We start from the raw sequence: 144,179 nt of genomic DNA, 5'->3' as shown, positions 1-144,179 counted from the left end.
AACCGTCACACTAACAGTTGCGGAACTGTCCGACTTACAATTGTGTAACCGTCACACTAACACTTGCGTAACTGTCCGACTTACAATTGTGTAACCGTCAGACCAACACTTGCGGAACTGTCCGACTTACAATTGTGTAACCGTCACACTAACAGTTGCGTAACTGTCGGACTTACAATTGTGTAACCGTCACACTAACACTTGCGTAACTGTCGGACTTACAATTGTGTTACTGTCAGACTAACACTTGCGGAACTGTCCGACTTATAATTGTGTAACCGTCACACTAACAGTTGCGCAACTGTCCGACTTACAATTTGGTAACCGTCACACTAACAGTTGCGTAACTGTCGGACTTACAATTGTGTAACCGTCAGACTAACAGCTGCGGAACTGTCGGACTTACAATTGTGTAACTGTGACACTAACACTTGCGGAACTGTCGGACTTACAATTGTGTAACCGTCACACTAACAGTTGCGGAACTGTCGGACTTACAATTGTGTAACCGTCACACTAACACTTGCGTAACTGTCGGACTTACAATTGTGTTACCGTCAGACTAACACTTGCGGAACTGTCCGACTTACAATTGTGTAACCGTCACACTAACAGTTGCGTAACTGTCGGACTTACAATTGGGTAACCGTCACACTAACACTTGCGTAACTGTCGGACTTACAATTGTGTAACCGTCAGACTAACACTTGCGGAACTGTCCGACTTACAATTGTGTAACTGTGACACTAATACTTGCGGAACTGTCCGACTTACAATTGTGTAACTGTCACACTAACACTTGCGTAACTGTCCGACTTACAACTGTGTAACCGTCACACTAACCCTTGCGTAACTGTCGGACTTACAATTGTGTAACCGTCACATTAACAGTTGCGGAACTGTCGGACTTACAATTGTGTAACTGTCAGACTAACACTTGCGGAACTGTCGGACTTCCAATTGTGTAACCGTCATACTAACAGTTGCCGAACTGTCCGACTTACAATTGTGTAACCGCCACACTAACACTTGCGTAACTGTCTGACTTACAACTGTGTAACCGTCACACTAACCCTTGCGTAACTGTCGGACTTACAATTGTGTAACCGTCACATTAACAGTTGCGGAACTGTCGGACTTACAATTGTGTAACTGTCAGACTAACACTTGCGGAACTGTCGGACTTCCAATTGTGTAACCGTCAGACTAACACTTGCGGAACTGTCGGACTTCCAATTGTGTAACCGTCAGACTAACACTTGCGGAACTGTCCGACTTACAAATGGGTAACCGTCAGACTAACACTTGCGGAACTGTCCGACTTACAATTGTGTAACCGTCAGACTAACACTTGCGGAACTGTCCGACTTACAATTGTGTAACCGTCAGACTAACACTTGCGGAACTGTCCGACTTACAATTGTGTAACCGTCAGACTAACACTTGCGGAACTGTCCGACTTACAATCGGGTAACCGTCGCACTAACACTTGCGGAACTGTCCGACTTACAATTGTGTAACCGTCACACTAACAGTTGCGGAACTGTCGGACATACAATTGTGTAACCGTCAGACTAACACTTGTGGAACTGTCCGACTTACAATTGGGTAACCGTCACACTAACAGTTGCGTAACTGTCGGACTTACAATTGGGTTACTCTCAGACTTACACTTGCGTAACCGTCGGACTTACTATCGAGAACCTGCCAGCTAACACTTGCGTAACTGTCGAAATAACAATTGGATAAATCTGACACTGACACTTGCGTAACTGTCGGAATGACAATTGGGTACCGTAACAGTGACACTAACACTTGCGTAACTGTCGGACTTACAATTGTGTTACTGTAAAACTAACACTAGCGTACTTATCGGACTTACAATTGGGTAACTGTCAGACTAACACTTGCGTAACTGTCTGACTTACTTTTGGGTAACTGTGGCACTAACTCTTGCGTAACTGTCGGACTTACTATCGGGTAACTGTGGCACTAACACTTGCGTAACTGTCCGACTTACAATTGGGTAACTGTGAGATTAACATTTGCGTAACTGTCGGACTTCCTATTGGGTAACTGTGGCACTAACACTTGCGTAACTGTCGGACTTACTATCGGGTAACTGTGACACTAACACTTGCGTAACTCTCGGACTTACAATTGGGTAACTGTGACACTAACACTTGCGTAACTTTCCGACTTACAATTGGGTAACTGTGACACTAACACTTGCGTAACTGTCGGACTTACAATTGTGTAACCGTCACACTAACACTTGCGTAACTGTCGGACTTACAATTGGGTACCTGTGACACTAACACTTGCGTAACTGTCCGACTTACAATTGTGTAACCGTCACACTAACACTTGCGTAACTGTCGGACTTACAATTGGGTAACTGTGACACTAACACTTGCGTAACTGTCGGACTTACAATTGGGTAACTCTCAGACTTACACTTGCGTAACCGTCGGACTTACTATCGAGAACCTGTCAGACTAACACTTGCGTAACTGTCGATATAACAATTGGATAAATCTGACACTGACACTTGCGTAACTGTCGGAATGACAATTGCGTAAATGTGACACTAACACTTGCGTAACTGTCGGACTTACAATTGTGTAACTGTCAAACTAACACTTGCGTACTTGTCGGACTTACAATTGGGTTACTGTGAAACTAACACTTGCGTAACTGTCGGACTTACAATTGGGTAACTGTCAGACTAACACTTGCGTAACTGTCGGACTTACAATTGGGTAACTGTGAGATTAACAATGGGGTTTATGTCGGACTTACAATTGGATAAAATCGTTTTCTTATTTCAGCATGAAATAAGTCTTAAGGATTGTCAAGTTTAGATATTTAAAGTGGTAGGTGGAATCTTAGATGCGTCTTGATATGCGTTGTAACAAAATCTGCGAAAAATATAAATATAAATTCACTTCATGGTGTTTTGCACAACAATCCGCAGAAAATAAGAATTTGTAGATAAAAAGATAATAAAACAATGCTTGATATTACGCGTGTTGGCATCACTGACAAAAATATTAGGCCTTCGTTTTTTTATTCTATGTTTTACAAACACCGCCGCTCAAAAAAAAACTCATTTTTGAAATAAAAATAAAATTGTGATTTCGGTTGTTTTTTTCCGCCGATGAAACTTTATCGCGGCAAATCATTGAAAGTAGAGGACATTGCAATAGCTGTAAAAATGTTGATGTAAACATCTCTGAAAAACGTTGAAGCCAATGAAAAACATTCATCGGATTTGCAGGCTGGTGCTAAAAACCCGGTATCTGGTACCTGGTATCCCCCGGTATCCGGTATCACTTTCCGATACCTGATTATGTTGATATCGGGGTTTTTATCAGATGATAAATTCAAGTATCCACGGTCCGTTATTAATTGCTTATTGATAACAAATGCATTCTTTAAATAACATGGTATCAACATAATCCGGTATCATATACTGTGATAACGGCTTTTCTCGATGTCGATACCTGGTACCGGGTTTTAGCTCCCCCGGATTTGCATCGTAATTTATAAAATGGCTGCCCCATTAGTTCCTGGTTCGCTAGTTCCTGGCGGATAGATATTCGCTGTAGAGAAGGGGACAAACAGATAAAAAGCTCTTTTGCTAACTGTAACAATGACATGATTGGTGAATTGGTATCGGACAATTTGCAGCCAAGACAACGCAGTGGAGTGATGGCCGATTCCTTAAATTCTTAATGGCAAATAAATTTACCGAAAATAATTGAATTTTTTATGTCACTTGTCTATTAACATGCATTTACAAAGTATAAAGAGTGATTAATGAAAATATGAAGTGAAATTGTCCGATAAAACAAAAACAAATGTGCACACACTTACATATTGACTTTACATTCAAATAGAAAATCATAAAGAACACATCATAGATTTTGCTTTTTTGTGTGTGTGTTTTTTTTCCCTACCAAAAAATAAAATTCCAGAAATGTAATTTTATTTTTATTTTTTTATTATTATTTCCTCCTCCTCTGACACTTTACAGCTCTGGCCGTTCGTAAAACATATCATTTAAAAAAAGGCCTAAGAGGTTTTAGATTTTTTTTTAAATGCCTTTTGTTTTGATAAAAAAGTGTAAAGGAAAAGTATGTTGAACTGAACATTTTGATATTTGAGCTCCTAGTTCTTACGCTTCAATTTTATACAAAAAATACTTAACATAAATAACGTGAACAAATACATAAATGTTTGTACATGATCGGGATATTCGCTTGTTTTCATGGTTGTCCCTGGAAACGTTGCGTTTTATTTGGATTTGTTTTATTTAAAAAGATGCCGATTTCCCATCGCATTGTTGATCTTGGATATCAGATATTAACAATAACCATGCAATAGTGTTGACACTTAAAACATGAACATATTGTTAATCATGATATGTGCGGCTCAGCAGGGTTGAAAGGTTGGAAAGGATAAAATAAATAAGTCAAACTAACAACAACAACAGCATAATGTTTAAATGAAACACTGATTTAATATTATTAATAGAGATCAGTTAAAAATGAGAAGGATAAAATGAATAAGTCCAACCATTTACAACAACGGCAACAACAACAACAACAACAACAACATGTGTAAATGAAAATATAATATATTTTTTATTTGAAAGAGATCATTCGGATAAAATGTACACATATTATTGACTGATACAAGTGTTCTCACGGATAAGTTCACAGAACGTGTGCACATGTATTTTCATGTCAATCGATATAGAAAACAGCATAAGTTCCAAAGATCAAACATTTAGTCGAAACATAAACGTTTTGCTTTCTTCTTTTCTTCTCCTATTCTGCTCGCCTTTATAGAACCCTTTTCTGCTCCGCAATGGATATCTAACATGGCGAGTAATAACCTTCCCGGTGGGTCCTAAAAAACAAAACTAAAATATCTGTCTGTTTTCAGCTGTAGATTTTATTAATCTAAGATGATATTACAACAACAACAAAAACAAAAACAACATAAACAGCAGCAAAAACAACAATACAACAGCAGCAGCATCAATTATACTTAAAACAAGAACTACCACTACCACAACTGCCATTCCTGTTACTTCAACAAGTTTTATAATGACTGCTACAATTATTTCATCTGCTTCTGTTGATGCTGCTGCTGCTGATGATGATGATGATTATGATAGTGGTGGTGGCGTTGGTGGTGGTGGTTGCGGTGGGGGCGGCGTCGGCGTCGACGATGACGACGACGACGAGGATGATGAGATGATGATGATGATGATGATGATGATGCCACTGCTCCCGCTGCTGATACATTAATTTGTTTTTTGAAATTTACCTTGGCAGCGTGTTCCCTGATATCCTTGACTGATACAGCAGCCATCCTATCAAAACCACTTGTGGAAGTTATAACTAGATATATAAACACAAAGCACAGGCAAATTTTATTCATTTTACAGGTGTATCTTTCTTGAACTGAATAATATCAGTATTACCACCGACTTCAATGTTGTTTATACAATAATCGCACACACCAGTATAAGTGCAATAACATGTTTGATTTTCAAGTACGTGATTGATGTTGGTGGGATATTCGTCGAAAACATTAAATTAAGTGCTTTGTGGTTAACCGAATTCATTGTTTATTTGCAAATGAATAAAACTGAAGGCAATTTACAATTACAACGAATAATTTGAAATAACAATTCTGACAAAGATAAAAATAACAAATGAATCATTCATTAAAATCAAAGTGCCAAAGGCACAGGTGGCTGGCACAATCAGAACCGTTCAGTTAGAGAATAGCTCCTTTTTCCGATCTTTCTGAACAATTCAATGAAGAGCGCTAGCTATCTTTTTTAAATGTTTAATTTATATTTTAGCCAGATTGTAGTCAATCCAAGTTTTAAGTGTTGAAGGAAAAAGTAAAAACAAAAATTATATTCGGTGTTTTACGATAGTGAAAGTGGATGACAAGATGGAGACATTCCTGCTTATTCGCCTTCCTCCGTGCGACTGGCTCAGCTCTCAGTATTGCTACATTTATGGTGACCACATTAGCATCCAAAAGAAACTTGCCTACAACCGATGTTGCTACGATTATGACACATGGTCTGTGCGTATAAACCAATTAAATGTGAAATATCTCTTTCAATTTCAAAAATTAAAACAAACACTCCCTCGCAAAAGCAGCATATAGTAAAACAAAAATCCACGAATTTCTCTTCCATGTTCAAGTCAAGCCGAGAAACGACATGTCCTGTCTACAGGAGAATACGGCTGATATCTGACAACGAGAGCAATTGAACTATTTAGTTGAAAAACTGTCGTTACCAATTGTTAAATCCCCATGATTAAATTACACAGTGCCGAACTTTTTTGAACACATATATATATATATGTTCACGAGTACTCGTACTTCGCTACTCGTAAAAAGATATGTGTTAATATGACACTCGTTAAACAAAATACGATCTTACACTGAAATCAATAAATATCCTCTATATTTTTTGGAGTTTAGATATTTCAGATGATTTTCTTTCCAAAGTTTATTCTTTTGTTACCAATCTCTAGGTTTCTTAAGGCTGATTTCCTGGAAATGAATTCCAAAACAAGTTGTATGTACAAGCAGGTATGGTCTCGCTTAATTTTTCACTTTATTTTAAGAAAATGAGCATTGGTTTGTATTAGGTTAGGAAATGAGCATACACTGGATGATCAGTGTTTGATTAAAATGTTTTGATTTCAAAATGTCAATTTTGTTACATTCAATAAAGAAAGTCAGCATTACCTGTACCGCATTCCGTGATGAAGACAATTAAAGAAAATTGATTGATCAAAATGTTCATGTACATGAGTTATTTTAATACTAATTTATTCTATTCATTATAAAAATTGGAAACATAAATTTTGGCTTTATTTGATAACTGAATATTTAACCTTACACGAGCAGAGAGCTGTTGGGATTGATCTTTGTCTGATATATTGGTAACCATGAAGTCTCCGATATTCGAAACATGACTGTTTGCTTTCATCACAGCCAGGAATTATTTTTATTTAGCAATAAAGTAATGGCATTGTATTTATGTTTATGCATTTGTACCATGTTCAAGTACAAAAATATATTGTTTTACCAGATCGCTTGTCACTCGCTCCAATTAAGTAGGAAAATGGAAAAAAAGGTTTCGCCTTTTCAAAACAAAATACGATTACCTAGAAACCAATTTGTTGTGACCTTAATAGCAGTATCAAATAAACTGATAACTTTCTATATTCAAATCATTTTGTTTTTGGTGTGAATTTTTGTTCGCGACATATTCTACTAGTAGACATAGTGTTAGTTGTATTTGATGTGTGTTTTGCCAAATACACATGTGACCGGATATCTTTCATCATTTTCTGCAGTGCATATGATTTTCATATGTTATTTTAAAGCACGTATGCTCAATCAAGCAAAAAGATACAATTACAATACTGTACAAGGCATAGTGTATACGAATAAAAAACTTACATTGAAAGATATGCATACATATAGGTGAAATATTCACTCTTACGTATACCAAAATCTGCGATGTTTTTGTTTAATTTGTCATTATTTTATTGTTCTTATATTTTGCTTCTTTCTGCATGGAGTATTTTTATTCGTACAGTAACAAATGAATGCCAATATGTTTACTGTTAAACTTGGAAATAGACATACATAGTTTATAATCTTTTAAAATTCGCAAGGTTTCTTGACAACATTTTGGTTAATCATACTGCAAAAAATGAAATATGATATAGAGCACAAGTGTTAGTTTCAATATGTATGAACGTGTAAGAACGTATTTTATTACACAAGTGTCATATAAAAACATATTTTCACGAGTGGTGAAGCCACGAGTAAAAATGTAGTATTTTTATGATCACGAGTGAAATTAAATACGATCTTACACTGAAATAAACAAATTTTCTGTTTCTTTTATGCTTATAATCGGAGTTTTATTTGTTGTTTTTTTATTTATTTCTGAATTACCCCCTTTTTTGAAAAGGGTGGGCTTTACGCCGCTACCCGTGGGGCGCCCCTCATGCATAATTATAGCTGTCAACTTTTCTACTTTCGGTTTGCTGAGAAATAGTTCTCTGCTATTCATTCTTATAGCTTTATATTCGCTCGTTTTTTATTGCAAAGCTTTATGAACAGTAAACAATGAAGTATTATTAGTGCACATATTTTCCAAAAAATAATGAAAACACTTTTTATTTTAAGATGGGCATGAATACATATCCAAATTACTACGCCGCTATTTAAAGAATGAAAATTTGGAAGGTCAAATGTGTTAGCAATACAAACGTGGATACTCATTGGATTTTAACCATTCTTCTTAGTTAAAGCCTGCATGTACGCGTGTTTTTATAGTAAGTTAATATTCAGTTATCTTACTGTCAGAGACCAGTCTGTTTTGCTTTAAAATGTTTGTTTTTCAGATAAAGAGTAAATGCCACGCTAGTTTGTTGACACATTTTGAGTTGCGGGTGGGGTAAAAAATACCGGTTCTATCTGTAAATTGGTGTGTGAATTCTCCGGGAAGCTCATTTTACGTACTACAACGGCAAACTGTTCAAAATACATTTGAACGATGATATAAAATTTTATTTATGTTTGAACATTTGTTTTTGTCTGTAATTTGTTTGGTATGAAAGCAAATGTTCGAACATTCAGCTTCAAAGATCAGTAAAATGTTTGATAAACGGGATAACCGGTAATAAACGGTAAGTTGTTAATTTCCAATTTTATATTTATTTAAATTTATAAAATATTTCTTTATTTTTGTTTTTTAACATTTTTTTATATGATTTACTGAAGTCCAGTGTTCTGTTTTGATCAAGGCAAGTACATGTAACAACAAAGGAATTTAAAAGTAGTTCTGAAAGTTGATATTTTCACTCCTTATTTTGCAGTGAAAATATCAAATTGATATTTTCACTGCTGTTATTTCACTGTTAAAACCCCATATTTCATCGTTAAGCATGAAAGAAAGTTTTATATTTCACCGAATGAGCACCAAAAGCTATATATCATAAGCATATTTTCTTTTTATTTCATGCCTAAAAAGATATACAATGAAAGCTTTTTTTTTCCGAAAAGCGCACCAAATTGTATGCCGACATAGCGTCATTTCGGAAATGACGTCTTTTAAATTGCGTGAGAACGGTCTAAAACTACAAACTATCAAATTGTTTGAAACAGTGATTATCATTTTTTTTTTACTGAGAAAACTGTATAAGCCACCGGAAAGCACATAATAAAAGCAAATAATTATAAAAAAAAATGGCTAACTGTTTAAAAGTCTACAAGTACTCGGACAGGTAGTTTGACCAAAAAGAGACAAATTATTACAATATATAGCACACGCTTCCAACAAAATCTTCATAACAGTGTTGAACATTTTCATACAAACCATTGCCTCGTAACGGTAATAAAAAAGACATAACGACGCAAAAACGTCAATGGCAAAATAACAAACGTAATCTTTATGACAAATGACATAAAATGTGTGTCTTGTATAGCTATAATTATGCATTAAAGACCAGTGAAAAACAAAAAAATATGCAAAGATTCTCAATGGCGATCCGGTCATTGCCTGTGAAGAAGATTTTGTCATCAACTTGTAGTTCAAACTTGTTTGGCTTCTTACAATTAAAATTCTACTGATAAAAGACGTAGCAGATTCAGATTCAGATTCTTTTTTATTAAGTAACTCGAACACAAAGTGTTCCTCATTACATGATATATATAATACATTCAATTAAACATATATACAACGATAACATGATAGGTTTGAAATCTCAGACATGAAAAAAAATGAATATCAATATATTAACATAAATCTTTGCATTAGATACTTTTACGTTACACTAACATTTCACTTACACTCACAGGGAGGGTGGACAAACAACTTACTAGTAAATATTTATCATATTTGTCATGATGAAAGCTATATTTTTTTTAAATATATTATCGATATTATGGTATGCAAAAAAACTAAAATGTAACCTTTAATAAAGATCATGAAAAAATATTTACAGTGTTATAACGACGTTCAAATGCTTTAGAAATAAATTTGCACAAAATAAGCTGAACGGTATATTTATTATCGTGCAGAAGATCAATAAATTTCTTCATACTAGGCCTAACGATATATATTTTCTTCCCAAATATATTCTACTTAAGTCATCTTAATTATACATCACAAACACAAACAAAATGAAACTCATCTTTAATGTCACCATTATAACATACGGTGCAATAACGTTCATGATGATCAATTCTGTTATTTCCATAACGCCCAGTTTCAATACGTAACTGGTGAGACGAGAGTCTCAATTAAGTAAGAGGAATTCGAAACTTTGAAGAAAATTTATCCAGATACATAGAGCGTTCGAAGAAGTTTTAAAATGTTTGTAAGTACACAAGACTGGGCTGTTATGTATAGAGTTATACGAAGATTGTTTAAATTGATCAATATGGCGTTCTTTAAAAACTAAATAGAACGCATTCACATCGACACAGCTAGGATTTATCCAAACACTTGGAAAACCAGTTGTGTTAAGCAACATTTTTACATTACTAGCCCAATTGGTTTTCCCTTACGCACAATCTGATAAAAGATTATTATACAAAGTACTAACGATTATATTATCGCTATTAAGCGTTTTACACCAAAATTCTATAATTCGTGTATGTCTTGTTATATACATCGGATATCCTCCTAGTTCACCATAAATTGACAGTGTAGATGTGGACTGTTTAACATGTAATAATAATTTACAAGACATCAGATGAACCCTTTCAAATTCCTTATTTTTTCCAAATCCCCATATTTCACAACCGTAATTCAGAACTGATGAGACAAATGCATCAAACTGTACTTGGTTTTAAAGGCTTATTTTAACATTAGAAAGAAGGACATTAAGAGCCTTTAAACCTTTACCAGCAAGTGTCGATTGAATTAATATAAAGCTTCCAGTATAATTAAACACCGTTCCAAGATAGTTGAAATTATCAACAACTTCTAAGGTACAGCCATTGTATGTCCATTTTTCAAAAATTCTGACAGGACCTCATTTCCTAAACACAACTATTTTACTTTTATCTGGATTACTTTCTAATCCCCAACATTTACAATATGAATTCAACAACTGTTTTGCAAATCTTCTGGGGACTGCCCCATTATAACCATAGCATCTGCAAAAAAACATAAGTATAAAAGATATTTATTCTAAAGTAATACCTGAGTCAATTCTATCAAATAAATATAACTCGTTTTTCCACGAACACCTACATTATATAACTTAACCCAAAAACCATTTCTATACATACTGTCAAAGGCTTTCTTAAAATCTATAAATGCGCAGGCTAGGTGTTTATTTTCATTCAAAAATTTACTTAAAGCAGCATTCAGCGCAAAAATTGCATCAACTGTTGAGCGACCTTTTCTAAAACCAAATTGGGCATCATATAATAATAATATACTTATTTCCAGCCCAATGTGTTATACGTTTATTAAGTATTCCCGTGAAAATTTGACAAGCGTAATACCTCTACAGTTATTTACATCAAGGGGGGGTCATTTTTCTTAAACAAAGGCACTATAATATCTTCCATCCATCGGTCGGGAAAACACTCGGTATGAAGAATACCGTTAAAAATGTCTACTATAAATGAGACGATAAAACGTCAATAGTTGCAATAAAGTACTCATTTAACAATTTGTCACCAGCGAAAGGTTTATTTTTCCTTAATTTTTTTGTAATATTTCCAATTTCCTGCACAGTGGCTTTCTGGTCTTTAGGATAAAGTAATAAGAAAATATAAAAGTGAGTATATATAAATATGATAGTCTCATATCATGTCTGATTAAAGTCCGGAGGTCCTCGCGATGCTTTATTTAAAAGAAATGTATGGGAAATAGCAACTAAATCCCTAAATGTCAATAAGTTTCACCGACTTACTATATGCTAATGAGGTAGATAAGTGGGCGGAGCATAGCGCTTTGCACACAGTGCCCGAGCATTTGCCGGATTAGACTAGAGCAATAACTAGAGAAATGCATGTTCATATGAAATTTCACATAAGAAAAGTAAGCTCCTGTTTCTAAAATAAATGTAATGCAAGCAGTTTCGAATGAAAAGTATCGATGTTGTTCATCGCTCATTATTTTGTAAAATGTATTTTGTGTGAATGACGAAATAAAGTGTGGCAAATCATTAGGAGTGTAAATCTAAGATAGCAAAAGTGTGGCAAATCATGAGGAGTGTAAATCTAAGATAGCAAAAGTGTGGCAAATCATGAGGAGTGTAAATCTAAGATAGCAAAAGTGTGGCAAATCATGAGGAGTGTAAATCTAAGATAGCAAAAGTGTGGCAAATCATGAGGAGTGTAAATCTAAGATAGCAAAAGTGTGGCAAATCATGAGGAGTGTAAATCTAAGATAGCAAAAGTGTGGCAAATCATGAGGAGTGTAAATCTAAGATAGCAAAAGTGTGGCAAATCATGAGGAGTGTAAATCTAAGATAGCAAAAGTGTGGCAAATCATGAGGAGTGTAAATCTAAGATAGCAAAAGTGTGGCAAATCATGAGGAGTGTAAATCTAAGATAGCAAAAGTGTGGCAAATCATGAGGAGTGTAAATCTAAGATAGCAAAAGTGTGGCAAATCATGAGGAGTGTAAATCTAAGATAGCAAAAGTGTGGCAAATCATGAGGAGTGTAAATCTAAGATAGCAAAAGTGTGGCAAATCATGAGGAGTGTAAATCTAAGATAGCAAAAGTGTGGCAAATCATGAGGAGTGTAAATCTAAGATAGCAAAAGTGTGGCAAATCATGAGGAGTGTAAATCTAAGATAGCAAAAGTGTGGCAAATCATGAGGAGTGTAAATCTAAGATAGCAAAAGTGTGGCAAATCATGAGGAGTGTAAATCTAAGATAGCAAAAGTGTGGCAAATCATGAGGAGTGTAAATCTAAGATAGCAAAAGTGTGGCAAATCATGAGGAGTGTAAATCTAAGATAGCAAAAGTGTGGCAAATCATGAGGAGTGTAAATCTAAGATAGCAAAAGTGTGGCAAATCATGAGGAGTGTAAATCTAAGATAGCAAAAGTGTGGCAAATCATGAGGAGTGTAAATCTAAGATAGCAAAAGTGTGGCAAATCATTAGGAGTGTAAATCTAAGATAGCAAAAGTGTGGCAAATCATGAGGAGTGTAAATCTAAGATAGCAAAAGTGTGGCAAATCATGAAGAGTGTAAATCTAAGATAGCAAAAGTGTGGCAAATCATTAGGAGTGTAAATCTAAGATAGCAAAAGTGTGGCAAATCATTAGGAGTGTAAATCTAAGATAGCAAAAGCTGGAACCATTCAAACATTTGATGTTTGCTCAAATATCGTCTTTGAAGACCCCAATTTTCATATGAGCGAAAATGATGCTTTTACTGTACAAGTCGTTTCAGCCGAGCTACATATAGACCATGTTATCTCTATATAAATACAACGGAATTTAAGTTAATGAACATAGATGCGATAATGACCTTTATTTCGAAAGCTTTCGTTGACTAAATTGGAATAATTCAATAAGGTACGTCATGTGTTTAAATTTTAGTAATTATAATCTATAATGTCCGTCCGGCCGTCCGGCCGTCTGTCTGAACGTCTGTCTGTATGTCTGTACGTCTATACATCTGTCTGTCCGTCAGTCTGTCTGCACAACTTTCCTTCTGTTTGTCTTTACATATTTCCGTCTGTCTGTCCGTCTGTTTGTCGGTACATTTGTACGTCTGTCTGCACGTATGTCTGTACGTCAATCTGTACGTCTGTCTGTACGTATTCTGTACATCTGTGTGTCCGTTTGTCTGTACGTCTGTTTGCACGCCTGTCTGTTTGAATGCTTGTTTGCACGTCTGTCTGTCCATCTTTCTGAATATCTGTATGTCTGAACTTGATATTGATTCTGAGACGGATTAAGTAATTATAATCTTTTATGTCCGTCCGGCCGTCTGTCTTTACGTATGTCTGTCTGTCTGTCTGTCTGTCTGTACGTAAGTACGTCTTTCTGTATGTCTGTACGTCTGTACATTTGTCTGTCCGTCTGTCTGTCTGTCTGCACGTATGTCCGTCTGTTTTTCTGTACGTATGTCCGTCTGTTTGTCAGTACGTTTGTACGCCTGTCTGTCTGTAGGTCTATATATTTATGTGCACGTCTGCCTGTACGTCGGTCTGTACGTCTGTCTGTACGTCTGTACATCAGTCTGTACGTATGTGTGTACGTCTGTACATCTATCTGCACGTATGCCTGTACGTCTGTCTGCTCGTCTGTACATCTGTCTGCACGTATGTCTGTATGTACGTATGTCTGTACGTCTGTCTGTCCGTCTGTTAGTCCGTCTGTTTGCACGTCTGTCTGTCCGTCTGTTTGCATGTCGGTCTGAGCGTCTATCTGTACGTCTGTTTGTACGTCCTCTGTGCACTTGTCTGTATGTCTGTCTGGCCGTATGTTTGCACGCCTGTTTCTCCGTCTGATTGCACGTTTATCTGTCTGTCTGTCTGTCTGTCCGTCCGCCCGTCTGTTTGCACACCTGTCTGTCCGTCTGCTCGCACGTTTATCTGTCCGTCTGTCTGCCCGTCTGTTTGCACGTCTGTCTGTCCATCTGTCTGTACATCTGTACGTCTGTACGTGATATTGTTTCTAAGGCAGATTTTGTTATTATTTATACCACTAAAAGTATATTCCAATATATATAAAACTACAGGGACGGGCCCAATAACATAACAACAAAGTGAGGTTGAAAGGCACACACATCAAGTACATATGCATACGTATAAATGCCAAATAGAACTTCTATACAATAATAATAATAATGTTCGTGTCTTACAGATCTTTTGTATTTTTTCTTAGTTAAGACATGCTGGCAAATATTTACCACTATCTTGATCTTTTATACTTACATGTATCACGTTCGTTGGCACGATACTATGCAAACGTGTGGTGTTAAGTGTTGTGGGAATATCGACGTTACAAATAAATAAAGACTGCCCCGTCTAGATGACCACAGACTAAACATAAAGCAAGTGCACTAACAGGATCCTCATCATTCTGGTCAATGAACGAAGGTCAAACAACAGAAACATTCTCCATCTGACAAAGACAAATCCTACCATCAATTGCAGGTGTGAGCGTTACGGTCGGCAGGATTTTGAACGTCCACTTGATTAAACCAAATATGATGATCTGTTGTAGATAAGTCTGAACTAGAAATGCAACGCATAAGCGTTATTGTCCTTGTTGGGTTAGTAACTGTTGGTGTCACGTTACCAGGGATACACGCGGACAGTGAACATGTAGGGCCATCAGGAAAAACCGGAAGTGCTCCAAATGCCAATAACGCCAACAATCCCGCAACGAATCCAGAACAGATATTAAGACAACAGTGTAAACGAATTTGTGCCAAGTGAGCATAACATTATATATAAAATTGTGTTTTAGATAATGCTGAGGAATGAGTATGTTAAATGTTAGTTTATATTTAAGGATGATAGTCAGCGTCACGTTTCGCTACTGCCGTTACACACAAATATCTCCAAACATTAAAACTGTTGTTCCAAAAAGCTGAAACACTTTGACATGAAGCACATTGTAAAATGTAAAGGCCATTTTTACTCGAACAAACGTTCTGGCAATGTGTTTTATATTGCTTTTAAGTTTGGATATTTAAGTTTGGATATTATTTTGTTCAGTTCCGCCTTGCGGTACCCATTGGTCGCTCCTGGTGAAAATGCAATTCTAACATTGTAGTTTCAAGTTATTTATGAATTGCAATTAAGAACGTAAACACGCTTTTTACTGCCTTACAATTGAGGTTAAGACTTACAGAAGATGGTAGTGTACGGTTGTCATAGTCTGCATGCTGTGTATTCTATACAGATAAATATATAGGACATTGGTGGCGAGATCATGTATAAACATGTTTAGCAATGAGATAGCATAAAGATGCCCTAAATGACCTTATCTACGTCATGTTTTAATCTGGCAGACATTGAGTTATTTGGAATCGTGAGAGATGTGAACAAACTGTTTGTAACAATTATACAACTTCATCAGAAACTGAAGTAAATGTTTTGTTTAAATGAGTATCTGCCAGTTGCTGTTTTGTGAGTGTCATTAAAAAAACTCATTGAATTAAAACGGTATTTGAAGACAAATATGTCGCCAACATTATATCTTGAAAAGAGGTCCGTTTAAGAGTGATTAAATGTCTTTAAACGAAAGATGTTAAAACTTACTCCCTCGCGGAAGAACATGAGACATGTGTGAATGCAGTTCAAAGCATTTTTCTCGGTTAACAGTTTGGTTATAAGTAAATAATAATCCTACAAGAACTAGTGTACTTGTTTGACAGAATGTCCGTGACGCTACGAATGCGATGCCATGTATAAAACACAGATTACAGGGCATTCTAATGCCTATGTCAAGATTAAACATGTAGACATTCTCAGTAGTAGATATTCCTAAGCAGACTTTCTCAGTAGACATTCTTACTGGACACATTCAATATACTTGCTAAGTAGACATTCTCAGTAGACATTCTTACTGGACACATTAAATATACTTGCTAAGTAGACATTCTCAGTAGACATTCTTACTGGACACATTCAATATACTTGCAAAGCAGACATTCTCAAGTAGACATTCTCAGTAGACATTCTCATTAGACATTATCAAGTGGACATTCTCAGTAGACATTCTCCGTAGACATTCTAAGTAGACATACTCGTTAGACATTCTCAAGTAGACGTTCTCAGTAGACATTCTAAGTAGACATTCTCATTAGACATTCTCAAGTAGACGTTCTCAGTAGACATTCTCAGAAGACATTCTCATTAGAAACTCTCAGTAGATATTCTCAGTAGATATTCTCAGTAGACATTCTCATTAGACATTCTCAGGGAGACGTTCTCAGTAGACATTCTCAGTAGACATTCTCAAGTGGACATTCTCAGTAGACATTCTCCGTAGACATTCTAAGTAGACATTATCATTAGACGTTCTCAAGTAGACGTTCTCAGTAGACATTATCAGTAGACAGTCATTCTCATTAGACATTCTCAGTAGACAATCTCAGTAGATATTCTCATTAGACATTCTCAAGGAGACGTTCTCAGTAGACATTCTTAGTAGATATTCTCAAGTAGACATTCTCAGAAGACATTCTCAGTAGTCATTCTCAGGAGACATTTCCATGTAACGCGCAATGCATTATCAATAATGCAATAAGAATTCACCAGACATTCCCCATAGACATTCTCAGTAGACATACTCAATAGACTTTCACAATTGACATTCTCAGTGGCCTTTCTCAGTAGCCATTCTCAGCCGTCGCCATACTCAGTAGACATTCTCCGTAGACATTCTCAGTAAACATTCTCAGAATACATACTACGTAGACATTTTTAGTAGCCATTCTCAGGAGTAGACATTCTCAGTAGTAGACATTCTCAGAAGCCCCCCTTCTCAGTAGCCATTCTCAGTAATAGACATTCTCAGTAGTAGACATTCTCAGTTTTAGACATTCTCAGTAGTAGACATTCTCAGTATTAGCCATTCGCAGTAGTAGATATTCTATGAGCCATACTCAGTAGTAGACATTCTCAGTAGCCATTCTCAGCAGTAGCTATGCTCAGTAGCCCTTCTTAGAAGTAAACATTCCCAGTAGCCATTCTCAGTAGTAGCCATTCTCAGTGGCCATTCGCATGCAGTAGCCATTCTAAGTAGAAGTCATTCTCAGCAGTAATCATTCTCAGTAGTATTTCTCAGTAGAGATTCTCAGTAGACATTCTCAGTAGCCATTCTCAGTAGAGATTCAAAGTAGCCATTCTCAGTAGTAAACATTCTCAGTAGTCAACATTCTCAGTAGCCATTCTCAGTAGCCATTCTTAATAGTAAACATTCTCAGTAGCCATTTTAGGAGCCATTCCAAGCAGTAGCCATTCTCAGTAGCCATTCCCAGTAGTAGCCATTCTCAGTAACCATTCTTGATAGCCATTCAAAGTAGCCATTTTCAGTAGCCATTTTCAGAGGCCTTTCTCAGTAGCCATTCTGAGTAGCCATTCTCCGTACACATTCTCAGCAGACATTTTTAGTAGCCATTTCTAACAGTAGCCATTCTCAGTAGCCATTCCCAGTAGTAGCCATCCTCAGTAGCCATTCTCAGTAACCATTCTCAGTAGCCATTCTCAGCAGTAGCCATTCTCAGTAGCCATTTTCAGTAGACATTCTCAGTAGCCATTTTCAGTAGCCATTCTCAGTAGCCGTTCGTATGCAGTAGCAATTACTAGTAGAAGACATTCTTAGCAGAAAACATTCTCAGTAGAGATTCTAAGTAGAGATTCTCAGTAGCCATTCTCAGTAGAGATTCTCAGTAGACATTCTCAGTAGCCATTCTCAGTAGAGATTCTCAGTAAACATTCTCAGTAGCCCCCCTACTCAGTAGACATTCTCAGTAGTAAACATTCTCAGTAGTAGACATTCTCATTAGACATTCTCAGTAGCCATTCTCAATAGTAAACATTCTCAGGAGCCCCCCTTCTCAGTAGCCATTCTCAGTAGCCATTCTCAGTAGCCATTCGCATGCAGTAGCCATTCTTAGTAGGATACATTCTCAGCAATAAATATTTTCAGTGGTCATTCTCTGTAGAGATTCTCAGTTGACACTCTCAGTAGCCATTCTCGGTAGATATTCTCAGTAGTAAACATTCTCAGTAGCAAACATTCTCAGTAGTAAACATTCTCAGTAACCATTCTCAGTAGGCATTCTCAGTAGCCATTCTCAATAGTAAACATTCTCAGTAGCCCCCTTTCTCAGTAGCCATTCTCATTAGTAAACATTCTCAGTAGCCATTCTCAGTAGCCATTCTCAATAGTAAACATTCTCAGTAGCCCCCCTTCTCAGTAGCCATTCCCATTAGTAAACATTCTCAGTAGCCATTCTCAGTAGCCATTCTCAATAGTAAACATTCTCAGTAGCCCCCCTTCTCAGTAATCATTCTCATTAGTAAACATTCTCAGTAGCCATTCTCAGTAGCCATTCTCAATAGTAAACATTCTCAGTAGCCCCCCTTCTCAGTAGCCATTCTCAATAGTAAACATTCTCAGTAGCCATTCTCAGTAGCCATTCTCAATAGTTAACATTCTCAGTAGCCCCCCTTCTCAGTAGCCATTCTCAATAGTAAACATTCTCAGTAGCCATTCTCAGTAGCCATTCTCAATAGTAAACATTCTCAGTAGCCCCCCTCCTCAGTAATCATTCTCATTAGTAGACATTCTCAGTAGTAGACATTCTCAGTAGCCATTTTCAGTAGTCGATATTCTATGAGCCATACTCAGTAGTAGACATTCTCAGTAGACATTTTCAGTAGACATTCTCAGTAGCCATTCTCAGTAGTAGCCATTCTCAGTAACCATTCTCACTAGCCATTCTAAGTAGCCATTTTCAGTAGCCATTTTTAGAGGCCATTCTCAGTAGCCATTCTCAGTAGCCATTCTCCGTACACATTCTCAGTAGACATTTTTAGTAGCCATTCCTAGCAGTAGTCATTCTCAGTAGCCATTCAAAGTAGTAGCAATCCTCAGTAGCCATTCTCAGTAACCATTCCCAGTAGCCATTCTCAGCAGTAGCCATTCTCAGTAGCCATTTTCAGTAGCCATTCTTAATAGCCATGCTCAGTAGCCATTTTCAGTAGCCATTTTTAATAGCCATGCTCAGTAGCCATTCTCAATAGTAGATATTTTCAAGTAGACATTCACTGGATAGTGGTTACACATTGACAATGGTAAAACAAGAATAACCGAGACGTATTTAGAAGGCAAAACTCATTTGTGCTTAGTAAGGGTAAAGCAGAGTTAATCAATCAATAAGGACTATATTTCAAGTTGTTAATAATGCATGTTTAACAGTTTTGGTGTATTGGTTTAGAGTACAGTTTATTAAGTGCTCTATCATAACTTTTATATACAATTAAAAAATAAGTTTGAATCCCATCGATATTTATTTATAGTTTTCAATTTTATAGTTTTACCATACAATATTGTTTCCAGCCAAGGCCCGTGTCCACCAGAATGTGCGGAGGCCTTGATGGACCCCTGGGCTCAGGATTCGGTTGGCAGATAACATTGCGTTTCGATTATACTTATGCTTGTTGTGTGGTGTAAAGCTTTTGTCGATTAAAGTGTACTTCCAAAGCATATGTTTTGCTCATGCGTGTTACTCCCATAATGCGGCATCCATGGTCAAATCGATAGTTTACATCCGGCACATGCATACGTTAAATATGGCGGCTATACATGGTCGTCCATAATGCAGTTGTATATTTCTGAATGTTTCGGATCATTGAATATGTCTAAATGATTCTGGAAAATTGAATGCCGCTTAACCCAGGGTAAGGGGCGTTGACAAGCTTGCATTTATCATTTCTGTCAGTGAAATGTTTCAATCAGACGTCTTTTGGATGTATTTTGCGCTTCCGAAATATCTATTCCAGAACTAAGTTTAATTTCCCCTTTGCTAGGACAAATAGTTTGAATCGAATTTTGGTCTTTGAACTAATTATGTTTTGCCCTCACAGTTTTCAATAAAAGAAAACAATTATAAAATGTGAATAGGTTTGAAAACTCAAAATTATTATAGCCAAATTTTAGATGAGATAATACAATTCATGCTCAAGTCATGATTTAAGTTTAAGTCATAAATATCAACAAATTTATCGCATTTGTCCACGCAATTATTATATTTTTCTCTAACGCCTGACCAACTGAGCTAAATTTATCGTTGAGAAAGATAACAGCAGAAGAACAGTGAATGGGGAGGAACATGACGACATTATCAACAGTCCGAGGTAAGATTATACGTTGTTTACAATTGATCAACTGACGTTTTATTTTGTACTTAAAACGCCGCAATTCACACGTTGCTGCAAATTTTAGCAAAATCTCATCATTCTAGTTGTAATATGAGAGAAGACATTTTACAACCAAGTGTTTAAAGATATATGAAACATAGATAGAAAATGTAGAGCATTTGTTTGTGTCACAGTAGATTAATACAAAAAGAGTTGCTTTTTATTTTAATGTCCAGTGGTGGTATTCCATACTGGTCTTAATTGGATCAAATAACGATATAGCTAATCGGATCGCTCAATATAAATAAAAGCCCTCTAAGTTAATGGAGGCAATGATGTATGACCAGAAGATTGACTTAAGTTGCATACTGAATACCCCCCCCCCCCCCCATATCTACAGAGAGTCATTTTATACCAGTTAACACCCCCGGTGAATTCATATTTTAGTGTTTCATTAGCCGTTCTCGGGCGGTTATCCCAACATTAATTAATAAAGATTTTTGACACGTGTGTGGTCTGTTGGTGGTGTTTGGACGTTTGATTGTGTCTTGTTTGGGCCTTACCTTGTTCTTCTTAACAAGTCTATACGTGAGTGTTTGACAACTGCGCTTGTCCCTGTAGTGTCATTGTATAAGTAACCATTTTCACATTTTTTTAATCTTAACGAAAGTCTAACTATCAATGTCTACCCAAATATAACAGAAGTGTTTTCATCGCAACACTTTTTGATAGCCGTGGTATGTTCTTCTTCAGAAGGAGCATGGTCGTCACATGGTCAGCATGGTGTATCCACCCATGTATTGTCATAGTGTTTCTTTGTTTGATGCCAGTACACGGATTCGTCGTCGGAACAACACCATCACAGGCTGCGTTCGGTCTCGCGAATGCTGAGGTCAACATGGCCCTCTATCAGAAATGCAAAGGAATATGTGTAAAGTATGAACATTCTTTTGAAATTGCACCGAACAAGTATTGTAGTTTTAATGTATACGGGATTGGTGATGTTTCAGGGGTCGGCCACGGCTTGGGGATAAATAAGACACGTTTTAGTGATTGGCCATGGTTTTAGGGCCAGTCATAAGACTATTTCTTTTGCCAATTATATACTATCACATATGTATGTGTCCCTTTGTTATGCTGACATTTAGTGTTTGTGTCAAAACAGCCCGTATCAATTCGTTTTCAGTGGTCTGCCCTGTCCACCAGAATGCATGAACGTATTGAACGTGTGGAGTTTACGACCCGGCCCAGTCGATGAAACAGTTGCAGCCCCTAAACCTGACACTTACACGCAAACACATAAACCTACTGGCACCAATTCTATGAAAAACTACACTCATGGCCATTATTCTGCGTCATTGGATATCGAGAAGGCCAATGACAACAGTTCGACTCCTATAACTCTGAAACCTGCTCAGGTAGTATCACATGGCGCACTAGAGACTGCACTACACACATCAAGCAGCCACCAGATAGGGTCAGCAACCGGAAGCCAAAGTCAGATAGCCCACAACATGTCGGTTATCCACGGGGAAGGCTTCCATAAGGGACAAGTTATTGGGAGAAGGTATTGTTGTCCAAATCATACTATAGTTGCTAGAAATCTTGTTTTATGCTGCGTGATATTCGTCCGTCATATCGAATCATCACATTCATTGATTTTAGAATATTATATATCAATTGATTTAAATCTCGAAGACTTTTTTCTGTAATGGTTTCGGAACAGCTAAGTATTGATACCTACACTTCTAATGGTCAAACATTCCATAGTTACTCAGCATTTCAACTGCGTAAATAAATCTGAATAAAATGGCAATTCTCTCATGATCCTCCTAAATATCTCAAGTCTGGTTATATTTCCAGTGGCGTTTAAAGCTGCACTCTCACAGATTTACCATTTTGACAACTGTTTTTATTTTTTGTCTTGGAACGAGCAATTTTTTTCCGAAAATCCATGGAAACCAGTTATATAAGACTGCTGACAAAAAATAAGATCGCAGATTTTTATATTTAAGTTCAAATATTTATGTTTTGTTAGTAACGGTTTAAGCCATAAAACATTAATTTTCTAACAGAAATATGAAAATCGGCGATTTGATCTTTTGTCAGCAATCTTATATCATTGGTTTGAAGATGTTTACGCAAAAATTTGCTCTTTCCAAGACAACAAATAAACAAGTTGTAAAAATGGTTTATCTGTGAGAGTGCAGCTTTAAAATGACTTCGCCCATAATGTATGTTATAAATTTTGAGTTTCAATCAAAATGCGTGAACGCTTATGCTCGAAGTACTTACTATAAGTGTAATAATAACTTTAATATACATGTATCAACACCGGCGCGTACACCAAACACTTGTCTTTGTGCAATAAACGTTATTTTCTATTTACAGGTCAAATATGAGATTCAGGGATTGAACATAATGAACATTTTTAAAATGAAATTGTTGCAATAAAGTTACAAAGAACAAACTTCGCGTTTATTTGATACTTTTTTCTCTTGGATGTTTGCTTTGCTTTTTGTTTATGAAATTATTGCTATGTAGTACCTATGTATACCAGACTCGTACAAAAGCTATATGTATACATGTATAAACAATTGTTGGTTAATGGTACAAAAATATACATATCCATTGATCGGTTAATTGTACAAAAAACATATATACATGTATAAACAAATGTCGGTTAACGGTACACTAAAACAAATAAACAGTGTGTGTATACCACGTGATAAATTACGTCATAAATGCTTCTTCGGGAGCACTGGCACCGGATTTTCAAACTCAATCATTTTTTTAAAAATCCAAAAAAATCTCAATGTGAAAAAATATTGAAAAAATATTTTTTTTATAAATATGCACTTTGTACTGTATATTATAATAATAGTTTTCAATATTTTCTCACATTTTCGGTATTATAATTTTTAGTTTAGAATTATGAGGATTTTTTTGACTTTTAAAAAAAATGATTGAGTTTGAAAATCCGGTGCCAGTGTTCGGGAGAAAACATTTTGCTTCAAATGAAGATTTTAAACGAAGATAACTTTACTATATATTCACCAAATTGAATGAAACATGGCGCAGTCTACGCCGCTTAAAATGTCCCGCATTCGGCATTTTACAAGAGTTTGATAAAGAGTTTAGTTTCTTAAAACACTTTTCACGAAACTGCCGCATAATGGAGCACTGTCAAAACATTATTTTGGAAACAGGCTTGTCGAAGTGTTTGATAATGGCTGTCTTCAAGTGTGGAGGAGTGATGCAGCTGAGGTAGGTTCATTATGTACGGAACACACGTGTCAATTAGGTGAGGGTTTTGCACTTGACACATCGCCTTAATTTATTTTAAAATCCCTCTGTGCAGGACAAAGGTACAACCCGTACACGACTAACTACACTGTGTATGCATATAAGCACCGTTCCATAATTATAAACCGATAATTTTAAAATCTCTCTCTGCGTGACAAAGTAACAACCCGGACACGACCAACTATACTGTATGCATATATAAGCAGCGTTTCATAAGGATAAACCTGCTGTCAGTATGACATCGACCTTAAATTTAAGGACGCGGGTCTCGGATGAGACTTGTTGTCCTTATGTTTCGAATACACGTGCCGTGTATTTTTTAAATTCCTCTCTGTAAGACAAAATTACCGCCCGGACACGACCAACATTACTGTACATGCATATATGCAGCATTACATACTGATTAAATTTCTAGCGTGACCTTGATCTTTGAAGTCGGGTCGTGGGTATGGCACTCAACACATTGTCTTTATGTACAGAACACATGTGCCAAGTCATCTACATGGCAATTGTACAGCCCGGACACGATCACCTATACAGTGTGTGCATATAGTCAGCAATCATTAATGATAAACCTGTAAGTATGACCTTGACCTCTGAGGTATGAACGTGTGTATTGCACGCGACACTTCGTCTTTATTTACCGAAAACATGTGACAAGCATTTTTAAAATCCCACAGTGCATGACAAAGTTACAGCCCAGACACGACCAACTATGGTGCCTTTCTTATACCCCCATCACACTAGGCAACGTTACCACAACGTCCTCAAAAATCTAGCAGTCAAAACTTGGTCAATGTAGAAGGAACGCAACAGAAACCGACAAGGACGTGGTATGGTCTTTATGGACATGAAGGACGTGAGTGAACTTTGAACATGTTAAAAAAAACGTAGTGAGGCCGTGGTCGAATCAAGCGTAGTAAGAGCTTAATAAGAAAGTATTAACGACGGCATGGACGTAGCGACGGCGTTACTAAAACCTAGCAGAATCTTGATTGAAGAAGTGCAAACGTGGTACCGGACGGAAAATATTGAATGGCATTTTAATCGCGTTGTCTCTAGGTTTTCATTGCGTTCTTGCTACATCAATGGAGTTCTCAACTTCTCACCACAACCTCTCCATGCTTTTACTACGACCTTGGTACGTTCATGCCACGTTGTAAATGAGCTTGTTCAGTTGTTAATACGCTCTTTTGGTGCTTAACACGTCTTAGACACGTTTGTATCAGGTTCTTACCACGTCCCGTCAGGTTCTGAACAGTAATCATGTATGAATACGGGATTCAACTACCCTTTAACTTCATAGTATACCAACACTAGATATAAACGAAAAAAGGCCAGTTGCAGATAGAACACGGTAATTCCATCTCTATCACATTTACAAATACATCCGAGTCATAAGAACGTAATGAGGACGTGATAGCGTGGTGCAATCTTCCTGGTCGTAGTTAGAACGTACAAAGAACGTTGGACGTGGTGCGCGCGTATTAAGAGCGCATTTGACGTGGTGCGCGCGTGAAGATGTTTTTCCCCAACCTGCCAGTCGAGTTGTGCACAATCCGGACACATTGCAGAAATGCCCTTGACAACCGTAGAATACTCAATGAAAACATGGATTTGTTAGTAAACAATAGGTAGGTTACATGCATATAATAGGCTAGGGCTTTTAAATTACAAATCAAAACTAGTATAACATTTATATATCACGCATTTGTCCCAAAAGTCGAATCTGACCTAATTCCATTTTGAACTATGGCCAACCATTTGGTCACATGAATTCCCCTCATTTAAAATACATGTATACAAATAAAATAACTTGTTTACCAGGTCAAGTTTCAACGAGAAGCTAAACAAAATAATGATATTATTTTTTTAACAAACATTGAGCCGAGTATTCAGAAATGTGGTGAAGTAAACAGCGTTGTTAACGTTATCTTTATTTACTTTATATTATTTACTGCCCTGGAAGTTTTATGGATACACTTGTGATCTGCAGTATTCCAACAAGATTTAAAACAACTGTTCCAGCTTTCCTCATGTTATCTTCATTATTTGAAAACACCATAACATATTTTTACATTTTAAAGTTAACAACGATGCCGTTAACAACTTTAACAAAGTTCTGAACAATCGGCCCGTTGTTCAGGTGGTTTGGTTTCTGCAACTATTAAAGGCGACCTTAGCACACATTTCATATAAAAAAGAAGAATATTTTCCTTTTCATTTTTTTCCATTAATTTTAATGTCAGTGTAATAGAACTCCCGAGAAAGTAGTTCCTCTTGGTAGCGGGCTATCAGCACCCGTGCACTGCCCGACCTGGAAGCGGTCCCCGAGTTTCCCGTTTATGATCACCGAATTCGAGGCTGAAGGCGAATCACCGGGAAACACCCCCTTGCTGTACATCAGAACGAGGTCACGTCCGTTTTTCTGGATATAGCACTGCAATTATAGTTTAGAGCCTTTCAACAACATGTTTGTCATAAAGACATAACAAGACCATTGCTGATTCAAGGCATCAAAGATGCGGCTGAACGGGTTGTGTTGAAAATTGATATACATATTTATTGATGTTCATATGAGGGTACTCACGAGTTGAGTAACTATAGGTAAAGCTGTTGTAAAGTTATTACATACCAACCATGACCTTTATATGAATAATGACTAATACACACATTAACGATACATTATTAGTATGGACAATATTTTTCACAACTTAATTTAGCGTAGTTACCCGACCATCTCAGGCATGCGTAATCAAGGAAACGAATATCTAGACTGGTACCTTGCATTATCGGAGAAAGCATGTAAGTCCGTGGTATACGGATGAGTGCGAACAAGCTAGGCGTGAATTAAAGTATGCAAATAAACAATACCGTAGACTTAGGACAACTGAATGTATTAATTTGGTTATTGGTAAGCGTCGTTTGTTTCGACAGGCAAAGCGTTGCGCTAAATTTAAATATAACCGAAGTCAACGTGAAACGCTACATAATACAGCAACGAATAATCCCAAGCAGTTCTGGGATCTTATTCGCAAATATAAAAATAAATATAAGAATAACAACAGCGATCTTTCTTCACAGGAATTTTATGAACATTTCAAAACTTTATATGTTTGATTCTGAATCTTTCACTGATAATGATGTCGAAAACGTTATAAATAATGACACGTTTGGTGATCAAATAATAGATCAGCTTGACTGTGATTTTAATGTCGATGATGTTATTAAGGCTATAAATAGTCTAAAGAGAGGAAAAAGTCCCGGTTGTGATCTGTTAACCCCCGATATATTTATTGAGTCAAAACATATTTTAGCACCGATAATGTGTACACTTTTTAATCATATATACAATACGGGTTCTTATCCTGAATCATGGACGAAAGGCATTTTGATACCTGTTCCTAAAAAAGGTGATAAAAATATAGTTGATAATTACAGAGGTATAATGCTTACTAGTATGTTCTCTAAAATATTTTCACTTATGTTAGATACTCGGCTAAGAAAATGGGCGGAAGATAACGATATACTAACACGATATCAATTTGGGTTTAGGCAAAATAAAAGTACAGTTGATTGCATTTTTGTTTTACAATCAGTTATTAACAAAGTTATACAACATGAACGACGAAGCTTTATTGCGCATTCGTAGACTTTAAAAAGGCGTTTGATCTAGTTTACAGAAACGGCATATGGTTTAAGCTCCTCAACAATAATGTGTCCTCAAAATTTGTTAAAATGTTACAATCTGTGTATAAGTCTGTCAAAATATGTGTTCGTTCAAGTGGCAATTGCTCGGACTATTTTTAAAGTTATATGGGTGTTAAACAGGGGGAAACCTTGTCGCCACTTCTGTTCATTATGTTTATAAATGATATGTCTACCCATATATATGATGATGATGCTGATACTGTGTCACTTAACGAATTACAGATATTCCTTCTGTTGTTTGCAGATGACACTGTTTTGTTTTCATACTCTGCTTTTGGCCTACAAATACTCTTAAACAAGCTTCATGATTATTGCAAAAAAATGGAATATCACTCTTAACACCAAGAAAACTGTAGCAATGGTTTGCAAATTGGGAACTCGAGTTGAAAACATTGATATATTTTACAATAATAATAGGCTTACTTGTGTATCAAATTTACATATCTAGGAGTCACCCTATCTTCAAATGGCAAATTTTATCAGTCGCAAAAGGCTTTAGCCGACCAAGCATTAAAGGCTATTTATTCACTGAATTCACTTTTTGACGTTGTGTCATTGGGGATAAATGAAAAACTTAAAGTATTTGACAGCATGATCATTCCTATATTTAATTATGGAGCAGAAATATGGGGTTCTCATAAAGCCCCTGACATGGAAAGAATATATTTAAAATTTCTTAAACAGGTATTAAAGGTGAGAATTCAAACCACAAACGCTTCTGTTTATGGTGAGCTTGGGAGGTTTCCCTTAGATATTGCACGTAAAGAGCGAATTCTAAAATATTGGTACAAAATTTTAACTAAGCATCACGGTTCTTTGGTACACGAAGTGTATTGGGATCAAGTGAATAATAATATTCGTGGGTCATGGGCATTAGAGGTAAAGCAATTGCTTAATAGTTTGGGTTTTAGCTATTTATGGAACAATAATGACATTTCCGTTCTTCAATTAAACAGTTTCATACAAAGATTACATGATCAGTATTGCCACAACTGGTTTTCTCTATTAGACAAGTCATCCAAATTAAAAACTTATTGTAGTATAAAACGTAGGTTTGGTTACGAGAATTATCTTATTTGTATTAAAAACGACAAGCATCGTATTTCGCTAACAATATTAAGATGCTCAGCTCACAAACTTGCAATCGAAGAAGGCCGTTTTAGAAATATAGAACAATCTGAACGTAAATGTATATTTTGTCAAATGAATGTTGTTGAAGATGAGTTTCACTTTGTGCTTGTATGTCCTTTTTACAGAGACATACGGATGGAATGCTTACCTAGATATTTTTGTCATTGGCCCACAATGCAAAAAATTAAATTGTTAATGTCAGCTGAGCAGAATAGTACACAAATTAAACTTGCTAAATATGTATATCTTTCAACTTTATGACGAGAAAGTATCATAAACTAATAAATGTTCATAAACTAATAAATGTTTATTTTATTTTATTTCTTTTTTTTCTTATATTGCTATTATTGCTTGCTTTGAAACAATGGTTTTTGTTGTTGTTTTTTTTTTGCTGTTGTTTTTATTCGTTATTCTTCTTAAGTCTGATCAGTGAACTAAAACAAATAATAATTATGCCCTTACAACGAACACTTTTCATCACTAACATACCCGTTACTGTCAAAACATGCCTGACCGCATTAGCGAGGGTGGTCAATTTATAGATATTGTTCTGTAAAGGATTAAGGTACGCCAATGTTCAAGCAATTTCACGTTAATGATTACTTTTTACGTGAATTATCAATATCCTAATAGTGTTATTAATCTGTGTATTATAATATTATGCTCTTCGCATGAATGTAAATAAATGTTACCGCCAGAAGTAAAGGCGATGAACTTGAATGTTTGTGCGAATAAACTATTGAATTGAATTGAATTGAATTATCACCGATAAAATTCAGAGGTGTCGGGTTATTATTTCGGTCAGGATAGGTATTAAATATTTGTCTTAATTGGATCTAAAAACGATGTAGCTAATCGGGTAACTTGTTATTAATAAATGACAAATAGAGTGAGGGAGGCCAATCATGTATGACCATAGGATAAAAAGTATATTGAATACCACCCCTGGTCCTTTTAGGCCTATCATGTTTGTTTTAAATCAGGTGAATTCAGATTTTAAATCAATGAAATGTAAATACAGTCAATTAAGTTCGTGTTGGCACTTATATTTGTTTGTTTTAAATCTTGTGAATTAAGCTTCGAACGTTAATTTTAAATCACTAAAACTTAAATTAGTCAAATAAGTTCGTACTTTTTATATTTTTCTATTAAATACATTTATACTATTATCCACAATTTGCCAATGTTTTCTGACATGTTTGTTTACTAGCACAACGTGTTAATGTATCTTTTTCATAGAAAGTGAATAAATCTACCATAACAAACTCGTATGACCGGCGACAAGCCAAACTAAAACACAGCGAATAACTTCTTTTATTTCTCGTTTTAACCATTAGACCAAATCATTTCATACGCCGTTTGGAACTTTTTAAACGCATTCATGACCATTATTTTGAGTAAAGTTGAATGAGAGTTGTTATAATTAAGAAATCAGTTCTCTTATGTAGTTTACTAATAAATGAAATTTATACATAGACACCTTCAAGATTGAAAAATGCAAACATGTATCCCTACAGTCGCGGTATTCAGGTCGCGTCTAATATACAATGATGTTTATTGCTGTGTGGTCATGACATGGCCTTTATGCATTTGGAAAAAAAACTATGAAAACTAAATGAGAACCTGACTTCCGTTAGTTTAAGGCTATTAATTGCATGTACAAGAAGACGATCATTGATTATTTAAATTAGGTAGCGACTACGAATTCTTAGTTTGAATGAATTTTGGTAGTCGCTATCAACACGCAGCATTATATAGGTAAACGGTCATTGTTTTCGCGACTTAAGATTTAAATAATTGGACTCGTCCGGGAGTTGAACCCGGGACCTCTCGCCCGCAAAGCGAGAGCTCTCGCACCCTAGACCTATGAAATGCCGTTAGGGCCATCGCCTATGAATGTGTTGATCTAAAACGCGATACTCGATAGTACGATGATGAAAACGCGAAATCACGAAACTACGATGGTGAAAACGCGACAGTACGATTATGAAAACGCGACAGTACGATAACGAAAACGCGATAATACGACAGTACGATGATAATAATGCGATAAACTATCGTGTTTTCACCATCGTACTTTCGCGTTTTCATCATCGTAATATCGTGATTTCGCGTTTTCATCATCGTACTATCGTACGGTCGCGTTTTCATCATCGTGCTATCGCGTTTTCATCCTCGTACTATCGTGTTTTCATCATTGAACTATCGCGTTTTCACCATCGTAGTTTCGTGTTTTCATCATCGTACTATCGCGTTTTCACCATCGTACTATCGCGTTTTCACCATCGTACTGTCGAGTTTTCATCATCGTACTATGTCGTGTTTTCATCATCGTACTATCGCATTTTCACCATCGTACTATCGCGTTTTCATCATCGTACTGTCGTGTTTTTCATCATCGTACTATCGCTACCGTCGTGTTTTCATCATCGTACTATCGCGTTTTCATCATCGTACTGTCTTGTTTTCATCCTCGTACTATCGCTACTGTCGTGTTTTCATCATCGTGCTATCGCCTTCCGGTGCGCATGCGCATAGACAAAATGGTTTCAGGGGTGCTTGTATTAAGTCATTGAATCATGTCTTCAACTGAAGCTTTCATCACGCATTTTGAATTAATCATTACAAGTTTAAACAACGATTGACACAATAAAGATTAAATTATGAATTGTCTTTATACAATAAAACCAACCAGTCAAAACAGTATCTTCGAACAGTTTTCCAAATGCAATACCTCTGAGGTCACATCATCATCATCATCATCATCATCAAAACCACCACCATCATCATCATCATCATTATCATCATCATCATCATCATCATGTAAATGCACGATCATAATAACGATCAACTTAATGACAATTACAAAGGCGTTTAAGAAACGTCTCGTAAACTCTCAAGTCGTTTAAAAAAAACAACGATAGTGCAGCGTTCAAGCGAATGACACATCCTGAAGTGAAATGACGCCACGTCATATAAACCTGATAAGAGCACCTGTCTTTTTATGAATGATAATTCTACTACGACTACTACTGCTTCTGCTACTGCGACTGCCACTAACTATCACAACAGCCACGACTACCACTACCACTACTACCATTCAACAGTACTACTACTACTACTACTGCTGCTGCTGCTGCTGCTGCTGCTGCTACTGCTACTACTTGTACTTCCACTACTACTACTACTGCTACTGCTACTGCTACTGTTACTGCTACTGCTGCTGCTGCTGCTGCTGCTGCTGCTACTTGTACTACCCCTTCTACTACTACTACTACTACTACTGCTACTGCTACTGCTACTGCTGCTGCTGCTGCTGCTGCTGCTTCTACTTTTACTACTACTACTACTACTACTACTACTACTACTACTACTACTACTACTACTACTACTATTACTACTACTTCTACTACTACTACTACTACTACTACTACTACTACTACTACTACTACTACTACTACTACTACTACTACTACTACTACTACTACTACTACTACTACTACTACTACTACTACTTCTACTACTACTACTAATACTACTACTAAACACGACAGTACGATGGTGAAAACGCGATAATACGATGATGAAAACACGTAAGTACGATGAAGAAAACGCGATAGTACGATGGTGAAAACGCGATAGTACGATGATGAAAACACGACAGTACGATGATGAAAACGCGATAGTACGATAATGAAAACACGATAGTACGATGGTGAAAACGCGATAGTACGATGGTGAAAACACGATAGTACGATGATGAAAACACGATAGTACGATGATGAAAACGCGATGGTACGATGGTGAAAACGCGATAGTACGATGGTGAAAACACGACATAGTACGATGGTGAAAACGCGATAGTACGATGATGAAAACACAACAGTACGATGATGAAAACGCGATAGCACGATGGTAAAAACGCGATAGAACGATAATGAAAACACAAGAGTACGATGATGAAAACGCGATGATTAAAACACGACAGTACGATAGTACGACGATGAAAACGCAAAATCACAATATTACGATGGTGAAAACGCGAGAGTACGATGGTGAAAACACGATAGTTTATCGCATAACCAGCATCGTACTGTCGTATTATCGCGTTTTCGTTATCGTACTGTCGCGTTTTCATAATCGTACTGTCGCGTTTTCACCATCGTAGTTTCGTGATTTCGCGTTTTATCATCGTACTATCGAGTATCGCGTTTCAGATCAACACATTCATAGGCGATGGCCCCAACGGCATTCCGTATAGACCAAAAAGACACTACTGTTGTAAAGTTAGACAAAGCTATCTTTTAGAAGAAGTTTTAATCAGTATCAATTTATACAACATATATACATAGTAATTGAATTGGTTCAATATGACCCATGATTCAAACATTCCAATACATACATTGCAGGTAATATATTGCAATATGGCCGGAAATATAATAAACAATATTATTATATACAGTTTTATTATTATCAATGGTACAAATCAATCTAAATCATTATATATTTTACATAGTACCGTAATGTTATAATTCTCATCTTAAATATTTCAGCTAATATATGTCTATGATAAAATGCAAGAATAGTTAGGATTCCGTTTAAATTCATTTTTAGCTCATCAGAGCACGAAGTACTCAAGGTGATCTATTATGATCGGTCTTTGTCCGTCGTCCGTCCGTCAGTCAGTCCGTCCGACCGCCCGTCGTCCGTCTGTCTGTCCGTCCGTCAATTATTGCTTAAAAAATATCTCCTCTGAAACGACCACTCCAAATTCAATGAAACTCTACAGAAAGCTTCCTTAGGTGTCCCTCTACAAAAATACAACAAGGGGTCACGATTGATCAACAACAACTTCAACAAAATGGCCAGCTTCCTGTTTTGCTTTAAAAACAACAACATCTCCTCTAAAACTACCAGTACTAATTCAATTAAAATTTACAGGAAGCTTACTTGGGTGACCCTCTATAAAAATACAATGGGTCACGATTGATCAACAACAACAACAACAACAACAACAGCAAAATTGCCGACTTCCTGTTTTGCTTTATAAAAAATCTCCTCTGAAACTACCAGTCCAAATTCAATGAAACTCTACAGAAAGCTTCCTTAGGTGACCCATTACAAAAATACTACAATCACGATTGATCAACAACATCAACAAAATGGCCAGCTTCCTGTTTTGCTTTAAAAAACATATCCTCTAAAACTACCACTTCAAATTCAATTAAACTTTACAGGAAGCTTCCATGGGTGACTCTCTACAAAAATACAACAATGGGTAACGTTTAATCAACAACAACAACAACAACAAAATGGCCAACTTCCTGTATTGCTTTTAAAAAAAGAGGAAACTACCAGTCCAAATTCAATGAAACTTTACAGGAAGCTTTCTTGGGTGACCCTCTACAAAAATACAACAAGGGGTCATGACTGATCGACAACAACAACAACAGTAACAACAACAAAATGGCTGACTTCCTGTTTTGCTTTAAAAAACATCTCCTCTGAAACTACCACTCCAAATTCAATGAAATTTTACAGGAAGCTTCCTTGGGTGACTCTCTACAAAAATACAATAATGGGTAACGTTTAATCAACAACAACAACAACAACAACAACAAAATGGCTGACTTCCTGTATTGCTTTAAAAAACATCTCCTCTAAAAGTACCAGTCCAAATTAAAAAAAAAACTTTACAGGAAGCTTCCTTTGGTAGCCTTCTACAAAAATACAACAAGGGGTCGCGATTGATCGACAACAACAACAATCTGGCCAGCTTCCTGTTTTGCTTTAAAAAAACATCTCCTCTAAAACTACCAGTTCAAATTCAATTAAACTTTACAGAAAGCATATATGAAGCGCTAGCTTGGGGCTGATTTTGAGGGGGGTGTTCAAGGTCAAGGATACTGTTACTAAAATAGAAAAATGGCGGAAATATTTGTTTCTGTCCAATAACTTAAGCTAGAATTGATGGATAGTAATGAAAGTATCTGAGGGGTAGTGATCAAGGTTTAGGTCACTGTAACTAAAAATAGACAACTGTTTTTCGCCCAATTACTTTAGGCTGCTGTTTTTCCCTTATACTATAAATTAATTTGCCATATCAAAAACCTGGTTCCGTCGGATTGTGGCGTTCCTAGTGTTATCTTTCATATGTCACCAGATGTTACTCATAAAATGATCAACGTAACGGCTTATTTGGATATAATATAAAACGGCTCGTTGGTCTAGGGGTATGATTCTCGCTTCGGGAGCGAGAGGTCCCGGGTTCAATTCCCGGACGAGCCCATTATTTTAACACAAAGTGACATCTATTGAGAACTTAAATCATTCACAATTGATCACAAATAAAAGATGGTACTGGTCGGATTGTCATATAAATTGTAGTGTGAAGGAGAGTATTTTTTAAATAAAAAAACAAATCGGAAGAGTAAAATTAACACTAAATAAAAACTAAATAAAACCTAGTACTTGTACGATGAACTGCCCATATACAATGTTAAACGCGGATTTAAGAATTGAAGTAAGAGGGGGCGTAGTTGAGGGCCAAACCTTTTGACATGCGCCCCTCTCTCAGAACCGAAATTTGAAAACTTGTAGTCCGACATGGTGGATTTTTAGCGTACTTTTATAATATTGTCTTTTATTCTCCGATATTGTCACAATAGTAAACGCTTGTGAAAATCAATTGTAAAATTCAACTGAATGTAGCGTTTCGCAAATTGACGGCAACATCTGACACCTTTACACACGTGTCTATGTGTATTAAACAACCATACCGTTTGACTTTATCGTGAATGGTGTTTAATGAATAATATTCTGACCTAAACTTAATCAAAAAATAAAGTGTTACCCTGATGAAATCATTGCCCGTGTCTGTCTTCTGCACAGAGGCAGTAAACAAGTACTCGCCTTCCACTGGAACCGTAAACACGCCGGATACAGTGTCGTATCCGTTACCTGCAAATTGAAAAAGGTACATATAATTATGCATCTGTATACATATATTAAATGCAATACAGTGTACATTTGAAGAGAATGTATGGACAAATTTAAAACAGCCTTTTTTAGTTGTCTGCTTGGTAGGTAGGGTATGTAGAAAAAATATTCGTTAATTGCCTTCATCATTTAATATTAAATATAGACATATACACATGTTACCAAAATAAGATTTCTAAGCTGACACATTGCAAATGTAGTTCATACGTGATACAAAACGAATGTGTATTTACCTGTGTTGACATGAAGATTGCTGAATACCATAAACCTCAAACCCTGACCGGACGATAATTGTCCACCGGAAGCAGAAAACACTACACTCTTAGAATCTGCAATGATGTATCCGGTCGGGGTATCAATTCAACGGTCCCCATAAGACGTTGTGCATCTAGTAGTTATTTAGTCCATTATGGGCCGACTGCTCAGAATTGTGTTACGCTGATTTATTGTTCATGCAGTGTATGATCTATGTTATGATACTGAATAAATACTGTTTAAACTAAAATTAACAACATGATTAACGACATCTTTGTTACTTTTTAAACGTGAAATATTTGATGGTGTGCTCTCATATTTCAATGTTAACAATCTTCAAGAGCAGTAACAATTCTAAAGTAAACAACTATTAAGTTAACAACGTTGTTAACTTTCACAAAGTTCTGAACAATCGGCCAACGATTATATAATAAATAAAAATAGTCCCACTACGACCAAGACCTAATTGCATGTTACCAGCTAGAAATTGCGCTGAATATGAAATCAAGTAGTGTGGTTTCTAGAGATTTATCAAATGCGTAAAATTATTACCATTAAGGCCATTTCTATTGGACGTATGAAATTTTAAAGGTTATCAAAGAATGAACGAAAAAGAAAACAAGAAATACCTGACTGGGAGGATGAAGAGAGGTTTTGCAGGCGCTCAGATATTAGTTTGTTGGCGTCTGACAATGAATTGTTCACCATGGACGTCAAGTATTGTGTCGTCGAGGCAACAGATGAGTCCAATACGTCTATCCTAGGTTGAAATTAGTAAACGAGGCAGCAAAAATAATGTACTGATGTTTTAAAATCATACTAAATGTACAAGAATGCATATTATGCGAAGTTTTGCGTTTGCAAGCTAATGAAATTCCATTGTATCTCTTTTTACCATATACCTACAATTGCACGTAGAACTAACAAAGCAGACACATTAAACATTTAGTTTGTGTTTTAGGTGTACATATTGTTACCTATTATTTGTCGTCGTATTAACCCCGTATGCAATATTCATAGCATTGCTTGTTTGAATTTTACAATAGTCCATCGTTGTCCGTTTTGTTTGTTCAACAAAGGCAAATATAGAACTGTTGAGTTGAACGGCGTTTGATAGGATTGTGACCAATGTGTTGTTGATCAAACCGACGTCTTTGTAGAACAGATCAGTCAAAGAACGTAAGTCAGAACGTGTCTTCGACGTTGAGGCTAAAAAAAACAAGTCGTAATTTAAATCTAGTTATGTGCTCGGCAGCAAAATGGGATATTTTGTCGGCGTTGTATAGAAAATGTGTTTAGAAATTTTGGTAGCCCAGTCCCTATCATACAAGAATCCGGTTGATGACCTTGTGCCACCTTTGGTCTTTTTAGTTTTATTTAAGATGGCGTCCAAGATGGCCGCGAAAGTTAACCAAATCGACAATTTACTTTAAGTTGTGTTTTTATGCTTTGAAACATGTACACAAATACACTTCTGTGATTTCTAAATGAAAACAAATAAATTCGAATGAAATCCTAATTAAATTCATACCATATTTTAGCAACTATGGAGTCCAAAATGGCGGCCAAAACGAACAAAAAATGACAAATTAGTTAGGTTTTATTGCAAATACCGTATTATTTTTAATCGATAGTTAGATCTTTTTAACCTAACTTTTATCAGGTACAATAACTATTACCTTAACATAATCCCGATAATGTTTAAACCAACGTGGCGTCCAAGAAGGCCGCTAAAGTATACTAAAATCATCTTAAAGTAAATAAAACGTGCACTATCAATCTTGATTTTAAGTTACGGTCTATTATGTGGTATGTTTTGGGAGCTTTATTGCAAATTCTTCAGACATTTTAGCATAGTTAAAATTGCTATTTGGCTGTATGGCTAATGTCCATTGAATACAAAATATTTAAAAAAAATAACATATCCATTGGTGTTGATGACTGACAGAAAATAGCTAAATGATATTACATCGAATAAGAAAATTGCGTGTAAAAACTGAAACAGAATTTTGAACAAAATCACGTTCAAAATGGCGTCCAAGATGATGTCCAAGACCAAAATATCCCATGATGGTAGATTTCTTTAAAATTTGTATATATCCTCTGCTATTTTGTCGGTAATCAATTTATTACCATATTGTTTGTTTTTAACAAATATTATTTTATAAAGCTTAAGAGTATTTCGTACAACACGAAGAAGTAAAGGTGTTTGATGCGAAGCTATATTTACCAACCCGGTTTTTCATATGTAATTATTCATACTGTATTGTGACAAATAATCAGGAACAATTTACTACTGTATAACAGTTATAGTAGCTTGTTTCCCTTGATTTTCTCTTCAGTTGAACCATTTGGAGCTCCTCGGTCATTTTTTATCGAAAACAACCTCGGATGTATGCCGGTACATAAGTAGATGTAGTTCGTATAAAAATGAATAATATAATTAATTAAATGTAGTGTTTTAGCTTGTATTTATTGATCTAACTTTAAATTGATTACCAATGAAGTGTATTATTGCAAACATATCTAAGATTCTCAAATGTTAAGTCATTAAGTTCAACTGCTTAATTAAATTACTACGCGATCTACTTGCAGCGGGCTTAAAGTGAACCGATTTCTGACTTTGTAAACCGTCCATATACATCCGATGATGTTTTCGATAAAAATGGCCGAGGAGTTCCGAATGCATTTGAACAAAAGGAATCGTGTTACACTTACAACTAATGAGTTTAGGCGCCATCTTAATTAAAATCAAATCACCAAATGTATTCACTCATTTTGTTTTGACATTTTTTTATTGTATACATAATGTGTTTATTATTTAAAAATATGCAAAAAAAAAACATTCTCTGGAATGAGGGATGATGAAATTTAACACTAATGAGCCTCGGGCGACAATAAACTTAATGATTTCTCCAGGGTGGACGTGTTCTAATGGTATAGGAGTGCTCCTCTCACACAAAAGGTCGTAGGTTCGATCCCTGCCAGTGGAACGTTCTCTCAAAACGACATAGTACTGGTTTCGGCATAGAAAACGAGATTGGCCCATATCAGCGTTCAGCTGATTTTACAATCGAACAAGAATAAGTTATATAAATCAAGGCTGAATTTTAAAAAAATATATAAAAAAAATAAGGACTAAATATGAATTGGATTAAGTGGTTAATGCCTTTATTGTGCTGTTAGAACCCATCCAAAGAAGTGAAGCATAAGTTTCGATATAAAAAATGTAATCATGGGGTTAGAAATGATCATCGGGAGAAATATCCCGATCGCCACCCCCGGGAAGATCTATACGTAAACCTTACCCCTGTCCTCCGCATACGTCGACTGCAGTGCTCGAAGGTCTTGGGAAGTTTTCGTTGTGACGGCACTGACGTTGTTCAACGTCTGTTTTGTCGACTGCATGCTACTGTTCAACGCCTTCACGTCGTTGATTAGGAACTGTGTCAGATCGTTCTTTGATTGAAGCTCCAGATCCAAAGACTCACGTTTTTTAATTTCGACATTCAGCTTATTTTCCAAATCTATTACCCTCGCGGTGAGGCTTTGAACTTGTGCCTCCAATGACGTGCCAGGCGAAGGGGTTGTTGCAGACGACAGAATAAACGAGGTTAAGAGTATAACTATCTGCAGCAAGAACATAATTCCAACTCTAGTATTTTATCAAATTACATGAAAATTATGATTTCCGAATTAAATTATTTCAGGACTTGCAATGTAATAGTAATTTTATCATGCGTAAGTGTACTTACTTTTATTTCGTGCAACATTCCTTCTCTACCCAGTTTCCAAATTACTGACCTTTCGTTGTGCATGAGCAAGGAGATAGGGCAATGAAAATACAGTTGAATAATTTTGTGGCTCTGCTGTTGTTAGTTTGTGCTATTTTTAAGTTTACTTGAATTATTTCGTTGCTAAATTACCACCTTCGCGAGAGAAAATAGCAGTGTGTAAGATATTGCTGATTAATCGATTACAAATTTAAGTCTTGGAAGCCGGTTTATCATTATCAATAACTGTAATCAAATTCTTTAAAATCTAACTTCCGGCATTTTTTATGTGTTTGTAAACAAGTTATATTTTTCAGGATTTTCATCATGTCTCGCGGAACTAGTCCGGCCAGAGACAAACGAATCATCCACTTAGCGGCAGAAGTTGCTGAGACCAAGGACAGACGAGTGCCATCACTCTTACTACGGTTAAAGCGTATGTTGACATGTCTGGTCTTGAAGTAGTTTAAATAATACTAATAGACGTTCAAAACGGGATTGTTCTAATCCCTTAACGTTTTAACGCATTATTGCATAAAATGTGTGTCTTCGGTTCGTTACCGTAGTGTGTTAAAATCCAAAAACCCAGGCATTATCGGTAGAAAATGTGCATTATTCAGTAAATTCATGTGCCGTTAATAACCGCCTGTTTGTTTTATATTAGCGCATCATAGCAATGGCCACTGAGTGACCTGGTTTCTGACTGAAAGTGGGTCACTGATGCAAACCTTTGCACTCACACAAATTTCAGCATATATAGCTGTTTACAAATATTGAAAAATAATTGAAATATCGTAAATGAGTGGTTATAAGACGATAGTGGTTATAAGACGCAGGCAAACAAATTTGTTAAAACTCGAGCAAAAAAACTTTTCATCTATGTTATAGGTTACAGGATGCATTGAAATAATTTTAAAATTGTCTGCCACCATTGGCCACCATATTTTGTTGACTGTAGGCCATCATGAGACCGACTCACCGAAATTAGCCCCGACCCAATCTTTTTTATCGCTATCGCTGCCGTCATTTTTTTTATTTTTTTTGTCCCATTTTCTTTCTTTGGGCCAATTTCGCATTTGGTCCTTTAATGCTCTACAGACCAACCGTGTTGTACTGCCAATCTGCAAACCCTGCAAGGAGTGGGAGACCCATTATTAAAAGACTTTCTAGAAAGAATTAAAGTGTATCCATGTATCTGAAAAATAATAAAATGGTTCTGTCGTTGAATTCTCAGTGCTGTTATCTAAAATATGCATGCCCCTTACATTAGACTAAGGGTCATATAGATTTGCCTTTGTTGTCTGTAAAAAATAAAAAATAAAAATCCCTACCTACCTACCCACCCCAAAAATTGTGGGTAGGAGCACCGCAAACCAACATTTTTTTAATGGTGGCCCAGTGACAATTTTTTTTTTCGTGAAAATGGCAATAGTTATTTTAAACCATGCAATACTAATACAAAGCAAAATAATCTTTCTGACAGTGTTTAGTGCAATAACCTGTCGAGAATGAAAAATTTTGTTAAGCAAAGTCCTTATATTGTATGTGTTATCGTGTTTGTTCTCAAAATGTCAACACCTACTGGAAAGTTTAAAGAACGTGGCAAAGTGCAAATATATCGGCCATGATTTTAAGGTTTTCAGAGGACGATTATTGATTATTATTTTTCCGATCTCTTATGGTATGTTCTCACCAGCCTAGACGCAATCTTGGGAATAAAATGCGATCATACTGGGGAGGGGGGGGACTTGCTCATTCGGCGAGTGCTCCATTTAAGCTTGTTTATACTTGCACTCGGGCCTTGCCCATTCGGTGAGTGCTCCACTTAAGCTTATTTATACTCCCACTCTGGCCTTGCCCATTCAGCGAGTGCTCCATTTAGATTGTAAGTCATTTTAGGTTTTTTGGAGCATAGTGCACAGACAGAATGTAACCTTGGTTAGAGCTACCCTGGTTCTCTAATGGGGACCCCCATTTAACGTCCTTCCCGGAAGACAATTAGTAATTTTTAGTCATGCGACGGTGAATCGAACTTCTGACCCCTGAATTGATAGTCAATTGCGTTACCACTAGACCACGGATCCGCGATCATACGGTAAAGACTGACACATTTAACCATAGTAGAGTTGACTTTAATATAAACTATTTGACTAATTTTAAATTATTTCTTTTCATACAGCAATTCTAGACACATGTCCCCCTGCTTCTGGTGATGGTACACGAATACGGCGCGAAATTTGGGAGTTTCAGCTGCTTGATGTTCTCATCTTAATCCTGAAGCAAGACTACAGTGTCATTGAGGGACAATGGCACACTGCCTCAAGACTTACTGCCATTTTTAGGTAATGAGAAATTGTATAAAAAATTCTAAAGTAACTTATATTTTAAATACTGTAAAGCTTTAGATTAAGCTGTATTTTGAGCAGTTCTAAATGATCGTGTATCTACTTTTTGTTGTAATTTTGTTGTCCCTTGTATCTGAAAAGGTAACCTATGTCTAAATACTACAATTTTTATAATTTATTAACTTCTTTTTTTCTTTATCTTCCCAGCCAAGTAGTGACTGGCCTTGACCTGAGTAAAGATGAAATGCGACAGGTTGAGAAGGAAAAACTGCCAGATGCTGTTGACAACATGTTTCTGGTGGCCAGGCGCATCCAGGCTCGATACCTTGTAGTGCCAAAAGTTCCAGTATGTGTAAACAGTTGCATGAAAATTATAAGATAGATTGAAGTTTTCCTTAATTTGTTTGCTTCTTTGCGGTCTATAACTAATAAAAAATATATGAAATATGTGAATTATCTTCAACTTAAATGCACATAAAATGGTTGAAATGAAAAAAATATTTTAGAATATTATTATAAAACATTCACTATAAGTTAATGTACATTGTATTGAAAATGTTCATCCTTTGTTACCAGGAATGTGAAAGCTCATTTTGTCAAATAAAAAAAATGGTCATTTTTTTCTGTTAGAGCAAAGAAAAAGAGAGGATGTTTCTGCTGGGATGTTTCAAGACTGTTATAGAAGCCCTGGTTGTGATAGCAGCCGCGTATCTCTCCATCACAGCAAAAGGTTGGTGTCTTGCATCATAGATGGCATTATAATGGGGTTATCATTCAAGGGTGGACATTTTTTTATCAACCATAAATTTTAATTGTGAGCATTCATGTCCGGGTGCAATTACTGTTGTCTGTGAATAAAAATATTGCTCTCCAGTTAAAAATAGTAAAAGTTAATCAATAGAAAAAAAGTTGGAAAGTTGAAGCCTTGCCAAAAGGTTTTAAAAAAATCTGAATCAGAACAGCTCTTTCAGCATGGCAGCGGAATTCTACCCACAGGGACACTTGTGGTCGAGATGGCACTTTATTCTGACATACCGTTGTGTAGGATTGGTTGTAGGGCACTCAATAGTAAAACAGATAGAGCAACACATCCCTGTCATCACTCACTCATATGCATTTATTGACAATACTTGCATGGTACATGTTAAGCGTAGTCTGCTCATCAATTATGCAACTTTAATTTGTTACTGTTTAAATTCTCAGGCTCCATTCAAACTCTTTTATGTTACATTGTTTCAGTGATGTCATCGCCATGGTTACTCCAGCTGATGATCATGGACAATGGTGAATCTGTTATTATGGTGATGGATATGGTTGTAAAGGTCGTCAGAGCAAACTGGTACGTGTGGGAATGTTGAGGATACAATTATTTATCAATTAAACAACCACTTTCTGCTAAGTTTTGGCAATATTTAGTTTAAACTAATTTATATAACTCCATTGCAAAAACAGCGGTCAGATTATATGCATCATACACTCTTAAGATGCATTTCTTGGTTAGAAACGAGTACTCATGTCTATTTAGAAAGGCCATGAAAACATGCAGCTAGTGAGGTTGAACCTACGTCCTCTTGATTGAAACACAGACCTCTACACTAAACCATTCTCATCTTCTCAGTATTTGTAAAATTGTAATTGGAAATTAGATATCTAAAAGTCCAGAAAGTGTGATGTATTTAACATATTGTTTAATTGTGATATGGAAAGTTGAAATGGATAAGAAATGTAAAATATTCTAGTTGTTATTACATGTATGTATTGATCATCTGCTCTTGTTTAAAGTGAGAGTGTTCTAAAGTGTTCAACATAACTGTTCCCAGATAGCACAAGGAAGACAGTCTCCTACAAAACATTTGACACCATCATTAACAAGCTCATTAAAATCCTTATGAATAATTTACTTATAATTACAATATTTGTAATTGGACTGTAATTTGAATGCATAATATATTTCCCACTGTGGTTTGTTCGAAAGAAAAGCTCCCACAATTTCTATACAGCTCATTTACAATCTTGCCCATGTAGGGATTCTGAAATGTTTCATGAGTCAGTTGTCCCCCCTGTTACAGGCTAGCACTGAAAGAAGTCCCACACAAGACGCTATTCAGCATCATGGATGAGCTGGTTTACAAACTGTCCGCCGAGACTGACCCTGGACTTGGGGCGTAAGTCTTAAAGACATTTCTTTTACTGATTTTACATTGAAAGATGATCATGTTTTAGAAATCTCAATAAATGACACATTGCTTTCAAAGAACCACCATACATTTTGCAGTTGTGGTAAAAGTAATCTGTTAACCTCATGTTTTGAAATTTATAACTGGTAGTGCATTTCCTTGTATTACAGTGTGTTCGGGTATGTAGAGAGATTTCAATGTTCTTTTGAGTTATTACATGAAAGGTTACCATTGTTTTTCATTGAAAGTAGACTCTTGTATCAATAAGTCGACTATTCTCAAACTATTGCTTGGTAACTTGATCTGTAACAAGCCCTGATAATCTAAATTCTTATTTTAAAGTTTAACCACTGTCATTCTATTTTTTTTTTTCATTCTTTACTTACAGACTGTTATGTTTATGTTTAACTGTTGGTGTTAGATAATAGGACAAATTTCTTAAATAAATAGAAATGGACAACCATAAAGGATGAAAGAAATAAATCATACGGTAAATGATCGAAAATATTGTATAATAAAGTGCATATCTTACAGGTTGAGACTGTGTTGATTCGAGAGAGTAATGTTTAAACAGCCTTATTATTTCACAACACAATAGATCATTAAAAAAGCAATTTTTCAAATCACAAATATTTTGGGCAAATGCTTTCATAGGTACTTTCAACAATTCATTACCATATGTGTACATTCCTTTGAACTTAACTGACAAATCATATGTACTGTACGTGACGTCATCATTGATGTCATACACTGCATCAAAGCAAGCCTTTTTATAAAATTGTTTGGTATGTACCATATATGTTTGAATTTCACTTAAAAGTATACCGTATAATAATTATAATTACTGAGAACAAAGTTAGAGGTCAATATTACTTTTCGTTTTCAGCGAAACTATCTATACACCTTAACAACATTCAGATACTGAACAAATACCATAAATACACTAGCCTAGATGACAAACAGAATAAGTTTATTTGTACACAAATTAAAAAAAATACATAACATAAACAAAATAATCTTCATAACTTACTGTCTATGTGTCACTGCCAATAAATAAAAGGGGTTGTTGTGACAACTCTTCTTCTTTTTCTTTCTACCGCTTTGTTCCTTCTTCGTTATTTCAGAAATTTATAAGAGAATAACAATGTCCTGAATTTACTATTCAAAATTAATATCTAGTTAAGTCATATGCATTAAATGATGGAGTAAAGTATTTATGATTAATATGATGATAATAATAATAATAAAATAGCATTAAAGTACAGTTAATTTAATGTAAACGCTTTGGCACAATACCTTGATCAGTACATATAATAAAGAATATAAACAGGTACTATAGTTACCTCAACGTCATTATTAACAATTTAATGATGGCATGTTTTTTGGCGACAAAACAAATGACATCGATGAAGATTAAGACATATGATATGGTATTGTTATAATTAATTAAATTCAATGCCACATTTCCCAATATGCAGTATTTTCCTAAATCTGTGCTATATTTCACAGAGGAGCAGCAAAGTGTGTGCTGTGTATCTGCGAGTACCACAAGCCCATGGTTGCTTCCCTTTGTGCCCGGTACCGCGGACTACGTCCCCTGCTTGCGCGATGGGAGGGTCAAGGGTTCAGTCGCGATCTCAAGCACCTTCACAAGCTGCTGGAAGCTGGGAATGCACAGAGAGCAGAAATGGAGGTGGTGATATAACTCAGTTTTGATAATGCATGACATCTAGTCTAGGTGATATTAAAATATCCATCGAAATAATGCACATGATTATTCTCATGTCAATAAAGCGGTTTACTTTATAGTGATATTTACTTGATTACTGGACACAAAAAAGGATTCTTGTGTTTGAACTGAAGTACATATTATAGTCCACTTTGATATGACCGGCTATTTTGATAATTATGCCCTACTGTAAAATATGGAAGGTATTAAGGGAAGTGTTCATGATAGTGGGGGTGTAAGAAATTGCTACAATCTATTGGTATAACATCTACAGCAAGTTTAATAATCATCTAGATGGTTAAAGATAATCCTGACACCACTGGTATTAACCCATTTCACTTTTTATTTTTTATATGCTTTCGAGGTGTTATTTAGCATTGTAGTTGGATTATTTTGCAAATGATGAGTAAAACAAATATATTTTTTTATTTGTGTATGAAAATATGTTGCTAGTGCCCGGAGAAGTCTGCAAGTGTTCCAGACTCTACAAATTATGCAACCGCCTAATGCTTTCATACTTGCATTAACAAACACCTATACAAATCATTCAAGTCTTGTTAATACCAAAAAGCTGATTTATTTCAAACATTTTTAGAGAAATTCCGACTCGGCAGTGTTGATCCAGGCCAACTGGAAGGGGTTCATCACCAGGAAGAAACTGGCCAAGGCAAACAAAGCCTTCGCTAAACTTCATAAAGCCTTCAGGTAGTACATTTAGAATTGAGTCAGACTATCCATTAGATTTGGAAAGAAGACAGCGATCATACTTTTCATAGTAAATTTTTACATTTAGTCTATAGTATAGGGAAAACTTGACATTCCTATATTTTAAGCTGGAAGGGTTTATGAGGTCATTATTTATCTCAATATTGTGCTCTGATGGATTAGTGCGTCATTATTTAAGCATTGTGTATACAAAGTTACAAATATAACCAGGTATACAATATGTATATAGCAGCACTTAAACTGTCTCGTTATAAAGCTAACTTTTATAGCAACGCGGTAGAGTGTCCGCCTACAGAGCGAGAGGTCGTGGGTTCGAACCCAGACAGGTGCACATAGCAATTTGTGCAGTATGTTTCACAAGTACAGCCTGTTCGTTTATTACAACGTAATATATAGTTACCTATTTAAACTGAACAATAGGTACTCAGATGCTGAAGTGTATACTTACTGGTACTTTTAAGTGTGAACACTTATTATTTAAAATGTAAATAAAAGAAAAGATCAGTTGTTTGTGTGATAATGTTGTTTGAGGGCATTCAAGCAAATGCATGCTTGCAAATAATGAGAGAAGTGTTAACGAGTTTCATGGAGATTTTGCACTCTCCCTCCTGTGTTCACCCACAATGGACAAATGTGGAATGGGGCCAATCCTTAAATCATGCTTGTAGGTTGAACATGATGAGATTTGTTAACATCAAGGACACATATAGTTATTGACAAATCTTGCAAATATATGTATTGAAAGAGGCAACAAACATTGTCAATAAAAATAGATTTCCTAATATTTAATCTCCACTGTACAGTGTGAGTTGTATTGGGTTGCTACTTAATTTGAGGGTACTGTACATATATGATATTTTGTCTTTGTAACTTTCAAGGAACCGCCAAAGGGTTCGGGAAGAGACCCTTGTCCGAACAAAACACCAGTCTGAGATGGAGTATCGGGGTTTGCTCAATCGGCAGAAAATTATGCGGGAATTCAGGGAAAAACAACTTCATTGCATAGAAATATTGCCTGCATGTAAGTTCATGAGTACAATGAGGAATGTTGTGTTGTGGATAGTTTTCTCTTAAAAGGGGAATTGTGTGTAGTGGATAGTTTTTAAAGAAAGGGGAATTGTGTGTAGTGGATAGTTTTTAAAGAAAGGGGAATTGTGTGTAGTGGATAGTTTTTAAAGAAAGGGGAATTGTGTGTAGTGGATAGTTTTTAAAGAAAGGGGAATTGTGTGTAGTGGATAGTTTTTAAAGAAAAGGGAATTGTTTGTAGTGGATAGTTTCCTTTTAAAAGGGGATGCTCATAGTGGATAGTTTCCTTTTAAGAGGAGAATTGTTCGTAGGGGATTGTTTCCTTTTAAAAGGGGAATTGTGTGTTGTGGATAGTTTCCTTTTAAGAGGAGAATTGTTCGTAGGCGATTGTTTCCTTTTAAAGGGGGAATTGTGTGTTGTGGATAGTTTTCTTTAAGAGGAAAATTGTTCGTAGGCGATTGTTTCCTTTTAAAAGGGGAATTGTGTGTTGTGGATAGTTTTCTTTTAAGAGGAGAATTATTCATAGGCAATAGTTTCCTTTTAAAGGGGGAATTGTGTGTTGTGGATAGTTTCCTTTTAAGAGGAGAATTGTCCATAGAGGATAGTTTCCTTTTAAAGGGGAAATTGTGTGTTGTTGACAGTTTCCTTTTTAAAGGGAAATTGTGTGTTGTGGATAGGTTCCTTTAATAAGAGGAATTGTTCGTAGGGGGTAGAACTATTATCTGATCAGTCAAAATCAGTGTTTCTTCTTTTCTTTTTGGATTCATTTCAAATGGCATGTTCTTAATAAAATCATATCTACACTGCATCATGAAAGTTTTAAATATCTCAATAACAAATCTGAGTTCATTTAAGATAATAAACATTTAGACAGTCTATAATCAAGTATCAAAATATTGTTTTTCTTTTTTGTGCATGTGTATAACGAATGAACTTGATTGATGAAAACAAAATTAAAGGCTAGTTTAAGCATTCTATAAATGACAGCCCCCACCCCCATTCCGTATATAGTACACAACTTCTGTGTATTGATCTTAATCTTTATTACCATCTGCTGTCTATCAGATCTCAGATTTGAGTGTCCTGCTGTGCAATACTGAAGGTGTTATTATAAATATGAAGAAAACATCTTGTCTAATAGCTTTTTGTTTACTTTTTCAAATAATAATAACATTATTATTATTACAATGGTAAGAAAATCAGTAGAAATAATTTTACAAAACAATATTTGACAGGTTATTAACATGTGAAATACACAATATATCACCTTTTTATTGTTGTGATTGACTGTTTCAGCTAAAGTTGACAAGTATCTCCAAAATGAAGAGTTTGATGCCGCCACCAAGATTCAGAAACTTTGGAGAGGATTCAGCGAGAGGGAAAAGCTTACTGGGCGACGGGATAACATAAAACGTATCCGTGCGGCCGTGAAAATTCAGCGCACATTCCGCACCTGGCTTGAGAGGATTGAGAGGAAGAAAGGAGACATTCCGATTCACCTTCGACCACCAGGGCTCACTGACAATAGGAGGGTGGAACTGCAGAAGTGTATCAGCAACCACAGAGAGGAGAATCCAGTATGTCAGAATGTCTAGGGTGTTGTTGTTGTTGTTGTTGTGTTTATAAAATAATTGTAGTATTATCCCCCCTGGCACAAAGAGATAAAATGGTGGGTGTTGGCTTGTGCTTTATTGTTCTCTTTATTGATTGATATGAAAACAACCATATCCCTTAGACCCAAATTTCTTTTTTTCTACGAGTACTTGAATGATAATTTTTAGGTTGTCTGCTTTTCAAAGAAAGAGAATCCTAGCCTTGGTGTTGTCTAAAGCATTGAGTCATGCCTTTTGATCAACCTAAAAATATGAACCAACATTGGTGCTATAACATTATATCATAACATGAGAAAGCCTTGTCTTTTTACTGGTAAATTTGAATGACATTCAAGCTTGACTTGATTATTATGGGATTATGTGTTCAGCAAATTAACCTTACTGTAGTGTTGAAACTAGTTTTAAGTTTGTCTGGGGGTTTTTTATAGAAGAAAACATCAAGATATTGACATAGCCTTACTGTTGTTGTTGTTTTCATGGTAGCAGGAACTAAATCAGCTGGGCCATAACTCATTGAAGTTTTTGACATGAAACTTTGTCTCCATGTTACCAGTTACAATATCCATGTGTAGGAAGTCCTACTCCCTCTGTCTAAAATGATTGTAAAGTTATGCTGGCTGGCCTTGTTACATTGATCTCAATAACTGTATTCAATGTTTTAGACGCATGTTATGACACGTGAGGAGTTGGAAGTTCTTCAAAAGAAGGCAATGGGAATGCTTGGACAGTACTATGGCGGAATTCGACAGAGCCGGAAGGACGAACACAAGCGAGAAATGCTCATCACCCGTCTAGATATCGACTCTGAACTGTGCTCATGTAATGGGTTTTTTACTTCTACAATACAAATGTTATTACTGTACTGTGTTAAAAGTTATTGTTTTAAGAAGAACGTTTTTTTCCTCAGGTTTCGAAAGACATTAGGCCGATTGCTCAGAACTTCGTTATAAAGTTAACAGTGTTTTTTAAGGCTTTGTTATTAACTTAAAAAGGTTAAATATTTTATGATGTGTGCATATACTTGCATAAAAGAAGAACATCTGAGACCGTTGTCTCAAATCTTGTTGAATGATCATTTAAGATTCAAGTGCAGTAACAATGGCATTAACAACAGGATTAAATTTAACAGTTCTGAACAATTGGCACACAGTGTGACATTGAACAAGTACCTTTCAAATTTGTAAAATAATACATGGCATATAAAGACTTGTTGTTATTTTTCAACCTCCTATATTTAAGTTGACAATCATCAAAAATGTGTAACTAATATTTTCTCTTAATTCTTAATTTTCTCTGTACGCTCCAGTGGCGCCACCACTAGACAAAGTCACACAGAAGGATGTTGAGATGTACTCAACCCGCTCCGTTCCCGTGGCAACTAAGGCACGTGTGAACCACATGGAAACACTCCGGAACCTTCAGTTGCCATGGTGGAAAAAACTGGGAGATGAGTTCCAGGAAGCGGAAATACCAGAGGAGGAAGTGCTGCTGTTCTAAAAGCTGATTGGCTGGTTGAGTTTCTGATTGGTCAGGTTTTCTTACATCTGATTGGCTGGGTATTTTGAGTTGTGATTGGTGAAGTTTACTGTGATCTGATTGATCAGAGAAAAAACATGTATGTGTAGGCAGTTGGCTGATAACACTTCCATGTGTTTAAATGTAGTTAACCGTTTAAGAACATAGTTTTCTGCTGTGTTACTTTAAAAAGGGCATTTAGGTCTAAATTCCTCAATTTGATGTCTAACGTAAGAGACATTCAGTATATTCATGGAAGCAACAGCCAGGACCTAGAGCAGTAGTATATACATTCCTCACATGCATGTTCATTGTAGTAAGAACAAGCTGTAATTTCATTTCCTGTTCTTGAGATGGTAAAGTTAAAACTGTACTCTCTCATACGGTAGTCTCAGCCAGGCACCAGATTTACATGTGTACATGCAGCATCCGTCCGTAATGCTACAATGATCGTTAAGATAGTTTTACATATTTGAACTTTTTTTAATAAATGATTTAAAACCTTGTTCAGATCATTTTAAAGGCCACAAGTATAAACAGTCAAACCCTGTTGGCTCAAAATCGCTTGGTTCGATTTCCTCGTAGCTCAAACTGTATGTATAGGACCGGTCTTAAATATATGATTTTTTATTATAAGAATGTATTTAAAACCTTGTTCAGATCATTTTAAAGGCCACAAGTATAAACAGTCAAACCCTGTTGGCTCAAAATCGCTTGGTTCGATTTCCTCGTAGCTCAAACTGTATGTATAGGACCGGTCTTAAATATATGATTTTTTATTATAAGAATGTATAAAAGAAAAGTGTTCATAAAGGTTAATGTATAAAACATTCATGTTAGATTATTCAAAATATTGCTGATTCTGTTGAACTACGGACGTTGGTTGTTTTAGAGACATGCTGCTGTGTTCATATTTATTGTGCGAATTAACTTGTACAGTAAATGATCACGTCAGATAGTTTATTTGTCATAGGTGATGTTACCAGAGTGTAAAAGTTAAATGCCCAACTGTCTTAGCATTGCATTGGTCTAATGGTCGGATCATGGCAGGCTGCTTTAGCAAACTCACATCTGAAATCAGACAGAAATATTCAAATTTATTCGTTTAATAACTTCAGTATGATCTTGAGTATGTTTATTTTTGGTCCCAGGTATTGTTTTGTCTTCCGAGAGATATTAAAAATATAACGATTATTAATATAACGATTATTAATATAACGATTATTATATTCTTTCCAGTGATTTATATTGTGGTTCTCACACGAGTGTTTCAAATGTAACGTGCGGCGTTAACAAGGCCAACAGATCCCTTCAGAGAAAAGCATGCTCGACCCTGAAGGGGTCCGCTGGTCTTTATATACAGTAAATTCTCAATCTACACAGAACCCGTGCTTTGCTTATTTGCATATTTCCAACCAAGTTAGCAAACGTACTATGAACGTACTTCCGTCTATAACGGAATGTTATACTATGAACGCACATCCGCCGCCTACAGCGTTACACAAACAATTGGCACGCTTTTCTGAAACACTACAGTTAAATGCCATTTTATATCATTTTTAGACATACATTAATAATTGTTTGTGTCAGTGTAAGATTTCAAAATATTTCACCCCGCGAACACCAAAAGTAAATAGTTCGCTCTTGAAATAACTTTAGGTGCTCACTCGGTACACCGTGGCAGGGTGCGATGTTTGACACACCACGCCCCCGCCCCTTTTTGTCATTTATTTAGCATGTACGAGCTATTTGTAGGGGGGGGGGGGGGGGCGTGGTGTGTCAACTCTGTGCTGAAGCACGCAATTATCCTCTATAAATTTATGACAGGTATTTAGTTAGTATGAGCTCTTAGCTCACATACTTTATTTCCAAAGATGCTTTATATATCACTTGTTGACCTACATGTTCGTGAAATATTTCCCTCTGGTGGAGCAGATAAGAAAAGAAGTGAATCCACAGGAGGCTGCGTCACTTCCGGAACAGTTACGTGGGAGGGATGTTGCCGTTGTCTTGATAACGGATGCATGAATTGCTGCCGGGACTTGTGTGGGTGTAGTTGAAATGCCTGAAGAGAATGGACGATTTTTTAAATCATTGTCCTGTATGTTCTTCTGGACGGTACGTAATGTCACAAAATATGGACCGTTATGTTCCAAAATATGGTCTGTTATGTCTTGTCCGTAATGCCCATGGGCCGTAATGTCCTGCTACTTCGTTGTGTAGCGTGGAAGATTTTCCTATGAAATACTTAATGATGTAGTTTAGCAACAAACCTACTAGCAGATCTGGACCCTCCCCCCCCCCCCCCACACACACACCTAATATCGTTCAAGTTTACTTTTTAGTTCATTAAAGGTGAAAACAATTATAAATACGCCCTCAATGGACCTATTCGGTACAGATATTGGTAAAAAAAATCATCAACCACTCCCCCACCCCCTGATAAAACTTTAAACGAAATAAATTTCGGTTCTGTGGGAGCGGCGCATGTCAAAAGATGACGCCCCTAAGTAACGCCCCTTCTAACGTCAAATCCTGGATCCGCCCTTGGTACCAGATGCTTTCCCGTTTAAAAATATTCTGGCGAAAACCGGGTCCTTTTCAGAACTGTAAAATGTGTCAGCATTCAAGGCCACTCGCCCATTGAGGTCAACGAATCTTCATTGTTAATGAAGAGTATTTAATTGTAACATGCTAATTCATTTGAAGAATAGTTGTCTGCTCTTCATATTTATTAAAACGAGATTCTTGTTATAAGTCAATTGTCCCACGGTATTTATGAAGTATAACGTACCGTGGTTACCGACTATGCAATTTTGACAAATCAATAATTGATTCGGAGATAATAATAATAATAATTATAATAATAATAATAATAATAATAATAATAATAATAATAATAATAACAACTTTATTTAACGAAGGTTACGTACTAAGTGTACAATCATTACAGACATACTAATTATTTCCAGCATGGCCTTCACACAAAAAGTATAACAAAAACACATATACTAACTTACATTTTAAGCATCATACAAAACATACAATCACACTATCACTTTTATACTTTTCTCATGTAATTCAACATAATTTTACATATATTCAACATTTCTTCGACAAACACAACTCAGTTTAGTATGATGATTATAAATTACAATAATTTCATCCTGTAAATAATGTAGATATATTCAGTAAAACCACATTCAATCAATATATTTTCAACATTTACACATTTGTATCCATTACAAGTTGTTGCAAGACTGTCATATACGAACATTTACACAATTCATGTTAACAATGAACTATTTATTATAATGTGAATTAAATACAGTGTCAAGATTTTTTTCATATAAGTGATAATATTATTCTGCCAATAAGTATTCTATTAATGAACACTATAATTCAATTATTGAGGGCATTATTTCGACCAAATTGGAAACAATACAATATAATATAATGATTTCATGATATTTCAAATTGAATAAGACAGCTCATCAATTGATTTTGTTATACATTATACAGACGTAGAAAGCACGTTATTCATGCATCTGTTAGTAAAACAGTAAACTACCTGAACAAAGTTCTGTAACGATATCCCAAGGCATATTATGACACATGCCAGTGGGCCATGGGCTACAGCATTGCTGCACCAGGAGGTCGTATCCTTGCCAACAGCTGCCGGGGCATCCATCTGCGAAAGGTGCGTAATTATAAATCCAACAAAAACAGCTTGAGACTTAATAAAAACAAGAAATCTTGATTTCGTCTGTTACAAAAAACAACAGAAGTTAAAAAAAATTCAAATGTTTGCATTGTTGTGTAATAAGGCAGGGGCGTAGCTAGGGCCAATTTGGGATAACGCAGATCGATGCCTTGGTATATCTTCACCCCATCACCCCTACCCCCCACACCCTCTGTTTTTATTTCAAATTCGGGGGTTTTGCTATGACACAAATTTCAACCTGTCAAAATTTCATTACGCAACTGCGTATTTGCTTACAGCCAGCTAAGCGACTGTAGAGAGTTATCAATCCTTAGGGATATATTGTATATTGTAGTGCATTTTACCTTATCTTAGATCAAACCCCGTATACAAAATAAATCATGTTAAAGCGCGCCAAACTACAATGTAATGGATATAATTAAACATTCCTTATTTGCATCACGTAACGGTGTCATAGTGCAACTTTTGTACATACAATATTCTGAATTTCATCAATTTAGAATATTTTCGGCAAAGCGCCACGGCCTGAGGCCATTATAGCCAACAATCTCAAGGCCGAGTCTAGAGTCAGGCCACGACCTGAGGCCATTATAGCCAACAATCTCAAAGGCCACGACCTGAGGCCATTATAGCCAACAATCTCAAGACCGAGTCTACACGACCTGAGGCCATTATAGCCAACAATCTCAAGACCGAGTCTACACGATCTGAGGCCATTATAGCCAACAATCTCAAGACCGAGTCTACACGACCTGAGGCCATTATAGCCAACAATCTCAAGACCGAGTCTACACGACCTGAGGCCATTATAGCCAACAATCTGAAGACCGAGTCTACACGACCTGAGGCCATTATAGCCAACAATCTCAAGACCGAGTCTACACGACCTGAGGCCATTATAGCCAACAATCTCAAGACCGAGTCTACACGACCTGAGGCCATTATAGCCAACAATCTCAAGACCGAGTCTACACGACCTGAGGCCATTATAGCCAACAATCTCAAGACCGAGTCTACACGACCTGAGGCCATTATAGCCAACAATCTCAAGACCGAGTCTACACGACCTGAGGCCATTATAGCCAACAATCTCAAGACCGAGTCTACACGACCTGAGGCCATTATAGCCAACAATCTCAAGACCGAGTCTACACGACCTGAGGCCATTATAGCCAACAATCTCAAGACCGAGTCTACACGACCTGAGGCCATTATAGCCAACAATCTCAAGACCGAGTCTACACGACCTGAGGCCATTATAGCCAACAATCTGAAGACCGAGTCTACACGACCTGAGGCCATTATAGCCAACAATCTGAAGACCGAGTCTACACGACCTGAGGCCATTATAGCCAACAATCTCAAGACCGAGTCTACACGACCTGAGGCCATTATAGCCAACAATCTCAAGACCGAGTCTACACGACCTGAGGCCATTATAGCCAACAATCTCAAGACCGAGTCTACACGACCTGAGGCCATTATAGCCAACAATCTCAAGACCGAGTCTACACGACCTGAGGCCATTATAGCCAACAATCTCAAGACCGAGTCTACACGACCTGAGGCCATTATAGCCAACAATCTCAAGACCGAGTCTACACGACCTGAGGCCATTATAGCCAACAATCTCAAGACCGAGTCTACACGACCTGAGGCCATTATAGCCAACAATCTCAAGACCGAGTCTACACGACCTGAGGCCATTATAGCCAACAATCTCAAGACCGAGTCTACACGACCTGAGGCCATTATAGCCAACAATCTCAAGACCGAGTCTACACGACCTGAGGCCATTATAGCCAACAATCTCAAGACCGAGTCTACACGACCTGAGGCCATTATAGCCAACAATCTCAAGACCGAGTCTACACGACCTGAGGCCATTATAGCCAACAATCTCAAGACCGAGTCTACACGACTTGAGGCCATTATAGCCAACAATCTCAAGGCCGAGTCTAGAGTCAGGCCACGACCTGAGGCCATTATAGCCAACAATCTCAAGACCGAGTCTACACGACCTGAGGCCATTATAGCCAACAATCTCAAGACCGAGTCTACACGACCTGAGGCCATTATAGCCAACAATCTCAAGACCGAGTCTACACGACCTGAGGCCATTATAGCCAACAATCTCAAGACCGAGTCTACACGACCTGAGGCCATTATAGCCAACAATCTCAAGACCGAGTCTACACGACCTGAGGCCATTATAGCCAACAATCTCAAGACCGAGTCTACACGACCTGAGGCCATTATAGCCAACAATCTCAAGACCGAGTCTACACGACCTGAGGCCATTATAGCCAACAATCTCAAGACCGAGTCTAGACTCAGACTCAGAAAAGCGATTTTATTACATTACAAAAAAAAAATCCTTTATTCCATTCGTTTTACAATAATCCACATTGATAGAGGGCTAGCTACGCCCCTGGTAGTTTAACATGTGTTCCCTCCACTGATTAAAATATAATACACTAGAGTATTTCACCTGGTTCTGGTTTTTGACGGACAATAAATTGTAACAAAACTGAAACTACTTGGTTACACTATATAACTAATATATATGTTTTGGGTCTATCAGCTGTAAATTGCATACAGACTTTATAAAAAAAACATGTTACACTAGCTGACCCGTAGGGAGGGTGGGGGGGCACTTCGCAATTTCACTTATTATTTCAATATAGGAGAAAAAGACGACGGTGAGACGGTGATCCCCCAAACATCCCTGTCAAATAAAACTCGGTTATGAGGGAGTATTCCCTATTCATATTGTTAGACAAATATGGAGTAATGTATAACAGAACATGAATATCAAATACTGATAATATACTAAATGAGTACTCATTTGGAAAATATAAGAAACATATCTCACCTAATATAATACGATCATTGCGAACAGGCGTCGAAAGGGTTACGGCGATCTGTAATACTAAAACGTAATCGCTGTTTTGGTAAGGTGTATAAGGTGTAGGTCTTCCAAGCATAATAGGGACATACATGTTCTCAAAAAAAATCGCCTGCTAAAAATGCCAAACCATCATTTACTTGATCGTATATGTTCCTTCGTTTCATCTCATTTACCCCAAAGTCATCAGAGTTTGCCAAATTATGTTTCTGGTTCGGGGACACTCCTTGGACATTTGTTTAAGAATCTCTCGCGACCAATCATATTAACTAACAAAGATCGCTATATATGCACTGCCTTTTCATAAAACGATACAAAGACATAATAAATATAAAAAAAAACACTTAGAGAGTTATCTGTACAAGTATTTAAGGATATTGTATTGTATTATTTTCACTCGCAAATACATGCCGTATTAACTGTCTTTAATTTTAATGTTCTATAATTTTAACTTACGATATAAAAGAAGCATGTCTTTCTCCCTCTTGGTGGAATTGTTATTCTCAGTAGCGGCAAAGATATGACCTGATATGATTTCGTTTTGTTTTGAACATTTTTGGTCATTTCAATGAGTGCAATATATTAGCACATTTCATCACCAAGGATTTTTCCCACTAAGTTCGTACGTGATTTTTTTGTCTTTGACCCTTAGAAAAACATAAACACTGATAACGCCGCTATTTACATGTCATCCGCTTATCAATGCCGCCAAAATTTTGCGAATTAAACGTCGACAATTTTGACAATATTGCCTTTTTTACCATTTCGTGTTGAAAACTGTCAACTGTTTTGAAATCGACTTTATCAATGTTGCCACATCTCCGTATGCGAAATCGACTTTGTCAATGTTGCGACATCAACGTATGCGAAATCGCCCTTGTCAAGGTTGCGACATCAACGGATGCGAAATCGACTTCTAAATGTTGGGACATCAACGGATGCGAAATCGACTTTGTCATTGTTGACAAGTTTACTGTTGCGAAATCGACTTTGTCAATGTTGCCAATTCTACTGTTGCGAAATCGACAGTGTCAATGTTGTGGAATCGATAGATGCGAAATCGACTGTGTCAATGTTGTGGAATCGCATTCGGAACTCCTCGGCCGTTTTTTTTTTCGAAAACAACCTCGGATGAATGCCGGTATATCAGTAGAAGTAGTTCGTATATTTTTTAATTATATCATTTATTAAATGTAGTTTTTAAGAGTTGTATTTTTTGATCTAAGTTTAAATTGACTGCCAGTAAAGTGTATTATTGCAAACATAATTAAGGTTCCCAAGAGTTAAGTCATAACATTTAAATGCTAAATGAAATTACTACGCGATCTGCTTTTTGAGTATGTAAACCGTCCAAATATATCCGAAGTTGTTTTCAATAAAAATGGCAGAGGAGCTCCGAATGGTGGAATCGATGGTTGCAAAATCGACCTTATCAATGTTGTGAAATCGATTGTGTCAATATTGTTGAATCGATGGTTGCGAAATCGACCTGATTAATGTTGCGAAATCGTCATTTTCAATGATGCTACATCTACGTTGTCAATATTGCACAATCTTAATGACCCTGAATCTAGCTAGGTTATCTTTATTATTATTATGTGTCGAAATGTAGATTTTTAGAAATTTACGTCTTTACTTAATGAAGTGTTAAGTGCAAAATCGACCAAGTCAATACTGATAAGATGTGATATCTCCGTGGAGATGTTTCACTTCAGAAATAAAAGTTAAAAGATGAATTTACAAAATACAGCAACAATAACCAATACACAGACACATCTTCCATCTGGTCGCCATCGGAAGCGGAACGCTTCGATCTTTATCTGATCATCCTGAGCAGGGTTTTTGTCTCAAGAGTTTGATCATGACAGGCTGCTTTGGCAAGCATACATCTGAAACCAGAAAATAACCTTCAAATATATGTATGACAAAATCATTGATTTCCCCAGTATTGTTTCATGCGATTAGCAATAGTCAACCCGTCTAGAACATTCCGTCTAGCAACAGTTACGACGGTGGTTAGGAGTGAGGTCATTATGCAGTTAATGGGTACGGACAGGTCATTATAGACGCCTTAGCAACAACCACGAAGATGGGAAGGAGTAAGGTCATACTGCAGTTAATGAGTACGGACAGGTCATTATAGACGCCTTAGCAACAACCACGAAGATGGGAAGAGGTATGGTCATACTGCAGTTAATGGGTACGGACAGGTCATTATAGACGCATTAGCAACAACCACGAAGATGGGAAGAAGTAAGGTCATACTGCAGTTAATGAGTACGGACAGGTCATTATAGACGCCTTAGCAACAACCACGAAGATGGTTAGAGGTATGGTCATACTGCAGTTAATGGGTACGGACAGGTCATTATAGACGCCTTAGCAACAACCGCGAAGATGGTTAGAGGTATGGTCATACTGCAGTTAATGGGTACGGACAGGTCATTATAGACGCCTTAGCAACAACCACAAAGATGGGAAGGAGTAAGGTCATACTGCAGTTAATGAGTACGGACAGGTCATTATAGACGCATTAGCAACAACCACGAAGATGGTTAGGTGTAAGGTCATACTGCAGTTAATGGGTACGGACAGGTCATTATAGACGCCTTAGCAACAACCACAAAGATGGGAAGGAGTAAGGTCATACTGCAGTTAATGAGTACGGACAGGTCATTATAGACGCATTAGCAACAACCACGAAGATGGTTAGAGGTATGGTCATACTGCAGTTAATGGGTACGGACAGGTCATTATAGACGCATTAGCAACAACCACGAAGATGGTTAGGAGTAAGGTCATACTGCAGTTAATGAGTACGGACAGGTCATTATAGACGCCTTAGCAACAACCACGAAGATGGTTAGAGGTATGGTCATACTGCAGTTAGTGGACACGGACAGGTCATTATAGACGCCTTAGCAACAACCACGAAGATGGTTAGAGGTATGGTCATACTGCAGTTAGTGGACACGGACAGGTCATTATAGACGCCTTAGCAACAACCACAAAGATGGTTAGAGGTATGGTCATACTGCAGTAAGTGGACACGGACAGGTCATTATAGACGCCTTAGCAACAACCACGAAGATGGTTAGGTGTAAGGTCATACTGCAGTTAATGGGTACGGACAGGTCATTATAGACGCATTAGCAACAACCACGAAGATGGTTAGGGGTAAGGTCATACTGCAGTTAATGGGTACGGACAGGTCATTATAGACGCATTAGCAACAACCACGAAGATGGTTAGGTGTAAGGTCATACTGCAGTTAATGGGTACGGACAGGTCATTATAGACGCATTAGCAACAACCACGAAGATGGTTAGGGGTAAGGTCATACTGCAGTTAATGGGTACGGACAGGTCATTATAGACGCATTAGCAACAACCACGAAGATGGTTAGGGGTATGGTCATACTGCAGTTAATGGGTACGGACAGGTCATTATAGACGCATTAGCAACAACCACGAAGATGGTTAGGAGTAAGGTCATACTGCAGTTAATGGGTACGGACAGGTCATTATAGACGCATTAGCAACAACCACGAAGATGGTTAGAGGTATGGTCATACTGCAGTTAATGGGTACGGACAGGTCATTATAGACGCATTAGCAACAACCACGAAGATGGTTAGGAGTAAGGTCATACTGCAGTTAATGGGTACGGACAGGTCATTATAGACGCCTTAGCAACAACCACGAAGATGGTTAGGGGTAAGGTCATACTGCAGTTAGTGGACACGGACAGGTCATTATAGACGCCTTAGCAACAACCACGAAGATGGTTAGGGGTATGGTCATACTGCAGTTAATGGACACGGACAGGTCATTATAGACGCCTTAGCAACAACCACGAAGATGGTTAGGGGTATGGTCATACTGCAGTTAATGGGTACGGACAGGTCATTATAGACGCCTTAGCAACAACCACGAAGATGGTTAGGTGTAAGGTCATACTGCAGTTAATGAGTACGGACAGGTCATTATAGACGCATTAGCAACAACCACGAAGATGGTTAGAGGTATGGTCATACTGCAGTTAATGGGTACGGACAGGTCATTATAGACGCATTAGCAACAACCACGAAGATGGTTAGAGGTAAGGTCATACTGCAGTTAATGGGTACGGACAGGTCATTATAGACGCATTAGCAACAACCACGAAGATGGTTAGGGGTAAGGTCATACTGCAGTTAATGGGTACGGACAGGTCATTATAGACGCATTAGCAACAACCACGAATATGGTTAGGGGTATGGTCATACTGCAGTTAATGGGTACGGACAGGTCATTATAGACGCATTAGCAACAACCACAAAGATGGTTAGGAGTAAGGTCATACTGCAGTTAATGAGTACGGACAGGTCATTATAGACGCCTTAGCAACAACCACGAAGATGGTTAGGGGTAAGGTCATACTGCAGTTAATGAGTACGGACAGGTCATTATAGACGCCTTAGCAACAACCACGAAGATGGTTAGGGGTAAGGTCATACTGCAGTTAATGGGTACGGACAGGTCATTATAGACGCATTAGCAACAACCACGAAGATGGTTAGAGGTAAGGTCATACTGCAGTTAATGGGTACGGACAGGTCATTATAGACGCATTAGCAACAACCACGAAGATGGTTAGGTGTAAGGTCATACTGCAGTTAATGGGTACGGACAGGTCATTATAGACGCATTAGCAACAACCACGAAGATGGTTAGGAGTAAGGTCATACTGCAGTTAATGGGTACGGACAGGTCATTATAGACGCATTAGCAACAACCACGAAGATGGTTAGGGGTATGGTCATACTGCAGTTAATGAGTACGAACAGGTCATTATAGACGCATTAGCAACAACCACGAAGATGGTTAGGGGTATGGTCATACTGCAGTTAATGAGTACGAACAGGTCATTATAGACGCCTTAGCAACAACCACGAAGATGGTTAGGGGTATGGTCATACTGCAGTTCATGGGTACGGACAGGTCATTATAGACGCCTTAGCAACAACCACGAAGATGGTTAGGTGTAAGGTCATACTGCAGTTAATGGGTACGGACAGGTCATTATAGACGCCTTAGCAACAACCACGAAGATGGTTAGGGGTATGGTCATACTGCAGTTAATGGGTACGGACAGGTCATTATAGACGCCTTAGCAACAACCACGAAGATGGGAAGGAGTAAGGTCATACTGCAGTTAATGGGTACGGACAGGTCATTATAGACGCATTAGCAACAACCACGAAGATGGGAAGAGGTATGGTCATACTGCAGTTAATGGGTACGGACAGGTCATTATAGACGCCTTAGCAACAACCACAAAGATGGGAAGGAGTAAGGTCATACTGCAGTTAATGGGTACGGACAGGTCATTATAGACGCCTTAGCAACAACCACGAAGATGGGAAGAGGTATGGTCATACTGCAGTTAATGGGTACGGACAGGTCATTATAGACGCATTAGCAACAACCACGAAGATGGGAAGGAGTAAGGTCATACTGCAGTTAATGGGTACGGACAGGTCATTATAGACGCATTAGCAACAACCACGAAGATGGTTAGAGGTATGGTCATACTGCAGTTAATGGGTACGGACAGGTCATTATAGACGCCTTAGCAACAACCACGAAGATGGGAAGGAGTAAGGTCATACTGCAGTTAATGGGTACGGACAGGTCATTATAGACGCCTTAGCAACAACCACGAAGATGGGAAGAGGTATGGTCATACTGCAGTTAATGGGTACGGACAGGTCATTATAGACGCCTTAGCAACAACCACGAAGATGGGAAGGAGTAAGGTCATACTGCAGTTAATGGGTACGGACAGGTCATTATAGACGCCTTAGCAACAACCGCGAAGATGGTTAGGAGTAAGGTCATACTGCAGTTAATGGGTACGGACAGGTCATTATAGACGCATTAGCAACAACCACGAAGATGGTTAGAGGTATGGTCATACTGCAGTTAATGGGTACGGACAGGTCATTATAGACGCATTAGCAACAACCACGAAGATGGGAAGGAGTAAGGTCATACTGCAGTTAATGAGTACGGACAGGTCATTATAGACGCATTAGCAACAACCACGAAGATGGTTAGAGGTATGGTCATACTGCAGTTAATGGGTACGGACAGGTCATTATAGACGCATTAGCAACAACCACAAAGATGGGAAGGAGTAAGGTCATACTGCAGTTAATGAGTACGGACAGGTCATTATAGACGCATTAGCAACAACCACGAAGATGGTTAGGTGTAAGGTCATACTGCAGTTAATGGGTACGGACAGGTCATTATAGACGCCTTAGCAACAACCACGAAGATGGTTAGGGGTAAGGTCATACTGCAGTTAATGGGTACGGACAGGTCATTATAGACGCATTAGCAACAACCGCGAAGATGGTTAGGGGTATGGTCATACTGCAGTTAATGGGTACGGACAGGTCATTATAGACGCATTAGCAACAACCGCGAAGATGGTTAGGGGTAAGGTCATACTGCAGTTAATGGGTACGGACAGGTCATTATAGACGCATTAGCAACAACCACGAAGATGGTTAGGGGTAAGGTCATACTGCAGTTAATGGGTACGGACAGGTCATTATAGACGCCTTAGCAACAACCACAAAGATGGTTAGGAGTAAGGTCATACTGCAGTTAATGAGTACGGACAGGTCATTATAGACGCCTTAGCAACAACCACGAAGATGGTTAGAGGTAAGGTCATACTGCAGTTAATGAGTACGGACAGGTCATTATAGACGCATTAGCAACAACCACGAAGATGGTTAGGTGTAAGGTCATACTGCAGTTAATGGGTACGGACAGGTCATTATAGACGCCTTAGCAACAACCACGAAGATGGTTAGAGGTATGGTCATACTGCAGTTAATGGGTACGGACAGGTCATTATAGACGCATTAGCAACAACCACAAAGATTGTTAGGAGTAAGGTCATACTGCAGTTAATGAGTACGGACAGGTCATTATAGACGCATTAGCAACAACCACGAAGATGGTTAGGTGTAAGGTCATACTGCAGTTAATGGGTACGGACAGGTCATTATAGACGCCTTAGCAACAACCACGAAGATGGTTAGAGGTATGGTCATACTGCAGTTAATGGGTACGGACAGGTCATTATAGACGCATTAGCAACAACCACGAAGATGGTTAGGGGTAAGGTCATACTGCAGTTAATGGGTACGGACAGGTCATTATAGACGCATTAGCAACAACCACGAATATGGTTAGAGGTATGGTCATACTGCAGTTAATGGGTACGGACAGGTCATTATAGACGCATTAGCAACAACCGCGAAGATGGTTAGAGGTATGGTCATACTGCAGTTAATGGGTACGGACAGGTCATTATAGACGCATTAGCAACAACCACGAAGATGGTTAGGGGTAAGGTCATACTGCAGTTAATGGGTACGGACAGGTCATTATAGACGCATTAGCAACAACCGCGAAGATGGTTAGGGGTAAGGTCATACTGCAGTTAATGGGTACGGACAGGTCATTATAGACGCATTAGCAACAACCACGAAGATGGTTAGAGGTAAGGTCATACTGCAGTTAATGGGTACGGACAGGTCATTATAGACGCATTAGCAACAACCACGAAGATGGTTAGGGGTAAGGTCATACTGCAGTTAATGAGTACGGACAGGTCATTATAGACGCATTAGCAACAACCACGAAGATGGTTAGAGGTATGGTCATACTGCAGTTAATGGGTACGGACAGGTCATTATAGACGCATTAGCAACAACCACAAAGATGGTTAGGAGTAAGGTCATACTGCAGTTAATGAGTACGGACAGGTCATTATAGACGCATTAGCAACAACCACGAAGATGGTTAGAGGTATGGTCATACTGCAGTTAATGGGTACGGACAGGTCATTATAGACGCATTAGCAACAACCACAAAGATGGTTAGGAGTAAGGTCATACTGCAGTTAATGAGTACGGACAGGTCATTATAGACGCATTAGCAACAACCACGAAGATGGTTAGAGGTATGGTCATACTGCAGTTAATGGGTACGGACAGGTCATTATAGACGCATTAGCAACAACCACGAAGATGGTTAGAGGTAAGGTCATACTGCAGTTAATGGGTACGGACAGGTCATTATAGACGCATTAGCAACAACCACAAAGATGGGAAGGAGTAAGGTCATACTGCAGTTAGTGGACACGGATAGGTCTTTATATACTACATAGCAACAACCACGAAGAGATATTCTTTATATCAAAAAGTTGAGTTCAGGGGCCAATGTTTAATGATCATGGTAGTGTGGTTTTATGATTTGGCCCTGCTTGAGTCAGTAAAGAATTATGGGCGCGGGGCGCTCAACCGCACATGAATCAATTTCCTCTTGGTGAACAATATTCATACTATGTTATCGAAACAAAGGCATAGGCTTATTGGATTTATTTTATTTTATTTTTAACAAGTCATTTGCTGCAATTCATAATATTTAAAAGGATCTTCGACGAATGGTAGTCTCAGTACAGATTATTAAAATGTAAGGTATATTCAACTCCTCCATCTGAAATATATAAAAGCAATTTCTGAATTAAAAAAAGAAGATCTTCCATAAGAGGCAGTACAGCGCCATAGAAATGCCCTAACATCACGGCGTATAGAGACGAGTACAAGGTCATCTCACATCTTACAGACCATCTGCAATCCACACAAAACAACATCAGTAAAATACTCCCGAGTACGGACCGCATTTGCCCTTACATAAAGAGGTAACTGAATCCAAAATACATAACAATTAAATTACAATCAGTTTAACATCACGTCTGTGGTACAATCAATGTATACTAACTGCAGCAATATTAGTTAGCCCTGCAATCAATGTATACTAACTGCAGCAATATTAGTTAGCCCTGCAATCCATTAGTTGGCCTTGCACTCGCACACGGATTCCTTGTTGCAGTGCGCGTGCTGTGTATCGTTGCACCCCCCGAAATCGCGGCAGTGGTTATCGCACGTGCCGTGGTGGCATTTGCAGGCGTCGTTATGGCAGTCCACGACCTCACCAGCGTTACACGTGCAGTCCGCTACCGTAGTACACGCGGTCTGTGCCGAGTACACCACCGTCACCGCGGCTGCAATATGAACAGATGTGATTTGTTACAATATGCTTAAATAATTCATTGGTGGCAATTGAGTGTTTCCCGGTCGAGAAAACAAACTTAGAAAAATATGAAGGAATACGAATGCCTACAAATATCTAAAATCATACAATTTTTTATGAGCGCCTTTGGTTTTGAGCCTTTAGTCCGCTGGCATGATAGGCTCATGATAAGCAGATATGTTTACTTATAAATCATTTGCCTTTATAATGCAAGCCAATGCTATAAACCTGCTTATAAACTACAAACATGCATACGGTTTTTCGTAGACATCAAACATTTTTCGACATTCCCTTTATAGAAAACAATTTTACCTGTACCTGTACAAGTAGTTAGCATCGGTTTAACGATGTTCCATGGAACGGTGAGACAGACGCGATTGTTGCCGGAGCTACAGCATTCGTCCACTATGACGTCATATCCGGTGTTGCAGCTTCTTGAGCACGCGGCTTCTTGTTCCCATGACACCCATTTCCCTGTGCCATCTGTTTTATGACAGACGGTTTATATGTTGATAAGAATCTTTGTTTAATTAACGGAATATGTTATCCCAAAATTCAGGCGGATATTGCATTTATATAATTCTCGCCAGGATATTTTAATTCATTTATAAAAAAAGATAATGGTTATTTCCAATTTTGGGTCATTTGACGTATGAAATGTGAATCACAAAATACATAACGCAGAAAATAAATATAATCACAGAAACATAGGTTTTTAATTCAATTTAATTAATTGAGCTCAATTATGATTGTTCAAACACAAATAGCATATGATTAGTGGCTGGTTGGTCATAAAACATGTTTCCCATTCTTATCTGAGTGAAACTGGAATGTAATTAAATATATATATTCATTTTATCCATCTGACTTAACATATTTTTTATAATAAAAAGTTAATTTCTTTGTTCATAGCATTCTTAACTTCAAAAAAGTTATACAAACCACATCTCACCTAATATAAAGCGATCCTGGCGAACAGGTGTCGATAGGGTCATGGCAACCTGTAATACTAAAATAGCCTCCCCAATTCAATTCAATCAATTCCTATAAAAGATGAACAAATAGCCGGTTTAATTCCAAAACCGTCATACTGTCTCGTGCATCCCATTTATTGTGACAAAAATGTAAAGACATCTACTGTGTTTTCAAAATGATTACAGCGTCATGAACATACAAGTATGTTGTCAAAACCCGTAAGCTCGTTTTAGATGGTATGCAATATAAATGGTACAATATGTAGAATAGTGGCACTTACGATATAAAAGAAACATGTCTGTGTCTACCGCATGATGGTATACGAACGTAAAGATAAGTATGAGTACTGGTTTAATTACATGTATGTCCAGTGACAATTTAGGTCAGTGGGTCTTTTGGTTTTATAAATGGCGGGAACCAGTTCACGTGGGGACCAGCTTGATTGTTCAATTTAAGGATCAGCTGATCAATTTCGTATCAATGGCGCTGAATTTGTCCAAAGGGTTTGGACCAATTGAATTATTTGGGCTCAGTTAGCCAATTTCGGACCAGTGGAGATGGATTTACCAAAATAATAGGTACAACTAGCCAATTTGGGGATAAGTTGACCAGTTTCGGCCCAAATGTTTAAACCAACTGCTATGTTGGTGATCAGTTGACCAATTTCGTACCAATGGCGATGAATTAACCAAAAATGTTGAGACCAATTGGCCTATTATTAGGAATCAGTTGACCAATGTCGGACCAACGGCGCGAATGAATTAACCATAACGATTTTGAGCATCTGACCAATTTGGGGATCCGTTTGACTTTGGGGCAAATTAAATACTTCATATATTTATAACATGCTATTTCTTTCACCACAAAAGCCAAAAGTCGCCGTTTGACAAAAATAACGGATACATTAAATGCAATACTAACTTATTTATATACTTGGACTAATAATCCTACCCCTATAGTAGCTTTACATCACTCCATATGGCGCTCCAAAACTTTAAGTAGCCATATTCATGGTTAATAAAAAAAGCCCTTTGTCTAATTTTGGAATTGATGACTATAAATAATATTTCAATGTAAATATTACAGAATTAATGTTTTTTGATAATTACCTTTTCCTAAGACTAGAATCCACATTTTCCCGTTTCCAAACAGTATTTGGACGTTTTGACTAGATAGTCATTGACCCGGAAGTTAGATTCAATGACGTAAAAACCAAAATAAAAACATTTGTCAACATTGTACCAACATTGTTATTGTCATGATTATTGCGCGTTAAGACATTTATTTTCGAAGATTCTTGTTGTCGTTGGTAGGTTACAATCTGATGTTTAACTTTGCAACTCCTTTAATATCCAGTTCTATATGAACATTGAATTTTATTAAAGTGTTGACCGTTTTTTGTGTCGCCATTTTCTGAAATTATTTATCAGGTGTTTTAATAGTTGCTATAAATAGTACCATTTCATCTTGTTAAACCAGTTGTTAATTCGTTTGCAAGGACTTTTTGTACGAATGTTTTATCTTAATTCCAGTTGATAAGGTCGGTGATTAAAAAAACTAATATAAAGAAAAACTTAAAATAAAAGTCATTTCAGATGTGGCATCTAGTCCACCTAAAGGGCCGTCAACCAGTCTTTTGACAATTTTTAGACTATGGCAGACTGGTGACGTCCACCATCCCAGCAAAAAGTAGCAAACGGGCCTTGCGCAGAGGATCCTCGCGGCCACAATTTTTAAATTATCTTTGTTATAAATTCAAATTTCTACGAAAATATCATTGCCTACTATCAAACACACATTTATTTATGTCATTATGCCAAAAAAAACATGTTCAGATACCATAATGCACTTACATGCATCGATTGTATCCATTAATCTGTAAATCTAGGACAAATCTGACAGGTTGTGTACATGTATGAAACGGGGTAGAGGATTTCGAATATTTTGGTCGTTAATAGGCTCGGTTAAATAACACTATTAAAATGCAACCATTTCAATGCGCTGAACGCTAACGTGTTTGATGGGTCAAGTTGGGAGAAGTTCATGATGATGATGTTCGTGATGATGATGATGATGATGATGATGATGATTAGGTATCACCATTTTTGAACACTGTTGCGTTGCTCTGCACAATACATAGAAGAGGGAGGATAACTGTGACTGCGCACAGGGTTAACCATCATTGACGGATGGGTACAAATTTATTCGATAAAAATCAACATGTATATAAAATGGTGGACTGCTACGCTCATTTCGTGACCCAGAGTATATTTATGTGAAAATAACGACTCTAACGACAAATCCAACCCAGTTAAGATCACTGTTAGGTACATTTGTAACAATTATACCATTATAAATCAACATCGATGCATAATATTACTATATATTCTTTCGTCCAGTGTTAAATGGTAGAGAGTTGTAGCGTTACAGGGATACACATGAAATGTCAAAATAATAAAAAAGTATCCCTGATCGCTCATTATTGTAGCTAATGTGGCATCTACATTTTGGCCTTATTGTCCAAGACCATGCAATAGTCATATTTGGTGTCCATGGCCGGCATGCTTATGAAAACTACTGTCAATTGTAATAAGTAGCGAGCCTGATCCTTAATTGAAAATGTAAATTTTCTGAACTTCATAATTAAAGTTGAATATAAGACCAAGATAGTTTTCGTTGCTCAATTATATATTAAAAGTTGATCAAACAGATCACCAATGATGACTATGAATCTTGATTTTGTCAAAATAATAATTGACAATTAAAGATATATCCTTAAGGGCCATTTAAGACCAAAATGATACCATCAGTTATTTGCAAGGTATTAATAATTGTCAAAAAAAGGAACTCCGCATGATTTTAAACAATTTTCAAATTGGACATCACCCAGAAATGTCTTACCTGTGGCATTCATAAACGTAGAAAAAGGTGTAAAAACCAATTAAAGATTTAAATTTGGCTTTCGTTTATATCTATGTTTGTATAGATGCTTAATAGTTTATATTAGGGATGCAAACGAATGGCAAAATTGATATTCGAATATTCGGTAATTCTTTCGATCGAATATTCGAATATTCGGTAATTCTTTCGATCGAATATTCGAATATTCGATAACCAAAATGAATATTTAAGAAATGTCGTAAACTACTGTTATTTTTCGCTACAGTTTTAGCCGTGCCTTTGTAATAACCGGTTCACGCGACGGAACCTGATTTTCCCCAAAATTAGACTCTGAAAATCCCAATTTTACAGAAAATAAATCGAACGAAAAACAATAGATTTGAACAAACAAAAACCCAAAATAATTTAAGTTCCACAGCATTCGTATTTGTAAACAAGGCCATGATCGTAAATTCCCGGTTGAATGTCGTGATTCACCAACGGATGGTCGCGCAGCCTCGTTCTGGGATTGATCTCTACTGAACTAATATACATGGAAAAAACAAACATACACGGGAATAAGTTAAACAATAAAACGAAAATAACCCTGAATATTTTACTCATCTATTGTACAACAATGTCCTACAGTTACATTTCAAAGCACGGACGTTATAATGAAACATTGAAAATAGTTAAGATCACATAACTAACACATGTCATTCATATCATTACGGCGTTTTCAGCAATATTGCAAAGCTTAAATGGCAGCCGTGACACCACTTTGGTGGCTGATAAAATTAATCCTTTGTTGGCATTGTCATTAAAATTTACCGAAAATAATTGAAATTTGTTTGATGTCACTTGTCTAATAGCCAATTTTCGTAAAATTACGGGTACTGTTTATAGTCCCGACGAATTGTCCCTAACTAGCATAATTATGACGCGTGTATAGTGTCATCACGTTCACGCCTCTGGCATTAGGGACCAATCGTTGTAAAAACAATACAAGCGAATATATACAAGACAGTTGTAGTCAAAAAGTTTAAAAAGATATCAAACAAAAAACATCGAATATTCGAATTCCGAGTTTTACATTCGAATACCAAACGTTCGATCGAATATTCGAATATTCGAATATTCGTTTGCATCCCTAGTTTATATGCAAAATATTTCTCTTGTCTTTAGAATCATGAGTGAAGTAGCACAGACAAAAGATGATATAGTCATAGATGAGGTGATCACAATTGATGGAACAGAACTCAAGGTATATTGATACTTTATATTTATCATTGGTACACGCATATTTTTTTTTATTAAATATCAGAATCGATACATTTTTTTCCTGTCTTTCGTGAAGCTGTGACGAAATATTTGTTGGTTAAAAATGTTACACATATTTTGCAAATTTGTGAATATAGTTTCATAAAATGTAGGTTTGAAGCATGTGTCCATATTTATAATAAGCCTATCTTTTAATTTAATTTCCAGAATGAGAGGTCAGAATTTGCCACTGTTGTATTTCACAATATAGCAGAGACGTACCCGGAGGATGCCCACGTAGAATGTAACTACACAGTGACCTCCGACCTTGTCCCGACCTCTCGTGACTGGGTTGCACTGTACAAGGTCGGCTGGATGTCACCCAAGGACTACATCTACTATGAGTGGGCTCCTCTTCCCAAAGACTACACGGTTGGGCAGGACGCTGATGCCAGTGTTCTCTTTCCAGGTTGGAAGTTTCTTCAGTTTCGAGTCTCTTTCTTACTTGAAAACTACCTTTCAAACAGTGAAATGGGCATTTTGAATGAACATGAATAGCTTTTTAATGCTGTATTTGCCAAAGGGCCGTTATACTATTATCCTGTTATACTATGTTATCTATGACAGCACAAGATACTGTCTCTTATCCCTGATGTTAGTTTTTCTTTACATTGATCTTTAGGGCAATTGTTTTTACTTTATAAAAGGTCAAATTGGTTGCCATGTTTACACAATTCTTTATTCACTTTACAGCACACAAACTGCCTAATGATGATGGAGAGTTTTACCAGTTCTGCTATGTGTCAAGCTCCAAGCAGATCCGGGGGGCCAGCACACCCTTCCAGTTCAGAAGACCAGGGGCAGATGACTATATCGAGGTGGGTTATAAAAATATATTCATGTGGTTTTCAAGTAAATGTATGGTTGATTATTACTTAGGATAGATACTGATATGATTTTCAATTGCTACTTATAAAAAATATAGAAGCTTAAGAAAAGAAAACCTTTTCCATTCCAGCTATTAAAACACAGTCATCTGTAGAATGCTTTTGTGGTGCTACTAAAACCTTTAATATCAACAGAAAATAAAATTCAGATCCAACATCTTTTAAGAAAAAAATAAAACAAGATTTTTCTCTAAATTTCGTGATACATCTTATAATAGGCAACTCTATTTCTCCCTGTTCTCAAATAATAGTCTACACATTTTGCTTCTGAAATACACGAAGATTGAGGATGAGGAGGCCAATATGTTGGTGATCCGCTCCAAGACCATCTTCCTGGAAGAGAATCTACAGAAGGCCGAGTTGCAGAAACAGCGACTGCAGGAGGTAAGTGCGAGCATTAAAATCAAATCCCTGACCTAAATTCAAATTTCTTTGAGTCTGTCTAAATTCTACTTAATAATGTTATCTCTCAATTAGTTTCCTTCCTGACTGTGGGGTTGGCTGATTTTACAGCATATCTGTGGAATGTTGCTACATTTTTCATAAAAAAAATGCGAAACTAGCTTTGCCTGTTTGATTATTGATTCCACCTTACACATTTTCCATAAGAACATGGTACATACACATTATGAAATAATTTTGGCGCAATTTTAGTGACAATTTATTTGATATCAGACACAAAATGGAAACTTTATTTATCGTCGTGACAGTACAACCAGTAAGGTTACTGGGCCTAAGCATCTTAGTAGTAACTCTAAGAGTATAATATCTGTAGAAATATTACAAATAATATCATGTAAAAAAAAATTTTTATCTCAAGTTTTGTGTTTATTTTTTACCCTGGCTAAAGTTTAATTCACACACATACGTTGCATCATGTCAATTAATGATTCATATCGACTAAGATGTTTATTGTCAAGGGCCCTAGGATCGGAAATATTCTTGTGATCTGAGAGAAAGATTCTTTCTAGGCCCAGGAAGCACTACAGAAGGAGAGAGACAACATCATCACCAAGTACCAGGAAGCGAAGAACAGGCTGGTCGCCATAGAGACCCATAATGCCTCCCTGGTAGCGGAGGTTGCTAGGCAACGGGAGGAAGTTGGTCAGCTGAAGACAGAGATGAAGGATATGCTCTCCTTGAAAGAGGAACTAGAGCTCAAGATCAACAATGTGGAAATGGTGATGGTTATGTTTGTAAAAAGTTAAAGGTCAACATTAACCATTTCAATATTTGGGCATTTTTGTGTATTAAAAAGTATTACAGACAGATATTACCACGTATGTTTGTGTTCTATGAATGCAGAAAAGGAGATTTTGATACTGGTGTTACGATTCTTAAATAGTAAAGCAGCAGCCATACACATATTTTTCTGTAAAATGTGGCACAGTCTTATGTCCTTGAAGACTTTTGCTGTAGGATATGGTCCATTTTATCATCATGTTGATTAAGCCTTCCGTAAGTAATAACTATCACCTTCAGTATCTTGCTTTACTATTAAAGGAGAGGACTCTGGCAGAACTGATGTCAGCTCAGGTAAAGATAAGGAGTGCTCTTGTCTCAATGATAAATATATTTTGTATTTACTTCTGATCTTACTGGTAGGCCAATGCAGCTGTGTTGAGGGAGAGATCTGAGCTGAAGGTGGACCTGGCAAAGGCCAAGAGTGAGATGCAAGCCCTACAGAGGGAGAAAGATGAGCTGGCGGGAAATAATGCTGTTCTTCAGGAGCAGGCTGACTTGTACAAGGTGCTTGATTCTTGTCTATTCTTATATTTGCACTTTGTGGTTGTAAATGTTAAAAAAATTGTTTGTCTATTTTATTAAACATAGCATGTCAGAAGAATTTCACTGATGTTATCATTTTTATCAAATATTTTTGAAATTAACAATTTAAGGAAGATAAAAATAAGCTCACTGTTAGCTGTGAGTACAGGTAGGTATGTAAAGCATTTCCCACCTAAATACACTGTGACTTTATTTCATTGTCTTCAGAAGTTAAAAATATGTTACCTTAGATTATAGTGGGCTGTATTCATAAAAGCATTTAAGTATTAAATATTTTTCAACATAGTTTTGACAACAATTATTTTAGATACCCTGAACTTTTATTTATTCATATGCATATATTGTTTAGACTACTTTCATGCTTATTACTTGGTGTGGACTATATTATACCGGTAGAAATCACCTTGTCCCATCGGTCCGTCCATCCATGCTGGAACATTGGGACAAGTCTACTTTTCTTCATTACTCCATATGTGTTTGATGTACTGACTTCAAACTTCAGATACAAATATATCTCATGGAGTAGTGCTTTGCACAGGAACCATAACGCTTGCAGTTTATTATTAATTTTCATGGTTATTTTTTTAACCGGAGCATCACTTGAAGAGTCTATGAGGTATTTACTTTACACTTCATAAACAGATAGATCTCTTACGTATTGTTTGTCCACAGCATAGCTTAAAAAGTCTTCAAGGTATTTACTTAACTTTATTTGCAGTGCACATGAATATATTTAAATATATTTTTGACTTATTGACTTTATCTGTACAGAAGAAACTTTATTTTGTGTTTGGTCAACTCCATTAAAAACTGTGCTATGCTGAGAAACTGAGAACAAAAAGTTAATTGTAAATAAACATTAATTTCCCAGATGTTGTCCTTGTTTTATACCATTTACACAATTGATGCCCTCTCACAGACATTAGGCATTTAATGAGCATAAATCACTCCCATTGATACTTCTTACAAGAAGCTGGTGTAGTGGGGGTATTGTTTACATCTAGTGATAGCTGTAGTTTTCATATTCCCAGTGTACAAACATTGCTATTTCTTAAAATTCAACTTAGAACAATGGCATTTTTCAACTAAGTTTAAATTTATCACTTTATGAATGTGGCCCCAGAAGCACTACATGACTTTCTGTACAAACCTAGAGCTATACAGCAAGCAATCAGATGAACTGCAGTCACATCTAGTCTTTTTTTGTATGCTGATTATTTTAGTTGTAATCTTTCTCTTACTGCAGGGCCACTCATTTTTACCTTTATTGTATTTATACAGAATCATTATACCACATCCTCAACCAACCTAGAGCAATACAGCAAGCAATCAGAAGAGCTTCAGATCCGTCTTGCCCAGCAGGAGTCACTGATTGACCATCTGAAACACACAACTGAGAAACTGAATGCTGAGCTCGAGGACAACAGGCAGAACCTGGACAAACAGACCGGCATCAACATTATGGACAAGGTGGGTTATACCGAATTTGTTTTAAGTTTTATTTGATTCTCAGATGTTAAGGAAAATCAAAGACAGAATCAGGGCTAACATTTTTTAAAAGACGTCAGTAGTCCATACGACATAATTTTGAAATGTTCACAAATGGGTGGTCACATTTTAAAGATGGTCCTTTGTGTGGTCTTGCTAATGCAGAACGTGTTTTTGTACCTGTTTTTTTAATATTTGTGATGGTTATATATATATGCACTTAATGCTAGAAATAAAAAGTGGAATACCTTTTAATATCTTTTTTATTTTTGTTGTTTATGGATGTATGTATGAGGAAATACTTCATGTAAAGTATGTCTGATCTATCTCAGAGTTTATAACAGTGAATCATTATCTTATCCCATTTCAGGATAGGATCAGTGAGTTACAAGAACAGCTGAAGAATGTTGAAGACAAGCTCTCTGCTGCAGAACAGAGGAAGCAGATCCTACAGGAGGAGATGTTGACATACAAGGAAACGCAGGACCAACTCTCACGACAGATTGAAGTACTGTGTACCATTTATTGTCAGTTTTAATTCATAATGTCATTTACCTGACTTTAAGCGATTATCAAAAGTCGAACACCTTTAAGGGAATTTTATGGGGGGTTTCCATAATGCTGTCTCAGCTGGAGTTGAAAGCGTGAAGCAGAAAATGGGCACGGTCTAATCCAAAGTAAAGCCAGTGTCATCACATTACTACATGCTTTAAAAGGCTCATATATCCATGTTTTATTGCCTACAGAAATCTAAGCTTGAGTGTGACAGTGTGAAACAAAAGCTTTGTAGCCTGGAGGAGGACTTCACACAGAAGACTCTCATACAGAAAGCCGAGATAGAACAACTTTCTGGGGACCTGGCTGACACAATCAAGGTGAATTACTATTTTATGGTTCATATGTGCTACTACATGTATCAGGGATGTAAATCTTCCACAGCTTTATGTAAAAATGCTATCTTAGGGACTTTAAATGCTTCAAACCCAGGAACCTTCAGTAGGCTTTTTACCTGATGAACCCCATCGAGTTGCTCGAATTCGGGACTTTTGCTAGTATTGGTAGTCATTCTCAATCTGGATATGTGTTTTTACTCTTTCCTTCTTTATGCCACCATACTACAGACTTTGCCACACATTTGCTGTATACCATTCTGTTAAGTGGCCGCCCTTCTCCCAAAGTGTACTGGTTGTTTCCCTTATTACTCAGTTGTTCTATCTTGCTGGTAAATTTCAGTAACTTGTTCATGTTTGCACATTCTTACGTTCGGGAGAAAGACAAAACTTAGGGCTGAAAAAAGCACATGTCCGAGCATGAGATGAGTTCTGAGGTAAAGATGGGGTCAATTGATCATTCAACAGTCCTTTACCTTTTTTTTTCACCAAAGGGGCACCTACAAAGATTGCTTTATGCCATTGTTTGTCCATGCACAAAGGGAGTTCCAAGGTGTAGGTCAATGTTGATCATGCGGCGGACACATGCTTATATTTTGTTTTGTTTCACAGCATAAGGAGCAACTGCAGGGAGAAAATGTCATGTTACACCAGCGCTTGTCTGCTCATGAGGAGAACTGTGAGGTGAAGGTTGGTTCAATGTCCATCATGCAGCAGTCACTTTCCCAGATAAAATCCCGCCTGGAGAAGAAGGAGAAGACTTGCAGGGGACTGGAGCGGTCGATTAGGGGACGTGAGGTGAGAATCAATGAATATCGATCCATGACTTGGAGAGAAAAAAACCCATACTGCTTTTAAAAATGTGCATTCATTTAGATTGTAAACTTTTTATGTTAAAAGTACTCGACATTTGAAAGCTAAGTTGACACATATGAAAGGTATGTTGACAAGATTTCTTTTGTATGCTCAAGTTTCCTCCAATAAAATGAAGCACACTGTACATGTACCTAGATAATTGCTGCTATATAATAATATTCAAGGTTTGAAACACAGGCAATATAAGTGAAATGGATGAAATCTTTGCATTTATTCACCCATCTGTAACCCAAAAATTTAGAATGTGGCATTCACATCACGTCTACGTCAGACATGAGCATTTCAGATCAACAAGCCCAAAATAAAGTTGAAGGAACAAATAGCTAAATGTGAAAATGCACTGGCTTGTTTGTTAGAACTGCAAAGTGATTATTTAACATGTCTTTGAATTTCCAGCAAGAGTTTATTGAGTGTGAGCGCAGGATGCTATGTGATTATTTAACATGTCTTTGAATTTCCAGCAAGAGTTTATTGAGTGTGAGCGCAGGATGCGATGTGATTATTTAACATGTCTTTGAATTTCCAGCAAGAGTTTATTGAGTGTGAGCGCGAGATGCAACATGATTATTTAACATGTCTTTGAATTTCCAGCAAGAGTTTATTGAGTGTAAGCGCGAGATGCGACATGATTTTTAACATGTCTTTGCATTTCCAGCAAGAGTTTATTGGGGGTAGGCGCGAGATGCAACGTGATTATTTAACATATCTTTGAATTTCCAGCAAGAGTTTATTGAGCGTGAGCGCGAGATGCGACGTGAGATTGAAGATCTGAAAGAGAAGATTTACATGTGCTCCGACGAATATAAGACCCTCTACATCGAGAAGAGCAAGCTGCAGAGGAAACTTGAGAAATTGGCTGCAAAACGTTAGTTTAAGATTTTTATTTGTTTGATATATTAAACGTACATGTGCCTTGAGAAATCTGTATGGTGCTCTAGATGAGAATAGCAGGCTTCAGAAAAAGAATTCCAGAAACATGAAGGAAGATGTGAGAAATTATATACATGTGTACCAGGGCTTTTAAAAATCAACAATTTGCTGGTCTGGACCAATTTTGACCACACAGGACCGATTTCAGTAACAGAAAATGATCTAAAAAATCTGTTTGAAATTTGTTCATTTTTTTTATATTTTGGTCCAAAACAGCTAATACTCAAACCTGGCTCATACATCCCCAAAATACCCCAATAAAAGTGACATGATAACCATCAGTTAAACGCAATTATTTGTGTACATTAAAGTTGGGTCAACATTTACTGACGTATCAGTCAGAGATTGAGACTCAAACCTGCATATCGTGATTTAATAGTGGAATTTCTATTTGAAGAGCATTAATAGTAAATATTGCTGCGTATGTTTAAATTTCTATTGAATAATTATTCACACACCTTTTGCCAAAAATAATTATACAAAAAATACATGAATAGTTACATTTTCAAATATGCTTTTCCGAGTCTGAGACTCAGGCTCAGAAAGGCCAATTTTAAAATGATACTATCATTAAAGTGAAATACCGGTAAGTGTATATGGACAAGGAACTGAACCATTTTCCATGGGAAACTGGATGGTCTCCATCTGAACATTTTCAATATGAATGCTCTTCACAAAACCTAACATTTAATCAACATGTTACATTGACAAATAAAACAAATTCTTTTGATAAATATTAATTAGAGTTTTACATATACTGCCCAATTATGTTATGTTATTGTTGATAATCAATATATACTATGGTTGCCTAAACATGGACTCTAGATGTCACTCATTATGAACTAAGGTTGCTTTTCTTGTCTTTCCCAGGTAAATCTAAATCTGAGAGGGCTACCAGTACTCCAGACGTGATGGTTGAGTCAGAAATGTCCCTAAAGTCGGCTCCTGGTATGGAAACATTGTGTTCATAGCAAGATTTTTTGGTCAAGCTTTTCCTTTATTGATTCAGGTTAGAGCAGCTTAAGTCAGTTATTTTGAAGAGGACCCAAGTAATGATTACAGGTGATATTTATCTTTATGTTTATCGAGATTAGGAAATTTGCTACCTGGGATATTATTTTGATAATTTTGTAACATTGATTCAATGGTGTGAATAGATCCATTCCATTGTTACAAGTTGCCACCATTGTTGAGCAATAGCCTGAACTATATGACTGAACACGCCAATAGTTACTCTTTGTTGCTTGGTTACAGGTGAGGGGTCTGAAGTGAGCTCAGCTGTTGCCCTTGAGAGACAGGTTGAGGAGCTGGAGGAGGAACTCAACAAGTAAGGATCAACGGAAACTATTGAATATTGAGGAAGAGTTAATAGAAACTATTGACTATTTAGCAAGGGTCAATGGAAACTATTGAGCATTTAGTAAGGGTCAATGGAAACTATTGAGCATTTAGTAAGGGTCAATGGAAACTATTGTACATTTATTAAGGGTCAATGGAAACTATTGAGCATTTATTAAGGGTCAATGGAAACTATTGAGCATTTAGTAAGGGTCAATGGAAACTATTGAGCATTTAGTAAGGGTCAATGGAAACTATTGTACATTTATTAAGGGTCAATGGAAACTATTGAGCATTTATTAAGGGTCAATGGAAACTATTGAGCATTTAGTAAGGGTCAATGGAAACTATTGAGCATTTAGCAAGGGTCAATGGAAACTATTGAGCATTTATTAAGGGTCAATGGAAACTATTGAGCATTTAGTAAGGGTCAATGGAAACTATTGAGCATTTATTAAGGGTCAATGGAAACTATTGTACATTTATTAAGGGTCAATGGAAAATATTGAGCATTAAGTAAGGGTTAATAGAAACTATTGACTATTTAGCAAGGGTCAATGGAAACTATTGAGCATTTAGTAAGGGTCAATGGAAACTATTGTACATTTATTAAGGGTCAATGGAAACTATTTAACATTTTGTAAGGGTTATTAAAAAAATGAACATTAAGTGAGGGTCAATTGAAACTACTGAACATTTTGTAAACGTCATTGGAAACTATTGAACATTTAGTGAAGCTCTATGGAAACCTTTTTAAAAAAGGGTCAATTGAAACATTTTGGAAACGAGGTAGTTCTAAAACTACATTTTGTTTTGCTGTTTCCCAAGGTCTGTGAAACTAAGAATTGAGAAGTTTGGGTTTTGTTATTGTGTTCAGTTATCTTTTGGTGTTATTCTGGACAAAAAAATATCCATATATTTTTAAATGTTATGATACCAGTATAAGTAGTAAGAAATTTTACTTAATTTTTTCACAATTTTTTCTTTGTGTATCATCTATCCTGGTGTACTACAGTAAAATTTGGTATATAAAAATTAACCTGATATAATATAACTGTTCATGTATCTTAAAATTGCTCTGATAACATAATTGTCTCTGACCTGTACCAATGTTGACCAACAGGAAGTTGAACAAGAAGCAGGAGTACAAGCAGCTGTACAAGGAGGAGCGGTCCCGGGGTGAGAGGCTTCAAGGGGAGGTAAACCAGCGTGAGGGGGAGATTGAGGGACTCAAGAAACGTGCGGCAGAGTTACCCGCTGAAATTGAGCTGAAGATTTGGACACTAGAGGTAATATGATCCATTTCCTAACTAAAAATATTATATATTATATATTTGCGGTGATAGCTATTTAAAATGCACATTTGTATGTTGGTCAAGTTTATTGTTATATTCACAGACATTTGTTTCACATAAAATACTGCTAATGAAGGGCCAACATGTTTTCTCATCAGTGTTGGTGTGTATTGTATTTTTATAAAAATGGAGTCAAAGTTCCACTTAAATTCGCAATTAAATTAACAATCTTAAAAAGCATTTTTTTTCATAAAAATAGCCTCAAAATGCACAATCTTAGGGGGAAAATAATACATTTTAATTTGTATTGCTTAGCAAGTAGTACAGATATGCTTAAATGAAATCCTAGGATCTTAAAATGCTTCAAACCCAGTGGCTTATACAGGGCTTTGCTTGCTGTAACTCACCAAGGCGCTGGGTAAAATCACTATATGCAAATCAATAAAGGCTTTTTTTGCTGTTTTTAGCTCTACTGGCCAAAGGCCAGAAGAGCTTATGTGATGGTAATGTGTACATAGTATGTGCATCCGTGCGGTCGTGCGTTCGTGCATCTGTAAACAATTGCTTGTAAACACGATACAGCCTTCAGTTTTGATTGTATCTCGATGAAACTTGTACAGTATCTAGATATCCATTAGAGCTGGGCCAGATCCGCCCATGCATGCTTAGATTATGGCCCTTGATAGTATAAAAAAATGCTATTGTGTATACAATTGGTTGTGAACATGACACAGTCTTCAGTTTTGATTGTATCTCGATGAAACTTGTACAGTATCTAGATATCCATTAGAGCTGGGTTCCTTTCGAAAACCAGCAAAATCCGCCCATGAATGCCTAGATGCCTAGATTATGGGCCATGAAAGTTTTAAAGATATGCTTTCTATTTTTAGCCAGCTCTGCATGAGCGAATTCTATTTTTAGCCAAGTTTACATGTACATGTAAATTCAAGTCTAGAGTTAAGGGAGACAATTTGCAAGTCTAGGATTTTGAGAGACAATTTGCTTTTTGCTTCTGCAGTTGATTTTTTTAATTACTCTGCCTTGTTCTTGTTGAAAGCCCAAAAAGGCCATTTTTTAGCTTTAAGTTCTGAAGTTTGCGCATTCATCTTAACAAAATTGGTTGTGAATGTTTAAGTTATGCACCTGGTGTCATTACTGGCACACCCAGGGTTCACAGGTTTGGTAAACATAAATCGAACACATGTTCGTGCATCCATCTCAGCACAATTGATTGTGAATGTTTGTTCAAATTGATCAATGTTGTCCTAGGATGCCCTTGACTTTGACCTTTTGACCAACTTCTTTAACTTTTAAAACTACAGAAATTTTTACTATGAGTACAATTTTGAAAGCATTTTTTTTTTGTCAGATGACTTTTACTTGGCACATATTAAAATAGTTCATGCAACTAATCTGCTTACAATACTTTCTGGGCTCAGATATTAAACGTGCTACGTTTTCAGGTAACCCAAATACAAAACATAAACTATATGTCTGTTGCCTTTTACCCATACATACATGCTCTGGATTAATATGACCACAAAAGCCATGCCAGTAGAGCCTTTGACCTGTTTACAAAAAGTTTAAAAAACCTGCTCTCTTTTTGCAGAAATGTGTTAATGACAAAGAGGTGCTTATCAAGCAGCTGAATGAGAAAGTTCGCATGTTGACCCAGGCCAGAAACGTGAGTACTGCTAATGCATATATGTCCGGAAAATTGGATACAATGAATGTAAAGTAGTTTAATTTTTCAATAAAATTCAAGCTACAATAATAAAGGGCTATCTAGGCTCAAGTGTGTAACAATTACTCTTGCTGAGTACAACCTGAACAGATGTAAGACTTTTTATAAAGATCATTTAAATGAAAGGTTATATACTTTTCTTGATATTATTGTTTTTTCTGTAACAGGATGAGAGTGGGGCCAGTATGTCCCCACGTACCCCTGCAGGGCCTCCAAGTGGCGGGACCAGCTACATTCCCTGTGCAGGGCCTCAGCAATATCCCTACCCTTACCCCATGCAGTACCCCCAGGCCCAAGGACCGTACTGTGCGGCCCCTATGGTTTACCCTGAGGCCCCAACCTACCCTCAGTTGGCCCCCGTTGTGTATCCTTCCCAGGGCCTCCCTGGACCAGCGACACAGGCCCCACCTATACCACCAAGGGACAGGAAACCTACAATGAGGTAACAGTTATGCCATCTTTTCTTACAAAAGTATGAAAACAATAATTTTAGAGAAATGCATGTTACAAATGAAACAAGCACAGTGATTGAAATTTATCAACAACATGCCATAGTGGAAACGTATATTAAAAAGATCAAGTAGTATGATTAAACATGCCCATTTAAGAAAAGTTACACACATTCTATCATTTCAGTGCATCGAGCAGTGAGGCCTCCTCGGACCAACCCTATGACCAGATAGAGGATGAGACTGACGATGCATCGGTTCTTGCACAGATCCTTACCCCCCTGCCCGCACCCCTGGAGCCAGAGAAACTACCGTCGGCTAAGATTGCTGCTGTCAAGTCAGCTGCTAGTTTTGATGGTAGGAAGGGTAAAGAATCATCTTTTTTAGAAGAAGGTTCAACAGATCTCTTAGTTTTTTAGTCTTTATCCCCAGCCCCCTTGGCAGATGCAAAGTCGAGAAGGCATTAACTCTCACACTAAAGTACATACATCTGGGTTAAAATATTGATTTGCATTCACTAAAAAGTAGGGATTATTTTTATTTATTGAAATCTTTTTGGTAGTTTTAAAATTGATCAGTGAAATATAACTGAACAATTGAACATATCAATATAAGACTGTTCTGTCATTTTGTGTCACTCTAAGTTTAGCTAATTTAACCAATTCTTACTTATCATCAATTTTCGTTTCCCAAAAATAGGAATTGGCGTATTTTGCTACTTTTAATGTTACTTTCGGTCCTCACCCCTTGTATTCATATTTACTCAGAAATAAATAATAGTCCCCCAGTTTATGCCTCAAAGGCCTAGTTTAAGGAATGTCTGGCCTTGAATCCCCTGTTGACCAGCACCTGTTTTATGGCTCTGATGCCACAGCAGGGTGAAAGATTTCCAGTGTATTGTTATTTTGATGATTTCCGAGATCTGATTGAAGATAACTGACACCCGAGAACAATAAAGATTTAGCCCAAAAAACTACTCTGTGTAATAGCCGTTTTTTTGTGATGGGTGAGGGTAGGGGTGACTTTAAGAAGTGTTAAACTAGGCCTTTAGGAATCAATGTTAAAGTAACAAAGTCAGAGTTTCACAATTAACATTTCATGTTCAATTCAGTTCTATTTGATGTAAGGAAGAAACAAGCAAATCTGCTTTGACTTAATTAACAGAGTTGACTTTCTTTGTCTTTTTAAAATATAATTGCTATGTGGTCATCTGTGACCATTACAATTCAATTGACATGTATTACATGTAATTGTCAACTATGATGTTAATATCACTTGTGTTTCAGAAGCCCATATGTCAGAGACAGTTCCAAAACATGACATCAATTACGAAGACAAGTAAGTGCATTGATATGTTCCAGATTGGCAATTAACGTGGTGCTAATTGGTGCCTTACTCCTCCTTGTCACTTGTCATTGGCCCAGGGCTTTTTCTGCCCATTTTGGGGAAAAGACCCGAGACATTTTGGGAAAACTTGTGTCGCGAAATTGGGGAAATTTTACAGTTAAAAGAACAAGTTTTCAGTCTCCTGTGAATGAGGAAATTATTAAATATTTGTTTTTTTTTTCCCTTTCAAAAGACCTGAAAAGACTGAAATATCAATTGCAATAAATCATGACAGATAATATTTCATACTGATCTCTGATTGTGATGTAAATCAATGGTTTCTTAATTTAATTTCCCCAAAAACTTTACATCATGTATCATGAAGTTGAACGAACCAGTACTGGTAAAAAGTAATTCATAAAACAAAACCAAAAAAAATAAAATATATTACATAAAAAATAAATTCAATTTTTATTGGGAATTTTTCTGAAGACTTGGAAAAATATCTTATATATTTTGCTTTGGGAATGGGTCAAATAGTCCGACTCATGGGCACTACAGAAAAAGCCCTGTAGGTCTTCCAAATTACTAATTGGATTATGCTATCACATGCTATAATTGATGAAATGTAATACCTTTATAGATCAATTTTCCATTATTTATTTAGTTATTTTTGTACTGTAGATTCTTCGATGCGGAGGGAAGTTCCATGAAGTTGTGTCCTGACTGTGGCCAGTCATTCCCTGCAGATGTTAGCGAGGAGGTTTTCCTGGAACACACGGTATGAACAGCAGAAAGTCTTAATCAAATGCTATCAGCTGCATTGAATTCCACAGTTTTGCTCACAAAAGAAGCTTTAAGGTATTCTCATGACCTTTTTGCCGAACAAATTGTCTTTAGCATTGAACAAAAGATTCAACCGTTCATTAATGCTCAGAAAATTTGGGGCTGAAATGGATTAGAGAATTTTTTTAAAACTCATACTAAAGATACTAGGATGAAGGCATTTTATTCCATTGAATTCTGCGGTAAAAAAATAGCGTCCTTTACACAGTATAATATGGTAAACCTTATGCACTAACTAGATAGCGCCTAAAGGTATAAACATTCACCTTTCAACACATTTTTATGACAATTGGTATATAAACTGTAAGTACCATGACCCTGGCTGAAATATTTCCTGAATTTTTACCCCTTGACCAACTGAAAAATACACATAATTGGTGTTATCAGCTTGTAGGTGCATTTAAATTTGATTGTTGCATTTTATTTACTGGCTGCCAAATGGATCAATGACTGCTACTGTTCTTGAATTGCATTGTAATTTTACTCATGGTGATAAAATCATACAAGCACTGTTATGGTAACATTCAAACTGTAGACTTAACTTTTTTCTTTTTCCTTCACAGTTATCGCACATCACTACTTTGTGTCCACAGTGTAAGAAGAGCATGCCAGATAACATGACGGACGACGCCTTCACCCGCCATGTCAACTCACACTTCGATAAGCAAGAGGAGGGGAATGGGGCAGACTATGAGTTTGTGGAATAATTCTTTGCAAACATTGTTTTCGGAATGGAAGTGTAGTTTCTTTGTTCTGTTTCTTTGTCAAGGAATTTCTTGACTTTACTTCAGATTTTATGAAAATAATAATCATTATCATTTACTTTTGAAGTTGTGAAAATGGTGTCATAGACAAAATCTGTATATCCCGGTACATTTTGGATGAGAGATTGTTGGTTTTCTTTTTTGTTAATTAATGTACTAGTGTCCAGAAATAGTGAAATGTCTTTGTTACTCATCCGTGGAATGGATTTTCATTGGCTGTTTAATTATTGATAATGACTTAATGATCATATATATATGTTGCTTTTCTATGGTACCGTCATGTTTGTTTTCCGATTAATATGTTAATTTTATATTCCACAATTGTTCTCTATGGTGAGGTGGCAGTATTAAACAGCAATAATGATTTTTTTCTATATATGACTGATTTGCCTATATCATGTGTATGAAGATATATCAAAAGAATCCATCTCTGTCTGATACTGCTATGGATGGACTACATGCTTTCTCATCGAAACATTTTGTGTCATTAAAAGATAATTTTGTATTTCTTAATGAGGCTGTAAATTCCTGACCCCATGCAACCCCCTTTGCCCCCACCTTTGCACTCAACCCTTGCATACACCCTTACACACCTCTGACATATCATACACATTTTCTACCCAAATCATGTTTGGCAAATAATACTAAATGAGTGTGGGTGCATACTAAATAACGCTTGAGTTTCTACTGGCGTGTACCATCCTCATGAGTCCCAAGTATGCCATTAAAAGAAATATCACGTACCAAACAGGGGTGGTACCCTCCTCAGTTGCATGTTTTGGGCACACACTTGTATTGATGTGAGCTAATACATTGACTTTCATTTCGAAAAAATCATGAATCATATATACCTTGCTTAGAATTAAAGCCAATATTCAAGATGTAGTGTATCATCTGTTTTGTCTTTCTCCAGATATCTGGAAATTTTGTTGAGTTATGATATTTTGTTCCACTAATGCTAGAATTTGCTAACCAGCATTTTGATAAATAGTGGTTTATTACTTTCTGGTGTTTGACTCGTGCTTTATGGTTTTATTGTTGTTGAACCGTTGTTGTTTTGTTTTGCTTTTTAAATCTCACTGAATTATTTTAACATTTTGCTAAATTTTATACATATGTGCTTTTTCAAAGTTGTATCAATTACATTGTTAGCTGTCATTTATCTGCCTTGCTTTGATTTGAGTTGAAGATTTGATTTTACCATATATTTTCTCATATTTTGTTGGATATTTCTCACTGCACCAGAATGGTAAATAATAACTGCACAGTGTTGTTTTGCACATGTATTAGAAATTAATATAACTGATTAAATGGACAGATTCTTGTGAACTTTGTAAATATGGTATATATACCATGATAAAATACTTATATGATCTTGAAATGTTATACTTAACATTTGGATTACTTAAATTCAACTATTTTCTTCTGTAGAAAAAAAAAGATATAAAAAAATACATATGTACATATATATACTTGGCCTGAGATGAAAAGTTTGAAAGCTTACAAAAGACAATTATAAGAAATTCTTAGTTTTAGAAGACGTTGGTTATTGAAATATTGAGCCTTTTTTCTGAATGTTTTTTATAATTTGAAAATTCCTCATAAAGCCATACAGGTGGTGAAAATGAAGACTTTGTGTTTCTGTATACCTGCTTGGCTTTTACCCCTTGTTTGTGAATGATGAAATCATTTGTCTAGTAATTAAAACTCTTATATTTGATATACATTCAAACACCCTTTATCTGAAGTCGCCCGAACCCAGATAAGAAGTTCAGATAAACGATATTTCGGATTAACAATAGAATGACAGCTTTCGTGAATAATTGTTTTCAAATAATATTCAAATTGTGTAAACCAGCCATTATATACAAACTACACCACCCAAAATAGATTGTTTATTATCTGACATAAAAGTTTGATCATACACATGATCAATGTCATTCTTTAACTCATGCTAATTGTGCTTTATTAACAACTCAAGCTGATGCCCGCATGCTATTGCAGTTTCATGTGAAAACTATGAGATGACCAAGTTAGAAACAAGGATTGATATAAAGGTGTGAAATCCAAATCAGGACCGTAATTGTGACTTTGAAATAGCGACAATTTCGAAATAACGATTTATTGAAAAAAATTTCAAATAAACAAAGAAAAAATTAAAACGGGACCAAAAAGTCAAATAGAAAATAAGGATAATTTCGGATTAAGGGTCTTCGGACTAATGGTGTTTAAATGGATATTTGTTTCAGTCATGGTCATATTTTGTACATTTTGATATAGCTTGACCAACATGCAGCTATGTTTAGTTGCTGAATATTAAGATAGTTGGTAGAGGAAGGAAACTTTGCAGAGTTCTTGGATAATACTTTGAACAAAAATAAAAGCCTGCAGGTTTGCTATTCATAGCTGTATTTTGGTTTGGCAAGTTAAAAAATGTGATTGATATTTTTGTAAATGTTAGTTTTTGTTGATTAATGATGATTGTTTTGTAAAAATGTTTTAACATTCATGATTTCACATTTTGGCTCATTTATGACTGAATAGAATGAGAGAATATTTCTTTGTTTTATTTGTTTGCTGATCTGGTTTTCAAAGGAAAGAATTGGGAGATATTGTCATAGCCTAGGTGTTGTTTTCATCACATTTGCCAAACAGGAGAAATTCAACCTTTGCCAAACAGCGTTCAAAATATTCAATTATTGCTTCACATGTTGCCAGTGACAATAGAGACATACTTTAGAATGCTGGCATTAATTATAGGCAATTAAGAATTTTATTGCATTGACGTTTGGCTGAAAAATTAATTTGAAGAATGTTTGCCTTTGCTCGGATGGGGGTGGGGGGCTCTTTTTCCATCTTAATCTGGATAAAATAGCTTGATATTGTTTACACCTCCCATTTATAATGGGTTAATTGGGGTTAAAACTCTAGGTCAATTTATACCTAAAGGCCATATTTCGATTCTCATTAAACTAAAACTTGGTCAAAGTCTTGGTCTTGATAAAGAAAAGGTCAATTTCAATCATTGGTCATATTGGTTAAAAATATAGGTTACTAGGTCAAATTTTCTCTGAACTAAGGTCACTTTCCTTTGCTGATGAAATGTGGTCGGAATGTTCAAAATAGGTCAAGGTTGAATATGTGTCCTGTCCTGTCACAAGGTCAAATAAAAGATTGAAATTGAACTCTTGGCCAACCATATTTTTTTTTTGGTCATAATGTGTTTTGATGAAATCTAGGTCAACTATTTGTTAGATCTAATCATCTATAGCACTCACGTTGCCACATTTTATTCTTTCAGTTGATCAAACTAGACTCCTCATTTTTATCACCTCGCACAGAAGACACATTTTATACAGAGCTGAGCATACCGTAATGTTCTAGTATATTCTTTCCGATTTAAAATGGCTGACATAGTCCATCTTGTAACAACTAAGAAAAAGAAGGGTCATGGAGCAAACACCAACCATCTGTTCTTGCTTTATTTCCAGTCAAAATGGGGGATAACTTGCTGAATTATTATAGCCAGAATGAAGGCCGAGCTTAAGTTTTTTGCGAGATGTTGGCTTCACCAAAGTCGTCACAATTCCGAGACCTTCTGATAAAAAAACAACAACAGGCGAGCTTAATATGTGATGTAAAGAAAGACACCAATCATTTAATTAGTAGTTTTATTTTCAACATTTTGATGACACAATACATTCAAAATTGATGAATTGAAAAATAAGTTTAAAGCATGTGTAGAAAACAAAAGAGGAATGTAAATCATTCTGCGCTAGAAATAATGGTGATATATTGACATTGTAGAGATTTCTGTGCTTGTATTTACGATTCAGATATATGTAAAACAATGTAATATAGAAAAAGAAAAAATACTGGGAATTTCCGGTTAAATAGTTTAAGGTAGGTATTGCTTAGAGCAACCACTGGAACCGGTAAACTTGTATAATCTAAAGGCATGCAACTAGAACCATTATACAAATTGGTTGAAAAGTTCTGCCTTTCATACATACAGTACGTGTTCATGATCATAGCAATGTTTTTGTGTTCTTAAATTATATTCAAGTAATGATTGTGTTGAGAAATATATGATACAATTCCTTAGTTTTACGACAGACGTTTTATTTTTGCTTTGCAGCATAACATAACAAGGCCCAAGGTTTGTATAGTTTTATATCCGGGAGTTATATCATGGATATCTAATGGTATCAACTGTTGAAAATGAACACATGCTTAAATAACATTTGGAACTCCTTGGCCATTTTCCATTGGAAACAACCTTAGATGTACATGGACAGTTTACAATGTCAGAAACCTTTACATTTACCTATGCTGCAATTAGATCGCATATCTATCAATTTAGCAGTTAACTTTATGACATTCCACTTGGGAATCTTAATTATTAATGCAATTATACAATTCACTGACAATCAATTTAAACTTAGTAGTACAAAATACATGTTAAAACACTACAATGAATTAATATAATTATTCAATTGTTTATGTCCTACTGATGTACCAGCATACATCCAAGGATGTTTTCAAAGGGAAATGGGCGAAAAGTTTGAAGGACTTTAATAATAAAATCTTTTTTTATTACATTGAAATAAATCACATGTATTGTTTTTTAACGAAATTCACAAGCATACAACACAGTAGTTGATCTATACACAACAAACATAAATACATAAATAATATTTTTTTATATTTTCTATACAAATATTCATTTCCCACTTGGTTTCAACATATTTAAGTTAAATGAATCACTCATGTTCCATCAAAACACACCAATACCAAATGCTACATCATTATAAGTATGATTGAACATTCAATAACACTGCAATTTTATTACAAATTCTGCTTACAGGAACAAATATACAAGTATTTAAATCTTTGATTAGCCTAACATCAATTCATACAGATAATAGCAAACTCGCTAACAATCCTGTTTCATACAAATGACCACAAATTTGCCAGAACCACATTGGAATTCGTAAAATCACAAAACATTATTTAGCCTTTATTTAGAACAATCAGATTACCAGTCACACTAAACATAAAAGAAAGAGCAGAAATGTGAAATGGTTCAGCTGAAAAAAGCGATACTCAAAATAATTGCCTGCAAAGTTAACACTTATCACAGTGGTGTTTCTGTGTACGTGCATCTGTCGGACTATTTCGACTACAATTACAGGATTTTCTTGTCATTGTCATCATAAACAATTGTTGACCAAGATGAATGTTTACATCACAATGGCTCGATGTTTCAGACCTTATTTAAAGTTGACAACATTGAAAACAGTATCATTGTTAACGTTAAAAGGTGTAATATATGATTTTGGGAAAATATTAAAATTAAACAAGTACAACTGAAATGGGTTCTTAAATCTCGTTCGAAATACTGCAGATCACGTGTGTCCATTAAAATTCCAGAGAAAAGATTTAGAAATGTTGGCAAGCAACAAAGATGTTTACAATGTTGTTAATTTTAACAACGTTCTGAACAAACAGACCATTGATTCTGCATGATGCTGGTAACACCAAGGCATTGCCTTAACTATTTCTCCAGAAAACAGACAAGCGAATAGTTATTAGACCAAAGGTACCATAAGATAAATCAAATATGAACACATTTAGAATAGCGCTCTCCCTGCCTGTAGTCAGTTGTGATTATAAGGGCTACAAGTGTCAATTCATTACTTGTTTATTTTTGTTCAATCACAATTGTACTTATACCCAGTATGCAACAATTGGCAAGACAAAACTCTGAACACTTCAATGCTTTTAAATGATAAACCATTTCAAACTTGTTTACTCTGGAGTTTGAACAAGGATAAAAATGAACTCGACTAGATACGCAGGTTGCACCAAATCCAAGGGACAAAATAAATGTGCGGCAATTATAAACAGGTAAGGCAAATCAATAAAAAATCTGACACATACATTTTAATTACCCCAAATATTGGTATTTTTATAAGCTGTACATAAATAATATCCCAATGCCAAAACAATTTGTAGAAAAATGAAAAACAAAGAAAGTACATTTGATTTAATTTTATCAACTAGATTCATTAACATGCGTTTGTTGAACCATGATTATATAGAGATTAATTGTTTGTTTCAATGTAAGATCGCAGTATATTTCACCGAGTGGGCATCAAATGTCTCAATTTACCGATGGCCACATGTTGAAATATATTGCAATCTTCCACAAAAACGTTTTTTTCTTATTTCATGCTTACTTCTCAAATAATTATATAATTGATATTTAATTGGATCGCGCAATATTTTAATAGCCAAATATGATGTCAGTGATTTTTATTACAAGGACTTTGTGTGATAACATTTTAAAAAGAGAAACAGGCTTGAACGAGTTAAACAGTGTTATAACATTCCGATTGACCACAGTTTCAAACGATGAGTTTATTAGGGTATTAGCCGCAGTTGTTTTTTTAATAAACGACCAAAAAACATGAAATAAAATGGTTTTTAAATGAAGTTCAAATGACATGATTTTTATGAACAAAAAACATCACCAATATCAGAATAGTCAAATATATCTAGCATCAGTAACAACATGTTATAACATAACTAGTGATTTGCACTTTTGTGTACGTAATTAACAAACTAGCTGTCAATAGTTAACAAATTATACAAATTATTTCTTTGATTTAGGCTTCTTTCCCTTCACAATCTTGGGTTTATTCTTTATGGATCCTGCCTTTTTCTTGCCACTCTGAAATAGACAAAGAGCAATTGAAACAAACGAAATACCTCAAATCATTGATTTCAATCCTTAATTGATAAAAATATATGTGTAATAGAAGATAAATACATACCAATCAATGTTTGAAATTTATTACATGGCATGTGTAATTCCAATATAATATATCATCAAAAATGAATTGAAAATTATTAATCAATGCTGATTTTGCTGTTCTTACCTTCTTTTTATTACTTTTTCGGGATTTCTTCACAGGTTTTACCGGTTCTTTGTTTAGCTGCCTATTTTCCAAGTCTAGAACTCTGTAAATTCTGACCAGCCAGTGCTCGGACGTGTACGCCTCCTCAAGGTGTGTCAGGTCGAAGTTTTTATTGCCGATTTCTACGCCACGAGTCCTGTCATAGCCAGCGGGTGACCGGAAATCCAACTAAATTAGAAAAAATATATGTAAATGGAACATTGTGATAATACCTGTTTTTATAGATTGAAGGTCAAAACTGATGGAGCCGTCATTAATTTTCTTCCACAAATGCCTTCATCTAAAAGAAATATCAACTTATCTTATAGTTTCAATATACTTAAACACTTTGCCACTTGGAAAGTAACTGAATATATGCTATAAAACTGACCTACCTGGAGTTCTCCGAATCTGTAGTACGAGAGTTTGTACATGAGGCAATTAAGAAGTGTCTTGGATCCTGATGAATCGACACGGAACTCTCCCTGTGGCGTGAAGTAGTCCGACTCCTAAAACATTGGTAAACTATGGATTGGTAATGTATCATAATGATTGTAAATGTTATGTGACTCCATACTTCACAGTAACATTAATCTACATTCATATGTAGTCAGTGATATAAGTTATCAATCAAGATATGTAAAATGTGATACAGCTTGGACAAGGTTCAGTCCCGACAGAAGCGCATACACGGAAACACCACTGTGATAGCAATGTCTCGCTCACCACAAGCTGGCTTGATAAAAACTGGAATAACTTTATTTCAGGGTGTTTGCTGATATGACCAAGTAGTGAATGGCATACTCAATGCATTGAACCACATTTCAGAATTCAGAACATGTTTTAATATAATCAACGCTAAAAGGAAACAATGGTATTGTACAGCTCGATATATACCCTGATGTCTTTCGGATGTTCCCCCTCGGCAATCCTAACCATCCACAAAAACTTGTTGATATCGTCCCCAGAGTACCCAATCACACCGCCAAATATCACAAGTACATAGTTGACGTCCAGGGCTCGCATTATCTCATAGGCTGCACTCTCATTGGACGACATAGCCTTACCAACCTGAAAGAATGCAAGTTGCCACAGTTAGAATATAAATTCACTCACTTGTATGTTACCGAACATCATGTCATAGTCATCACTGTCTGTGGTTCTGCTTTGTAAAATGTACAAGAAACAGAAAAAAATCTAAATTATCTAAAAATATAAGAGCGCCGTGGAGAGAATATTATCATTATTTGTTTATATATTCAAATAAGGGACGCAACTAACCAATTATTCAAGCCAGAGTTATGGGCCTTGATATACATGTGCCTGTTGTCTCTATCAAAATGTTGTCTTTATGTAAACCAAGTTAAATTAAAATATCTTGGAACATTTTTTGAGCGATGGCCATGGTTAAAAAATAAACGCAACAAATATGCCGATGACAATGGCCTCACACTTTAAAGGCAGACAAGTTAAAATGTATTTGTATCAAAACTCTTGATGCAAAAAAAGATGCAGTACACATACATTCTGCTTCATTAATTTCTTTTGCCGAATATCAAAAATGATGTTCTTAAAATGAAAACTGAATGCTTACAAGTGCAATATGACTATTATTCCAAGTATTGTTGTCCACGAGGGTTGTTTTATTTCCCATCCCCGCTATCTGGTACCCATAATCCCACCAGGACATGACTCGGGCCTTGTCGTCAGTGTTCTGTCGTAGCCAGTAGTAAGCCTCACGGAAATCATCCAGGATGCTACGACTCCTGTGAAAAGTAAACATTGTTAATGCTGGTATTAGTTAATACTTGATTGTCAAGATTGCTATTGCTGTTATTAGGCTATACTTGATTGTGAAGATTGCTAATGCTGGTATTAGTTTATACTTCATTGCGAAGACAGTTTTAAACTTAACAGAATAATTTCCTGGGTAGAAACATTCACATCAGTATTGGTGACCTGGCAAAAATATCCCTGGTGGGGAAAAAAACCCACAACCTCATGGGTGAGAGGCAGACCCCAATACCACTAGATCACCCTGTTGGGGATGGAACCCAGAACCTCTTGGGTGAGATGGGAACATCTATACTGCTATATCACTTTAACACTCTCAGCCTGGCAGGTTTTGAACCAACAACCTCTTGTGTGAGAGGTGATCACCTTTAGCACTAGACCACTCTCAATATTTATTGGAAGTAAAATGTGAACATCTCTTCTCTCCTTTACAGTTAAACCTATTTTGTATATGTCTTTCTAGCACACCGGATAGGCATTTCCGGTAAATTCAGCCGTGCTGGAAAACTCCATCTGGCATCCCCCCATGCCAGATGAGTCACGCGCTGTGACGTAATACTTTCAATTTCTTTTATTAAACACTTAATGTAACCATAGTTATGAGATTTCAATAGATGAGTTCCATTAACATTAACTTTACAAAAATATTCCTTAACAAGAGCTGTCACAGTATGTGACGAATGCCCCCGAATGTGACATTGACCTACGAACAAGGTCAGTACATGAAAAGTTGATCTTGCCTTTACGTGTCAAATACATATGGCAAGTTATTTTAAATTGCCTCTGAACATAAAAAATACCACCCATACTTGACAACCTACGCTGTTATGTCCTTATATTCAGAATTCCCTTGTGAATAAACACTTAGTGTATCTTTCACCTTAGAGGTAGGGACATGGGTCTTGCAAACGACACGTCGTCTTGGTATGTGGAACACATGTAGCAAGTGATTTTAAAATCTGTCCATAAAAGGGAAAGTAACAGCCCTGACACGACAACCTTAACTCTATGTCCTTATATGCAGCACTCCATTGTGAATAAACACTAAGTGTGACCTTGACCTTTGAGGTAGGGACACGGGTCTTGCACGCGACACCTCGTCTTGGTATGTGGAACACATGTGGCAAGTTATTTTAAAATCTGTCCATACAAGGGGAAGTTACAGCCCGGACACGACAACCTATACTCTATGTCCTTATATGCAGCACTCCATTGTGAATAAACACTAAGTGTGACCTTGACCTTTGAGGTAGGGACACGGGTCTTGCACGCGACACCTCGTCTTGGTATGTGGAACACATGTGGCAAGTTATTTTAAAATCTGTCCATACAAGGGGAAGTTACAGCCCGGACACGACAACCTATACTCTATGTCCTTATATGCAGCACTCCATTGTGAATAAACACTATGTGTGACCTTGACCTTTGAGGTAGGGACACGGGTCTTGCAGGCGACACGTCGCCTTGGTATGTGGAACACATGTGGCAAGTTATTTTAAAATCTGTCCATACAAGGGAAAGTTACAGCCCGGACACGACAACCTATACTCTATGTCCCTATATGCAGCACTCCATTGTAAATAAACACTAAGGGTGACCTTGACCTTTGAGGTAGGGACACGGGTCTTGCACGCGACACGTCGTCTTGGTATGTGAAACACATGTGGCAAGTTATTTTAAAATCTGTCCATACAAGGGGAAGTTACAGCCCGGACACGACAACCTATACTCTATGTCCTTATATGCAGCACTCCATTGTGAATAAACACTATGTGTGACCTTGACCTTTGAGGCAGGGACACGGGTCTTGCACGCGACACGTCGTCTTGGTATGTGGAACACATGTGGCAAGTTATTTTAAAATCTGTCCATACAAGAGAAAGTTACAGCCCGGACACGACAACCTATACTCTATGTCCTTATATGCAGCACTCCATTGTGAATAAACACTATGTGTGACCTTGACCTTTGAGGCAGGGACACGGGTCTTGCACGCGACACGTCGTCTTGGTATGTGGAACACATGTGGCAAGTTATTTTAAAATCTGTCCGTACAAGAGAAAGTTACAGCCCGGACACGACAACCTATACTCTATGTCCTTATATGCAGCACTCCATTGTAAATAAACACTAAGGGTGACCTTGACCTTTGAGGTAGGGACACGGGTCTTGCAGGCGACACGTCGTCTTGGTATGTGGAACACATGTGGCAATTTATTGTAAAATCTGTCCATACAAGAGAAAGTTACAGCCCGGACACGACAACCTATACTCTATATCCTTATATGCAGCACTCCATTGTGAATAAACACTAAGTGTGATCTTGACCTTTGAGGTAGGGACACGGGTCTTGCAGGCGACACGTCGTCTTGGTATGTGGAACACATTTGGCAAGTTATTTTAAAATCTGTCCATACAAGGGAAAGTTACAGCCCGGACACGACAACCTATACTCTATGTCCTTATATGCAGCACTCCATTGTGAATAAACACTAAGTGTGACCTTGACCTTTGAGGTAGGGACACGGGTCTTGCAGGCGACACGTCGTCTTGGTATGTGGAACACATGTGGCAAGTTATTTTAAAATCTGTCCATACAAGGGGAAGTAACAGCCCGGACACGACAACCTATACTCTATGTCCTTATATGCAGCACTCCATTGTAAATAAACACTAAGTGTGACCTTGACCTTTGAGGTAGGGACACGGGTCTTGCACGCGACACCTCGTCTTGGTATGTGGAATACATGTGGCAAGTTATTTTAAAATCTGTCCATACAAGAGAAAGTTACAGCCCGGACACGACAACCTATACTCTATGTCCTTATATGAAGCACTCCATTGTGAATAAACACTAAGTGTGACCTTGACCTTTGAGGTAGGGACACGAGTCTTGCCCGCCACACGTCGTCTTGGTATGTGGAACACATGTGGCAAGTTATTTTAAAATCTGTCCATACAAGAGAAAAGTTATAGAGCCGGACGGACGGACGGACGGACGGTGCGATTTTAATATGCCCATCTTCGGGGGCATAAAAACAAAACAAAATAACCCTTAAAAGAAGTGATAGCGAAGGAACTTATTGACGTATGCAATGAATACAAATTACTGCGCGTCATGACGTCATTAAACATCATCGCACGCGCTTTTTGGTGAAATGTACAAAACGCGCTTTCTTATGTATTTCCTTCACATAAAAATGTAATTGAAGGTATGCTAGAAAAAATATCTATCATGTGTGTCCGTTCCGGATAGAAAAATCCGACCCGAGGGCACCTGCGTTGCCAGGTAACGAGGCTTGCCGAGTTACCGGCTACGCAGCTTGTCCGAGGGTCGGATTTTTCTATCCGAAACTGGAACACATGACAGATATTATTAAACTGGTACACACGCACTATCACCTATTACTTACCCGTCATGGTTGTAAGAGGCCAATACAATACTGGGGCTGGAGTAAGCACTAGAAGTGACCCATGTACAGTGAACGGCAAACAACATCAGTAACATGAGCAGGGCAATAACGATGATTGATTTGATGTTGATTCCCAGGGCGTCTTGTTCCTTGGGTTTGTCTTCTTTGCGATCTTTCTTTGTCTTTCCCACCTGTACATAGATAGTGGTCAAGACTTTAGACTTTTAGTTTAAATTTTATTTATTTTACAACAAATGTAAAGGAAAGGAAGTTATATTAACTCTCTTTGGCACAATGTTGCGCAAGAGTGTGGTCCTGTGTTGTGAAAAAACCTGGAGAAAACCCACCTCCCTAACTCACATGCGCCCAGGCTGGGAATCGAGTCCAGATCACCTTGGTGAAAAGCAAGTATTCTAACTACTGTGCTGACCCAACAAGACTTTTAAGACATTGTTTTCAATGGTATGACTCTCAATAAAGTACTTGCAGAAAGTATATATGCATGAACTCTTAAAATGAAAACTTTATCATTATTTGAATGCCAATTTTCCATAACATTAATCAACATACACGAATATGGTGCAACAAAATATTCAAAATGAAATCAACACTAAAATCCTGTCCAAGTGAAAGCAAACAGCCAGGGCAAGTTTCAATCAAAGATTTTAGCTGTTAGTTCAAACATCTTAAATCAGTACAAAAGTCGCAGTTGGCAATATGTTTACTGATTTTGTTTTCAACTTAAAAAAAGTTATTTACATTGCAATTGTTAAAAATAAACACAAATATAACAAAAATATGGCAATAAGATCATTTCACTTTACCACTAAAATTGTTCTTGTAACCTGGCCCAAATTTGACGAGTTCTTAAACGTAACAAGCTATATATAATAAGCAATTTATCTTGGTTTAATGAAAATTAGTTCATCATGAAGATCATTTCCTTTTCAAGTCCAAAAAGACTAAAAAATGTAAACATAACACAAATTATACTTAAACAAAAATAGTGAGCTTAGCTTGATCCTGTAAAAAGGGATGTTTCAAGAAATTTGGGCCTGCATGAATAGAATATATATCATATTAAAAAGAAAGAGTTATATATGTTCTGTTCTTAAATCTCTTCAAATTAACAGACAATCAGACATAGTAACTCACATATACTCCACTCAAAGCATTTTTCTGCGGAGGTATAGTTCACAAATTGCTGTTTAAAGTCGACAATATTCCAATTACCTTGTCGTAATATTTGCTGTCAGGTTTGTTTTCCTGTGTTTCCTGTGGTGTTTTCTTTTCTGTTTTCGGGGTGTCGTCTTTCAGATAGATCTCAAACATACGGGAGAACGCAATTGCCGCGGCAACACACACGATCGGTGTCAAGGTCAACATCAGTCGTACCATCACACCAGCGAAGTAGCTGGCAAATACTGCATACAGAACCACTGGAAACAGAATAGTGCATACCATTGAAACATCTGACATACACAATGTGTTGTACTAAGACTTTATAAGCAATTCTTATTCTTACCTACCAAGTATACTAAAATAGGAATTTGAACACAAGCATGAACCAACTGAAAACCTACTAAATAAATTCCCATTTATACTCTCTTTTTTTTACCCAAATTTTGGGGAAAAATAAAAGAATAATTTTTATTATTTTTGGCTTCAGATAGATAACACTGTGCCATTGAACTAGATTTCTAGCACATCGGATAGGCATTTCCGGAGAATTCGTGCTGGAAAACTCCATCTGGCATCCCCCCATGCTAGATGAGTCACGTGCTGTGACGTAATACTTTTCATTTCTTTTATTTTACATTTAATGTAACCATAATTATGAGATTTCAATAGATGAGTTCCATAACTATTAACTTTACAAAAACACACCTACAAAACAAAACAAAATAACCCTTAAAAGACGTGATACTGAAGGAACTTCTTGATGTATGCAGTGAATAAATATTAATGTGCGTCATGATAGCTAACATCATCGCACATGCTTTTTGGTGAAATTTACAAAACTGCGCTTTTCTATGCATTTTTCACATAAGAACTAAATTCAAGGTATGCTAGAAAAAATATCTATCATGTGTTTTCGTTCCGGATCGAAAAATCGGACCCTCGGGCACGCTGCGTAGCCGGTAACTCGGCAAGCCTCGTTACCTGGCAACGCAGGTGCCCTCGGGTCGGATTTTTGATCCGGAACGAAAACACATGACAGATAATATAAATAATAGATGCAATGCAGCTGAACAGTTGGCCAATGTCAATCAAATGATGATAACAGGATTTTAAGCACAGCATAATTGTATTGATGACTACTTTATAAGACAACACTTCTAAAATTTAAACAGAAAGAGTATATTCTAAGCATTAGGAACAAATTATCAATAATAAGATCCTTCCTTACAAAACACTCTCTCATCGTTAACGTCCTTGACACAGTACCACACACCGACCGGGAAGGCACACACAAGGATGTGAAGATCGAAGAAGAAGGAGACCCACGTGGTGGGCTGGTGCTCTGATACGGACGCGATAATCGGGATGTGGATCTTGGCGTAGCCTGTGTCCCACAGGGAGTAGAAGCGGCCACTCCATGGGTGAATAAAGCCTGGGAACAGAATGGAAATTATGATAATGATGGCAGTTGAACAAAATTCATGTTTGAAAATATATCTCTAAAAGAGCTGCGATGGAAACCGCTACAGACAATATGCCCCTTTGTCTTATGAATGAATGCATTCATGAATCATGTTTTATGTGCCCTAAAAATTAAACCTGAGTCACCTAACTCACCTTAAAGTCAATCATGGGCCATTAAACTTTAACCAGACATTGACGCCGATGCAAACGCCTGGGCGAGTAGTATTAGCCCTCCTTTGAATAATTGAGTTAAAAATTGCATTTCTACACTAAAAATTATTGTAAAAATCATCAGATTACATGAACCATGTCACAGCCTACTTCCAACAAAATAATACAGAAAAAACAGCCAGTCTAAAAAAACACTGAAAAAAATGTAAAACATCTATGTTCATTTAAAGGCAATTTACTTATTTATAGTTTCAATCAATGATTTGAACTAACAAATAGCATGGTGGTTTAAAATAAGTGATAAACTGTCCAATTGACAGGTGTGTCATTTTGCCATCAACCCACCTGCCCAGGTAAGACCAACAACAGCAAGAAAGATGATGCCAGCAGCTGCACCAACAGCAGCAAGGAAAAACATCTTAAACTCCGCCTTTGTCATGAAAGACTGCAGGTACTTGAGGATGGCGTAGGCATTGAGGAGGGCAAACACACCTGGAAATACATGGAACATTATACACATGGAAACATGTGGCAAAAAGAAATGAGAAAACAAACCAAGAGAAGTCTCTAGATAGAAATCATCTTGTTTCCGTGAATAACGAGGATACTGATGATACATTATCTAGAATTTTTAGAGTGCCTGCGCTGATGTTTATTTTAGGAATAGTGGCAGTATCAAGCACAACTTACCTGCTGAGGCCATGTGTTCGCTGGTAGAGATAGGGTTGAAGCCTACGAATGGAACTTGCATGGACAATATCAAGCCGATTATGAAGAATGAATTATATGCTGAAATAAACAAATAAAAACAATCAAAATATAAGCATAATAGCATTAGGCAAATAATACTTTCAGTCAGTCTGGTAAATTTCACAGCCTAAATTGTGTAATGTGTACTATGTACGGCCCTCTGTACAAAAGCATATTAATAATAAAGACCTAAATTTCAAGATCTAAATTTAAACCTCAAGGTATGCCTTTTGAAATTTAAAAGCATTAAAACTATGGCCATTACTTGACCTGTTTGTGCATTATATATGATATACCGTGATATATAAATATCTGGCCCAAGACCAGTTATATTTCTTCAGATTTCCACAAAACCATTACATTAGCAACACTCGCCATAAACAAACAAGCAAAATACCAAATGACTTACCTACATAAATACGACGAGAATATCGCCCCATAATTATTAAAACTAATACATGAAGTGGGATTAAATTGATGATGAAAACATAGCCGCCCCAGGCCGACACCTGAAATGAAAAAAAGACAAAGTATATTGTACCATCCCCTTTCTTATAAATAGACATTTATACAGTTAAATGAAATACTCCTACCCCACTAACTTGAAATGAAAAAAACAGTGGAAATGAACATTAAAAAGGTCTGCTTTTCCAGATGTCTTTTTCTCTTAAATGTGTATCAGGAAAATATTACGGAAAAATTTGGTGTACATGCTAAACAGACTCGTTTCAATTTTATTTGCTTACCCTTTGTCAAACCAATGATATTAATGACTATGTTTGATTCGAAATTTCACATATCTGAGTCTCAATTTTAAACTCAACACATAAGTGACCACCATTTATTTCCTTTCGATTCACGAAACATGTTGGACTCAGTTGAATATTTACTCGAGTGTTTTGCGAAAATGGAGCTTAGGGAAAGTCCAATTGTCATGGCAGTTATATAAATGTCAGGATACATGTTACTTCAGTTCCATTACGGTAATTGTGAAAAAGACCTTGTAGCTACTTACCATATAAAAATATGATAAAGCTGTGAACACTGCCCAGAATAATGAACCTGTTTTAACAGATTTTATCTGAAAGTAGAAAATCCATATAATTATACATGTAGCTATGTTCAGTATATATACAAAAGTTTTAACAAATATTGCAAGATATATTCTAAAGAACAAAAGTACATGGCAGGGTTAATGTTATGTAAACTACAATTCTTAAAGCTTACATCCTGCATATAATGCACTAATGAAACATTGCGTTATTTCAAAATGTCCTCCAGGTCAATGAATTTGAGTATAAAACAAGAGCCCCCTTGAGCCAATGCCAGCGATCTACTGTTGGTCTTGAATTATGGCTCAGTTTTCGCACCAAGGCTATCACAATAAGTTTATTTCCGAAAACCAAACAGGCTTTAAAGCTGCACACTCACAGATTAACCGTTTTTACAACTTTTTTATTTTTTGTCTTGGAATGAGCAAACTTTTGCGAAAATATCTGCAAACCAGTGATATAAGTCTGCTGACATTTGATAAGACCACAGATTTTCATATTTCCATTCCAAAATTAATGTTTTATGGCTAAAACCGTTACTAACGGTTAAAGAACAAGAGGCACATCAGTGCCTGTGCTCCACTGGCCAAAAGGTTCAAGCAAAGACCACCTAACGAACATTTTCGTCAAGTTTCATAGAAATACAATCATCAATTTTTGAGGAGAAGTTATTTAAAAAAAAAAATTACTTTAATAGCTCTGGCTGCCATGTTGTGCAGTTGACCGAAATGATTTGGGCAATTTGAGTAAAGGAGCACCAAACAAACATTTCTGTCAAGTTTTATCGAAAAAAGGTCATCGGTTTCGACGACAAGTCGTATAAAGTTTTTTTTATTTTTTAGCTCTGGCAGCCATGGTGTGCAGTGGACTGGAACCATTTAACAAATTTTGGTTAATGACCATCCAAGGAACATTTCTGTCGAAGTTTCATCAAAATCTGATCATCGGTTTCTGAGAAGATGTTCTTTAAAGGTTTTTCTATTTTTTTGCCCTGGCAGCCATGTTGTGCAGCGGACCGGAACCATTTGAGCAATTTTGGTTAAGGACCACCCAAGGAACAATTCTGTCAAGTTTCATCAAAATCTGCCTATCCGTTTCAGAGGAGATGTCGTTTAAAGATTTTGCTATTTTTAGCTGTGGCGGCCATATTGTGCAATGGACCAGAACCATTTGAGCAATTTTAATAAAGGACCACCCAAGGAACATTACTGTCAAGTTTCATCAAAATCTGCCGAACCGTTTCAGAGGAGATGTCGTTTAAAGATTTTGCTATTTTTAGCTCTGGCGGCCATATTGTGCAATGGACCGGTACCATTTGAGCAATTTTGGTAAAGGACCATCCAAGGAACATTTCTTTTAAGTTTCATCAAAATCTGATCATCGGTTTCTGAGAAGATGTTCTTTAAAGGTTTTTCTATTTTTTTGCCCTGGCAGCCATGTTGTGCAGCGGACCGGAACCATTTGAGCAATTTTGGTTAAGGACCACCCAAGGAACAATTCTGTCAAGTTTCATCAAAATCTGCCTATCCGTTTCAGAGGAGATGTCGTTTAAAGATTTTGCTATTTTTAGCTGTGGCGGCCATATTGTGCAATGGACCAGAACCATTTGAGCAATTTTAATAAAGGACCACCCAAGGAACATTACTGTCAAGTTTCATCAAAATCTGCCGAACCGTTTCAGAGGAGATGTCGTTTAAAGATTTTGCTATTTTTAGCTCTGGCGGCCATATTGTGCAATGGACCGGAACCATTTGAGCAATTTTGGTAAAGGACCACCAAAGGAACATTCCTGTGAAGTTTTGTCAAAATCCGCTTATCAGTTTCAGAGGAGATGTTGTTTAAAGTAAAAGTTTACGCACGCACGCACGCACTCACGACGGACAATCTGTGACGACATAAGCTCCATGGCCTTCGGCCAGTGGAGCTAAAAATGCATAAAACATCAATTTTTGAACTTAAAAATAAAAATCTGCGATCTTATTTTTTGTCAGCCGTCTTATATGACTGCTGTACATGTATTTTTGCATAAATTGGCTCGTTTCAAGACAAAAAAGTAAAAAGTTGTCAAAACATTCAATCTGTGAGAGTGCAGCTTTAAACCGTTACATGCAATAACAAAAACTAATTACAGAAAGATCGACTTACCCAAAGGTAATAGGTAAACATGAGTGCGAAGATAGCAATGCCTTCATTGTCGTAGCTGCCTGCGACCGACCGGGAGATGTAACCAGGAACTGTAAGAAACATACATCACACAAATAAAATTGAGTTATGTCCCTTTATGTAGCAATTATGGCTTATTTTGGTTAAGTGCAAAGGAAGTTTGATTCATGCTAGAATGTCAGAAATACTTCCTTAATCAACATCTTCCTTAATCAACATCTTACATTTGGATCCTTTTTTCAAAATAAATTCTGGCCAATATAACAGCTTTAAGACTTTATCCTACATTTCAATTTTGCTCTCAGTTTACTGAAATGTAAAGCTTTCACTCATTCATTCCATAATTAAAGTGACACTCTTATTCAAAATCAATACATATTACACATGTATAACAATCATCAATTTTGACTGATAAACCTTTAACTATTTACTAAATAATGCATTTATGAAAAAAATTAATCACTGATAACAAGATTGTAACCGTGTATTTAATATCAGAAAGCGCAAAAATATTAAATGATTGGTGAATGCTAAAGAGTAACTGTGGTTTACTATAGCCTCATAAAGTAAAAATACCGTGTTTTGTGCTCATTTATTTCAAATTAAACTTGTTATCCTTTTATGAACTATTGTTTTCAACATATGTTCATCCTTTTTGGAATATGAAAACAATGTTTATTAATTATGGTTAATCTTATTTGGGAGTAAAAGTGCATCTTTAAATTGCCGCTATATTCCCTAATAATGAATTTAAGATGAGAGACAATAAGGCATTAGGCAGCATTTTAAGAGACATAATTAGAAGCATATGACTCCGTAAGACTATACTATTATATTACAAGTTGGAAAATATAGTAGTAAGTAAGAAACTATATATCTTTTTTTAATATGTGGGTTCTTTCAATTTACTTCTACTTGAGCAACTTCTTAACAGCCTCAGTCAGGATATGATGTAATGGTTTACCAATTGCTATGAAGCAGGCGGCGAACAGCCCAGCGCCGGCCGACCATATCTCTTTGGTGAACAGGTACACGGACACAGCTGTCATGCCACTGGAAAAGGAAAGCAGGTTGACATGGTTTACATAAATGTTGGGATAACTTTGCAACATGTTTTTTAAGGGTATTGCCACTGTTTAATTTACATAAAAACTTTACAATCATGTTTGCCCTTTGCTGATAACAGGACAGGAATATGATAACCTAATACACTTCTCCAGTTTCCTTGATGGCAGAAATAGATTTCTGTTCAAATCACATGCCACTTGAACAATCAGGATTACAAATTCTATAAAGAAAGTTCATAAACGTTGTTGATTTTAGCACACATCATAAAAACAATTGTTTTGAAGGTCAATATAATATTACAGAAAATCAAGTACTATGCTGCCTTATAAAAGTAAGGCTTTGACAGGCGTAGAAAATCTTTTTCTCTGACTGTCTCTTTTTATAGATTAAACAAGCATTTTCAGTGAAAAGATATCCACCAACGATGGCTTGTTTGTGCTTGATGGCTTGTTTGTGCTTGAAGGTTAAAAAAAATCTCAGAAAGAATAGGATAAGCACATTGGTTAATCCTTTCCGAGCCAAATTATAAAATATCGACCGGGACTACTTTATGATAAATAATTTTTTAACGAAATAAATCAGAGGGATTATTAAATAAAACTGTCTTTTCCGAAACTGCTTACTCGGAAACATCAATCATTGCAAAATAGTACTCAATAGTTGAGATAAAAATGTAGCCGTAGAAATTCACCGAAGAAGTTCATTGCAGGATGTTGGTTCATATAACATTCAAGTTTCATTAAATTCTAGCAGCTAGTTACTGAGAAACGGCTGCAAACAATGATTTTTTAATAAATCAAGGGCAATAACTCTAAGGAAAATTGACCAATCCAAAAGAAAAATAGACAGGCATCATCACAGTATGTTGGTTCTTATTTATTCCAAGTGTCATGAAATTCTACCAGCTAGTTGCATAGAAAAGGCTGCAAACATGGATCTTTTAATAAATCAAGGGCAAATAACTCATATAGAAATTACAAAATCAAAAATATAAATAAACAGGCATCATCGCAGTATGTTGGTTCATATTTATTTCAAGTTTCAAGAATTTCTACCAACAAGTTACTGAGAAATGGCTGTAAATGAGAGTTTTTCAAAAAATCAAGGGCAATAACTCCAAGTTCAATTGACCAATCTAAAAAAAAAAATGAACAGGCATCATCCCAGTATAATAATTCATATTTATTTTAAGTTTCATGAAATTCTGCCAGCTAGTGACTGAGAAATGGCTGTGAATGTGCATTTTTCAAAAAATCAAGGGCAATAACTCCAAGGCCAATGACCAATCAAATTTTTTTTGGACGGGCATCATTCCAGTATAGTGGTTCATATTTATTTTAAGTTTCATGAAATTATACCGGCTAGTTACTGAGAAAACGCAGGTGACGGACCGACGGACGGAAGGACGGACGGACAACGCCATTTCAATATCCCCCTCCCTATTTCATAGGCGGGGGATAATAATGGACTGCAAATATACAAGAGAATTACTTTAAAAGTGACACTCTTAACAAACATAAATTTTGAGTGATACACCTTTTACTACTTACTAAATAATTCATTTATGGAAAATATTAATAGCTTATAACAAATTGCAACTGTGTGTTTAATAGCTGCAAACGCAAAAATATCAAATGATTGGCGATTGCTAAAAGATTAACTGTGATCAACTAAAGTCTCATAAGGTAGAAATAGCATGTTTTCTGTACCTTTCTTTCAAATTAAACTCAGCATCCTTCATGGGAACCATTGCTTTCGACATTTAATCATCCATTTTGGTATATCAAAACAATTGTATTAATTGTGGTATATCCTATTTGGGAGTAAGAGTGCATCTTTAAAGATTGTGCTTTAAATCATCATAGTCTTGATCTGACATCTTAGACTCACCTGAAGACTGGTGCCAGGAAGACACAGATGTCTCTGATGTGTACGGGTATGTTCAGTGCATGTAACATCCAGTGGATGGAGCCTGATGTCACCATTAACCCGGGGTACACCTGCAAGAAATATGCATGTAGATGATGAAACTGAGGTATATCTGCAAGAATGTCAGACAGGGATCAGACAAGGATCACACAGGAATCAGACGGGGGTTGGACAGGGATCCGACAGGGGTTGGACCTTGATCAGAGAGGGATCAGACAGGGGTCCCATATTGATCAGAAAAGGGTCGGACAGGGATCTGACAGGGGTTAAACAAAAACTGAATCAAAAATTAGGTTCTCTGTTGAATCTAAGCAAGTGAAAGACTCTGTTAAAATTGTTATCAATAAAGCAACAAAATGAATTAATTATATAATCTGGAGTCCCTCGACATAATTACCTTTAAGAGCACAGTACCCAGGGCTGAGGGGCTTATGCTTAGTATACTTCCCGGGGTTTCTATGGACTTTAATGGCAATATTTACCTGTTTTTAAAGGAATTTACATGACATGTGGTGTGAAAGGACTCTGAAATTATGCAGGTTAGTTTTTGTAGTGTCTAAATAAAAAACTTTGGAAAAACTGCCCCATTCGGAATAAACATTCCTAGGGGAAGACACTCTTGCTACATAATATAATAATAATAATAACAAGCATTTTCAGTGAAAAGATATCCCCCGCCAACGATGGCTTGTTTGTGCTTGATGGCTTGTTTGTGCTTGAAGGATAAAAAAAATCTCAGAAAGAATAAGATAAGCAGATTGGTTTTACTGAGAAACGGCTGCAAACAATGATTTTTTAATAAATCATGGGCAATAACTCTAAGGAAAATTGACCAATCCAAAAGAAAAATAGACAGGCATCATCACAGTATGTTGGTTCTTATTTATTCCAAGTGTCATGAAATTCTACCAGCTAGTTGCATAGAAATGGCTGCAAACATGGATCTTTTTAATAAATCAAGGGCAAATAACTCTTATAGAAATTACAAAATCAAAAATATAAATAAACAGGCATCATCGCAGTATGTTGGTTCATATTTATTTCAAGTTTCAAGAATTTCTACCAACTAGTTACTGAGAAATGGCTGTAAATGAGAGTTTTTCAAAAAATCAAGGGCAATAACTCCAAGTACAATTGACCAATCTAAAAAAATAATAAACATGCATCATCCCAGTATAGTAATTCATATTTATTTTAAGTTTCATGAAATTCTGCCAGCTAGTGACTGAGAAATGGCTGTGAATGTGCATTTTTAAAAAAATCAAGGGCAATAACTCCAAGGACAATTGACTAATCAAATTTTTTTTTGGACGGGCATCATTCAAGTATAGTGATTCATATTTATTTTAAGTTTCATGAAATTATACCGGCTAGTTACTGAGAAAAGGCAGGTGACGGACGGACGGACGGACGGACGGAAGGAAGGACGGACGGAAGGAAAGACGGACGGACAATGCCATTTCATTATCCCCCTCCCTATTTCATAGGCGGGGGATAATAATAAACAATGCATCTTAATTGCAAAAGATGCAAGTTCACTGACTCTATTTTGTACATAACAATTATTAAGATAATTTCATCTTTAAATAGACAGCCTATGAAATGTAGACAATCATAATTAAAATCATCATTAATAATTAAAACAGCCTAGAAGTGCAAGTGCTCCATAAGTAAATGACATGTATGATCATTTTTTAACAGCCTCACTTTTTCAAATCATGGGCAAATGGTGGTTTCTAATTTATCATAATTAATAATTGATCTATTGAAGTTTATTATCTGGAGGGTTTTATTGTACCAATTACGGTCAGTATGGCAAGTTGCCTCTAGGCTTGCATGATTTTTAACCTGATCTGTGTCAATCATATTTTACCGATGTGCACAGCACATACTGACATACAACAGGAAGTCCATTTACTGTAATGTGAAGCTGGACAATTATGACTATTTTTATTCACACTGCTTAGAGATATATAATGCCTAAGGGGAGATAAGTATCTGTCTTAACTGAACTTCTACAGGGTTCGAATTTAACTTTGAGGAGCACTCGCAAAATTTTGCGAGTGCTTTTTGAGGCAACTCGCAAAATGAAAAATCAACTTGCAATTTTATTATTTTCTTTATTCCCTTATAATATTGTCTAATTAAAGTAGATATTTACAACAAAGACATATTATGAATATTAAAAGGATCCATCTCGAGTGACTCAACTACTATAAATTGTAGATGGCTTATTCTTTTCTTTTTGAGGGGGTGGGGAGGGGGGGTACAGATGACTCATGGGATGCTGGCCGCTTTTTGATAACAAAGCTGTCCAATAATTTGACATTGTTCACTTTGAGGGGGGTATATTTACCCTCGCCATCGGGTAATTCCCATTCGGCGAGAACGCTACAGATTTCATTAACTGATTAAGTTTGTAAGTATTAAAAACAATAACAGTATAAATTTAGAATAAATAAAAGCAACATTAAATGTAGCATGGATGCTTTGGACTATAAAATATATCGGAAGTTTATTCACTTTGACAGTTGAGCGGATATATTCAAAGGTTGATGGGGTTTTACGAGAGTTCGCGAAAGCGCTAAATTTAGCCAATGATTGAGCTTGGTGATAACGTCATGTCAACTCATTTGTTTTCACTTTGTATTATGCACACCTCGGAGCATCCCCGGAAAGATTCGAGATAAAACTCGGCCTTTTCCGTATTCTATTTTTGAAAACTTACTAGAGCGTAACTCCATATTGTTGTCTCTTAACTGGTAGTGATGCCACTTATAGATTGTTTACACTCGACTTTGTAGCAAAGTTAATGTTTATTCTACTTTCCTTTTAACATTTTGTGGTCTAGAAAAAAACCACTCGCAAAATTTTGCGAGCTTGAATAAAAGTCACTCGCAATTTGCAAATGCCGCTCGCATTTTTCGAGTATGCGAGTCTAAATTCGAACCCTGCTTCTACTGAATTTAAGTGAATAACCATTGGATATTTAGCAATGGAAAATAACCTTATTCACTTTATCATTGTCCAGTTTCACACAATATGTGAAATGAATGCCACCTAATATCTCAATAACATAAATTATCATATGTAAGGCAGATTTAAAGATGTATAAAGTACATCAAATATACTTCAATAAAAATACTTCCCCCCAAAAATATTTGCCTGACATGCAGTGTCTTACTTTATTCTAGAAAATTGAAACCAGGGAGGAATATATCAATATTGAAAACCAAAACTGATCAAGATTCTTAACAGAGACCTTGTAACTTTAATCCAAGTATTAGAGTTGCCTCCCTTTTTAACAGGTGTTAATGTATACAAAGAAATATATTGACATCAACTTTAACAATTTTGAATTTAATCTTTATGTGGGATTTTCGCACACATTTTACAAAACTATTGTTAAATGGCTATCTTATGCTTTTTCCACTCACAATCTTGATACTCAATGATTGGGTTTTTTGTCTTATTCTTCAGGGGTGTCATTTTTTTTTTCATTTTTTTTAATTTCACTTCACAAATGAGACCTCTAAAATGCTTGTCAATTTTCCAAAGTCAATTAATGGGAATAGATGAATATAAATTAAAATATATATTATAGGACTTGCTATACATACATTTGAATAGTTTCATTGTGAAGGTTTGTTGCAAGCTTCAATTTTATATAGTTGATTTTGAAGTTAAGGCCAACAGTTAAGTTTTGCATGACAATACTAAACAACAAGGAAACAAAGGCTATGACTTCTTTTTTAATACCGTTTTTTTTTTTAAATGTCTAAATGTAACCTTACCGTTCCACCCACAATTCTCCCAAGTGGGTACCATGCCCGCTCATCAAACCAGTTGAGGAAGTTGTAGAAGCCATGGTTGACCATGTAGTGGGTAGCCCTGTAGTTGAACCTGCAATCATATATTCATAAATGATAAAGATAGGGCCTTTACATTGATAAAAAGTATAGCTGACATCAACATTTTTTTCATACACTTTTTATTTAAATAAAAAATAATTCAAAATAATTTGGTAAAAGTTAACTTAAATTGCTTTGACCCATTTAGAAGCTTCGGAAAAGGTTGCTAAAATGGTGTCATATGCAAAGGAAATTAAGTTCTTTTCAACAGTTCGCTTCACTAACAAAAATAAAACAAAAATTAAGAAAATGTCTTTGATTCTTAGTAGTAATCCATACTTCCATTTATTATGTCCTATATTATTCCTTGATCGACACTTGTTTAGAAGTTTCGAGAGCAAGTTCTTTTTAACATGTTTTCACAATTTCATTCACTGTTTATACAACTAATTGCAAAACTAGTTGCAAAAAACAGCATTGAATGTATGGCTAATAAGATTTCTAATTAGTTCAAGAAATTTTTTAATGTACCTTCCATTCTATCTATCTCTGTTTAATGTCAACTCCTCTTCTGAGTGTTACTGACAGTCTTACCCGACCAACCAATATTATAGTCATTGTGTAACCTGTGCAGGCTCAATTAGCGTATGTGCCATTTGAACCAGCATAGGTTACAAAATAACTGTATTGATTGATCAGTAGGGAACAAAGTGACCAGCACAAGTTTACCAAGCGGATGATATCAAATGTAAAAAATGACTGACAATAGGAGGATAAAAAATGATTAATATAGTAATGCGGCCATTTTGCTAAGTGTCTAAACGATTTTGCCAATTTGTCTTACCAACAGCACAAATATCTAAATCTAAGAAATGCAATACATTGCAATCCTAAATACTGGCCAACACTGCCAAAAAGTCTATCACATTTCATTAAGTTCCAATTCAAATTAAGAAATTGACGCATAACACCAAATATATTTTAAAGGGGCCAGTTTGTCAATTGTGTTATATTTTTTTCAAATTTTGGTTAATTACTGCACAAACAGCTCTTCAAAAACAGGAGTGCAGTATATCAACACTACTGTTTTTCTTATAGCTAACTGATAACCCTTCAAATGATGCATGCATACGACACGCTAATTCATTTGTTTTCTAAAGTGTCTTTCCCCACCCACTTATTTCAACATGATCATCGAACAAATTTCGCTTACCATGGATCGAACTCGTGGATAATGCTTTCAAAGCGGATGACAGCAAACAAGCGGGAGCTGAAACCAACAAGCCATGCTAGGGCCAATGTTGAAAACGATATCAAACTCTTCCAACCTCCAGGATTGAACATTGTTGTGCTGATATCTGTTTTCATACCGGTGTCGGCCATGTTTGCGGCACGGAACACGTTTCGGTCGATCGTCCAATCAAAATTCGCCACAGTCACTTCATTCGGGAGCATTCGCGTTATGTGGACAACAGTGCACAAAGATTGTCAATTTTTTTTTTATTTAAAGTCAGTGAAAAATGCAGAGCCGTGAAACTTTTGCAGTTATATTACCATTCGGAAAATATCTTCGTGCAACTACTTACCGTTAAAGACACTGTGATCCTAAAATCACGGAACGCTCGCTTTTAAACTGCACGTGAAAAGGGCGCAAGTTCAGATACAGAACACTAGAACAATTATCGACTGTATTTTGAAAAACCCTCTTTCACTTCCTGTAAAGTTGTCCCATTTGTTTGTCTATATTAAAAATTATTGGAAAAATATATAACGAATAATTACATCATAACTAAAAAGCCAAACTTTTCTTTTTCTTTTCTTCTAATACTCCCCTAACACTATTAATACATTTTAAGTATAGATCTATATGTATTGGTTCTGAGAAAGTTGGTGCCTATTCAAAGCTACACCAAATCCTCCAACCGGGAACTGCCGTGGTATGGAATTACACCTAAAACATTCTTTTGACACTAAATTTATGAAGGCAATTTAATTTCAGTAGTTTTTGCTTCTCTATTCTTTGGCTAGTAATATATGATTTTGATAATAAGCTTGGTGGCAGACATTAGAAAAAAATCCTGTGCACCACAAACATTGAAAATCGACCTGAAATATTCCTGTTGATGCAGTACAGATGTAGGTAAATAACAGTTTTAAAAGAAAAATCGTGTTGATGTTGTATGCCTAAAAATATAAAACCGAGTCGTTACTGTATCAGTTACGGATATAAACATGAAACTAAGTACACATGTTTCCAATGACGCAAGTCATACATGTAGGAATACGCATAACTCTAGCTTTAGTAATTGTCAAATTATTTCCCTTTAACACCATTGAAAAATGGACAAGTCTTAGCTTCAGAGTGTGTAGCTTTTGCATAATTATGCTCTATATCACGGTAGGTTGTTAAATCAAGCTCAGCCCTTCACATCACAGGGACAAGTATAGGAATAAAAACAGGTTGTTTTGTTCGAAGAAACTATTGTCTTCTTCCCAAGTGTCAATGCTACTTCTTGTGACATTCATGAATACGAGGGAAGCAGATGGTTCTATTGGCACATTATATAATATCTTGTAACCTTTGAGTGTGGCGAAGCATCTTGATAGAAAACATTAGCCAAAAAAATTGTGTAATTCTGTTATAACCTGAGTTTACAATATTTGTAAACACCATATTTTTAAGTTGAAATAAATTAATAATGGAACTTGGTACATGTATAGAGTAGAGGTCTAATACTTTTAAAAGAACTTCAACATGATATTTATTTCAATTTTAAAAAAATCAGCAGAATCTATCCTCGCTCCAGGGTTACTTTGTTATGAACATTTTTGTTTGTTTCCATAGCAATGGGTGTTGGGAAAGACTACAAACATCTTTGAAGAAAGACAATTCCAATAAATTTTGGTTAAACTGTTAATCTACATGGGTCCAAAATGATATTTAGGAGCTCAATGCCTAAATTAATAATATTATTGTTGTTTAGGCGCTTTTTTAAATGGAGAATCTCTGGCAATAATAATAAACGTGATAATGCATTTGAATTAAAAAAAATAATGCATCAACCTATTTTGTGCATCTTTATAGTCATTGGTTATGAAGACGAAAGTTGATGAACAGTAACTGTTGCTTACAAAAATGGTCACCCAAGACAATAGGAGGTATGTAAGCTACAAACAAAATGCTACTTTTGATAAATATAGACAGGTGTTGATATTGAAGATTACTGTTTATTATAATACCACTATATCATTAGCATGGATGGTACCTTAACATGTCCCACAGTCAACATAGACTGCCACAACCTGATGCACCTTGTTGGGTGTGTCTGTAAGTTTATAAGGATGTAAAACTGAGTCATAATATGGATAGAGCTTTCCTGGTTCATGGAACTCTACCAAATACAGCTCTGGATATATTTTATTTTCATGTCATAAATATAGATAGTACCAAATATCATTTATGATGTTAACATCATGGCATATTTAAATGCTTTGTACTTGTCCACTGATAAGGAATTGCTTTGTTGGACCAACCATGGGCAGGTTAGTATAAGTAGTGCATTAAATCATAAATAGTGGAGCAGCAGGATTCAGTCAAACCGTCTCCGTGGCCTTGTGGTTAAGGCGTCTGCCTACGGAGCGGGAGGTCGTGGGTTCAATCCCGGGCTGCATCATACCGAAAGACGTTAAAAGCTGGTACAAGTAGCTCCCTTGCCTGGCGCTTGGCATTTAAAGGGTAGTGCATGGAAAAGTGGTGTACTCAGTACTGGTTCAATCCAGGAAAGTTGTATCCCGTGTATCAGTGCTTTACACCGAGCATGTTAAAGAACCAAGAGGTCTCTTCGCAAAGAGCTAGGGTATCGCACCCAGATCTCTTGTATCTCACTTCTATCTCATGTCACTAAAGGCATTTAAACACAATTTAAGTCGGTGTCAAGCCATAATGCAGCCAATGGGCGCGGGCAGACCTTGATAAACTCAAATAAACAAACTGATTCAGTCAATATCTCAGCTAATTCCAACTGCAAACAGATGGTCTGACACCTGCCTACCCACACAGAGACCACTTCCATACCAAAAGCAAACACACAGAATCAAACTTGGTTTTGATAATAAAAAAACTACAGTGTATGTGTGTTGTTTCTTTTAATTTATCATAATTATGACATAAATATCTCTGTAACATTTGTTTTCATATACAAAACATTGACATAGAAATATAATTGAACAAATGTTTTCTTAATTTACAACATACATGTTGGTGTATTCAATACATCATCATAATAATTTGTCAATTTTCAGTTGTAAAATAAAACATTCATACGAGTATATCATTAAAGACCAAACAATGAGTCCAATTACTGTGAATGCAATACAACACAACCTCACGGTCTTTCCTCAAGAAAATTTTGCTGTGTATTTTTGTTTTGTTTTCTGAGTAAATCTTTAAATTGTAATGCATCTTTTCCATGAAGTTATTACATATTACAAACTCTAATTTCTTTTCATTACCACAACCAAAGCCTTACAAAGGTTAAAGTAAACTATACACACACATAGTATGTATAGGAGGAGTTCATTGTGGTTAACCTCATATACTTTAAAACAAGTTGATTGATTCTTTTTTTCGTAACATAATGATCATGTAATTTCATACTAAAATATAACAATGCAGTTTGTCTTTTTATAGAAATTATTTCCATATCATTAACTTATAAATATTAACATGCATCTTGAACCCATATGTCCAGCATAATTTGTTGACTACTATTTACAATATGTACATTTTAAATATCAACAATCCAGTATCCAATAACTTCATATCATGTTTATTTCTCCCATGATATTCACTGGTTCATCATACAGTGTTTATTTCTTCCATGATATTCACTGGTTCATTATATAGTATTTATTTCTCCCATGATATCCATATAGTGTTTATTCCTCCCATGATATTCACTGGTTAATCATATAGTGTTTATTTCTCCCACGATATTCACTGGTTCATCATATAGTGTTTATTTCTTCCATGATATTCACTGGTTCATCATATAGTGTTTATTTCTCCCATGATATTCACTGGTTCATCATATAGTGTTTATTTCTCCCATGATATTCACTGGTCTGCCCTTGTACTTCTTTGATATCTCACCCTCCATCTGAAAAGAAATAAAATAAACTCAAAACTAGAGCTATCACAGGAGTGATGAATACCCCCGCATGTTGCCTGGACACAGGCATGGTGAACTAGTCATTTGAAAAGGGGCAATAACTCCGTCAGAAAAAAGTGAAGTGTAACAAAAGCCCAACTTAAATTGTATTTTATTCTGTTTAACATGTGTATGAAAATTATTTAAATCTGTCGACCCTTTCATGCAAAACCATCCGAACACAGTTTTATTTTGGCAACTTCTCAGTTGAAATTTGGCACATAACTCCGTCAAAATAAATACCCTTTTATATACCCTCCACCCCTTAATTTTTAATAATGATATTGGGAAAAAGAATGCATATTGCAGCAAATGCTTATTCCACGATGGTCAAGGGCTTAATTCAATAATTACTGAGTCAAAGTTAAAGGCCCTGCTATTCAAATATGTATTGTCACATGTAATACAAGTAAGCATTCGTATAAATATCTTTAGTTTTTTTTTAAGTTATGACCAAACCAACAGCATTTGGATGACTTCATACTTCACACATTTGTTGACGGCCATCATACAATTAGGTTACATAACTCCATATTTTATATGTAATACAAATTATGGTCCTTGATTGGCTTAGAAAGTATGGTTCAAATTAAAGGCAACGTTAACTGAAATCGCAAATACTGTCCATTCAATGCCCTTCATACATAACAGTAATTCACAGCCATTACAAAATTAGGTTACCTAACTCCATATTATCCTAATTACAAATTAAGGCTCTTGATCAACTTAGAAAGCTTGGTTAAAGTTTAAGGACAACTTTAGGTTTAATCCCAGATCTAAAATACCATTTGTTCGATAGACTTCATAATTCACAGAGTTACCACCATCACACAAATAAGTTGCACAACTCTAATTTTCTCTAAATACAAAACCATCCGTAATTTACTTTGTTGTTGACTTCTACATTTTGACTTTTTTAATATTATATTTTTAGGTTATTTTTGACATTCACATATAACATCATTAATGCTTTTTTTTCTAAGACAAAGGGGTGTATAGTCAAGGGCCCTGTCCTTTTTCAGCTCTTGTTTCTTTTTAACAGGATTTTTTCTATTTTAAGAAGCAGTCCCACCTGCTTCTGCAAGACTTTAGTTTTCTTAACAAGCTCCTGAACCCTGGGTTGTAGTTCTCGTTCTTCATTGATTGCCTCGTCCCGACGGGAAACCATCTCCTTCTCATAGAACACCATCTTGTCTGCTAGCGTTAATGTCTGACGCAGTGAATCCTTCACCCTCTCAACATATCTGAAATAAGAAGAAACATAAATACACAATCATCATCTTCATCATCATCATCATCAGACATGCTTCATTGCCAGTAAATTAAAAAAAACTAAATTTAGTTTACTGCTAGTAAATTTAGTTTAAAAAGTTGTCATTCCTTCCTTTTTCCTCGTTTATTTTTTCACATAATTATATTGAATACAAATCAAAACTTAGTCATTTCTATAATAGGCATAATAATTTTTATGACTTTTCTATATCATACATACATAGGTACACATGACAGCAATGTCCCCTAAGCTTAAAATTTTGAAATGATAATCTATGAAAAATATTCTTTTTCTAAATATTTCTTTTTGTTATGGCTCTCGAGTTATATTTTATTTTAAGTATTTTCCATTCCTTGTCGTGGGTTTCGGACTTTTCATTATTAATTGATTTATTAAGTTTAATTAATCTCCTGATGATTAATCAATGTTTATTATGATATGTTAAATATGTATGTCCAACAGAACAAATGGGTAAGAATTTTTTTAATTGAGACATAAAACTAGCTAAGATCAGAAGCACCCCTGTTACCTGGGTGAGTTCCTGATCAGCATGAGATGTTGAATCTGTACAGAGGTGAGACGAGAGATGATGTTCTTCACGTCCGTTGCCATGGTTTCCACGAGCTTGTCGTCCACCTGTATCGACGTTGGGGCAGACTGGAGGTTACTTGTGGCCAGGATGTTCCCTGCATTGTGCAGCTCAGCCAGACGCTGAACAAGGAATGCCTCCAACTGTTTTATGGAAAGTAAATATTGACATACTAAACAATGACCATGAACACACAAACAAAAAACAGCTATTTTGTTCTCTCTCTTTTGTATATTCAACTTACCTATTTATTTAACTTTATTATCTTACTAACTTATAAAGTACCTTTAATGATGCTTATAGAAACTCTAGCATTAATTCAATTTTAAAGTGAGTTAATGAAATTTATAGAGATAAACAAAAATTTCACTCAACACATACAACCCTTTCAATTGATACAAAAAATAATTTTGTGTCACCATGCAACCAATATTGATAAAATGTCAGGTCAAAATTGTTTTATTCAAATGATACTGTTCATTACATGCATTAAAAACCTCGCATCTAACCTGTCTATTTAAGTAATAATACACTTAATGAATTGTAATTTCACTTATCAAAAGTGATTTCCTACCTCCATGAGATCGTCAAGGAAGAGGTTTCGTGTACGAGGGTTGTCCAGTATAGTCAAGGCCTCCTCTCCTACAGCCACGCCATCTGGAAAATATACACAATCAGCATAATACCAAGTGTGTATGGTTGAAATATAAGGCGTGTTCAGGGGCTGTATTCAATAAGCAACTTGGATTGAACTTAAAATTAATATTAGAAACTAAGTGTTTTGATTGGCCTGTAAATTTAGCTGACCAATAGGCTAAATGGAATCACTGAAGCACGTCTAAGGCTAAGGATAAGACCAATATTGAATACTGACCCTGGGGCCTATATAAACTTATGTCCTAAGAGACTGATTTGTAAAAAGTCATCAATTTCGTACCTTATTAAACTACGAAATACAAATGCTAAAAATATCTTCTTGTTAAATTGCTCCTACAAATCTTTGTGAAATACCCCCTGACTCGAGAATCAAAAGTGCTTATCTGTATCTTAATTTTATTGCATTGATGGTAAAAATTGCTGTTAATGTTAAAAATAACAGACTCAACTATTAAATCTTTACACGCCTGTCATCTAAAAGAATGATATAAAAAAGGTGGATTATAAACTTCACATTTCTGATTCAGAGTTTCAGACTATGGTTTAAGATCTAAGTGAATATGTAGAATCCATGCCCCATGCCCCATAATTTCAACAACTACAATATGTTTTTTCAATATATCAAATTCCTTCAAACCTTTAGCTGACTCCTCTGTAGGTTGTGCTGGATCATCCAGATCTCCCCAGTTAATTTCCTCTCCCATCTCCTCTACCTCTATGTCAATCTGGAAAGGTAGAAAAAAAGGCTTAACAATGTGTCAATCTGGAAGAGAGGAATAAGCTGTCAATCTGGAAGGGAAGAAAATAGGCCTAACAAATGTGTCAATCTGGAAGGGAAGAAAATAGGCTTAACAAATGTGTCAATCTGGAAGAGAGGAATAAGCTGTCAATCTGGAAGGAAAGAAAATAAGCCTAACAAATGTGTCAATCTGGAAGGAAAGAAAATAGGCTTAAGAAATGTGTCAATCTGAAAGGGTAGAAAGAAGACTTGACAAATGTGTCAATCTGGAAGGGTAGTAAACATGCTTAACAAATGTGTCACTCTGGAATGGTACAAAATAGGCTTAACAAATCCATGTGTATATGGGTCATTGAAACAATGCAAGCTTCTGTTGGTTTGCAATGGAATCTGCTACATAAGAAACAGTTTCATACATGTGTAAGGTTGATTTCTTCATTAATCTCTTCAACTTCTAAGTATACAGGGGACTTATCCATAAAATAATCTATCTTGACCTATTATATAACCTACCAAAATGTACAGGTCAAGGACAGGATACCTGCAAACTCATAATTCTCTTTTCTGTTATCCAGTCTTGAATGTATTTACCAAATTGAAAGAAACTTTGACCTTATTATGGTTATACAATGTTTTCTTTGTTCCATAACCTTGACTGTTGATAAAAACAAGATATGCCCCGGACAAAACTTTAAGCATGAAAATTAACAAAGGGCAATAACAAAATATGGAAGCAAGAGTAACAGTTCTTGTGCTCTGCACTTGCCCTCAATGAGATCTATCTACATATAAAATTTCAAGTTGATACCAGTTAAAGTTTACAAGATATGCCCCGGATAAGAGAAAACGGGATGCGACCACCACCGCTGACAAAAGTAACCCCTATATGTTGCCTAGTCAGGCTAAACAAAAACTACAGAGGATGCCCTCTGGTCATGGCTACATCATTATATTCTCTACTGTTTTCTATATTTTGTTGACCTTGACCTTTGACATTCATGTGTTACCTTTCCCTCATCAGTGCCGCCACTCTCCAGAGTGATACCCGAGATGTCAAAGTCTATCTCCGCAACATCTCCACCCCCACCCCCTCCTCCGATGTCCCAGTCTATCTGTAATACATTCACAAAAATAATGTTACAATATTGAACAGACTTTGTGTTATTTATATAATTTTATTTTAAAAACAATGCATAACCACAATTTGTAAAACACAACTGCTTTAATTTGAAATAAAAAAAAGATTTAACACCCCCACTCTCATCCTTCTCCCCAATCTGTCATCCCTATTCCAATACCACCACCCCCATTTTCACTCGAAACATCAGCCCTCTGACAAGTTTGCTCCTTTATACATCCCAACCCCCTTCCCCTCACACCAACCCAATCCCCTTTTCTCTTAGGTATAACAAAGTCAGCTACCTGCATGTTAACTGGTTTACTCATTTCTAATAGATCTCTACCTCCTCCCCCTCCCCCTCCCCCTATTATCAATGGTGGATAAACCATTCCACCTCCTCCTAATCTTTGTATATTTCATCAATCCTGCTTCATGTACATACACAGACTGGTCCCCCCCACCACTCACCACATCTGCTTCCGCCACCTCCTCCTCATCTCTTGTATCTATGATGAAGTCTGCTTCCTGTATACTGACTGGTTTACACCCATGGTTCCACTGGTATGTCACAACATTCCCGTGCTCCTGCACAAACCTCAATAAAGGCACACAGTCCAAGTTTTTTAGTTCACTGGAAACAGAGAAAGGCAAATGATAGAAATATGGTTCTATTGTTGGTTATATGACAGGTATTGAACATTCTGTATTTGTTTACTTGCAGTCAATTAAAACTATGATAAGTTGTCCACATGTGATCATAAAGCTAGTTAACTTATGTACGTAAATGATTTGATTGGTTAACAGTCATGATATCATAAACATCTGTTCATAAATATTGACCTGTTCATAAATATTGACCTGTTTATAAATATATTGACCTGTTCATAAATATTGACCTGTTCATAAATTGACCTGTTCATAAATATTGACCTGTTCATAAATATATTGACCTGTTCATAAATATTGACCTGTTCTTAAATATATTGACCTGTTCATAAATATTGACCTGTTCATAAATATTGACCTGTTCATAAATATTGACCTGTTTATAAATATATTGACCTGTTCATAAATATTGACCTCTTCATAAATATATTGACCTGTTCATAAATATTGACCTGTTCATAAATATATTGACCTGTTCATAAATATTGACCTGTTCATAAATATATTGACCTGTTCATAAATATTGACCTGTTCATAAATATTTTAGCTAGTTTTGACCAAACCAAAGAATTAAGTATTATACATTTGGCTGCTGAATGATAATATTATATTAGCTATCAATTTAATTTCAAACCATTTTATTAACCACAAAATGAAAGAAGGCATGTAAGTACAGTACTACTATGGTAACATTATTAAGCTTTTTGTCTAATGAACTTGTCTCTGGGGATTTTCAGGCAAACAATAGATATACTAGTAACTCAATTATATTTTAAGCCAGAGCTAATGTCCGTGTTACTTAAGTGGGTATTGTATGAGGCAACATGTTTATCAAGTTTCAATTTCTAATTCCTGAACAGTTTTTTATTTCTTTTTCATGAGGAAGCCACCACTGTTAACACCAAGACAATGACAATACCTTGTCTTATTCTCTCTTTTTTGAAAATTAGACAAGTTAAAAATAGAAAAAACACCAAGGCTTGGGTAAGGAATATGGATAGAAGGGGTGTCATCCACACTTAAATTAAGTTCACATTGTAATAGCTGATTTCACATTTATATGTAACAGCTGAATGCAGTGTCTTGGTAAAGAGAGCTATTTGGATTTTAAACTGTTAAAATCAGACCCTGACCCTTTCATGAGGAAGGCCGAGAAATCATGGTAGTAAGTGACAGCTGAGCAGAGTCTCTTCGCCTCTTTGGCAACCTCTTCATACACTTTTGGTAGGTCCTTCACAAGGGCAGATAACTCAGACTTGATCTTGTCACCCTGAATATGTGAAAAAACATAATGTTACATACTATAAAGATACTCTTGCATATTATGATTTACATGTATTTTATTCGGTTTTGACATGAACAAATAGCACACAAGATGATTAACAATAAGTGAGAAATGCCCATCTCATTTTGGAAATGACACAACGCAAGAAAGAGAACAATAACTATGAGACCACAATAGCTGGTTAATGTATTGAAACAAAATCAGACAGGTTTAAAATATAAAATTATTTAAAATGAATGATAGAAATGAGATTTTATCCATAATATTGGGGTATAACAGCTCTGTACTGGACTGTTTTTAGTTAGACCCAGTTAAATAAGTCCTGTAATCCTATTATCATATGCTTAGGGCCTTAGACTATTAAGGAATACCAAAGAAGGGCTTATCTTATGCTTTCAACCACAAAGGCAACATTTGTTTGTACCTTAATTCCCAGCTCCTTACAGCTGCTGGCATATTTCTTCCTCAGATCTGCGGCCTTGCTTATATAGTCTGCCTCCTTCTTATCACACTCCTGTTAGAGAAAAGTAAAAAAATAATCAGCAACAATGTAGTTTTAACTTATTTATATTAAAAAGATTACGAAAAAAAGGAATTACAATACTGTTTTATACTTTCGCTCTTTTGTATGATGTTACATCAGAATGTGGTGATAGGCGGCCGCTGTGGCGTGAAATGGAATGGTTTCATTGGTAACAAGCAAAAGTGCTTACTACCGGTTCTTCCAGTTCTACCTGGCCCCGATCTCTTGAAACATCTATATTTCTTAATAAATTAATTAAGCTATTTTTGCTCTGGTATAATTGCGTAATATTTACATTCTAAAACACTTCATGCAGTATAAGGGAAATTATCTTGATGATAACTTATTTCTTATTCCTAAAATCAAGATTAAGGAAGAAAGTTGGCTTAAAGAAATAAGCTTCTCCTTTAGAACTTTCAAGAAATTTCATGCTGGACAATCAGCCAGCCATGGAGTAATGTCCTTCAGAAAATGTCCGACCTCCATATTACAGAGCAGAAAATAGGAGGCATAGTAATTTCCATAACGAATTCTCACCTTTTGTATTTGTTGACATCTAGAGATTTGTTTCTTCAAGGCCGGAATCTCATAAGTCACATTTCTCATGATCAGTTGGGCAGTCTCAGCTGAAATGCATGTAATTGTTACATAGAATAGTCAGTTAGTCTCAGCTGAAATGCATGTTACTTAACCAATTGGGCAGTCTCAGCTGAATTGAAATCTTTATAATATTTGTTTCTATGTCAAGAGCTTTCATCACTTATTTCTAAAATTATAGATCATAGTATCATTAAGAACAAAAATCAGGCAACATTCTGATTAAAAAGGTATACTGATTTCTCTCAGTTCAATCACGAAGACAGCTCTAAACAGATATGAATCTTTCAACTGAGCATAAACCAGTATTGATATCAATTTGAGCAGCCAAGAGAATGTGCCCTTGTAAAGACTAAAACCATGACTGAAACCTCATACCTAGAAAGATACCATCTTTTTCATAGATCCTGATTATATCATTCCAGGCCTTCATCTGCTGTGAAGAATACTGTCCAAATATATTCTTCTCTCCAGCAGAAGTTTTCTTTAAGAGTTCAACAAGCTCCAAGCAGGTAAAGTAAGTGACGTCTGTAACAGCAAAAATGAAATGAGTCCATGAAACCCATTGCCGGTAGCGTTTTGTTTTTAATTTCTATTTAACAATATTACATTGTTAATTGTTTATTTTTATAGACTTACATTTCATTTGTCATTTATGACTGAAGAATAATATTCTATGTATATAAACATCAAAGTATTTAACAGCTGTAACAGCTAAATAATGTATTTTAAAACAAATGATTCCATAAAGAAGAATGAGATACATACTCCCATTCCCAACCAGTGTCTTAATCTGCTCATTCTCCTGTAATGTGTGAAGTTCTGCTGTGATTTTCTCCTGAACGATCAACGAGGCCGGCTGCCATTGCTGCTTACAGTGACGCCGATTGATCAACCAGTCTGGGCAAACAAACAATGGCATAGGTTGATCAACCAGTCTGGACCAACAAACAATAGTATAGCTTAGTTTAACTTTTATTTCTTATTTCAAGGATTGTGAAAAAGATACATCAAGTAGTAAAACAGTTTTGTTGGCACGACATTGCTCGAGAGCACAGTCTTGAGTTGTGGGGAAATCCAGAGAACATGGAGAAATCCCACTTGTCTGGCTTGGTGACCTTAGACGAAACTCACATGTGCCCAGGCCAGGAATCGAACCCAGGTACCCTTGGTCAGAAGCTTGTGATATAACTACACAACCATTTGATATAGATTGAGAGGTATTATGTGGGGATTGACAGATACATACTCTATTATTGTGTGGACAAGATGAGTTTTATTCATAGTTGTTTTCAAATCAAATTTAACATCATTGACAGTTTTTTTTAAAGTTTCAAAGTAAAACTCAAGATTATTAGGAACTACAAGTTCAGGAGGTATAAAGACTATACAGCCTACAAGATAACTTTCTGTTATATGGCACTGATTGAAAGACTTTAAGGCCATGTTTAGAAGATGAATTGCCCAGATTAAAAGACCAAACAACTAAGATCAGCAGATCTGAAAAGGTCTAGGTTGGTGGCCATGGTTCAGATTAGTTATCTAATCTTGGCTGTATGCTCTTTGATATATCGGCCACATGTCTTTCAATCTGGATTATACAGCGGACAATCTAGAGTGCACTTTCCACAAAACTGGGTAGTATTATCTTCCTATCTGGCCTATAAATCAGCCAAATTTTCAAGACCATAGTGTAAATGGGCAGTTTTGTTTACTATTCATTCAAAACAAGTCTAAGCTGTCTTTTTATTTTATCAAATATCTGTTGTGTCTGACTGTTGTGTCTGACTGTGACACTTTTGTTTACCAAGAAGTTTGTTGAAGTGGATGTCTATGGGAAGGTTCCCGATATCTTCCTGCATAACTGCCTGATGATGCAAGTGTCAACCATACAAAGCTGAAAGTGAAAGTGAAACATACTCTCAGTGAGAAATAGCTTTACTGTAGATAACAGCTCTAGCCTCTACTAGCTACAATAATGCGCATTTAGGAACCTTTTTTAACATTTGGATATTCATTTTGTTCCCTAAATGCCACAAGTTGACTGATCCATATCAATGTTATATATATTCTTCAACTGTAACTCCACAAAACTTAACACTTCACTGTTAAATAAAAACACAAAAGTTACACTTCATTTATACAAGCCAATACGTTTTACTTATAACACTGAAATGTTTAATGAAACACAAATAATAAGTTTAATTTAGATCGACTTTTATCAAAAAAGCAACGCCATTTTGAAATACCTAGCAACTGCCCGTTATCTTTCCCCTCAATATACTAAGCGCTGGAATCTGTCATTCTTGGCTAGGAAAACAACAAGTGGGATATGGACGCGTAGAGTCGCCAAATCAAAAATCGTCAAAGACTGTGAAGCGTCTGTTTAAATCGACTATAGCCTCTACATTCATTTTTATTTTTTAATTATTACATATTCATTCTCTCTATAAATATGGGGTATGGAATAATGTAAGTCCGCTCTTTTAAAATAATAAATATGAGCGATTCTATGCTGAACATATTGTTCATCCGAAATCTTTTTTATCCGAAACAATATTTCAAATGGAGTTTGTCACATTCGAAAAGCCACGATCTTTTGAATTGATTCTGTTCATGCAAGTTTACGACAATTTATAAAGCTTATCGAAAGTAACCAGATAAACACTTACAATGATGGATATTTCAGAAAATATGTTTTCGATTGACGTTCACGTCCACTGAAGAACTGCTTGATCAACGATTTCAACAACTTTAAGGGAAAATCGATTGATGGAAAAGTGTTAAACCGGTTGTAACTGACAGCCTATTTTGTCAGGTTACGTGTGGTTATGTTACACCCCCGATAAAGCTTTACTTATGGAATAAATAATATTAAAAAAATATAATTCTTGTTTTTTTAATACAAGTTACAGTTCCCACATATTTTCTTGTAACACATATGTGTATCATGTATTTCTTTAGACCTTGCGGTCAAGGATAACCCGTGAAAGTGCAAGCACTTATATTTCCAACGGGGTCCTTTGTTTTTGCTGAAGGGAAGAGACAGTGGTGGGATGCAAGGTTCTTTTACGTGCTCGGTGTAAAGCGAGTGTATACACGGGTACAACTTTCCTGGGTTAAACCAGTACTGAGTACACCACTTTTCCAAGCACTATCCTTTAAATGCTTAGCGTCAGGCAAGGAAGCTACTTGGAACAACTTTTAACGTCTTTCGGTATGACGCGGCCAGTGATCAAACCCACGAACCCACCGCTAGGGCACGGAGACGATCATATGTACAGTTTTGCGTTTATTGTAATTGATAAATGACAGGGACAGAGGAGTGTGCGGCTACAGGGGCGTGGCATTATAGTTGGCATCATGTACACAGATGTTTAACGTACGGTCTGTTGGGTATTTGACGCATTGCCGGGATGCCGGGGGATGGGGGGGGGGACATGTGTACAGGTGATAAAGAAATGTGATAGTATGTACGAGTTATGTGTTTAAACTGTTTTTGTGTTTTTAAAAATAATATTAATATCTTTTATATGTATGTATGTAATGATTTCAACATTTATTCAAGTGCCGATGTTAACATTGTTTTATGTATCGACGCTATAAATGGTAAACTGATGTGTGCATGTAATTTTTGATGTAGGCAAAAATCAAATAAAGTTGAAATAATTGGTATAATCTACAGTTTTCGTTATGTCGTTATTTCGTTATTTCGCTGAAGCTGTTTTAAACGATTGAAGTTTTGAAAATTCGTTAACATGTGTTTTAGGCAACGTGATTTAAAAACATCCGCCAGGTAGAGTCGGGAAACCCGAACCAAATGTAATTTTAAGGCCCAAATGCTGAAAAGCATGCTCCTAAATTAAATATCATGGTAAAAGTGTTGTATGCAAAGCATATGTTTATACATAAGTACTAGTATATCATAAAATAATGTTCATGCTAAACATGCTGAAAGAAAGTGGCCTGCAAATTGGGCTGTTGATGAAAGTTACAATTTTGTGATCTCGGATTGAAAGGGCGATTAATATCATCGAACAGATGTTGAGTATTATATAACAACAATATTACGTTGTGACAAAGTGTTCAACGTGAGCTCGTGCGATACTCCTGTATCCGTTGGCCGTCGTGGCCCGATTTTGCTAAACGTTTACCTGAAATATGTGGCATTGGTGCCATTCAAAACAGTTTTTAAACAGTCCCGGTTCTATGCAAACAATGGGCCAGAGGTAAAAATGGAAACTGGTCTCATGAACCGCAATTGATTCCAAGTTTGTTCAAATTATAACATTGCCGTTAAAACTGGCATGTGCTTGTACTACTACTACTACTACTACTACTACTACTACTACTACTACTACTACTACTACTACTACTACTACTACTACTACTACTACTGCTGCTACTGCTACTAATAATATCAATTGTTCAAAAACAAGAAAATACTATCAAAGATAAGAACTCATATTAGCATTTAAAATATACTGGGCTTTCGATCTATCAAGATTTGTGGTGTATATTGTGCATCTAGTTACGTTTTTCACTGAACTGATAACATATCTTTAAAGGAATGCTTTTAGTAAAATCTGTTTAAAAAGGAATTCTGTATTAGCCGGTTTAGCTCAGCCTCCCAATAACGGCCTTTCCGTCATGGGAAACAATGTAGAGATGAAATCAAAGAAAACTTTCTACACCATGTTACACTAAGCTCCATAGCAACAACAACGAAAACGGTTATAGTTAAGGTCATAATGCAATCAGTGGACACGGACAGGTCATTATAAATGAAAAGGCAACAACCACAAAGATGGTACGCAAAATGGTCATGATACTGCAAATGGACATGAGCAGGTCTGTATAAACACTATTCTGATGGAGGAACAACCACAAATATGGTTAGGAGTTAAGGTCATAATGAAGCCAAAAGACACGGATAGGTCTTTATAAATGTCATAGCAACAGTCACGAAGATGGTTAGGAGTGAGGTCATTATGCAATAAATGGACACGGACAGGTATTTTTAAACGCCTGAGCAACAGTTACGACGATGGTTAGGAGTAAGGTCATTATGCAGTTAATGGACACGGACAGGTAATTATAAACGCCTTAGCAACAGTTGCGATGATGGCTAGGAGTAAGGTCATTATGCAGTTAAAGGACACGGACAGGTAATTATAAACGCCTTAGCAACAGTTGCGATGATGGTTAGGAGTGAGGTCATTATGCAGTTAATGGACACGGGAAGGTAATTGTAAACGCCTTAGCAACAGTTACGACGATGGTTAGGAGTGAGGTCATTATGCAGTTAATGGACACGGGCAAGTAATTATAAACGCCTTAGCAACAGTTACGACGATGGTTAGGAGTGAGGTCATTATGCAGTTAATGGACACGGACAGGTAATTATAAACGCCTTAGCAACAGTTGCGATGATGGTTAGGAGTGAGGTCATTATGCAGTTAATGGACACGGGAAGGTTATTATAAACGCCTTAGCAACAGTTGCGACGATGGTTAGGAGTGAGGACACGGGCAGGTAATTATAAACGCCTTAGCAACAGTTACGACGATGGTTAGGAGTGAGGTCATTATGCAATTAATGGACACGGGCAGGTATTTATAAACGCCTTAGCAACATGTACGACGATGGTTAGGAGTGAGGTCATTATGCAGTTAATGGACACGGGCAGGTAATTGTAAACGCCTTAGCAACAGTTACGACGATGGTTAGGAGTAACGTCATTATGCAGTTAATGGACACGGGCAGGTAATTGTAAACGCCTTAGCAACAGTTACGACGATGGCTAGGAGTAAGGTCATTATGCAGTTAATGGACACGGGCAGGTAATTATAAACGCCTTAGCAACAGTTACGACGATGGTTAGGAGTAAGGTCATTATGCAGTTAATGGACACGGGCAGGTAATTATAAACGCCTTAGCAACAGTTACGACGATGGTTAGGAGTGAGGTCATTATGCAGTTAATGGACACGGGAAGGTAATTATAAACGCCTTAGCAACAGTTACGACGATGGTTAGGAGTAAGGTCATTATGCAGTTAATGGACACGGGCAGGTAATTGTAAACGCCTTAGCAACAGTTACGACGATGGTTAGGAGTAACGTCATTATGCAGTTAATGGACACGGACAGGTAATTGTGAACGCCTTAGCAACAGTTACGACGATGGTTAGGAGTAACGTCATTATGCAGTTAATGGACACGGACAGGTAATTGTAAACGCCTTAGCAACAGTTACGACGATGGCTAGGAGTAAGGTCATTATGCAGTTAATGGACACGGGCAGGTAATTATAAACGCCTTAGCAACAGTTACGACGATGGTTAGGAGTGAGGTCATTATGCAGTTAATGGACACGGGAAGGTAATTATAAACGCCTTAGCAACAGTTACGACGATGGTTAGGAGTAAGGTCATTATGCAGTTAATGGACACGGACAGGTAATTGTAAACGCCTTAGCAACAGTTACGACGATGGTTAGGAGTGAGGTCATTATGCAGTTAATGGACACGGACAGGTAATTATAAACGCCTTAGCAACAGTTACGACGATGGTTAGGAGTAAGGTCATTATGCAGTTAATGGACACGGGCAGGTAATTATAGACGCCTTAGCAACAGTTGCGACGATGGTTAGGAGTAAGGTCATTATGCAGTTAATGGACACGGGCAGGTAATTATAGACGCCTTAGCAACAGTTACGACGATGGTTAGGAGTGAGGTCATTATGCAGTTAATGGACACGGGCAGGTAATTATAAACGCCTTAGCAACAGTTACGACGATGGTTAGGAGTGAGGTCATTATGCAGTTAATGGACACGGACAGGTAATTATAAACGCCTTAGCAACAGTTACGACCATGGTTAGGAGTGAGGTCATTATGCAGTTAATGGACACGGGAAGGTAATTATAAACGCCTTAGCAACAGTTACGACGATGGTTAGGAGTAAGGTCATTATGCAGTTAATGGACACGGACAGGTAATTATAAACGCCTTAGCAACATGTACGACGATGGTTATGAGTGAGGTCATTATGCAGTTAATGGACACGGGAAGGTAATTGTAAACGCCTTAGCAACAGTTACGACGATGGTTAGGAGTAAGGTCAATATGCAGTTAATGGGTACGGACAGGTCATTATAGACGCCTTAGCAACAACCACGAAGATGGTTAGGGGTAAGGTCATACTGCAGTTAATGGGTACGGACAGGTCATTATAGACGCATTAGCAAAAACCACGAAGATGGTTAGGGGTAAGGTCATACTGCAGTTAATGGGTACGGACAGGTCATTATAGACGCCTTAGCAACAACCACGAAGATGGTTAGGGGTAAGGTCATACTGCAGTTAATGGGTACGGACAGGTCATTATAGACGCCTTAGCAACAACCGCGAAGATGGTTAGGGGTAAGGTCATACTGCAGTTAATGGGTACGGACAGGTCATTATAGACGCATTAGCAACAACCGCGAAGATGGTTAGGGGTAAGGTCATACTGCAGTTAATGGGTACGGACAGGTCATTATAGACGCATTAGCAACAACCGCGAAGATGGTTAGAGGTATGGTCATACTGCAGTTAATGGGTACGGACAGGTCATTATAGACGCCTTAGCAACAACCACGAAGATGGTTAGAGGTATGGTCATACTGCAGTTAATGGGTACGGACAGGTCATTATAGACGCCTTAGCAACAACCACGAAGATGGTTAGGGGTATGGTCATACTGCAGTTAATGGGTACGGACAGGTCATTATAGACGCATTAGCAACAACCACGAAGATGGTTAGAGGTATGGTCATACTGCAGTTAATGGGTACGGACAGGTCATTATAGACGCATTAGCAACAACCACGAAGATGGTTAGAGGTATGGTCATACTGTAGTTAATGGGTACGGACAGGTCATTATAGACGCATTAGCAACAACCACGAAGATGGTTAGGGGTAAGGTCATACTGCAGTTAATGGGTACGGACAGGTCATTATAGACGAATTAGCAACAACCGCGAAGATGGTTAGAGGTAAGGTCATACTGCAGTTAATGGGTACGGACAGGTCATTATAGACGCCTTAGCAACAACTGCGAAGATGGTTAGAGGTAAGGTCAATATGCAGTTAATGGGTACGGACAGGTCATTATAGACGCATTAGCAACAACCGCGAAGATGGTTAGGGGTATGGTCATACTGCAGTTAATGGGTACGGACAGGTCATTATAGACGCCTTAGCAACAACCACGAAGATGGTTAGGGGTATGGTCATACTGCAGTTAATGGGTACGGACAGGTCATTATAGACGCATTAGCAACAACCGCGAAGATGGTTAGAGGTATGGTCATACTGCAGTTAATGGGTACGGACAGGTCATTATAGACGCCTTAGCAACAACCGCGAAGATGGTTAGAGGTATGGTCATACTGCAGTTAATGGGTACGGACAGGTCATTATAGACGCATTAGCAACAACCACGAAGATGGTTAGAGGTATGGTCATACTGCAGTTAATGGGTACGGACAGGTCATTATAGACGCCTTAGCAACAACCACGAAGATGGTTAGAGGTATGGTCATACTGCAGTTAATGGGTACGGACAGGTCATTATAGACGCCTTAGCAACAACCGCGAAGATGGTTAGAGGTATGGTCATACTGCAGTTAATGGGTACGGACAGGTCATTATAGACGCATTAGCAACAACCACGAAGATGGTTAGAGGTATGGTCATACTGCAGTTAATGGGTACGGACAGGTCATTATAGACGCATTAGCAACAACCGCGAAGATGGTTAGAGGTATGGTCATACTGCAGTTAATGGGTACGGACAGGTCATTATAGACGCATTAGCAACAACCGCGAAGATGGTTAGGGGTAAGGTCATACTGCAGTTAATGGGTACGGACAGGTCATTATAGACGCATTAGCAACAACCACAAAGATGGGAAGGAGTAAGGTCATACTGCAGTTAGTGGACACGGATAGGTCTTTATATACTACATAGCAACAACCACGAAGAGATATTCTTTATATCAAAAAGTTGAGTTCATGGGCCAATGTTTAATGATCTTGGTAGTGTGGTTTTATGATTTGGCCCTGCTTGAGTCAGTAAAGAATTCTGGGCGCGGGGCGCTCAACCGCACATGAATCAATTTCCTCTTGGTGAACAATATTCATACTATGTTATCGAAACAAAGGCATAGGCTTATTGGATTTATTTTATTTTATTTTTAACAAGTCATTTGCTGCAATTCATAATATTTAAAAGGATCTTCGACGAATGGTAGTCTCAGTACAGATTATTAAAATGTAAGGTATATTCAACTCCTCCATCTGAAATATATAAAAGCAATTTCTGAATTAAAAAAAGAAGGTCTTCCATAAGAGGCAGTACAGCGCCATAGAAATGCCCTAACATCACGGCGTATAGAGACGAGTACAAGGTCATCTCACATCTTCCGGACTATCTGCAATCCACACAAAACAACATCAGTAAAATACTCCCGAGTACGGACCGCATTTGCCCTTACATAAAGAGGTAACTGAAACCAAAATACATAACAATTAAATTACAATCAGTTTAACATCACTCGTATGGTACAATCAATGTATACTAACTGCAGCAACATTAGTTAGCCCTGCAATCCATTAGATGGCCTTGCACTCGCACACGGATTCCTTGTTGCAGTGCGCGTGCTCTGTTTCGTTGCACCCCCCGAAGTCGCGGCAGTGGTTATCGCACGTGCCGTGGTGGCACTTGCAGGCGTCGTTATGGCAGTCCGCGACCTCACCAGCGTTACACGTGCAGTCCGCTACCGTAGTACACGCGGTCTGTGCCGAGTACACCACCGTCACCGCGGCTGCAATATGAACAGATGTGATTTGTTACAATATGCTTAAATAATTCATTGGTGGCAATTGAGTGTTTCCCGGTCGAGAAAACAAACTTAGAAAAATATGAAGGAATACGAATGCCTTCAAATATCTAAAATCATACATTTTTTTATTAGCGCCTTTGGTTTTGAGCCTTTAGTCCGCTGGCATGATAGGCTCATGATAAGCAGATATGTTTACTTATAAATCATTTGCCTTTATAATGCAAGCCAATGTTATAGACCTGCTTATAAACTACCAACATGCATACGGTTTTTCGTAGACATCAAACATTTTTCGACATTCCCTTTATAGAAAACAATTTTAGAAATTATGACATGACATATATCTACACAATCAGTTTATAATCTTGTGGCGTCAGCCTTACAGAATAGTGACCGGAAAACTCTGGGGAATCCCATTGTTTAAAATTCCCGAACGGATTTCTTGTTTCTAAAACATGCAATTTGGACATGAAAAGTATATACAAATTTAAATATATTTATTTTACAACGATTTGTTACACAATTTTCATTTAATCACTCTCGTCGGCAAGCGTGGGTGTGGTCTCGAAGCGAGTGTGGAGAGAACTGACACTCTCTAACACAGTCATCTCCCCTGGATTTCAGCTGTTTAATATGTTTTAAGTGTTTTTTTGGTTATTTTTTTATTTTATTTCTTTTAAATCAAATTTCAATTATTCGAGGTGCATTGAGGTTAAAATATCTCGCCCCCAATATTTTTTTTAGATAAAATAATTAGAATAAATAGATAAATAAAAATATGTTAATTTACATTATTTACCGATATGATATTATAAGTATCAATGGCCAGTGGGTCGTGGCCAGTGGCAGTGATATAACTGTACTTTAAGGGTAGTAACGCTGCGTGGAGATTGAAAAATGGACTATCCGAGAGAAACCCACTTGACCGGCTTGGTTACCACAAACCAAACTCACATACGAACGATTACCACTGCGCTATCGGACAACGCGCCATGTACCCAAAATCATTATAATTCACCATATATATATATATATATATATATATATATATATATATATATATATATATATATATATATTCTAGTCGACGAATTTTGAATTTTAGAAATGTTATTGAAATTTTGCTGTTCTGACAATGCGATCCCGAATAAAAATGTTGCTAGCAAAATGTACATGTATAGTATATTGGTAGAATATAGCTATGGTCATCTATCTAATTTAAATTGCAGAAATTATATTAAAACGAATAGTTACCAAGAACAACACAAACGACTGCGCAGATCAGTGTTCCCTTCATGCTGGCAGATTAACTTATGCCGTCTGCCGAAGCCGAATGTTTCAAGATAACGTAGATAAGGCGTTTTTTTCATGTCAAATCTTCAAACCTAGTAGGCTGACCAATGTTTCTTGTCCCAAAACAGTGCCAAATATTCACTATCCATGCACTGTGTTAGCATGACGTGTTTTGTCCCAAAGTAAGCTGAATGTAAGCACATCAAGCTTTGTCTAAATGTTAGGTTAACGCTAGCATTTTATGGATTTTTTTTGTTCGAAATGAATGTTTTATTATTTAAGCTGTTGACGCATTGGTAGAATGATGGTTAGTTAAATGTATTGTATGTATCATAAGTTGGCTAAATGAAAGCAGTTCATGTATCGTTATAGCTCAATATTATCATTTTGTGTATTGTTCCAAGGTAAGTTAAATGTTATCATTTCGAATTTTGTTTCAAGGTAAGCTAAATGTTATCATTTCGAATTTTGTTCCAAGGTAAGCTAAATATATGTTATCATTTCGAATTTTGTTTCAAGGTAAGCTAAATGTTATCATTTCGTATTTTGTTTCAAGGTAAGCTAAATGTTATCATTTCGTATTTTGTTCCAAGGTAAGCTAAATGTTATCATTTCGTATTTTGTTTCAAGGTAAGCTAAATGTTATCATTTCGTATTTTGTTCCAAGGTAAGCTAAATGTTATCATTTCGAATTTTGTTCCAAGGTAAGCTAAATGTTATCATTTCGTATTTTGTTCCAAGGTAAGCTAAATGTTATCATTTCGTTCCAAGGTAAGCTAAATGTTATCAATTCGTATTTTGTCCAAAAGTTAGCTAAATAAAATTGTCTCGTGTATTGTGTCAAGGTTAGCTAAATGTTTGTGTTAGTCCCAAATTTAAGTTAATATTATCACTTCGTGTATTGTCCAAAAGAAAGATAAATGTTATCACATCTTATTTTGTCGAAATGTTAGCTAAATGATATCAGATCGTGTTGTGTTCCCAGGTAAGCTGAATGACATTATTACGTTTTTCGTTTCGAGGGTAACGAGATGCTTCCTTTAAGGTTTTGTTTAAATGTTAGCTAAATGTTACCATATCATTTTGTCATGCATTAAGATCAATTTAAGCGTAGTCAGCAGTCAGCATATTAGTAAGCTAGAACATAAAGGTTCAAATTATTGGTGCATTTATTTTTAGAAGATCTCCCTTTTCTACCGACCTATATAACAACAATATGAAGGTTCTGCTCCCTCTACCGACCTATATAACCATAATGTGAAGGTTCTGCTTACCGTACCGACCTATATAACCACAATACGAAGGTTCTGCTCTCTCTACCCACCTATTTAACCACAATATGAAGTTTCTGCTCTCTCTTCTGACATATATAACCACAATATGAAGGTTCTGCTCTCCCTACCGACATATGTTACCACAATATGAAGACTCTGCTCTCTCTACCGACCTATATAACCACAATATGAAGGTTCTGCTCTCTCTTTCGACCTTTATAACCACAATATGAAGGTAATGCTCTCCCTACCGACCTATTTAGCAACAATATGAATGCTCTGCTTTCACTTCCGACATATATAACTAAATTTTTTAAGGTTCTGCTCTCTCTGCGGCCTATATAACCACATTATGAAGTTTATTCTCTCTCTATCGACCTATATAACCACAATATGAAGTTTCTGCTCTCTCTATCGACCTATATAACCACAATATGAAGTTTCTGCTCTCTCTACCGACCTATGTAATCACAATATGAAGGTTCTGCTCTCTCTACCGACCTATATAATCACAATATGAAGGTTCTGCTCTCTCTACCGACCTATATAACCACAAGATGAAGGTTTTGCTCTCTCTACCTATATAACCACAATATGAAGGTTTTGCTCTCCGTACCGACCTATATACCATCAATATGAAGGTTCTGTTCTCTACCGAACTATATTATTATAATATGAAGGTTCTGCTCTCTCTACCGACCTATATAAACACAATATGAGTTTTAGTCCCTCTCTATCGACCTATATAACCACAATATGAAATTTCTACTATAAAACAGAATGATTTAGAGTTCCATTAATTGTTGAATAAAAACAGATGGATCGGACGGTTATAACTTGTAACACAGCCAGTTATATTGGGTTTGGGTCATATGACGATCCTTGGGTTTGGGTCATATGACGATCCTGAGGTTTGGGTCATGTGGCGACGCTGGTGTTTGGGTCATGTGGCCATCCAGAGGTTTTGGTGATATGACGATCCTGGGGTTTTGGTCATATGGCGATCCTTAAGTTTGGGTTATATTACGATCCTTGGGTCTGGGCCAAGTTGCGATCATGGGGTTTGGGCCGTATTACGATCCTAGGGTTTTGGTCATATTGCAATCCCAGGGTTTGGGTCATATGGCGATCCTTGGGTTTGGGTGTTGTGGCGATCTTTGGGTTTGGGTCATGTGGCTATCCTGTGAGTCGGGTTATATGACTATCCTGGGGTCTGGGGCATGTGGCGATCATAAGCGTCGGGTCATATGGCGATCCTGGAATTTGGGTCATATGGAGACCTGGGGTTTGGGTCATATGGCGATCCTGGTGTTTGGGTAATATGGCGATCCTGGTGTTTGGGTCATATGGCGATCCTGGGCTTTGGGTCATACGGCGATCCTTGGGTTTGGGTCATATGGAGATCCTGGGGTTTGGGTCATATGGCGATCCTGGGCTTTGGGTCATATGGCGATCCCGGGGTTCGGGTCACATGGCGATCCTGGGGGTTGGATCATGTTGCGATGTTTTGACACAGACAGAGACGTTCGAACTGACTGATTAAAACTATCAAAATGTTTCTGTGGAGGGTGACCAGACAAAACTAGACGGTAAAGTCCGGACGAGTTGTGCTAATATTAAAGGAATTAAGTTGTCACTTATATAATGTTAATTCTGTGTTAACGGCACTTATAGCAAGAAGTTGATTTTTTTCTCAATGCTCTCTTAATTTCTACTTAAATAATTTCCAATCTCAGATTCGACTGACGGGCCCCTGATTGTACGGAGAGGTCAATGTTATCATCTAGGCCAGTCTGAAGATAACCTTTTAATGTTAACACATGTCGCCGTGAAACTAGTCTCATGGGGAAATGTACAAAATCGTGCAGCTACAGCTTATCTCGAAATGACCGATTTTTCAAATTTGGCCTACATTTTCGGTAGATCACAAACAAGAGCTCTCCTGAAAATGCATAGCGTTAACAATACGTTTTTTTTATCCAAAAAAGTAGAAATTAGTTATTATGATGAAAATCCTTCCAATTAATACATGTATCAGGAAAAGGACACTTGTCGTTCGAGCAATGATTGCTCAGTGCAATGTCATTTGAAATCCTGGTGATTCAGGTGACTTGACTCAAATAGTTTCTCTTGCTTGTGGCTGGGGTTTAATCTTAGTCACAGCTGGTGGTGCTGTTAGTACCTCACTGTCTTTAGATGCACTTCGGTTACAACCGTACACTTTCGCTGTCTCGAAATGCACGCCGGGTACAACCGCACACTTTCGCTGTCTCGAAATGCACGCCGGGTACAACCGTACACTTTCGCTGTCTCGAAATGCACGCCGGGTACAACCGTACACTTTCGCTGTCTCTAAATGCACGTCGGGTACAACCGTACACTTTCGCTGTCTCTAAATGCACGTCGGGTACAACCTTACACTTTTGCTGTCTCTAAATGCACGCCGGGTACAACCGTACACTTTCGCTGTCTCTAAATGCACGCCGGGTACAACCGTACATTTTTACCGTCTTTAAATGCACGCCGGGTACAACCGTACACTTTCACTGTCTTTAAATGCACGCCGGGTACAACCGTACACTTTTACCGTCTTTAAATGCACGCCGAGTATACCGTCTTTAAATGCACGCCGGGTACAACCGCTGTCTTTAAATGCACGTCGGGTACAACCGTACACTTTTACCGTCTTTAAATGCACGCCGGGTACAACCGCTGTCTTTAAATGCACGTCGGGTACAACCGTACACTTTCACTGTCTTTAAATGCACTTCGGGTACAACCGTACACTTTCGCTGTCTTTAAATGCACGCCGGGTACAACCGTACACTTTCACTGTCTTTAAATGCACGCCGGGTACAACCGTACACTTTTACCGTCTTTAAATGCACGCCGAGTATACCGTCTTTAAATGCACGCCGGGTACAACCGCTGTCTTTAAATGCACGTCGAGTACAACCGTACACTTTTACCGTCTTTAAATGCACGCCGGGTACAACCGTACACTTTTACCGTCTTTAAATGCACGCCGGGTACAACCGAACACTTTCACTGTATTTAAATGCACGTCGGGTACAACCGTACACTTTCGCTGTCTTTAAATGCACGTCGGGTACAGCCGTACACTGTTGCTGTCTTTAAATGCACGTCGGGTACAACCGTACACTTTCACTGTCTTTAAATGCACGTCAAGTACAACCGAACACTTTTGCTGTCTTTAAATGCACGCCGGGTACAACCGCTGTCTTTAAATGCACGCCGGGTACAACCGCTGTCTTTAAATGCATGCCGGGTACAACCGTACATTTTTACCGTCTTTAAATGCACGTCGGGTACAACCGTACACTTTTACCGTCTTTAAATGCACGCCGGGTACAACCGTACACTTTTACCGTCTTTAAATGCACGTCGGGTACAACCGTACACTTTTGCTGTCTTTAAATGCACGTCGAGTACAACCGCACACTTTTGCTGTCTTTAAATGCACGTCGAGTACAACCGTACACTTTTGCTGTCTTTAAATGCACGTCGGGTACAACCGTACACTTTTGCTGTCTTTAAATGCACGTCGGGTCCAACCGTACACTTTCACTGTCTTTTAAAGCACGCCGGGTACAACCGTACACTTTTACCGCCTTTAAATGCATGCGAGTATACATTTTTTTTAAGAAAAACGACATGTTTTTTATAAACAAATAAAAGAAGTGAATCTAACTGTTTTATTATCATATTTTTTCAGCAATTTAAAATCAGAATAAAAGAACAAGTTAAACAAGGTGGCATGAGAACATACAAACACATGTATGTAGTTTGTGTCCACAACCAAGGTTAACATAAGATTACACTCATTACAATGTATAATTTACTTTAAGACCTGCAGTCTAAACAGTGATACATCCACAAAATATGGAACATATGTTACAGTTCAAAGTAATATTAGCACAGCACTGCGTCAGAAAATGACAAGACAAATTTGAATGAAAATTCTCTGCCATTTAAAATCTGAGATTCACAGATTGCCTTCTAAAACCAGGGTGATAGAACAGAAAACTGCAAAGGGAAAGTGAATGAGAGGTGAAGAACAAAACGCCTTTTTTCCAATAACAAAAAAAAACTGTGCGTAAAATTTAACCAGAAGGAGCCAACAAAAACATCTATAGGAAAGGTTCACGTTATTATATAAAGAACGTAAGATAGTAAGCTTATTAAACATGTATAACAATCAGATGTATAGTCACTAATACAGTTTTATTCGTTCAATTACATTTACAATGCCCTGAGCAAAACAATGTCACTCAAAATATTTGTTCTGTTCTGTTTAGTCCATCCATTTGAATTAAGTATTAAACTCTGCGAAAAATATCTTAATACCATACATGATGGTGTAATTTGATATGATATAAACATACTGTACATAGCTTGTCAATATTTGTATGCATTGATTTATTACATGCTCAAAATAATTGAAAAACAAGCCAAGACATCATAACTTAATAATTTATGTCTTTTTTTATAATTTCCTGTATGTGAACTGCGTATAACAAAGTATACTTAAAGTGTATCTTAATATCTTGAATAGCTTTTGAGATTTGGCCGAGTTTTGAAACGTACACTAAGGCTATTCTAGACTTTTTCTTCCATAAAAATGGATGAGTGAATAATCACAACGGCTGCCTATTTTCAACACTAATTTCAGTCTTATCAATGGTCAACATGTCTTCAGAATCAGCATTAGTCTGAACAGAATCGGGACTCCCTGCTGTTGTAACTGTGTTAGATTCAGTGTCATTAGCTTCCTTCTCGTCCTCCACACTTTGATTTGTCACTGGTACAAGCTTTCTCTGAGGGGACTGTAAGGCCTTGGACAACTTGCTTTTGACGTCTGGATTCACGAATGTTAGCGTCCTTTCGGAGAGATCCGTTTTTTCCAACTTTTTAGGATAGCCACAAATTAAGGAGGCCTTCTGCTTCTTTAAAACGTCGACATTTATAATTGATGCAATATCGTTCTGTACAGTGGCTGATGGTAGTGATGGTTTAGGTGCCAGAGTGATATGTGCTTTAGTAATTTGAGCATTAGGTATGTGGTTAGAATTATTAGTGATAACAGTGGATGCCACTGGTACAGGTGTATTTGAATGCAATGCATTTTGATTTATAAAACTACTCTGTGCCGGACTGATGCAAGCTGTCGAGGTAGCAAAAATTGGCTTGTTAAAAACTGAGACTGGATTCAACGGCAAGCTCTTTAGTGACACAGGTTTACCCAGCCCTGCTATGTTCCCGTTAGTTTGAGCAATTCCTACAATGGATATGGCAGCTGAAGAAGAATGTACATCGATACTAGACGCACAAGAGGAATTTATAGTCACATTTGAGATATCTTTACCCGCTAGTCCTAAACTACTGGAGTGTATTACAGGAATGGCTCTAGCATCTCTGTTCTGTCCCTCTTGTAACATATTACTCTGTAGCATCTTCTTTAATACTAACGATGACTGCTGGGAATCGTCCATGAATATCCGGATGGGCTTGTACCCATCCCCATCCCTGTAATACAAAGTCGTCGACTTACCCTGCTTTAACACCTCCCCCACTAATTCTGATGTTGGAACTGTTGTCACTATTGAGACAGGCACGGTTTGACCACCAATGTTTATGTCTGATATTGTTTTGCCTTGCAAGTCACTAAAGGGAGAGTCAGACACTTTTGTGATACTATTTTCAACTCTGAGTTTGTTACTCAAATCTCTATCTAATTTACCAATAGTTTCAGCGTCCTGAATAACATTGTTTTCAAATAAAGGACTTTGTGTACTTGTGTTGGAGTCTGTTTCTTCTGTTAAATGTCCATCAACATTAGTTTTGTCGTTGTTATCTTCTACAGTGGTATTGTCTATTTCAGCACTGTGAGTTATGAATTTGTGATTGTCGGTCTTGTCATGTTTTATTTCTTCTTTTGAACTAGCAGAATCGTTTGAAATGCCATCACCACCATTTCCATCTAAAGTATACTTATACTGTTCAGTGTCACCTTCATCAATGATTAAATTTGATTCCAGCCCAACGTCATCATCATAATCTGAATTATCATTCTCATTAAATGTTCCACTTTCAAGCTTGGAGTTAGTTTCATCTTCATGCATCTTGTCTGGTTTACTGTCCGATGCAGGTGTTTGTATTGTGGTTCTTTTATTACTTTTATCATCCTCTGATTTTTCATCCACCGATTCCTCTGTTTCGACAACTTCTTTTGACTGATTTTCTGACAATGGTATTGTCTCATTTTCAATAACCTTACTTACTCGATTTTCACACTTAGATGGAATGTCATGCACAAAATCACTCTCTTTTGCATTACCATTATTAGTATTGTTAAGTGCTTCAATAGAATTTAAGACTTTTTTATCACTATTTTGTTCTTTTACTGAGCTTTCATCAG

General features: G+C 36.7%; 9 protein-coding genes, 4 long non-coding RNA genes and 1 other non-coding gene across 15 annotated transcripts in view; 5 read left to right on the top strand and 9 right to left on the bottom strand.

Moving 5' to 3' along the window:
* Positions 1-4,500: 4,500 nt before the first annotated feature.
* On the bottom strand, positions 4,501-5,549 carry LOC128236210 (uncharacterized). The gene is made up of 2 exons (XR_008261289.1): positions 5,341-5,549; positions 4,501-4,917 (listed from the first exon to the last, which is right to left on the bottom strand). It is a non-coding gene; the product is annotated as an uncharacterized LOC128236210 (long non-coding RNA).
* Positions 5,550-13,552: 8,003 nt separating this feature from the next.
* Positions 13,553-20,272, top strand: LOC128233800 (uncharacterized). Its single transcript, XR_008260783.1, has 3 exons — positions 13,553-13,614; positions 15,274-15,484; positions 20,128-20,272. It is a non-coding gene; the product is annotated as an uncharacterized LOC128233800 (long non-coding RNA).
* A 624-nt stretch (positions 20,273-20,896) lies between these two features.
* LOC128233723 (uncharacterized) lies at positions 20,897-23,394 on the top strand. Its single transcript, XM_052947539.1, has 4 exons — positions 20,897-20,924; positions 21,681-21,863; positions 22,114-22,494; positions 23,319-23,394. The coding sequence occupies exons 2-4, from the start codon at positions 21,688-21,690 to the stop codon at positions 23,341-23,343; spliced, it is 582 nt and encodes a 193-aa protein (XP_052803499.1). The 5' UTR covers positions 20,897-20,924; positions 21,681-21,687; the 3' UTR covers positions 23,344-23,394.
* A 2,672-nt stretch (positions 23,395-26,066) lies between these two features.
* Positions 26,067-37,068, bottom strand: LOC128233985 (C1q-related factor-like). Its single transcript, XM_052947896.1, has 4 exons — positions 36,959-37,068; positions 36,308-36,403; positions 35,929-36,035; positions 26,067-26,673 (listed from the first exon to the last, which is right to left on the bottom strand). The coding sequence occupies exons 1-4, from the start codon at positions 37,035-37,037 to the stop codon at positions 26,479-26,481; spliced, it is 477 nt and encodes a 158-aa protein (XP_052803856.1). The 5' UTR covers positions 37,038-37,068; the 3' UTR covers positions 26,067-26,478.
* Positions 35,292-35,363, top strand: Trnap-cgg (transfer RNA proline (anticodon CGG)). Its single transcript has one exon. It is a non-coding gene; the product is annotated as a tRNA-Pro (tRNA).
* Positions 37,069-37,302: 234 nt separating the features above from the next.
* LOC128234372 (uncharacterized) lies at positions 37,303-39,983 on the bottom strand. Its single transcript, XM_052948579.1, has 2 exons — positions 39,638-39,983; positions 37,303-37,538 (listed from the first exon to the last, which is right to left on the bottom strand). The coding sequence occupies exons 1-2, from the start codon at positions 39,972-39,974 to the stop codon at positions 37,303-37,305; spliced, it is 573 nt and encodes a 190-aa protein (XP_052804539.1). The 5' UTR covers positions 39,975-39,983.
* Positions 39,984-40,376: 393 nt separating this feature from the next.
* On the top strand, positions 40,377-51,738 carry LOC128233801 (IQ calmodulin-binding motif-containing protein 1-like). The gene is made up of 12 exons (XM_052947655.1): positions 40,377-40,538; positions 42,282-42,444; positions 42,655-42,793; positions 43,078-43,177; positions 43,687-43,786; positions 44,517-44,612; positions 46,134-46,317; positions 46,949-47,058; positions 47,958-48,100; positions 49,402-49,682; positions 50,381-50,537; positions 51,025-51,738. Exons 1-12 carry the CDS (start codon positions 40,430-40,432, stop codon positions 51,213-51,215), a joined length of 1,773 nt encoding a protein of 590 aa, XP_052803615.1. The 5' UTR covers positions 40,377-40,429; the 3' UTR covers positions 51,216-51,738.
* A 395-nt stretch (positions 51,739-52,133) lies between these two features.
* Positions 52,134-58,358, bottom strand: LOC128233802 (uncharacterized). Its single transcript, XM_052947656.1, has 5 exons — positions 58,322-58,358; positions 57,833-57,889; positions 54,805-54,924; positions 53,136-53,298; positions 52,134-52,304 (listed from the first exon to the last, which is right to left on the bottom strand). Exons 1-5 carry the CDS (start codon positions 58,335-58,337, stop codon positions 52,247-52,249), a joined length of 414 nt encoding a protein of 137 aa, XP_052803616.1. The 5' UTR covers positions 58,338-58,358; the 3' UTR covers positions 52,134-52,246.
* A 7,938-nt stretch (positions 58,359-66,296) lies between these two features.
* LOC128233748 (uncharacterized) lies at positions 66,297-66,992 on the bottom strand. Its single transcript, XR_008260766.1, has 2 exons — positions 66,756-66,992; positions 66,297-66,429 (listed from the first exon to the last, which is right to left on the bottom strand). It is a non-coding gene; the product is annotated as an uncharacterized LOC128233748 (long non-coding RNA).
* A 2,192-nt stretch (positions 66,993-69,184) lies between these two features.
* LOC128234490 (tax1-binding protein 1 homolog) lies at positions 69,185-89,381 on the top strand. Of its 2 annotated transcripts, none has more exons than XM_052948747.1 (21): positions 69,185-69,310; positions 72,067-72,145; positions 72,370-72,610; positions 72,895-73,019; positions 73,371-73,472; positions 74,060-74,269; positions 74,694-74,837; positions 76,158-76,346; positions 76,735-76,872; positions 77,111-77,239; positions 77,867-78,052; positions 78,851-78,995; positions 79,931-80,008; positions 80,315-80,387; positions 81,522-81,687; positions 83,303-83,377; positions 83,605-83,879; positions 84,074-84,243; positions 85,173-85,224; positions 85,897-85,993; positions 86,622-89,381. In XM_052948747.1, exons 2-21 carry the CDS (start codon positions 72,071-72,073, stop codon positions 86,763-86,765), a joined length of 2,814 nt encoding a protein of 937 aa, XP_052804707.1. In that variant the 5' UTR covers positions 69,185-69,310; positions 72,067-72,070; the 3' UTR covers positions 86,766-89,381. The 2 variants fall into 2 exon arrangements, with proteins under 2 accessions (XP_052804707.1, XP_052804706.1); XM_052948746.1 differs by having other exon boundaries at positions 84,074-84,252.
* Positions 89,382-90,476: 1,095 nt separating this feature from the next.
* On the bottom strand, positions 90,477-114,023 carry LOC128234604 (dolichyl-diphosphooligosaccharide--protein glycosyltransferase subunit STT3B-like). The gene is made up of 17 exons (XM_052948923.1): positions 113,835-114,023; positions 112,565-112,673; positions 108,732-108,841; positions 106,738-106,826; positions 105,756-105,844; positions 103,574-103,639; positions 102,968-103,067; positions 102,499-102,597; positions 102,154-102,300; positions 101,402-101,605; positions 100,225-100,430; positions 98,992-99,182; positions 95,379-95,550; positions 94,682-94,855; positions 94,180-94,293; positions 93,767-93,973; positions 90,477-93,558 (listed from the first exon to the last, which is right to left on the bottom strand). Exons 1-17 carry the CDS (start codon positions 114,002-114,004, stop codon positions 93,481-93,483), a joined length of 2,325 nt encoding a protein of 774 aa, XP_052804883.1. The 5' UTR covers positions 114,005-114,023; the 3' UTR covers positions 90,477-93,480.
* Positions 114,024-116,760: 2,737 nt separating this feature from the next.
* On the bottom strand, positions 116,761-128,030 carry LOC128234788 (CDK5 regulatory subunit-associated protein 3-like). The gene is made up of 14 exons (XM_052949305.1): positions 127,953-128,030; positions 127,088-127,177; positions 126,049-126,180; positions 125,659-125,808; positions 125,221-125,309; positions 124,585-124,674; positions 124,009-124,145; positions 122,678-122,840; positions 122,097-122,201; positions 120,988-121,075; positions 120,268-120,350; positions 119,634-119,836; positions 118,904-119,075; positions 116,761-117,780 (listed from the first exon to the last, which is right to left on the bottom strand). The coding sequence occupies exons 2-14, from the start codon at positions 127,140-127,142 to the stop codon at positions 117,709-117,711; spliced, it is 1,539 nt and encodes a 512-aa protein (XP_052805265.1). The 5' UTR covers positions 127,143-127,177; positions 127,953-128,030; the 3' UTR covers positions 116,761-117,708.
* A 6,465-nt stretch (positions 128,031-134,495) lies between these two features.
* LOC128234078 (uncharacterized) lies at positions 134,496-134,993 on the bottom strand. The gene is made up of 2 exons (XR_008260866.1): positions 134,914-134,993; positions 134,496-134,628 (listed from the first exon to the last, which is right to left on the bottom strand). It is a non-coding gene; the product is annotated as an uncharacterized LOC128234078 (long non-coding RNA).
* Positions 134,994-141,442: 6,449 nt separating this feature from the next.
* Positions 141,443-144,179, bottom strand: part of LOC128234838 (ankyrin repeat domain-containing protein 12-like) — a 13,659-nt gene continuing 10,922 nt past the window's right edge. The window contains exon 8 of the mRNA XM_052949377.1: positions 141,443-144,179. This exon is cut by the window's right edge and continues 892 nt beyond it. Within this exon, the coding sequence (XP_052805337.1) occupies positions 142,399-144,179 (1,781 nt within the window). The 3' untranslated portion in view covers positions 141,443-142,398.

Source organism: Mya arenaria, chromosome 5, assembly GCF_026914265.1.
Source record: "Mya arenaria isolate MELC-2E11 chromosome 5, ASM2691426v1".
Classification (NCBI taxonomy): Eukaryota; Metazoa; Mollusca; class Bivalvia; order Myida; family Myidae; genus Mya; species Mya arenaria.
The sequence above is the reverse complement of the archived record's forward strand: the minus strand, read 5'-3'. Positions and strand labels throughout refer to the sequence as shown.

What these genes read in the sequence shown, in the direction of transcription:
- LOC128233723 (XM_052947539.1), top strand. Translation starts at nt 21,688, where the DNA reads ATGGTCGTCACATGGTCAGCATGGTGTATCCACCCATGTATTGTCATA. An exon ending in TGCAAAGGAATATGTGTAAA is followed by an intron (nt 21,864 to 22,113) that starts GTATGAACATTC and finishes ATTCGTTTTCAG; the next exon opens with TGGTCTGCCCTGTCCACCAG. An exon ending in GGACAAGTTATTGGGAGAAG is followed by an intron (nt 22,495 to 23,318) that starts GTATTGTTGTCC and finishes TTCTATTTACAG; the next exon opens with GTCAAATATGAGATTCAGGG.
- LOC128233985 (XM_052947896.1), bottom strand. Translation starts at nt 37,037, where the DNA reads ATGGTGAACAATTCATTGTCAGACGCCAACAAACTAATATCTGAGCGC. An exon ending in CTCTTCATCCTCCCAGTCAG is followed by an intron (nt 36,404 to 36,958) that starts GTATTTCTTGTT and finishes ACATCATTGCAG; the next exon opens with ATTCTAAGAGTGTAGTGTTT. An exon ending in CAATCTTCATGTCAACACAG is followed by an intron (nt 36,036 to 36,307) that starts GTAAATACACAT and finishes TTCAATTTGCAG; the next exon opens with GTAACGGATACGACACTGTA.
- LOC128234372 (XM_052948579.1), bottom strand. Translation starts at nt 39,974, where the DNA reads ATGTTCTTGCTGCAGATAGTTATACTCTTAACCTCGTTTATTCTGTCG. An exon ending in GACGTATGCGGAGGACAGGG is followed by an intron (nt 37,539 to 39,637) that starts GTAAGGTTTACG and finishes TGTTTTTTTTAG; the next exon opens with CCTCAACGTCGAAGACACGT.
- LOC128233801 (XM_052947655.1), top strand. Translation starts at nt 40,430, where the DNA reads ATGTCTCGCGGAACTAGTCCGGCCAGAGACAAACGAATCATCCACTTA. An exon ending in ACTCTTACTACGGTTAAAGC is followed by an intron (nt 40,539 to 42,281) that starts GTATGTTGACAT and finishes CTTTTCATACAG; the next exon opens with CAATTCTAGACACATGTCCC. An exon ending in AAACTTCATAAAGCCTTCAG is followed by an intron (nt 47,059 to 47,957) that starts GTAGTACATTTA and finishes GTAACTTTCAAG; the next exon opens with GAACCGCCAAAGGGTTCGGG.
- LOC128233802 (XM_052947656.1), bottom strand. An exon ending in CAATGATCGTATTATATTAG is followed by an intron (nt 54,925 to 57,832) that starts GTGAGATATGTT and finishes CACCTTTCGCAG; the next exon opens with ATGGATGCCCCGGCAGCTGT. An exon ending in GGGAAATATTTCACGAACAT is followed by an intron (nt 52,305 to 53,135) that starts GTAGGTCAACAA and finishes GTCTGATTTCAG; the next exon opens with ATGTGAGTTTGCTAAAGCAG.
- LOC128234490 (XM_052948746.1), top strand. Translation starts at nt 72,071, where the DNA reads ATGAGTGAAGTAGCACAGACAAAAGATGATATAGTCATAGATGAGGTG. An exon ending in GCATCAACATTATGGACAAG is followed by an intron (nt 76,347 to 76,734) that starts GTGGGTTATACC and finishes ATCCCATTTCAG; the next exon opens with GATAGGATCAGTGAGTTACA. An exon ending in GACAGGAAACCTACAATGAG is followed by an intron (nt 83,880 to 84,073) that starts GTAACAGTTATG and finishes CTATCATTTCAG; the next exon opens with TGCATCGAGCAGTGAGGCCT.
- LOC128234604 (XM_052948923.1), bottom strand. Translation starts at nt 114,004, where the DNA reads ATGGCCGACACCGGTATGAAAACAGATATCAGCACAACAATGTTCAAT. An exon ending in GCCTCTTACAACCATGACGG is followed by an intron (nt 95,551 to 98,991) that starts GTAAGTAATAGG and finishes TACTTTTCACAG; the next exon opens with GAGTCGTAGCATCCTGGATG. An exon ending in GAAAAAGTAATAAAAAGAAG is followed by an intron (nt 93,559 to 93,766) that starts GTAAGAACAGCA and finishes TGTCTATTTCAG; the next exon opens with AGTGGCAAGAAAAAGGCAGG.
- LOC128234788 (XM_052949305.1), bottom strand. Translation starts at nt 127,142, where the DNA reads ATGCAGGAAGATATCGGGAACCTTCCCATAGACATCCACTTCAACAAA. An exon ending in AGGTGGCGGAAGCAGATGTG is followed by an intron (nt 122,202 to 122,677) that starts GTGAGTGGTGGG and finishes AATGTATTACAG; the next exon opens with ATAGACTGGGACATCGGAGG. An exon ending in TACAGAGGAGTCAGCTAAAG is followed by an intron (nt 120,351 to 120,987) that starts GTTTGAAGGAAT and finishes TATATTTTCCAG; the next exon opens with ATGGCGTGGCTGTAGGAGAG.